This window comes from Uloborus diversus, chromosome 1 (assembly GCF_026930045.1).
Source record: "Uloborus diversus isolate 005 chromosome 1, Udiv.v.3.1, whole genome shotgun sequence".
NCBI classification, from domain to species: domain Eukaryota; kingdom Metazoa; phylum Arthropoda; class Arachnida; order Araneae; family Uloboridae; genus Uloborus; species Uloborus diversus.
In genome coordinates this window covers 86,595,395-86,739,573 of record NC_072731.1, presented here as the reverse complement: position 1 = coordinate 86,739,573, position 144,179 = coordinate 86,595,395, and the positions used below count along the sequence as shown (strand labels likewise).

Here is a 144,179-nt window from a genome sequence, read left to right as displayed (position 1 = left end):
TTACCCCCAAGCTTTTATAGACCTAAACAATGAAGGCATATTTTATATATTATATTTAAAAAAAACTTAAATACTCTCGCAAGCATTTCAAACAACAGATTCTGTTTTCAACAATCGCGTATGCGTGGAGAGACAGTAGAAAATTTCAAATCCCCTGAGAGTCAAACATATATGAATGACAAAATAAAATTTTGTAATTTTCTCCCATTACAGCATTTTTTTTTTTTTTTTTCAATTAAATTCACGAATGAACTGCCCGGTTTCAGATCAGGGCTCTTGCCTCGGGTAGTAAATTTAAACGTACACTGTTATAACCAGAGGTTCCAGACGAGTGAATATATTCCCCCTAAAGTGAAAGCACGGTGCCCAAGGGAGCAATACTAGCCAGGAAGTAGAGCAGGGGTGCGAAAACAGCAGACAATCGTAGACAGGGATGGCAAAACAGCAAGCAATTGCAAAATGACTTGCTGGCGCATGCGCTTCCGGCATACATTCACCATTCAACCACTTTAATATGGCGGACGAATGATAGGTTGTATCTATGAGTGGCTTCTATGTCTTTCACATTGAATGAAGTACACTATTGGATTAAATCTCAACTTTTCTAGGATAATTCTTTAAAATAACAAGTAAGTACAGCTTTTGATCACTTTGTAGCTTTTAGGGCTTTCAAACATAGTTAAAAGTACGTTTAATGCTTTTCAGTTACCGTTAGTCCGTTACGATACCGTAGTACCGTTAGTTGTTGATTTTCAGTTCACCGTTACTGTCGTGAAATTTCCATCATTCAAAACGCTACTAAATATATATATATATATATATATATCATTATTTTCTTGAGTACTCGATAAGCAACATTTAATCACCAAAATAATAACCGCAATAAGATTATCAATAATCAACAGTGAGAACCTAAATAAAAATGATTCTTGTGCTTCGTAGATTAATACACAACAGCGAGCGCAAAAAATAAAAAAGAAATCTCTCTCCGTCTAGCTTTTTCCTTTGCTTTTTCGTTCAAGTGTTTGAATCATTTCCTGTTAGCGGTTAATATTTCGATAGCGTTAGGAATTTCTTTAAATTTTTAAACTGTCGAAAAATTTCATGCGCATTTTATTTTATTGTTATTTTGATTGAAATTCTGAACGTTTGAGAAACGAATTTGTTTTTCCGTAACTTTAATATCCCAGAATATTTCTGGGCTCTTCATGTAAATAATTCACAAGTACCTCTACACTTTACTTTCGGTGCGGTTATTTCTCACAAATGATCATTACCTTAACTATGACTATTCAAATAATTACTCGTCTTGAACTTTAAATATATTTGTGACAACTCTTTGATACAAAATAAAGTCTGTAGATATTATTGTTTTATTCATTTTTAATATTACTTTGTAAAAAAAAACTCATCAGTACGCAGAATTTTTTCACAATTTTTTTTTACCGTTTCGAGAGTTATTATAATTATTTATTTAATTTATTTTTAAGAAAAGGATAAAAATTTCACAGATCCGCAATGTTTTTCATTTGCTTTTACCGACCCGTGGGTCAAAAGAGGTTGAGAAACACTGAGTTAGAGCACGATCAGATGAAGTAAAGCAATGAGCACTTCTTAACTATGTTGAAAACTCTAAAATATGATCAAATGCTGTAATTACAAGTTTTAATCATTTCCAGTACTGAATTCATGCAATACAGTTGTGTATTTTTTAAAAAATACACAACTGTATTCAAAAACGCACACAATACGGGGGAGGGGGGAGGAGGATCTACAGTACGGATGCCATTTCTCTCTCCGACGGTTCATTCTTTTCACCCCGGCTACCTATTTTTTAAAAGGTGCCTGTTTTTCACCCCAGTTAGAGGTGCAATTTCGGCTCCGTATCAGGTGCCGCTGGTGAACAAGCGTTTCATCCCTGAAAGGTGCCGAAGGCAACCTGTAGTTTTAACAGTGTAGCTTCAAAACGGAGATCCAAAAGGATACCATGACCTCCTTGACGAGACTAAAGAAGGCTTAAAATTGCGTTTTTAGGACTTTATTTTCGGAAAATTTTGCTGTTTGAACCACCAATCTTAAGGACCCAATTAAATCTCTGATTCACGCCTTCCACCTTAACTTAATCAAATATAGCTTGAAAATGTTGGCTTTAAAATCCAAAATGTGTTTTCAGAGGGTAGCCCTTCTTAATGTCATCAAAATTTGCTTAATGACATTTTTCATATTTCTTTTTCGAAATTTTGCGATGGAGGGCCCCGAAATCCATTCCCAAACATTACTACCAAAGATAGCCTCAATTAGCGTCTTTAGAGAGCCCCCTAATCCCACCCCCTCAGTTTGAAATTGGCTTCAGTTTCAAAAAACAGTTCGTGAAGGCACACTGAAGCCCCGCCCGCTCTTTGTCCCATCGTTATCAAACAATGCGTAAAATACGATTTTCTAAAAAACTCTGAACTGCCAGGCTTATGTAACTTTTACGGCGCTAGGGCATATGCCCATCAATCGTCGAAGTGAGATGGATAAAAGTCTATAGTTGTGTTTTTCAGATATTAATTTCGAAAAAGATCCGAAAGATTTGCCGAAGATTCCCAGTTTTGTTAACGTCACCAAAGATAGCAAAAATAGCGCTTTTAGAAATATCCACTTGGGAGCTTCAAAACCCTTCCTTCCCAAAAATACCCTAAAATAGATTTTAATTCCGAAAAATATTTTGGTTCAGAATATTTTCACGTTTTCCCTATCGTTTTCAAATATAGCCAAAAATGGGTTTTTGAAACAATAGTGCCGATAAATTACTGGAGGAAAGCCGCCAGATCCCCTGCCGTCGCCAAAGACAGCCTAAATTTGCGTTTTAAATCAATTTCGAAAATTTTCGATAGGAGATGATTGAATCTCCCTCTCTCTAGCAACGTCAACAAAGATAACCCAAAACTGCTTGTTTAAAACTTCAGTTTCAGAAAATTTTCGAGAAGAGTACCGATTTTTCCTAAGCTACGGTCACGAAAAATAGCTTCGAATTGATTTCAATTTTGAAAGAATTTTAGGAGAGAACTCCAACATTACTTTTCCCCTGAAGTCTCGAAAAAGTTCCTAAAATTGCGATATTTGACGTTAATTTCAAAAATTTCTCCATGCACCTTGAATATACCCGACTCTCTTGCAACCAAAGATTACTAAAACTATTTTTCGTACGCCAATTTCGATAATTTTCTGGGAGCAATCCCCCTTCCCTGATTCCCCCTCCTCCGTCCTTTCTCTGATGTAACCGAAGACAGACTATAAAATGCGTTTTTACAACTAGTAAATTTTGGTATCTATTACTTTCTTCAAAGATATAAATTGTACCTAAGGAGTTTCTTACTATAAAACTTTTCTTCCTTTTTATAAGTTCATCATTCTTGTCTTTTTTTTTTTTTTTTTTCCTTTTTTAAATTAGAACTTGGTATAGAAATTTGAAGAAATATTTATATGGACGTCAAAGATTAGTCAAAATATGCAAATTATTCTTGAGGGGTGGCACGTTAGATATTTGCACACGGGCGGCCGACACCCTAGGATCGGCCCTGCCCCTTGGTTCATTTTGGTGGTCAGTTGCTCAGCGGTAGCCTGTCTATCTGCCCGAACGCATCTCCGCAACCGTCGTTCGCATCTGTCATCTATGGCCCGTGGTGCACCACATTTCCCACGTCGCTGATTTTGGACAGTCCCATTTTGCCATGCACGGTACACTTTTACCACGGCGGCACGCGAACAGTTCACAAACTCATCCTGGTGCTCTTCGAACCACGCACGTACACTGGCAGCTGTATAGCACCTTGCATTGTCCTGCTGGAAGATGCCATCATCCTGAGGAAAAACAATGCGCATGAAGGGATGGACATGGTCCGCAAGGACAGATGCGTACTTGTATTGATCCATCATGCCTTCCACAATGATCAGTGAACCCAGAGAATGCCAGGAAAACATTCCCCAGACCATAATGCTCCCACCTCCAGCTTGGACCGTTCCGGCAATGGTTGGAGGGTGGTTCCTTTCAGAGGTTTCACGCCTTATACGCCAAGGTTGTTGGGGAATTTGTCTTCTGTTTTTACCTTAAGTTCATTGAACTAAATAAAAGGCCTACAGAACCCCAACATCAAAAAGCCGTGCAGTCTGCCAGTAAGAAATAAAACATACTCAAATAATTTAAATAAATAACATTTATCAAAAAATATCACAGTTTACAATATGAAACATGTTTTGTTAAATACCAAAAAAAATTTAGACTATAAACCCCCCAATTATCACAAAAATTTCATAGTTGAATCTTTAGACAAACAAACATTTTTGAAAAACTCGAAACATATTAAAGAAATTGTAAAATGTCACCTTCCTGCGCCAAATACGCATGTCTACTGCGCCGAAGAATTTTTGAACAAAGCATCAATAGCATGACAGTGTTGAGAGTTCAGCTAACAGTCCCATCATTCATCAGCCAATAGGCTCGTTTGGGTCGAGAAGAACTTCCCCCATACACAGGAACAACGACTTGAGCACACACCGGGATATGACCAGATACTTCGGGAGTTCTCGTCGGAATTACCAGGAAATTCAACCAGGAACGCCACACTGTTGTTCACCAATGATTTGCCCTGAAGGAAGTCCCATTCAATCGTAGAAGCACCGGTAGGTCGATCGAGGTACAGGCCAGGTGTAAGACTTAGGCCTAGTTGTTGTCAACTACATATTTCAATCAACTACTGCATACAACTTCAGCAATGGTGACACTTTAGACCACCAAATTGAGTAGTTTAAAACTTTTAAATAACATTAAACACTGAGTAAAACTTATTTGAAGCCCTGCTTGAATTCAAAAACATTACATCAACAGCGACTCAAGCACGCCGTAACTTCCATCAACGACAACCCAGCACGGTTGCCAAACCAGCAAAGACCAATCCCTGATTGGTCAACAAAAATGGCAAGATGCCAATATGGGGAGTAAATACTAGTAATCAAGCACTAAAAATATTTTGAACAACCTATTTATAAGTTTCATGACCGCGATACGTCATCCCATGACACACCCTACTTTGCATTGAAGATATACATCTCAACTATTCCTGATTGAGTGATTTAACAATCTTTCTATTCGTTCTTTCGGCTCAAAGTAGCCAAAAACATCTCAACCATCGGGTGTTATGTCGTAGGATGATTCAGACTTTGCACGATCATGCCCGAATCAATTTCAGTTATCCGCCGCTGGGACACGGGACGCGGAGTGACAAAACTTAACGGAGGTAAGTTTCAAAAATACACTTAAACATTTGTAATTAAATTTTAAAAGTACTCCAAGATATAGAATAAAGGCTTATAAGCCCAACAAACGTCCATCTGTCCGATGGAGCATAAAACGCGATTCATCTGAAAACGCTACCTGTCGCCACTCAGTGGACGTCCAGCTGCTGTATTAGCGTGCAAATTCTAGCCTTCGTCGTCGATGAACAGCAGTCAGCATAGGTGCACGAATCAGGCGTCTGCTTCGGAGGGCCAGAAGCAGCAATGTTCGCTGAATAGTAGTTTGGGTGACACTTTTGGTAGCCCCTTGGTTCATTTTGGTGGTCAGTTGCTCAACGGTAGCCCGTCTATCTGCTCGAATGCATCTCCGCAACCATCGTTCGCCTCTGTCATCTATGGTCCGTGGTGCACCACATTTGCCACGTCGCCGATTTTGAACAGTCCCATTTTGCCATGCATGGTACACTTTTACCACGGCGGCACGCAAACAGTTCACAAACTCAGCCGTTTCGGAAATGCTTCCTCCCTTAGCCCGAAAGTCAATGATCATGCCCTTTTGGACGTCCGATAAATCGCTTCGTTTCTGCATTACGCCAACGATTGAAATGTTTGGCTAAGCTCTCACACACCCTTTATATACGCTCAACAGCACTGTACTGCCACCTGCCTTCTGTGATTGGTTATTTAACTCTGACGTGGAAAGTACATGGTGATCACATTAATGTGACTGGACTGTGTAAATGCATCGAATTATTAAAAAATATCAAAACTTCCAGTAAAATGTAAAATTAGCAGAAGATCAAACATATCGAAAATATTTATTTTTCCCCACGTTTCGTCCATTTCCCTAATTTTTTATTTGCTTGATTTTCAGATAGTTTTTCACACTTTTAAGAAAATTGCGAAACCCATGTAGGGTTTTCTTCTTTTAATATATTTATTATACTGGGCAACACCTGGTAATATTTTTTTATAAATTATTGCTCTTTGTTAATATTTAATTATCACAACAAAATCTTTTTCCACTGTTACAAATGAATTCTCAAACGCAACAATGCATTTTCATCAGCAACAATAATTGCAGACAACATTACAGTCATATGCCCAAAATTGGGACAGTTTTGAACTTTAGCCTTTAGTAGCATATTAATCATGTGTTTTTCCATTTGAGCGAAGCATTCTATTTTTAGGGTGTGCCTTCGTATTTCACCTCTGGACAAGTATAGTTGTGTAGATATGTTCCTTTAAAAATAAAACAAAAAACTGTTCATTGTCCCAAGTTAGGGATCCCCTCCCTAACTCGGGACACTTAACGTTTTGATCTTTTTTTTATTATGATATATGAGCATTGGATAATAGTTTGGAACCACAACTATCATTTTAAATAAAGAAGTTTATTTTATAACTCAATAAAGCAAAAACTGTCATTAGATAGAAATAATACAGGGCGTGTTTCAGAACTCTTGGGCAAAACTTTAAGGGGTGATAGTACGTATCACACAGGACAAACAATATATTGGCAAAAACAAGGGTCCCAAACGTCTTCCGAAGGAGATAGGCGCCATTAAAGTTTAATGTCCAAAATTTCAAATGATCATAAAAAACGGAAAAATTGGTCGATTCGTTTGCGGTTTTCGCTAAAATTATTCTTTTTATCAGCATTTTCTTGGAAAATAAATTTTGAAGATGTAATTTAAAAAATGCTGATAGAGAGGGAACTTTAGACTTTGCTGTAAACGAACATCTATTTTTTAAGGCTATTTTTAAATCTCATTAGATTATATCTAATGTTTGGCCTGAAACTTAAATTTTCAGTTCAAAATCAGAATCATTGGTTTTATAACGCAACATAACATGAAGAGGAACTAGAAGTTGCAAAAGGTCCAGAAGAAGTCGACCCAGTAGCATCTACTTCTGCATTTTGAGAAATTTGTTGAAAAGTTTAGGAAATTTCGTTGTTGCAGAATGGAATATGAGCTCAGGTCCTTTGGACCTTCTTTCCGATATCCCCCCTTCAAAATCAGAAGCTGGATCCGCCCTTGACCGATAACAAAGAGGAGGCAAGCCATGGCCGGATTAAGCCAGCGCGGGGCCAGTAGCAAATGTTTCCAAGGGGCTCTCGTTTTGTATGATGATAAACAATCATGATGACAGGCGGTGCATTTATAATACCCACATACATACACAGGGGTGAACTGGCCAGGTCGGCTAGTCGGGGATTCCTGACTGGGCCAACCGCCGAGTGGGCCAGTTCAAACAAATTTTTTTATTGAGCTTATTACATTAAAATTCACAACTAACATTTTTAAAATGACAGTAAAAATTTTTTTTTAACCTTTAATTCGTTTACTCTATGTGCAGAAAGCGTTCGGAAACAGGTTTTTTTTCCCCACCATAAGCAGGGTCCACAGTAAATAGCCGAAATTCACATGTGCGAATGCTTTCCTCTCAAGTTTTAGAGCACTGTAGGCGGTTCCCACATTGAGGAAACGGGAGGGTGCCAGAGTAATTAGGATCCGACGCGGCCAGAAAAAGGGCCCGGGACGAAAAAAAAACCTTAAAAACTTCTATTTGTACGTATACTAACAAAAATTGAAAGGGCCTGCTCCATTAGACCGTGCAACAAATGCATGAGCCATGCTTTGGGGTGTTGATACATAAACAACAGCAGGGGCATGCATAGGAGGGGGACCGAGGGACACCTGTTGGCCGGGTTCCGTGTCTGAAGGAGGTCAGAGGTTATTTAAATGAAGGGTGAAATGTAGGAATGTAGGGGAAAACAAGATAGACAGAGGTCGGTAAAAGTCATTTGTGACGGGTCCCAAAACTTCAATGCACGCCCCTGTCATTCACTGGTTATAACAGATTCAACTAAATGCGGTCATTTGGCAAGATATTTCATTGGTCTGTTGTAAATTATCGGTATACGAGTATTTTCATCGCAGGATCGCTTACGGGAAAGCAAATCTGGACTACGATAAACTGAATCTGAAGCAGGACAAAATTTCGACTTCGAAAGGAGAGCTCCTGAACATAGGCGGATTTAGGAGTAAATTCCAGGGGGGAGGGGGGCAAGTGTTTTTTTTTCTTTTTGAGCAACATTAGCTGTAATCAGGACCAGATTTATACATAACAGGGTACGTACGGTATTTCAGATATGAGGTCCCTTTGTAGTCCTAAAGTCACCAACGATAGTCCTTTTAAGCGCCAGTGAGGACTTTTTTTTTCTATTTATTGCCAAAAATAGACATGAATGTTTGAAGAAAAACTAGTTCTATTTTGCAAAAACTGTTTTCAACAAAAATTTTCAAAAATATGCTTTACTACCGATTTTCAGGGAAACAGATAAAAAAATCATATTTATTTTTAAAAAATGCTTAACTGTTTTGATATTCTAGAGTAATAATAAATAGGGATCCTTTTGGTGACCAAACATGACAGATAATGATTTCGAACAAAAATGTAGATCCTATAAGCGAACAAACTTTGTTGTTCCCGATCGGGAACATTGGCTTGATCCAGTATACAAAACTGGGCAATTCAAGCCGCAGCGTAAGTTCTGTTACGCGATTAATGAAAGCCTCAGAATTGAAAACAATGTCTATTGATGCATTTAAATGCCGCGGGTGACATTTCAACCTTTCACTGTTCCCCTTTCCACCCCCTCCCCTCCCCTTTCGTCTCCAGTTTTAGGGTGGGAGTGATGTCAAAAAATCGCGTTGTACGTTGAAATGAAGATGTTTACAGCTCTTCTCTAGCACCCCGCTCAGGCTACAATCTGTTGGCACTAAGTTCCAATCTCTGGTCACACGAGACTTTCCAGAGGTTCGGCTACCAATCAATGATTTTACTTTTTGACCTACTTCCCCAGTAAAAGTCAGATAAAGAAGAAAAAAAAGCATAAAAGAAGGCTTAATGCATCTTTAAAATATTGCTAAAAAAAACAAAAAAAAAAAGAAATTAAAAAATAATAAAATACATTTTTAAAAATTAAAAATTGGAAAATAGGGTCTGTCGGTCTGTCTGCTCCCCCCCCCCTAATAACTTTTATGTAAATAGTCCGATTCAATCGATTTTTTTTTTTTTTTGTTCGAAAGATCTCGGCAAGGACTATATTACCATATTTCATTTTTTGATTTTAACAATTTTTCGTTCAATTTTCGACAGTTCAAATACAGTTAACATTAGTGCCAACAGGTAATTAAAGGCAAATATAAATCCCGAACTTGTATATAGAGGCGAATTTGCTGCAAACAAATTTTGTAGAAAAAGCTATTGAAGAAGATGTATAGAAAATATCTTTTTGATTTGAACAATTTTACGATTACTTTTGAACAGTTCAAATGCCCTGCCATTAGCATCTACAGAGAAACCAAAAGTCAATACAGATCCCGAACTAAAATGTGGATTTACTTCAAATGAATTTTGTTTGAATAGCTCCTGTTGACTAACTCCCGACCCCTACTCCTTGAATTTTAGACAGTCGACTCCGACTCCAACTCCTATACGCGAAAATTAGTCGGACACCGACTCCGTAGCTTTGGAAAAAATTAACATCATGTAATGTAATCGGTATCAAATTTTGAATGAATTTGTTTATAAATGTGTACTGATTTTTTTTCTTCTATTTTTATATATTTTGAAATATTTAATATTTGAAGTTGAAATATGACAAATAGTATCATGTATATCAAGCGTTTCTGCATAAATTAGAAACTGAAACCAGGGCCGTCGCCAAGTGCATTCGTTTGGGGGGGGGGGGTGTTGAAACTGATTTTGCCGACTGACTCCCGACATTTGCCGACAGATACATACGCACACAAGTAATATATATATATATATATATATATATATATATATATATATATATATATATATATATAGATAGGTAGATAGATAGATATAGATATATATATATAATATAAAATTGCCTTTGACTGGAATTTGTTACATATTGAAGTCTGGAACACGCATTGTAGACTAGCATTAGTAATGCTAAGGGGATGCATTAATTTCGATAAAAGTCAATATATACTGCTCTCCTTCGTAAATTTTCCGGAATTGGCATCCTAAAAAAGTGACTTTAGGCTTTGTTGTGTATATTTTAAGAAAGAAAGGGCGCAGGTTCCTTCCCATTACCTTTTTCGCTGAGGTCAATTTTGGACTTTATTATGGAAAGGATGGTTTTGGGTGCTTTTCTGTAAAGATTTCTTGAGACAAAGATTTATATTATCTTTGTTCACCCGAAGAAAAGGAATGGGGTGTTCGGGGGCCTTCCGCCGAAAGGTTTTCGGAACTAAAGTTTTAAAACCGCAGTTTTAGGCTATTTATTGGAGACTGTAGGTGAGAGGATAGGTACTGACAGATCATCAGTGGACAATGGCAGATTAGCTAGAAAAAAGGGAATGGCATAAACAAACATTCATGACCCTCGATTTTAAAAGACTTGATTGTTTAGGAAGTTTAGGAGGAATTATATTTACTTTTAGAGGAGACATAATTAGGAAATTCGAAAAAAAGGAAACATATTTTAACCATCCAAAATTTAAGTTTTACCCATAAGAATATTTCTACTTACAAAGAAAGTTTTCATACTACATGGTAAATTAATTATATTACATAAGCAAAGCATGTTTTTGTAAGAAAAAAATTGAATACCTTGTTTCTGATTGAATATTTCCATAGCGCACTAATAAGGTTAAAAGAATACAAATCAGGAGAAATGCATTGTATGCCGAGAAATAGAGTATATAATATGATACCATGATAATGAAAGGTTAGAAATAACGGAGTTCGGGAGGTTCTCCCCCTGAGAATTTAAAAAAATGTAATTCTGAAAATGAAATTTTAGACAACCTTTGACGATTTTAGGGTGAGAGCAGGCTCGGAAATTTTTTCGAAACCGAAGACTTAAGAATGCGATTTTAAGCTATCTTTGGATCCGTTAGGGGAAGGGATGGGGCCTAGGGGCGCTCCCTTTGAAATTTTGTGAAATTCAAGTTCCATAGGCAATCATAGACCATTATTAATCATATTAAGGAAAGAAGAGTTTAATGACATCTTTTTAGTGTTGGGGGAAACAGTGAGGTTAAAAGACACATCCCCGAAAATTTCTGAGACTGAAATTCGAAAAACGTATTTTTACACGATCTGTGATGATGTTCAGAGGCTGTCCCTCGAAAAACTTTAACATTTCTTTTCTGTCTCCGAAAATGGGGCTTTTATAAGTCCCTTGCTGATAAGAGGCCATATCTACCTAGTCGGAAACTAGGGGTCTGACCAGTGGGCCCAGCTCGAAATCAGACTAGTATAAATTTTATCAGTTTTATGGGAGGAAAGGGGCCCAGAAAGCAAACCAACAACCAACAAGGGACCCGCCTTGGGCCTTGGCTCTCGGTGGCCCTGCTTTCAAGCCTCCAATTTCGAACTATTCCCTCATCTTTCATCTCTACACATAACCTAAAACTTCGCTTTTGAAACTTCAAAATCAAAGATTTTCTTGAGACATCCGCCAAGACCTATATATTTTCTCAAACGTCATCAAAATTAGCCTCAAACGCGTTTTAGGATTTCAATTTTTAAAAAAAAATTTAGTTGGGGGTTTCCGAGCCACACGCTTTCCCAAACATCAAAGATACCCTGAAATTGCTCAAAATTTTGCCGAGATAAATTCTGAAACACCGCCTCTCACCTAATGTCTGCAAAAATTGTCTAAAATTGCGTTTTGAAAACTTCCAAATCCGAAAAATTTCTGGAAGAAACTCTTGACCCCCTAATATCAGCAAAAATAGTCCTAAAACTGATTTCAATTTTACAAATATTCCGAGAGGTACTCCAAATCCTCTTTCCGCATTACCAAATGTGGCCTAAAATTACGATTTTTACGTCAATTTCCCAAATAATCGCGTTCTGCTCCTTTTACAAGCCCCCTAGCATCTATGGCAGCAACTGAAAGTACTATTTTGACATTTAACGAGTGAGTATCAATTTAAAAGAACAGTATTGATGATTAAGAGCGTCAAAATGGTCTAACTCTGTCTGATGTCAGTACACAGTGAAATTCAAAGTCTTATTTATAAATAACTAAATAAAAAGAAAAACGAGAGCTATTTCAATTTTTAATGTTTAAAAATATTTTCTGAGCATGTTTAAGTGAATTATTAACATTATTGTAGGTGAAAACATTTCAGTATGTCTGTTTCCTAATTAAGCTTCAATCATATTACTCATGCATAGATTTTGCGGCTATTTATATCTTTTTAAAAATACCCAGATTCACAAATACGAGTGTATTGGAATTTTAAATTATTAATTAATAATTAAAAGCTACCAATTATTAGCATAATTCGTAATGAAGCCTTTTTAGAGATTTAATGAAAAATAATCCTCATATGAATAATAGCCCATGATCGAGTAACCCGCGTGTTTCAGCAATGAAACTCTCGCCATGATAATTTGATAATATATTTTGGTAATGTTTAACATGCAGGAAAAGGCTTTATCATATGACAAGGCTGAACTGGATTCGGTAACTTAACTGATTTACAGTCAGTTCAGGGGGATGAAGAAACGAGAAAGTGGTTAACTATGAACGCAATCTACTGGAATTTAGGGTTAATCCACTGGAGTTAGGGATAAAATTTCAACTATCAAAATATCACCAAACAGGCAATTGCTTCGTTGAAATGTAAAAGAAGAAAAGCAATTTTCACCCGTCATACCTTGACGGGCGACTTTCAAGTTAATGTGATAATCTCTTAAAGGTAAGAATCTGGGCCCCCTCCGAAACAGAATCTTTGCTACGCCACTGGGTTTGAGAAAGGGGGATCGAAATTTTCTCCCAGAAATTTTTCGAATTGTAGTTCTAAACATATAGTTTTAAACGTCAAACGATCATAAGTGATGTTAGAAAAATTGTGTATCAGCTGATTTCTCTCGAAAATGTTTGAAAATTGAGGTTTTAAAAATGCGGTGGTACGCCATCTTTGGTTAACGAGATTCAGAATCAGAGACTCTCTCCCGAACACTTTTTGAAATTGAATACCAAAAATCGAAGTTTCAGACGACGTATTTTGCAGTGATAGCTTAGATAATTTTTTACTCTTAAAAATCAGGAATCCTGAATGCCTGTATCCATCGATAACTTTTATTTAACTTTACTTTTTTACCGTTAGAGCGACTGGTATGGCTTTTCATTACTAAATTTTAAATATTTTTCTATATTTGAAACATAATTTTGGCGGTCTTTACTTTTCTCCTCTTTACTCTGATTTTCGAGATGATATCGTGGTTTATAAAAAAGTAGAAGTATAGATGTGAGGGTTGCCCCTCAGAAACTGTCTTGTTTACGTGAAATACACCGCCAGCTCAATCATTTCCAGCCGAGGACTGCAGTTTCGTGCTTATTAGCACTCATCAGCCCGGCATAGGAAAGTGACTGAGCTGGAGATGGAAAACCTCTTAAGGAAGCCAAGAGTGCGAAACAAACTGGTAGTATAGAATTAGCAGACCAGACGAGTGACCGAAGCAATGGTTCGGTTCAACTCGAAGATTGAACGCGAGGCAAGGTATATTCAGTAAATTACCGCCCATTAGCCAGGGCTAAAGCAGAAATACGTGAAATACACCGCCAGCTCACTTTCCTATGCCGGGCTGATGAGTGCTAATAAGCACGAAACTGCAGTCCTCGGCTGGAAATGACTGAGCTGGCGGTGTATTTCACGTATTTCTGCTTTAGCCCTGGCTAATGGGCGGTAATTTACTGAACTGTCTTGTTTGTTTATTTATCCACTTTTTTAAACTGAAGCTTGTCATGCGTTTCAATACCGCACTTACTACTTTTTTTTTTATTGGTTAAAAAAAGTGTTGGAAACGTATTTCAGCTGCCTTTAGTTTGGTAATTGTAATGATGTACATTTTTAAATGTTCCTAAATAATATTTCAAGATTGCATTTTCTTAAATTTTACAGTAAAAAAAAACATTCATTTGTTTTCTTTTTCTTTCTTTCTTTTATACTTTCAACACTGCGAATGTGTGACAGCGGCCAATAGACATCCATTTTTCCATCCCGGCCAGCATTCAATTCACAGCTTTTATTTTTCAATATTTTCATGAAAGATATGTAAAAAAGATAAGCTCAATATAAAACTTTGAAAAAATTACATTAAAATAATCATACCTCTTCTGCTGCATTTCAATAAGTTTTTTTCCCCTCAAACTAAGATCATATGCTTTCAGATTTTTCCTTCCTTGCCACAAGAAGAATTATTGCTCGTTCACTTGCAAAGTGAAATTCAAAATTTCAAGTAAACTTTTTTTGTGCAGTGCTAAATAAATAAAATAACTCTATGTAGGATAGTCATTCAAGTCGTCTGCTCTACTCCTTGATGCAGTCAGCATTGAAAATCAAACTCAATGCAACTTTTGTCATCAAGGCTCCACAGCGCCAATAACCATTTTCTCCTTTTGGCGCAAAGGTCACACAGCAGGGCTCCGGACAGACCGTTCAAAACTAATAGTCAGGGTGCCATTTCGAAAAGCTTGTTCCGAGGTATGAATAAAATGTTTTGACTGTTTTTGATAACTTATGTTATGTACATTTCAGATCCGATTGATGCCACTTTTCTAGAGTTGAGCATTTTGAGTAATTCAAGATGGCATCCAAGATGGCGCCCAAAACATTGAAAATTTTGTTATGAAGCAACATTAACTTTTAATATAGTTATACGGTCGAACCCGCTGTAGTGGACCGTCTGCGTACCCAGGGTTGTCCTAAAAAATGAATGTGACTGGGCGAATATTCGTCAACCCCCCCCCCCCCCCCCCGCCAAACACTTTTTTATAGAGTAAGTTGAACATTTAAAACCCCGAAAATCGCATTAACAAGCTGTTTAGGGCTTGTAATCGTGTGATAGAAAAGTACCGAAAGTTCCAACCTATTAAATGTTCATATTTTGGCTATTGGAAATTGTTAATTGACCCTCAAAACTAAAAAATTCACCATCGCCGAATTTTAAAACACCGTGGTTGATTTTTAATGAATTTTTAAAAATCTACGCGCAAAAGTGCGCTCTTCTGAAACGTCACGAGCCTACGTCACAGGGCGCGAATGGGCAGCCTTCCGCCGAAGATCCCTTGTTTTCGCTAGGGACATTTTGAGCGCGCTGATATTTTTATTTTTTAGAAATTCAATAATCCTTTTGAACACACTATGGAGGTCGGATTCGTTAAAGCACAATCTAAATAATCTTCCTCAAGTAATATCAATGATGATATTCGAATATTTACGAAAGGATGAGAGGTTTAATGTTCCAGAAACGCGAGGAGTTAAATGCGAGGAGATAAGCCTTTTACGTTTCGTCTTCGAAGTCGAATGCACGTTCTTCGGTTTCTCCCATGACATGGGAACCGGTTCGCTAGCGTTTCTCTCCTATCGGAAGAGCGCATGACGTCACTTCCTATGCCATTTGACGTCACAAGGGCTTGAACTTTAAAAATTAATTTAAAAAAAAAACTACTTATCGTATCGCAAAAATTTTTTCACCTATGGTGTTCATACATGTTACACTATCATATAAAAATAAAATTGAAAAATCGAAAACTACCCTATTGAACAAGTAATCTTAAATGTATGTTTATCTTACAAAAGCAAATCTAATGTTTGAGCATTTAAAAATTATTTTTGATAAAAAAAATAATGATAATAATATTTTAGAAACTAAATTATAATGCACCAAAAATTTAGTTTATGGCCTCTTCTCATATTTTAGTGCCCGGGGGCATCGCCCCGCTCGCCTATCTCTTCCAACGGTCGTGTGTGCACCCAGCAGTAAGTCCACTAAAACAGATGGTTTACTATAACCAAATCAGTATTTCCCTGCATAGTTTCCGACTGACTGCTGCCATCTTCAATATTGTAACGGATTCGGTGCGACTTCCACTTTCTTGAAATGAAGACACAATTCTTGATAAAAGCACAGGAAATTTATTTACACTATATACAGGAAAGATCGTCAACAACTGCTAAATTATTCATCAGCAATTAAGCAATTATCACACAACACCGTAAACTCAACGTTTACACACGTATTTACTTCCCAAATACGAAAACAACACAGCGAAACGCCTCGCAATAAACAGAGCAAAAATGCTCTCAGTTCGAAATCTCAATCGAAACTCACTCTTTATCCAGCGTAAAACCGTTTATATACACACCGAAAAGAGAGCACTCAAAGATTCCAGAAAATGCTACAACGTTCTACAACTACACTTTCATTGATAAAATCAGTGAATGAAATAAGAAAAAAAAAGAATAGGGGGTTGTATACTTTAGCCATATGTTAAGGGGTTGTATATTCATTACGGGAAACTATTTACAGGTTACGTTGCTACAATAATTACTATTTACAGAATTTGTAACATTGCCCCCTTCTCAAGGACTGCACGTCCCGGGCAGTACAATCCCCAGAAAGGGCGCAAACTTCTATCACAAGTTCACAAATACACACATTAAATAATAACCAATAATGCATAGGAAACACAATAATAACAAGAAATATTACTAAACATTAAAAGCAAAAAAAATTATCTACAACTTTTATGTTATCAACCATGGTTGTTTACGTAATACTCATGAACTATGGCCATAGTATGGGGCTAACCGATCATAATGTACAACCCTAGGTTTTGCATTAGGTGATTTTTGGATCCTCACTACGACATCATTCAGTCGGTTAAGGACTTTGTAGGGTCCATCCCAATGCGACTGCAATTTGGGTGAAAGACCTTTCTGTCGGATGGGATTCCATAACCAAACCTTGTCGCCTTCGTTGAATTCATGTCCAGTAGACCTTGTGTCGTATCGGGTCTTCATCTTCTCCGCCGCGATGTTGATTCGCTCTCGTGCGAAGTTATGAACGTCTTCCAACCGGGCCTGGAGATCCTGGATGTACTCCTCAGGCGATGCAGGCGCATCCGGAGGACGACCGAAGACGAGATCACAAGGTAGCCGAAGCTCTCGTCCGAAGAGCATCTGAGATGGGGCATATCCGGTAGTCTCGTGGATAGCACTGCGGTAGGCCAGCAGGAACAAAGGTAGCTTCTTGTCCCAATCCTGTTGATTCCTGGATACCATAAGCGAGAGATTATTTAGGATTGTGCGGTTAAATCTCTCCACCATGCCGTCCGATTGTGGGTGTAGTGGTGTTGTCCTAGTTTTCTCAATTCCGAAAATTTGACATAGGCCCTTAAACACAGCAGAGATTAAATTCCTCCCTTGATCGGAATGAATCTGCAAAGGCGTTCCATATCTCGAGATCCAATGTTGGACTAGAGTCTCTGCTACGGTGGTAGCTTCTTGATCTGGAATGGGATACGCTTCGGGCCATTTGGTGAAATAGTCGATGGAAACAAGAATGTATTTGTTCCCATCAGCAGTTCTTGGTAGAGGACCCAGGATGTCGATCCCAATTCGTTCGAAAGGAGCTCCAACGTTGTACAGATGTAGCTTTCCTCTGCTTCTTTTCTTCGGTCCTTTACGAGCAGCACAGGCGTCACAAGAATGGCACCACTTCTCCACGTCATCTTTCGCCTTGCTCCAGTGGCGGATCCACAGGGGGGGCGATTGGGGCGATCGTCCCCCCCCCCAACAGACTTCGTGTTTTTTTTTTTTACTATTAGGTTGCATACCAAAATAAATCGTTTTTGTTTGAACACTTTCTGAAGAATAATCTAATTTTTTTTCAAATTCAAAATTTATACATTAATTTTTTTTCATTTCAGCTCAAAATTTAAATGATAAATGTTAAAAATTGAAAGCGTATTTCCTTCTCAGCGTTTGTTTTATATCGTTCGAAGGTGTAATCATTCCTGCATATTTATAACTGGTGCCATACATACGTTTTATTTTTGCTCCAGGGGGGGGTATTACATATTCCCTTAATTTGCGGTTTTTTAGTTGATTGATATGAAAATACGGGCTTTTTTTCTCCTTTATCTATTTGATAAATTTAATTATTTTATATAAAAATGTGAGTTGATGAAGTCAGTAGCATTGCTACGGTGGCGCGGATGGGTTTGCCCCAGGTGGCACCCGAAATTGATCTTCAACTTTTTTTGAAAAATTTAAATGCTTCAATCCTAAAAAAAATTCCCCAACATTTCAATTTATATTAAAAATTATTTTGCAGGGCGGGGCTAAGCCGGGTGACACCCCCTAGAGTGTGACACTAAAATGAATATGAGAAATTTCGATGTTTCAATTCTGAATTTTATTTCCAACATGAAAAAAAAAATATTTTTTTTCTATCAAACATATTGGTCTCACTAGAAGGGCATTTGAGGCGGCTGGTACTCATATGGAGTGGGGCGGGGGGGGGGGCGGAGACACCCAAAACGCATGTAAGAGTTCCGGAAAAAATGTAAATACCAACAGAAATTCGCATATGTTTTATAATCTCTTAAATGCATTGGTATCAATACGAGGGAAACGTTTATTTCGGATGATATCCCTCGGGGGGGGGGGACACAATTTCGTTTTGTTTATGAATATTGTATGAACTTCGTTTCTTTCATAGAACATTGAATAAGGTTTTTTTTCGCCTTCGGTTGATGGGGAGGGGTGAGGGGTGATAGCCCAGATTACCACCCCGGTTGACATCCAAGTTTGCTACGCCACTGATTAAGTGTAATTTAACAATGCTGTAACGGAATATGGTTTTTTAACAGATCAATTTTTTTTTAATTGTTAAAAGATCTTTTCTGTCTCTTGTATTTCGCATTTCCTAGTAAAATCTTATTCAAACAAAAGTAAACTACACTTAAAACGTTTTATTTTGATCCTAAATTTATTTTAATACTGGTTAAATAGTGGAAAATTATGTTTTGTATAACGAAAATTAACCACTTTATTTGCTTCTGGTTCTATCATAAAAGCAATTTTTGTTACAAGATTTATTTCGATATCTTAAATCTTTATTTAAACTTTTGTTTCGCGTTTTTTACTGCCCCTATTTGTAGTTATAGTGAACTTTGGTAGTTGCTTGTTTTCATTTTTTCTGCAATCATTAGACATTATTTTTATTCAAAAATGTATTACCGAAGAGATTCATAGAAATGCCTCATAAATCCATGTCATATCGATCTCTGAAAATCCCACGTTACATTAGAATGGTATTTTTTTTTTCATTCCATAATAGGAAGAGAGAAAATATATAAAAAATGGCGATATAAGGGAATGTATTTCCTTTATTTGTAAGACTCAATTTAAAAGCTCATGAATGATCTTCGCAACGAAATAGCTTTTGTGCGTCCGATACTTTTGAGCGCATGTGAGAACGGATGGGATGGAATCATAGGCGGCTCGTGGGAGCAACTGCCCCTCCCTTTCAAAAACAAAGGGGCACTGCCCCTCCGTTTTTCTAACTTCAAAGTTATAGATCGACTGGAAAATGCTGGTGCTGATCGATTCACGTGTTTAAAGAAATAAGAATTGACTTAATAAGGGTACTTTAAATGTTTGTCACGTTTTTTGATGAAGATTAAGTTGGAGCTTTGAGTCGAAAGAAGGAAGTCTACTGTTGATATTTGTCTCGAGATTTCAGGTCGTGTCCCTAGGTTTTTTTTTTTTTTTTTTTTGAGACGATCATTTAACCAACAACAAAAATACCATAGCCCAATTTTATAAAATTTAAAATAAAATAATAAATAAATAAATAAGGGCGCTGCCCACATTCCCCCTCCCGTGACTTCTCTGACCCCTCCCCCCCCCCAAATTTTTTGTGGACCAATCGCCCATGGATAAAATCGCCCCCCCCCCCCAAAACAGGCCTCTGGATCCGCCACTGCCTTGCTCCAGAAGAAGCGCTCCCGAACTTTATTGAGGGTTTTCAACACACCAAAATGTCCTCCAGTCGCACTACTATGTATTTCTTTCAGAACATCTGAAATCCTTGATCGGGGAAGTAGTAACTGCCACCTAGACGTTTTGCCGTCATCAGATTCCCATTTTCGGTACAGTACGCCGTTCCGTAAATAGAGTGAATTCCATAAAGCCCAGTATCTTTTTGTTGCAGGACTAAAGATGGAAACGTCCTGCCAGCTAGGTCGCCGACTGTCACTCTCCATGAACTCCAAAATTGGTTTTATGTCGGGGTCTTCAAGTTGATCTTTTCGAACTTGGTTGTCACTCCATGGATCAGGTTCTGAAGATGTTGGAGTCACTGTCACCCAGTGGCGGATCCAGCCGATTGTTTTGGGAGGGGCCACCCGAAATTTTTGAACAAACTCCGAACTCCTCAGAAATTTTATTAAAATGAAGTTTTAAAAGCTCAATTTTCGGGGTATCGAGACATTAGGTGAGGGGGTGGATTTAGGAATCTCCCTCGAAAATGTTTCAAAATTTAAATTTCCGAGTAATTTTTGAAAATTAGAAAACTAAAACGTATTTTGTCTATTTTTGATGGTGTACGGAGAAAGGTATCAGGTTTCGGGCGCTGGCCAAAAATACTTTTTGAAAATAAAGCTTAGAAACCAAAATATTCTGTCATTATACATTTGAGAAGTTAGAAGAGGAGGGGTGATCTTCTCGAGCTTTTCAGTTGTCCAGCCTAAAAATGCACCTTTAGGTAATGTTTGCTTTTACATTAAAGGAAGTGTGAAGGTGCTTAGAATCCTTCCTTCCAGGAAATATTTTGCTTTTGAGGCTCTAAAAATTCGATTTTTAACTATATTTATACATATTTTACAAAGGGATGGAAGATTCGTGAGCTCCTCCAAAAACCTCCTTTTAAAGCTGTCATCACGATATAAACAAGGGAGGGAGGGGGTCCTATCAAAAATCGTTTGTAATTGAAGTTCCAAAAAATTTCATTTAAGTTGTTTTTAAGTAAGTTAAGTGATAAGGGCTGGATAAGCTAGTTTCCGTTGACATTTTTTCCAAATAAAAGACTTAAAATGCAATTTTTTGCTACATATCAAGGCATTTGTGGAAGAGCATGGGAAAGGGGGTTCTCCCCCTAGTTTCGAAATCAAAGCAATAAAAAGGAAAATTTAGGCTCTCTTTGGTCTTGTCAAAAATAGGTTTATTCTGAGAACAGCAGCATTTAGAGATCGTCCAAGTGTCTGTAGTTGGAATCAAGAAATGATGTAAAAGATGGAGAAAAATTTTGGAAATAAAAGTTTTGTTTTGAGGATAGGGACATAATTTATCTCCCAATTAAAGCCTATACTTCTTTTTCAGTAAAACACATGTGTTAAATTTTGTTATCTTCTCATAATATTTTTTCTTTTCTTTTTTCTTAAAGAAATTCCTACACAATCACAAGGCTTTGGGAGGGGCCATGGCCCCCATGGCCCCCCTCTAGATCCGCCCCTGCGTGTCACCTGATAGGCAGTAGGGCTAGTCGTTCCATACTGTTTCTCGATTCGGGAACAATAATTGCAGTTCTCAGGACAGGGTCTCCTTGATAAAGCGTCTGCATTACCGTGAGACAACCCTTTTCGGTGCTTGATCTCCATGTCATATTCCTAGAGCCGCTGTATCCACCTGGCTATCTGGCCTTCTGGATTCCTGAAGTTCAAAAGCCAAGTTAACGAGGCATGATCTGTCCGAAGCAGAAACTTTCGGCCGTAGAGGTAATGATGGAAGTGTTCTACAGCTCTCACTATGGCCAGTAACTCCTTTCTGGTGACGCAGTAATTTCGCTCCGACTTTGATAAACATTTGCTCCAGTAAGCGATGACATGTTCATTGCCGTCAATTTCTTGGGATAAAACAGCTCCGATGCCCTCGTGGCTCGCATCAGTGTCCAGGATGAAGGATTTTTCAGGCTGAGGATAGGCGAGGATAGGCGTTGATGTTAAAGCCTCCTTCAGTCGTAGAAATGCATCTTCGCATTCTTTGGACCATTCAAACTTTTGCTTGCTCTCCGTCAGCTTATGCAAAGGTCGTGCAATCTTGGAAAAACTCTTCACAAACTTCCTGTAGTACGTGCAGAGCCCCAGGAAACTTCGCAGCTGATGAATGTTTTCGGGACGACTCCAACTCTTGACCGCAGATACCTTCTCTGGATCGGTTTGTACACCCTCAGAAGAGATGATGTGACCAAGGTAGTTCACTTTCCGGCGGAACAAATTACATTTGGACGGGCTTAACTTCAGATTGGCTTCCTTAAGCTTTTGCAGCACCTTCCTAAGATTTGCCAGATGTTCTTCGAAGCTGCGTCCCACGATGATGATATCGTCTAAGTAGACCAGACAGGATTCGTAAGAAAGTCCTCTTAACACTGTCTCCATAAGACGCTCGAACGTAGCTGGTGCATTGCAGAGGCCGAAGGGCATCACTTTAAACTGCCATAAGCCTTGTCCAGTTGTAAACGCTGTCTTTTCTCGGTCCTCAGGGTGTATCTCAACCTGAAAGTAGCCGCTCTTCAAGTCCAGGGTCGAAAACCACTTGTGTCCGGAAAAAGTGTCCAAGGTGTCGTCTATCCGTGGAAGAGGGTAACTGTCTTTCTTGGTGATTTCATTCAGCCGTCGGTAATCGACACAAAATCTGGTGGAGCCATCTTTCTTTCGGACTAAGACGATGGGAGAAGCCCAAGGACTGGATGAAGGTTCGATGACATCATTCTCCTTCATCTCTTTCAGGAGGGTCTCAACTTCTTCCTTCTTGGCGAATGGTAGTCGTCTTGGATGCTGTTTAATAGGGGGGTGTTCTCCAGTGTAAATCCTATGCTGCGTTAAATTCGTCCGGCCCACATCCTCCGATGTAGATGAAAACAGATGCTTGAAGTCGTCCACCAATTGTTCTGCAGCAGTTCTTTGATCTTTCGATAATGGCGCACTCCCAATTAACTTCGATGTCAAGGACTCAGAAGACACAGTCTCGGGGGAATTGATTCTTCTAATGATGCAGTTTACTGGAGTACAAGTTGCCAACACTTCACCTTTTCGGATATTTCCTTGGCCTTTCACTCACGTTGGCGACTCTCACAGGAATTACATCCTTAGAAAGGTCCACAAGCGTAGATGCTACCAGCACTCCTTTTAGGCTATTGCTTAGGTTAGGGTATTCAGTGAGTCCAAATCGAAAACTATTGCTTTCTTCAAGGGAGCCAGGTATTAATGATTCTGACCTTGAGGGAATCGATAAATCTGTTTGGGCTATTATTTGATGAGCGGATTTTACATCACTTTCTGCAGGGAAAACGGCTATGTCTTCTCTCATCGAGTGCAGTTCATTAGTCTTGAAGTCGAGAGTGAAGTCATATTTCTTCAAAAAGTCCAGTCCGAGAATGAAGGGGTCCGTGATATTAGCGACGAATGCCGTATGATGGTAGGTGACATTCCCAAACACTATTTCCAGGTCCACTTTACCGTCAATCTCGATTTTGTCACCTGTCACAGTCTGGAGTCTTACGCGTGGCGACAAAGAGTTCTATAATAGGGTAGAGACTGAATCTGGCAACAGTTCCATGTTCCAGTAAGGGGAAAAATTAGAGTGGCAGAATACAAAACATTGTATTGAGTTCGAGTCGACTAAAAGATTTTTATTCTGCTTTTCGCCTTTGTTTATGTTTTTAAAATGGTGAAATCTTGTTCATTATGGTTGCACAAACAGAGCAACCGCACTCAATCAAAGTTTAAACATTTTTAGATGAGCAATTAAAAAAAAACTTTATTCATGCTTGTGTTAGTGTTTACAAAAATGAATAATTTTGCATTTGATAAAAATATGTTTCAAACTATTATCGAACTCTATGATAACAGATGGCTAGTGAAATATGTGGAATTAACTTTTTATTGGTGATGTGATTTAGTAAATCTGTCCGAAGTTTACTCAAAGGCAACACAGTATTCTTGTTGGATACTACATACAGAAGTAATAAATAGTGCAAATAAATTTGTTTCATGTTATTAAAATTAGAGGATCATCTTACTGACTGTTTGTTTTGTTAAAAATAAATGTGACATTGTAAATAAAAAAATGATGCGCAAAAGTTTTATTTATTTTTTTCTTATGAAGCAGAGTTGAGTGATTTAAATCAGTTGATTTAAAAAAAAAAATCATTGATTCGCAAAAATCATGATTTTTAAAGATAAAATTTTTAAAAGTTCAAAAGGCTGAGTTTGATGGACATGAAGTTCAGAGTATTTTTATTAGAAAAAACAATTAACAAACAAACATTAGTTATAAGTACTCTTACTAAAAGAAACAAAAAAAATCATATTGTTATTAAATAAATTTAATTGAAACCCAAGAAAATATTAAAAAAAATCATAGTAGCAATTAACATTAAAAAAGAAAGAATTCGCAAAATATTTTTTTTTAAAGACTTACAAATAGCATTATGCTGTAAAAGTTTCAGTTTCTTACTCAAATTTTAAGAGAGTGCTCAATTTAACATTAGTCGTAGCATGGAAAATGTCACAAATTTGGAAACATTTAATTTCCCCAGCTGTGTCTTTGTAAATAATTTTTTTTTGCTATGTATATGCATATTACTTTTGTATATCGTAATATGTAGCATTGTTTTTTCAGTTCAATGTAATTTTTAACGCCCCCCCTCCCCATACTTACGATGTTTGGGGAGAGGAGTTGAGCACCCCTCTTTCAGTTGAAATAAGAAGTCACAATTCTTCCGGTATATTACTATCACACAAATCTAAAAATATTGACGGGTGTCCTGTTATCTAGGAGAAACTTTTTTTTAACATGTATTTTTGAATTACCCTAGTTAAGCTATTTACTTATTCACTAAAAAATAATCATACAATCCTGCTCAACTTACAGTAAGTCAAAACAGTGAAAAAAATATGCATGCGTCTTATAAGATAAGAATTCTGAAAAACAGTCTTCTTTTCAGTCTTTGATGAGTTTTATTAAAATATTTAAAATACAAGAAGCATATGGTTTCCTTTTTTTCTTCGTGCATTTTATTTCAGGTGTTATTTTTCCAAAAAAAAAAAAAATAAGGAAAGTAATTCAATGTTTTGCGCTATTTTTATTCTCTCTCAGTTTATGTAATTCCATAATATTTCCTTTTTTTTTTCTTAGAAAAAAGGAAGGTGTTATTTATTTTGATTGTAAAAAAATTTCTGGGAAATACACCCATATGGATATGGGACTTTATATTGTAGCAAGATTTTATCAAGCTCTGATGTGTAATTATTTTTTACTGATTTCTGAATTACTCAAACTTAGATTTTATGAATTTTTAACAATATATAGGATAAGAATTATCTAATTTAACATCTAACTTGGGCATTTTAACTTGTTAATATCAAATACTATATTTAAATAAATTTTAAATTTCAAAAATTCTATTTAAATCAAAAAAATCCGATTTAAATAAAAACATCCGAGTCTTTATATATATATTTTTAAAAATCCTGATTTTTATCAACCCTGTTATGAAGTAAGATCCAACAATTTAAAGACTATTTTATAATCTGTTTAATAAAATATGTAGAGTTTTTTGTTGTTATTGAGCATTGATTAAAAAGTTCCCGATTTATCTGTTGAAAATCACTGTATTCTGTCAGTGCATTATGTTTTTATACATCATTCATTAAAACTTTTTATACAGTTTAACCTCAAATTATTTAACAAAAATTCCCAACAGATTCCATCGTTATTTCCGTTTGAAATTGCATTTGAGGAAAAATACCAGCAATTTGACGCAGTAAAAAACATTTATCGCCGCAGTACGTTTCATAACGAAACTACCGTTTTTGCCACTCTAATCTCTCTCAAACCGGTCTCCGTGCTTGGTCATGGCGGCCAATCGAAGCAGTATACGAGTCGTTCCTCTACCCTATTATAGAACTCTTTGCGTGGCGATGTCCACAGCAGTTTCAATCCAAATTCACGAGCCACATCTGTCCTAATGATTGTCACATTGGCTCCAGTGTCGACAATCAGTCTGCAGGGGTTCCCATTTACATGTGCATAAATGAAAAGTCCATCACTGCCACTACTAGAAGAGGAAATCTGCAGAGCTCTGGTGGTGGTGATTTCCTTCCCTCGCGTAGCTTGGCGAGCCGGACAACTCCTTCGCAGGTGTCCTTCACTACCGCATTTCCAGCACTTCTGCTCTTGTTTCTTTTGGGCTGTTATGCTGTTCAGATGTCTTGCCAAGTCACCGAGTTGTCTCTCAAGTTCAGCGAGATGGGACGACCTGGAATCAGACTCATCAGCTTCCAGAGTTCGGATGGGATGGCGACCCACACGGGTTGCTTGCTGGGCGGCCTCCAACTTCATCGCATACACAACAGCAGAACTCAGGTCTTTGACATCCGCCATCCGTAGAGCTTTCTGGATTTCCGGATCTCGAACCCCGTCGATGTAATAGTTGAGTGCCAGGTTGTCTCGAACATCCGCAGGACAGTCGCAAAAAGCAAGATGAGACAGTCTCTCGACGTCCGCCGCTAGCTCTTGCAGGGTTTCCCCGGTTTTCTGGAAACGGGACTTCAACTGGAGTCGGCTGAAATCTTTCTGGCACTTCTCACCGAAGCGAAGCTCCAACGCAGATGTGAGGGCGGCGAAATCCAGGCGCTGGCTGGCCGGAAGGGTCTGAAGAATGTCCGCTGCGTCACCTCTCAGGGATGCTGCAAGATGGCAGGCCTTGGTAGCAGAGTCCCATCCGTTCGCTTCCGCCACTATCATGAACTGAGTTTTGTAAACCTTCCACGAAGTTTTCCCATCAAATGTGGCAAGTTTAATGGACGGTCGAGCAACCGATGTGGGAGCGCCAAACTGTACAGAGCTGCTTTCCGCGGTCGCCAATCTCCTTTCCAGGTCTTTAAAGATGTCTTCTTTAAGTTGATGAAATTTTCTATCTTCTTCTTCCAGTTTATTTTCTACAGCATTGCATCGGCCTTCAACGGAACTTAATTTTTCTTCAAATTGCTCTTCGATTTTATTTTCCACTGCGATGAATCGGCCTTCAACTGCCTCAAACTTTCCTTCAATAGCATCAACTCGATGCTCTATCTCATTAAATTTATTTTCCATCAGTCTTTACCGAAGTAAGATTGTTTTTAATTTCCTCTTGGTTTGAAACTAGGTCATTTTTCAGCACCGTTAAATCACTTTTCAATTGGTTTTGATTAGCCGCCATATCATTTTTTAATTGTTCTTGAGTAGCTGTAAAACTTGCAGTCAAGTCACTTTTTAATTGTTCTTGATTAGCCGCCATATCACTCTTCACAGAGGTGATTGCGTCAAGAAGTTGTTTTAATTGTTCATCCATTGCGCGAGTAATCACCATAAAATAAAGTCCTAATTCAAAAAAAGTCTTTATGAAAAAATGTCCAAAGTCACACTTACTCCAAGAAAGTCCAGAAGAAGCCCCACGTTGGGCGCCAATTGTAACGGATTCGGTGCGACTTCCACTTTCTTGAAATGAAGACACAGTTCTTGATAAAAGCACAGGAAATGTATTTACACTATGTACAGGAAAGATCGTCAACAACTGCTAAATTATTCATCAGCAATTAAGCAATTATCACACAACACCGTAAACTCAATGTTTACACACGTATTTACTTCCCAAATACGAAAACAACACAGCGAAATGCCTCGCAATAAACAGAGCAAAAATGCTCTCAGTTCGAAATCTCAATCGAAACTCACTCTTTATCCAGCGTAAAACCGTTTATATACACACCGAAAAGAGAGCTCTCAAAGATTCCAGAAAATGCTACAACGTTCTACAACTACACTTTCATTGATAAATCAGTGAATGAAATAAGAAAAAAAAGAATAGGGGGTTGTATACTTTAGCCATATGTTAAGGGGTTGTATATTCATTACGGGAAACTATTTACAGGTTACGTTGCTACAATAATTACTATTTACAGAATTTGTAACAATATATTTGATAATTGTAACCTTATTCTCAATGGAAAATGTTTTGCGCTTTACAGAATTCAAAATTTATACATATATTGTCTGAAATCGATTCTAAGATAATGAGAAGAGAGTTACTGTAAAAACGGGGAAATTCATAGACTGTTCTACTTTCCGATTTTCAAGGGTTGATTTGAGGGAACAAAAGGGTTCTGACAAATTGCTTTTACACAAAGAAGAAAGTAACAGAAGAATCAGTCGTGATGTTGTAGATAAGGAGAAGTTAAGGAGAAAACTGGAATTGTGTATTCAGCCTTTAAATCCATAAGAGCATCCTCAAGGATTGGTAAACATTGTATCTGCAAAAATTATAGCATCTAAATCAGTTAATGTGGACAATGCTTATGAAATGGCTAAGATAGCAGTACATAATTTTCAAGAAAGTCTCCCAAGTGTATTTCATGTCAGTTAAAAAAGAAATTTGTTGTACGCATGGATGAGGATAAAGAGAGTAGCAAAATTTCAACCGCGTTACAGATGTACGCTTCTCTTTTTTATTCCAAAATTATTGCTCTCCAAGCAAACAGAGATATAAAAATGAAAGATGTCTTAAAATATGAATTTTCTTCTGTGCCTCCATCTATGTTTAAAGACGATGGAAACATGAGAGAGGTTGTTGGTATGTCTACTTTAATGAACATTATGAGTGTGTTGCAATCTAATAGAAGAAGTAAGCTACCGACACTAATAATCGTTGACGGTTGTGCATTGGCCTGTAGGAGGGTCTCTGTATGATTAACTGAAAAATTTCCTTGAAAAACTCACTGACATGTTGAAAGATGCTCATGTCCACCTGGTTTATGACAGATACTATGACTACAGTATCAAGAGTGCAACAAGAGCCAGTCGTGGGAAGAAAGTATCAAGGAAGTTTGTGCTAACTGAAACGATACCACTTCCCCCACAAAATATAACGCTGTCCAATTACGACTCCAAGCGCCACTTGATATACAGCTTTTATGTAACTTCATTTCTCCAAATGTTTGTAATTTGAGAAGTGTTTAGTTGTTACTGGACAAAATACTAAGCCATTTCAAGTACATAGGGCAACCTCAGTCAGAGAACTGATTTAAAAACAAAACACGAAGAAGCAGACAGTATAATGATCTAGCACAGCTAGTATCTGAAACCAAAATGAAAGAAAATTAAACTGTTCATGTTATATGTGACGACACTGATGTATTCGTGTTACTGTTATACTTCTACCATCGACTAGGTATGAAAAATGAAGTGTGTATGATATCGTTAAAACCAGGAAGGGCATCAGTAGACATCAAAGAAACAGTTTCAAAATACAAGGATATAATTTTAAGTTTACCGGCTGCTCATGCCCTGTCTGGCTGTGATTCTATTGCTCCACTCTATGAGATAGGAAAGAAAATAGTTCTGAAGTGTCTTCAGGCTGGTAAACAGTTAGGAAAATTGGGCCATAAAGAGAGTTGTATGACAGAGGTAATTAAAGAATGCACGGCATTGTTTGCTTTTGTTATGGTATTGAAGGTGCTACTGATATAACAGAAGTAGGAATTTCTCTTTGGGCAAAAAAAAAAATTGGTCAAGCACAGCTACGAGCTCCTTCAATTGCTTCATTACCACCCAATAGGGACTGCTTTGCCGAAAATGTAAAACGGGCTCACTTTCAAACTATTTTGTGGTTATCTGCAAACAGTCCATTATTTCTTCACCCAGATCCAACATCATTTGGTTGGCAAGAAGATGAAATCGACAAAGTTTTTCCCATTGCCATTCCACAAAATACTCCAATTCCTCCAGACTACATTATAACAATGACGAAGCATTCATGCCGATCTAAACATTCCTTCATAACTATGAGATGTAGCTGTAGGGTAAATAATATTTCATGTAGTATATAATGTGTCAATGCTTACATGAAGGGGAAAGGTGCTGCAATCCAAATACCAATATAGCTCGCATTGTAAATGAAAGTGACTCTGAAGAAGAATTTTAGCTTGATTTGTACTTTACAACTATGTAACCTTGAGCTCCAGGTAACAATATCATATATATCTTTTTTATATCAACTTCAGTACTATCCTTTAAACTGCAACTTTAGAAACTAATCCTTACTGTTAACATTTGAAACATAGTTTCTTGATTTCTTATTCAACGCATTACAATATGTTTTTGTCAACTTGACTCAATAAAGCTTTAAGTCAACACGCTTACATGCATTTTTCACGAAAAATGACGTTGTATTCTGAATCCTCGACCTAAAAAACATATAAAAAGATGTATCACATGATAAAATCGCTCCAAAACTAAATTTTCACCTTTTTGAGCGCCATTTTGGACGCTATCTTGAATTACTCAAATTGCTCAAATCTGACAGAGTGGCATCAACCGGATATAAAATCTACACAACATAAGCATTCAAAAACAGTGAAAAAATTTTATTCATACCTCAAAACAAGGTTACCCTATTTTTGAGCATTTGGCGCCCAGACTATAAAAACGCAAACAAGAACACAGTTGATCTAGGATTTCCTTAATTTTTCCTCGAGCTCCTAGTTCCCCCCCCCCCCCCCGAAAGGTCCGACATTTCTGTGTTTCTAGTGTCAAACGGGTCTTTCTTATGATCCCCCACACGACTACGCCGTCTCGGCGGCGACCTTTCTGAGTACTACAATTGACGGACAAATGTCCTGACACTTGTGTGGTCGACAAATTACCGCAGCTAGTAAAATACTATTTCGATTTTTACTCGTTATTCGTAGAAAAATTGGAAATAGTGCTCAATGTGCGTTCAGAAGTTTGTTTCAAAAACAAACACTTATGAGTACAAATGTGACTTTGTATTGCAATATTTTCACTATCTTTCTCTCTATTTTAATTTGCTTTAGTTTCGGCGTCCCATGTATTTTTTCCACTATGAAATGGTTTTTATTGATGATACAATTTCATAAATGTGTCGACGGCCAGAAGCTATTGTATTTTTAAACTAAGAATTTCCCTGGGTTTTTCAAGTAATGTTCTAAATAATTTTCTTTAAAAAAATGTTTGAAACGTCCATCTTGATTGCTCATAGTTTGGTAATCTTAATGTGCAATACAGTAGCTGAAACTGCAGACTGATCCTGTGGCCTCAGCAACATATTCTTATTCGGCAAAACTTGTATGATGATTCGGCAATTTTTGGGACATTATTGCTTTTTTTTTATTATTATTCCTGAATTTTCCTTCTCATGTGTGCATTGTCCCATATTTTATTCGGCAAATTGAGAACTTCTCTCAAATTGAGAATTTTCCAAAAATTTAAGCTAGGAGCGTCAATGGAACAGTGTTGGCAAAATCAAATTTTGTTCATATGAATGTCGGCAAATTGGAAATACGGTGCAATTAGCAGTTGGTGAGTTGATTATGTCTTTCAGAAGAACAGTCGTCAGTATGATCACAGGATGCACTAGACATGCCTATACAAACTAGACTAGTATATACATGTTTTTGATTTATCTTTCATTATTAAAAGACATTACTTTGCACTCAAATATTTTGAATCTAGAATCAATTGAAAAAGCAAAAATGCCGACTCTATAGATGAACTTTCTGAGGGGATCGATGCATTATTGTGTCGGCAAAACGAGCTGTCGCAAAGTAAGCAATCGGCATAGTGAGCAGATGAAAAAAATGTTCGTGTCTGCGATATGAATTCATCAGAATGAACATGAAGCGCAGTCAAACATGGTACATACCCGCACAAACTTCTTCATGTTTTCTTTCATCCCGTAAATGCTTATTATTAATTATAAATCTGTGTATATGTGTATTATACATATTTTTAAAAACCAAACACTTCGTGTCGTGAATGCTGAAACTAATGAGTCAAAAATGGTGAATTTGATGATTAGGCACTGGGCAGTGCCGTATTGACGCACTCGGTAAAAGAAGCGTCCTGAAGATGCACGCTCAAGGAAGGGAACAGTCGGCGAAAGAATGCTGAATGATCGTGTTTGCTGTACGTAGTGTGAGCAAAATGAAAATGAATGTAAATAAAGATCCTTTTCATTATTTTCATTTGCGCAAAGTACCCAAAAGGTTAGATTTTTGCAACTTTGAAATATGAAAATAACTTTAAAAAAAAATCAACCAATAAAAGCTTTAAAAATCCGAAACATTGAAAATGCCGACTTAAACTGATTTTGCCGACTGGATAAAATCTCTGGGAGGGTGAGACCCCCCCCCCCCCCTATGGCGACGGTCCTGACTGAAACTAAAGTAAGCGTTAAGCATAATCGATTAAAAGCCTTAGTGAACAAACTTAACGTAAACGCCAATGTTCCCAAACGGGAACATGCCCAAAATATTAGATATAATTTTTTCTTCGAAAATTTCTTCTTGCATTGTTTAAAGGGATGCCTAACAGTCCTACTTTTATTAAGCAATTCAATATTTTACACATGGAATATAGAGCGGCGTATAAAGGGTAAGTCAACAATTGAGGACTTTGAGGCAAGAACCAGTTTAGTCCAAGCTTTTCTTTTTAAAATTCATTTTTGCGTGTAGCCAGTGGCTCGGAGGAACAGGAGGGGACGACCCGCACTTTTTTATCATCAAGGATTGCCTGAACGTTTTTTAGATTTTAATTCGAAAAAAATTCTGGGAAGATCACCCGAGCATCATCAATGATAGATTAAAATGGTAATTTTTAGACTTCGGTTTTGAAAAATTTCCAGGGGAGATCCTGCAAACACGGCCCGGTCCTCCTTCTTATAACTTCAAAGAGGGCCGAATTTGTGTCATTAAGATTAAAATTTTGGATTTTTTTTCCAGGAAGAGAACCCAATTGCTTCACCCTTCTTACATCAGTAAAAATATGTAAAAATGAGTTTTTAAGACTCCAATTACGGAAGTAGAACGGAAAGTTCGGGGTAAACCTCTGAATTTTCCTTTGAAATCAACAAAGGAAGTCTAAAGTTGAGTTTTTTTCCGTTCCAAAGGGGAACCTCCGAACTCATTCTTTCCCCATTAAATCATTCAAAGATATCATGAAATGGTGTCGGAACTATAGCCTAAAATTGATTTTAGTTTCAAAAAAAAAAAAAAATTGCCCAGAGGAAACTAGTGTTTCCCCCAGACCAAAAAAGGGGCAGTGTGCTTTCAGATAAAAGGGTACTTTTTTAAAAGAAGTTTTGTGAAACACAAACGGTGCTTCTTTTACTTTTTGGTTTTCTAGGTACATACCAAGTTCAAGTGTTTTCGAAAGTAAGTATTTTTAAAATACTGAAAGGCTCTTTGATGTTTAGTTTTAAAGGTAATGCAAAAAACATTCAGGTACATTCTAATCATATTCTTGTGGATGACTTATTGAAAAGAGAGAGTAACGTTTCAAGGACAGGCTTATGTGAGATTTTTTCCCTATTTTACAAAAAATTCGCTTTTGTGCAGTTTTGTTTAAAATTTTAAGGAGCAAGAAGGGTTGATCAAGTTAAGAATCAAAGGCTAGCTTAAAAGCGAAAGGGCATGGCGCCCTCCTAAAAATCTTGGGGGAAACCCTCAGAAAACCTGTTTCCTTTCCTTTCAATGTTTTCAAACATTTTATGAGATTATGTTTTTAGAATTTCAATGTCGAAAAATTCCGAAGGAAAGTTGCCGGATTCCCTATTGTAACTAAATGTAGTTTGAAATCGGGTAAAGCATACTTCAGTTTTTAAATGCTTCCAAATGAGATCACTGAGCCTCCTCTTCTCTCAAATGTGACCAATAATAGTTTTACGTTTTTTAATAGTTCAAAGTCAAAACGTTTTCATAAAGAGCTTCCGATGCTTCCCTGTTCCATTAATTATACCAAGGATAATCTAAAATTGCATTTCTAAAACTTTCCATTTCGGAGAATTTCCGGGAAGAGCCCTGGACATTCTATTGTTTTCAAAGATAGACTAAAATAGGCTTCAATTTAGAAAAAAAAAGTTATAAAAAAGAAATCGTGGGAGAACGCTTCTTTTCCCTCTCCTCAACATTACCAAAAATTGCTGTTTTTCACATCAACTTTGAAAAAAAATTTCTGGGGAAATTTACTTGATTTCTCCCTTTCCTCGTGTTAGTATTATGTTGTCAGTATAGAAGCCTGAAGATATGCCTTTTCAGACTTACTACAACCATTAGTATCTTTCTTTGATGGTACATAAAAAAATGTGTCATTGATAGCTTTATTTTACATTTCACAATTTTCTTTTTTTAGAACTTTAAAACTTGATTTAGAAACTTAAAGGAAAATAGAAAGTAGAGGAAGTTTAATGTCTTTGCTGGTCTCAGAAGAATCGAATTCCGGTTCTGGTTAATTTAACTTTTTTAAATTACAGAGGTGGGCCAAAACCAACTGGCTGTTGCTGATTGGGCCAAAGTCAGCCAGTCAGCCCCTGTCCTTATCACTTGTAGCTCCATGGTTTTCTCTTTTCACAAGCAACTGATTCCACGCTCACAATTTTCCAACTGTTGTTCAATGCACGCTCCACACTTTTCGCCAGTTCGTGTCTGTAAGGTGATCCAGCCATGATGGAAGTCTTGGCAATCTTCCGGTCATGATTGTTCTTTTTATTTGCAATAGTGGGGATTGAAGAAATTTCATATGGACTAACGTGTTTGGATGTTGAAGTTCGACTACTTCTTAGTTGATTCAGGATGCTGAAATCTGGATGTTTACTTGCCAAAGTCGAAAGTTGATCCCTTTTGGGTGGAGAACCAGTTAAGTTGACAGAAGATGCTGCAAAAAGTGCTGAGATGCAAGTTTTATCAGCTCCTTGTTCTGCAGCAAAAAAATCACTATCTGAAAAAAATATGTTTGTCAAGAGGGTATAAACTAGTTGTTATTAAGCCATTAACAGCAATTTCTCCAGTTTTTCTTCTCCTACTTTCAAGTATGCTTTTTCAAAGAGCTCTATCATATCAGTAGGTGTGACAGGACATTTAGAGCGTCTTAACCATTTTCTTATTTCCTCACTGTAGTGAGCCTTCTATGGACCCATAAATATGATTATATTAAGAAAAACTTTCAAGTATCCAAAACAGGCTACCATTGGTGGTCTAAAAACGGGATAGCCCGTTTTTAGACCATGCAGTACTTTAAGTTTATGGTGTAATAAACCATTACTAAACAAGCAAATATTTCAAATTAAGTACACTGAAAGAAAGCCCATATAATCTACTTTGTTTTAAGATAAAAACCACTTACTTCACTGTACAAATTAGAAAGATATAAATTAACTTATACAAGCTTCGTAAAGTTTTGAGTTCTTTAAAAGCGAGTGTTTCTTATGAAACAGTTTTTGACAAAGCGCGTACTTTAGCTACCAAGGTCATTTGCTCACATGACACTTTTGCCTCTTCCTGTTGATTCATACCATTTTTGCGACTGCACACAACCTCCTTCTCTCATTTTCTGTGGCAAGCCCGTATTTAGACAACTTGCTCTACATATTTTATGGGACCTATTCTAGGCCTTATACATCAATTTAAGTAAAACTAGTAGAAAAATATTTTTTTAAGGACAAGTTTTACATCACAATTATGATTTTTATACAAAATTTTACTGTTTATTGCTCAAAAAAAAAAAAAAAAAAAAATATATTTACCACTTTATGAGCTGGAAAAAAAAGCTGTATAATATCTTGCTGTGACACTTGGCTGTAGTTTAAGCCAATTTTTTAAAATATAAGCCCATTATTTAATTCAAAATCTTAAGCGTAGCAAAATATTAACTTTGATTGAAAAGATTGAAAAGCGATAGATAAAAGCGATAGCAAGGTAAATTGGATAAAAATGAAACAACGTTTAAAAGCACAGAAAGGATAAAAAGTTTATAAAAACGCAGACATGTTTCGGAGGCAATAGCCTCCTTATTAAGTGCGAAATGTACAAATGGATGAATCAAGGTCAAGGGAAAGTTTAAGTTGCGTAACCGGAAAAACATTGACCAATCGGCTATCAGCGAGTAGAGAGGCAAAATATGACGTATTCTAACATGTAAGATTGGAGAAAATTGCGGAACAGCAAAAGATTATTTAAGTTTTTATGAATGTAAAAGGATTCCAGAAAATCTAATTCACCTATTGTTGTAGGTCTGCAAATGATCTTGGCTTCCGAAAAGAGAAGAAAATTTTTTATCCTTTCTGTGCTTTTAAACATTGTTTCATTTTTATCCAAAATATTAACTTGTCACAATTCGGAGGAAAATCATATTGCATTATTATTTTGAAAGAAAAATCAGTTTGAAAGTTTTCCATTATATGTTCATGTGTGTATTAGTAGCCATAAAAATCAACTTACCAAAATGTTTCCTCAATTAGATAAAAAAAAATTTAAAAACAGAGCTGTTTTTGCAAGCTCGTCAACACAGGAAAAATACTGAGACCCCTTTCCTTTAAGGAAGTATTTTTACAATTAGCAAGTCATTATTTTTTATTATTATTTTAAAAATACACGTATTTTGTGTACAGTTGTATTACTATGCATTATTCTTTAAACAATTTGGGGATCATTGCGAAGATGGGGCCCCAGGGTCTGGGCAGTAATCAGGTCCTAGCAGGAAAAATCACTTTATGGTCAAAATACATGTAGACACCTCTTTTAGAACTAAAGAACTTCAGAAGAGAAGATTTGTAATTTTTTTGAAATTATTGCTGTTGTTGCCCCAGGCCGATGATTGACTTTAGCAGTACACAAAGCTGTATTTAAAGTGCGAATCCTCAAAAGGTCAAATATTAATGTGCAAAATTGTTAAGTAAATCTGAAAAGAGTGTTAAGCAAGAAAGTAAGGTGGTTCTAGTTGAAACCTAATTGACGTAACTACATTCAAAAGGTGGTCAACTTTTTTGTCTCTGATGCCTAGATGAGTGAAAGGACACACATGTGGAGTGACGTAACTACATTCAAAAGGTGGTCAACTTTTTTGTCTCTGATGCCTAGATGAGTGAAAGGACACACATGTGGAGTAAGTTAAGACATTGACAGTTCTCAGTCTTCGTCAGTTTGAATGTACCGTCTCCAAAAGAAGCAAGATGCCCCCCCCCCCCCCCACGATGATAATGGTCAGCATGGTATTATCCCGCACACATTACGAGTCTGCTTTAATGAAAAAAAAATATTTTTAATTTTCCTTAACATTTATTTTTTCTGAGAAAATCTGAATCTAATAAAGAAAACAAGAGAGGAGAGAGAGAGATAGGAGTTTAAATGGTTAAAAGTACAGTAAAATAGTTTAATTTTTTTTCTCATAGCGCGGGGCTCCCGTAGCATTTGCTACTTCTGCTCTATGGCTAATCCGGCCCTGCGTAACTGTTCTGTTCCATATTTGATTGCACATTGCCTTATTTCTGGATATGGAATGGAAATTTTCCGCACTGGATATTATAAGTAAGGTAAAGGCATTGATAAAGAATCATAAGCATTATCTAGTGCTGCCATGATCACACTAATATGCACATGGTATTTTCAAACCTTTTTATATTCATAATGATTAGTTCAAAGTTTTTACATTCTTTAGTATACTATACATTTCACAAATAAAAAAACCTAATACTGATTTTAGTATTTTAATTCTAACTTTTTCGAGTGAAGGACACAGGTTCACCTCTTGTAGAGAAATATTTATATTGTTCATGTAGGGGTGCCCATTGCACTAAGAGTTATAGTGCACCCCCCCCCCCAGCTTTTCGAACGGCTCTACTTACCCCCCCCCCCCCCCGACATATGGGCGCCGATGTTACAAACATGTACATATGCAAATCTTGAGTTAGAGTTTGATGCTTATAAAAATGTATTTATCTATAGTGTGTATTTATTAATGCACATTAAAAAAGATTTAAATAGGCACACAATCAAGAAAATACAAAGAGAATACTTTTATTTGCTTATACACATATTATGTTTTACTTAAAACAATACCAAGTGTATTTTTAAAATACAAAATTTGTGAAGGATAAAACATAAATTGCACAATTTCAAATCACATAACATTTTTGTGGAACCCAATCTTATCTTATATAAGTGAAAGGTTGAATGCAATGTCAAACTCATAAAAAAAAATAACTTATATACAATGGAAATAAAGTTAAAGGTTTTACACATAAAATGAATTAAAAACTCGGACATAAAATTTTTAAATAAACATTTTAAAGCTAATAAAAGTGGAATGGAAATAGTAAGTTGCCTTGACACAGGTTAAGTTTAAGATGAATGCTGAAATGAAAATTGTATTTAGTACTCAATTCATATATACATATACTTTCCCAGATGAGTTCCCGCCAGCTAGAACAGGCCTATTAGGATGAAACACATTTACACTACATATGGAATTCAAGTTTTCATCAATGAACTTATGAGCATGATTTAAGTCATGATCAAAGACTTCTATTTTTCTTGGATAACCCATGCCTCCAATGACAAAATGTTCATCACTGTTAGGGAGCCAGGTAGCTCGAAACGGTGTTAACCACCTGCCAGTAAAGTTATTATGCCTAAAATTGAAAGAAATTTCATAACAAAAAGGTTTTATAATTCACATGAAACAAGTAAAAACAGACAGTTTAAACCACTTATCAAACACATCTTATTATTTGGTTTTAAATGAAAATTTATGCCAATAAGAGTTGAAAAGAATCTAGAATAGTAGTATTTCTTTTAATTCTATAGAAAACAGAACCTCTGTATGGCCAGAAAACTTAACTTATACACAATTACAGGGGATGGTCATAAATAACTTGGTGTCATCACTGGAACAAAATTTGCATGCAGTCTCAATGTTAAAAGAGATGAATTATTATGAAAAACTTTGACTCAATGAAATGCTAAAAAATGTGCTGTGTGCTCCCGTCTCCATTAAGATTATTTTATGACTGCTAAACCATGCAATTTAGTTCTTTTAAGCGATAAAGATTGCTTATTGTGTTCACCTGGCTTTGCTCAATGCCTGGCACTTATCTGTTGTTGTTGTTCTGTGGCAAGGACAAAATGAAAATATAAAAATAGTTACTATAAAACAAAAGACAAAATTTTTTTTTAAAAAGTCAGATTGAGTTGAAGGCTTGAAGTACAGCCCTGGTGACTACTACTTAAGCCTTGTCTGTATACAGCGTTTATTTTGTACAGTTCAGATCTATTTAGAAGAGCACTTATGATGGGCAGGTAATTGGAAACGTGCTAGGGGTCAAGTTGCTTCCCCGGGTAATGTAGGCACTCTTGGAAGATTCTAGATACATCGGGCATGATATTCATGCTCTTCAAGTGCCTCGTTCTAAGTTTGGTGATCATGGTAGTCCCCGTGGCAGAAAGCTGCCGACACGGCGACATTGTCGCAGAATGAGAGAGAGTTTATGCAGAAAGATTTTGCACTAAGGAGGGAAAATAAAGAATAGGGGAAAAAAAGGTCAGCAATAAAATCATTCTGCAGAACATTACCAATGGATAGCTGTTTCACGGTAAAAAATGTAACTGGACTATGAATTAAGGAAAATGGCTGATTTCCTTCGAAAAATAAAATAATTGCGACATTTTACAAAAAAAAAAAACTTTGGCGAGCGCCAAATCGAGCGATCATTGATGACTGTGGTAGTCTGCAACATCGGAGATCGGGAGGTATCGCAGGGATTAAAACCAGTTCTAACCAGAACTTCTCACCACGTGGAGCGATTTTAAAGCAACCCTGTATATTGATCAAAGAAGAATGGCTGGCAACGCACATGTTTGTGTTTGTTTGAAAGACTTGTGCCGACTTGCTTTTTTTTCACTTCTGTTGAAAAATTAATTTAAGCCCTTAAAAATTGCTTATTTGTGGTGTCGCAAGTTGCAGCAACAGAAAACAGATGGAATACTTGATAAATTGTGTTTTCTTTTGAGCTGACCAATCGTTATTCAGATAGGGGTGCTTACATGAATGAAAACCTTTCTCTCTTTGAAGAAGTTAGATTTTTTTCTAAATGCATATTCTAATAAAATTATTTTTTCTTCGTATGGAAAGGGAACTTTTGTTTGCTCTAGTACTTGTTTTAAATTCTTTTTTTTTTCACATGAGGGAGAGGGCAGGGGAGCCCACCTCGAGCGGGAGGGGGGAGGGCGGTCATGGCGCATACTCAGGACATTAAAATTTGTAAAGGGGGGAGTTGTTTTGAGAGGTATTTTTTCATTGGGAGGTTTCTGCGATATTGAAGGGGGTGCGACCTTGCCCTTAAGGGGGGGGGGGGGGCAATCCCTGGGTGGGATTTCTTTTTTGCTTTAGTTTTTTTAATAAAATCCTATTTTCTTCTGGGGGGGGTGGTTGAATTCCATTTTTTCTGACTAAAATGTGTTTTTTAATTAAATTTATTTTCCTTTTGGGGAGAGGGGGATAATTTGTTTATAATCTTGTGTATTGCATATATCAATTTTTGATGCGAGGGTGCCCTTTATTTATTTTTTTTCTCGAAATCACATGAGTGTTTTAGGTTTTTTTTTTCTTCAAACTGTGATCCATGTTTTAATTAAATTCATTTTCCTTTGGGGGGAGGGGGATACTTCGTTTTAGTTGTGTAAAATGCATATTTTAATACAGGTTTTTGTTTTTGTGGGAGGAGGAGGAGTGATCCTTTATTTTTTTCAAATCACATGCATGTTTTAGTTTTTTTTTTTTTTGGTGGGGGGGGGGGCACCGGATTGTAATTAATATTTTAATTAAAAATTATTTTTTCTTCGGATCTTATTTCTTTGAGTATTGAATAGATTTTGCATCTGTATTTTTCTGGTATTGAGAACTACAGATAAGTAAGTGCTTAGAGATTAAGACTGGAAACTCAAATATGAGAGTGGCATCTCTGTTTAAACAATCGCCCCAGCTATAACATAATAATTTACACTAGCATTACATAAATTAGCATAATAATTTACATTGCTTTTGGTTTGATTTGATTTTTTTCTCCACTTACCAATTGCTGTTACCATGATGTTAATATTTTTTACCATATAGATTTAGCTGAAGGTCACTTTTTTTCTCCTGAAAGAAGTGACCCCCCCCCCTTTTTTTTTCCAGAGCTGAAAATCAGTTGGAAGCCCTGATACTGAGCTTTAATGCTTTTCGTTTTTGTATAAATGAATTTACCTAAACAAGAAGTTGTGTGAAATTCGTTAAATAAATTTTCACTTTTGAAATGAACTGCACTTAAGTTTGTCCATTAGTTCATTTTTTACTTCACGGAGCATTCTTGCAGAAAGAAAAAAGGTCCAGAAAATTTGTCGCAGAAAGTAAAATAAAATTCTGCCACAGGGATGGTAGTTATGTCTCTGTTGTAGTTTAGTTCAGGTAAGAAGCATTTCGTCTTTGAGTAAGCACAAAATCTTATTTTAGTGACTGCATTTACATCAGACGTGTAGTGGATAAGGAAGTAGGATCAATAGTTCTAGCTTCCTTGGCATGAGAATGACGCTTATGTCAAATTGCTTTTTATCAGTTATACTTTGCGAGCATTTATATTATGCATAGCTGAATTCTTTATACAGAATGTTAAAAACTCATGAATTTGTTCACATTAGCCATTCTTCATAATAACTATGAGTAAGTAAAATTACAAAGGAAAAAAGGCATATTTTACATAATATTACTCTACAACTCACTTATAATGTCTATTTTTTCAAATTTGTTGTGCTTTTCTTTTTATGCTCATCATCACTTAAGGCTCTTAAAAGATTGCCAAAACAAACATTTAATTCAATTGAAACATACAATGAGGAACCTGCATGCATTTTTTTTTTTAAATGAAAATTTATGCCATTTTATAACGATAGACACCGATTTCAGTTCATTCGGACGGCTAGTTATTTTTTAATCAATTTTTAAAGTCTCCCGATTAGCCCAGCCCCCTTAGTTTCCCCATCTCCGCTGATGACGTCAAGATTCATTCCCGCTCCCCGCTCCTTCTGGCACTGGACGCATGTGCGTGCATAGAACAACGCTATCATTCTCAAGAAGGCTACACGCACAAACTGCCGAACTGCAAGTACTATATTTTACCTCATTGAAATATTCAGCATCGTACATAACAAGTTGAATATTGTTAGAGTACCAAGAGAGAAGAATAGTGCAATGCCATCAACACTATTAAAAAGAGAGAGAGAGAAAAAAAACTAAATTGTGTTATTCACTCTTCTGTTGCAAAAGTTACTTTACAGAAACTAACAGAATTGTACATTAATTATATAAAATTGTTTTACTTTTTACAAAAATATCCCTGATCACTTCTCCCCCCCCCCCTTTTTTATTCTTCGAATTGAAACGAGTTTATTTTCTTTGAGGATAGAATGTTATTTTTTATGTATTGATTTATTTCATTTTGCTCTGCTTCCACTATTGCATTCAAAACAATTATTGAAATCAAAAGTCTCGATTTGAATTTTGAGTAATTTTTAAGATTAAAAAAAAAGGAAGAGGCTTTTTGAATGATTTGCATCTTTAGTCTGCAAAATTCATGAATAAAAATAATAATGAATAAATAAAATACTTTACGAGCAAACAATAAAAATGAGGAAGAAACATATTGAAGAAATGATAAATTTTCAAAAATTTTAAATTTAAAATCACATTTCCTTTTTACTTCAAAACATATTGAAAAAAGCAGAAAATTCGAAAGGAGTTACAATAAAGATTAATATAGTTTTCATTTATTAATTTGTATTACTTTCCTCTGCTCTAACTTCTGCGTCCAAAACCCGGGTCGTACGAAGACGTAACGTTACCCTCCCCCACGCCCCCCCCCCATGCGACCAGAAAAATTAAACTGGTTCGTTGTAACTTCAACGCACAATAGACGAACGTCTTCGTAATTTAACTGTTAATGAATAAAAGTCTGAATAGGTAGTAATATCAAAAATGTAGCAAATGAAACTTTTATTTATATTTATTAAGTGTTAGCTTTTCAAAAACAATTTTTGAAAAAAGGAAAAGTGTTAAAAAACTAAATTATATTTATCTGTAAAATGTCACTATATCAAATAAAAAAGAAGCAATCAAAAATTAATTCAATACGAATTTAAATCAATCTGAAAACATGTATAAGCATTTAAAAGCACAAAAAAAAAATGGATATTAATTAACCTAACACATTACGTGTTATTTTTCAGATCAATAATACCAATCTGAACTGGCCAAAATAAAAAAAAATAAAAATAAAGAGAATGGGGTTGTTTCCGAAATTGATAAGAAATATTTTTTTCCAGAAAGAGCATGCTTAAAAACATAGGATTTGACCATTTTTTAAATAATTTGACAAAGTTTAATATTCTTAAAAATTATATTAATCGGTGCGCAGATTCAATTTCCTTTTTTTTACGCTTCTGCACATGACACCACAAGTGATGAAATACCATTCACTGATGCCATTACTGCAGAGCACAATATTTAATTCACTTCCGAATTATCATAACCTGGAAACGTGCTAGACAGCAAGCGTAAACATTCAGCGCGCCCAAGTTCATCACTTTTGATGTCATAAAGACCACGCCTTGTTTGAAAAATCAGACGTTTTGAAAAATTAATTAAAAATTTAACGTTTTGAAAATAAAAGTTTTTCCTGGTTCCGTGATATTTCTTTTTCGTTCTATAAACTTCAGTGATTAAAAGTAGTACTTTTGACTGATGGAAACAACCCCATTAGGAGAAAAAAGCGCGTAAATTTGACAAAGATAGAAAACAGTAAAGTTGATATCTGCTTAATGGTATAAAGTATTAAATTAAGAAGGTTTATTCCCCATATTCCATGCGGGGAGAGATATCTGCCTAGCTTGACACTTGCAACTTGTTTGATATCTTAATTTATTTTTTGAGTGTCATTATTTTTCATGGCTAAAATGGCAAGTAGTGTTTATTTGCTTTGCCTCATTAATGAACACAAATACTGTTTTATGAATGTCAGCATATTTTGAAAGCTGTGACAGTCACTCAGGCCTGATTAAGGCACCAGTTTACAAGGCCCTGGGCCTGGGGTCAATCTTCCTAAGGGACTTCGATTTTTTAAAAAACCTATGCACAGTCTTAAAAAATCATGTATTTTTGTGAAAATGGAAAAAAAAAATCATGAATCATGTTTTAAGTAAATGTTAAACATTATTTTGCTTTTTCTTAAAGTGATAGAATAGAGGGGGGGGGGCTTCCAAAGCATCTCAGGTAGCATCAACTCATCGGATGTTGCTCGGCCGATCATCGACTCCTCCTAAACTCATCTCGTAATGCACGCTGATATCGTTGTGATCAGAATCCGAGAACAGTTTTCGATGAGCTGTTTTTTATCGGAAAACTATATCCTTACGATCAAATTTCCCGATGAAAATTTGCCGAGCTGCCTTTTATCGGAAAAAGAGATCGTAACGATCAAATTTTCCGATGAAAATTTGCCGAGCTGCTTCTCATCGGAAACAGAGATCGTAATGATCAACTTTACCGATGAAAATTTGTCGAGCTACATTTCATCGGAAAAAGAGATTGTATTGATCAAATTTTCCGATGAAAATTTTCCGAGCGAAGTTTCATCGAAAAACGAAATCGTAACGATCAAATTTCCCGATGACAATTTGCTGAGCTACATTTCATTGGAAAAAGAGATCTTAACGATCAAATTTTCCGATGAAAATTTGCCGAGCCGCATTTCATCGGAAAAAGAGATCGTAACGATCAAATTTTCCTATGAAAATTTGCCGAGTTACATTTCATCTAAAAAAAAGTAGGTCGTTTAAATTTTCCGATAAAAATTTTCCCAATCTAAAATTTTAGGAAATCTCCCAACTGTTAAAATAGGATAAGTTTTATTATTCGAATATCCGACTATTGATCAAACGTAAGGCTAAACGGATCAACATTCAGGGTTGAGAATCGGAGGAAAAATGACAGAGACTTCGACTCCGAATCCGACTCCTGGATTTTGGAAGAATTTACTCCGATTTGCTGCAAAATCAATTCCACTTTAAATCTACGATTCCAACCCGATTACCTCACTGGAATTGCGAACAAAATGAGACCCCGACTCTTGAATGATTTCTCTCTATCTCCAAAACAATTCCACTCTGTTCAATTTGACTCCCAAAATTACCGACTCCGACTCGGTTTGCGGGCAAAATGATCGACTCCGACTCTTCACTAGCTGGAACCACAAGTATATTCACAGAATGAAATTCTCACTTTCCGTTCAGAAATCTGTCATGGCCTTGCCCCCCGAAGATGGCGCCACAAATGATTTTCCATTTAATACATTATTTTCCTACTTAGAAAGAGCATTACTTGTCTAGTGGTTAGCATATGAATCTTGTATTCCGGAGGTCTAGGGTTCGATTCCCGGCTATAGCGACTTATATTGAGCTCATGAATCACGTTCATCAAAAGTTGTTAAATTGGGAATTAAATAAACAAGTTATTAAAAAAACTAAAATATATTAAATAGTTGTCCCAAATGATGTCATCCGAAAATACCCCTCCCGAAAGTTTTCAAGATGGCGGAAGGGTCACGTGATCATCCAAGATGGCGGATCCCCCTTCCCACTGTTAATTTTTTTCCCTCCTGCTTGTCCCTATATCGCAGTTGTTACTGCTTCTCATCGTATTTTCATCCTAAATTCATCGCCTCGGAACAGCACTGCTCGTATATTGCTCCAAATCTCATCGTATTTTCATTCAAAATTCATCGCCTCGGAACAGCACACTGCTCCTATATTGCTCTAAATCTCATCCGTATAGAGAGTAAAATTCATCGTATTCCGATGATCAGATTCTACTATTGCCAATGAGACATATTGGAGCAATTTCCGATGAAAACTCATCGGAATCCGATCGGATTTCGATGTACGGCCGATGAGTTGATGCTACTCGGGATTGTAGGCCTTGGCCTCAATTTTAGTTAGTCAGGCCCTGCAGTCACTGGCACTGGTCTAGTTTGTAAAATTCTGAGTGATATCCATAAATATGGGAAAAATCTTTCATTTTTGTTTTCTTTATTAATTTTTAAATTTTACTTTAAAGTGATTTTATTTTGAATTAGTTAATGATGTACAGCTCAAAATGAATTTTTCAAAAGGGGGGGTTGTCTCAATAAACCGTACTCCCATGACATCGGTCAATAAATGCTCTGTATTTAATTTATTGTGTAAACAATATGAAGTAATTTACTTGTGAATAAAATATTGATGTTCAATTCAAAGTCAGTTTTCTTGTTGTTGGAATTTCGGTGGTTGAGGGTGGGTGATTCACAGCTAAGATATACACCTCTTCCTCTTCTGAAGATCAAAATAAGAGCACCTTTGTTTTCAATAAACAACGGCAAACCACGCTGCGCTCCTATCCCCTTCGTTTCGACTCCTTCGGAACCGGTTCTATTGTAACCCAGGGACTGAATCTTGACGTTGTGCATGCTCCTCCTCTTTTTGTGTCACGTGAGCTTCGTTCCGTTTTTAGCTAATTTTAAGCTGCAATTTTGAAGAATCCAAGTCAGTTTTTTAAAAACTGAGTTGATTTTTGGGAGTTTTAAGTGGAGGACTATTCAAATCAACCAACGTTCTGCGATTACCCGAACCATGCAGGTTCCTCATTGCCTCGATAGATGTAAGATGTATATTTTTCTTCCATAAACCAGAGAAAGCTCAGCTGATTAACAACATGGAATAATATGCCTTATTGATGCTCTAGAAGAGCCTATAACAGTGGGGTGGTCATTTTCATTCTGTAAAGCTGTTTTAGCAATATCTGAAGAACCCTTTCAAAGAGAGGTGATATGGGTTGACAGGTGGTGGTGCCTAAAGGAAAATATAGACCATTTTATCCCTAGTCAGAAATGTAGACTCTGCAAGTTTTTAAGTCATGATTTAATACATGTTTTAGTGGGTTTTAACAAGTTGTGCAGATCTCCTCCACTGAGATAACATTAAGCTTATTTAAAAACTTTTTACTTCTTGGATAAAAATATTATTTTTAAATAGCTACTCATTATAAAATAACTAGCTATTATTGCATTCTAAGACAAGCATTATCAATTTGGTACATTGAAGAACATTTTCCCATATAATCAATACTCTGCTTGAACAAGTAATATCATGTTGATACTCAAAGTATTTGTTTGAGCCAGTATGACAGTTTACTAATTGAACAAAAAATCCCAAAGATGAAAGAGATCAAATTAACCCTTATCGAATAAAGAAATAATCAGTTATACCTGCATGCAGTTTTGAGCTTGATATCTTTGGATATAATACTGCTATCAAGAATGCTAAAAAGAAATAAAACATTTTGAAATAAAAAATATAATAAATAAAATTTTTAAGATTAAAAGAGAGCACTTTAATGCCAAAATGTGTTTGCAATATGAAAAATTTCACATGAAAATATTTTTTTAACTCTAACAAGATGAAATGCAAGGTACAAAATTACAAATTTCATGTTCATAAAGATAACTAACCCTTGAAAAATACTTTAAAGGCAATAAGAGTTGATCTGAATCAATATACAGCCTAACCTTGAAACCTTAGACCAGTTCCCAATCCTTTTTATCTTTACCCTCTAAATGACAAGCTTAATCAGATGGCGGTGGAAGCAAGTTGAGTCCAATTCACCAACCACCCTACCCAATCGACCAACATCAAATATTCAATATCAAATACTCAAGTTATCGCAGGGTTTTGACTTTCAATGAAGTTCAAAGTCTTCTATTGCCATATTTGACAACAATGGTAGTGGTATCAGCTTACACGACTTGAGCCGATCAATAAGTTCAGGATAATCTGTGGCTTGAAATTGAATTGATGAAAGCTTGAAGAATCTAACATGACGTACTACTGGCAGCTCAATCAGACTTTCAGTATTCTCCTGTAGCCTCATTCTCGTATGTGCTGTGTGTAGTCCAATATCATCGCCACATCATATTCTTTGAATGACAAAAGAACGAGTTTCTATAAATGACGGGATCAAGGATTTTTTAAAATGTTATTTGGAAAATGTCTTGTTGTTTAAATGACCTTTAGTATATGCTTCGGACCGTCTTTCATGGTGTAATGCAACTTATTACCAAATCAAACAGGAGCTATAATTTTTTCAGTATCTGCATTATGCTTGTTGGACTAATTTGGGAAACAGGAAGTCCTAACACCCAGTTAGCACAGTTAAGCATTGGGAATAATTGGGAGGTCAGGGATTCTTAATAGCTAATTCTGGATCATTTGTTGAAATATTTCTGTGCTCGGGGTATGGAAATTTCAATGAAAAGGTGAAATTTCCTTCAACAGAAAAATCACACACAAATTGAGTATTTTTTAAAGGGGTGGGGGTGGGGGGAACTTGACTTGCTGTTACCGACACATGGTGAGTCTTGAGCCTTTTTAGCGTAATGGGATATGAGTAAAGCATTAAAATGGATGTTTAATGTTCTTTGAAAGCCAATGTCCTGCCACAACTCGAGCATTTGATAACACACTTAATCGGTAGAGAAATAAGCATAACTTGTGAGTCGACAGTAGTACGTCACATTAGATTTTTCAAGCTTCAATTAATCAATTTTCAAGTCACAGATTATCTTGAACTTATTGCTCGGCTCAGGTGCAAGTTGATAACTACTACTATTGTAGTCAATTATGGTAACAGAAGACATTGAACTTCATTGAAAGTCAAAGCTCTGCCATAACTTGAATGTACCACACTTAATCGGTAGATGTGAAAACTTGTGACAGAGGCTGTAAGCAACTATTGCGAGCATGAAAACCCAGAAGATTTTCATAGAAAATAACAATCAGATCAAGAATATTTGAATATTTGGTACGAAGTCATAATTTGAAGAACTTCAGCATAATGAATCACAACCAAATTGGTTGATTGATTGGGTAAAGTGGTGAGTTGTACTCGACTTGCTGCCATCGCCACCTGGTTTGGCCTGTCATTTAGGGGGTCAGGGGTGGTCCATTGCCCCTACCGTGGCTTTGAGAAATAAATGTATTTACATTTGGGTGGGCGGAATTTGGCTGTTTTCCATTGAAACTTCCATTGAATTTGCACCCTTTGACCCTCTCCCTAGGAAAAATTTGTAATGACGGTCCTGCAGATGGTGAGTCTTGAGTCATGTCAGAATAAGAGAAATATGTATATATTTTTTTTAAAAATGCATATTTAATGGTATATTTGTATAGATTTATGTCAGCTTAAGAATTTTTTAAATAACATAACTTTTGCTTTAAAAATGGTATTTTAAGGCTTTCTGTGAGAATTCAAATGATTGACAATGTGCCCCCAAGTTTTTTCTATACATTTCAGTAACTACAAAGTGTATTTTGTATGCTATTAGAAATGAAGTAAATTATTTTTTGAAATAAATATATGCTCTTAAAATTTGTCGATTTTTTCTATTTTTTCTCAACTGGAGGGCTTTTATATGATTTCAAAGTTATTTTATAATTATTTTTCCCGTTATCAGGATGCTAATGCGCAAGTTTTCCACGTTATTAGAAATTGATTAGAATAAAAAAGTGTTTTTCGACTTACCCTAATAAACATCCAAGTTTGTTGTTTATATTTAAGTCATTTTTCAGGACTGCAGCCTTTGTCTTTTTTCACTTTTATATTTTAAACTCTATTGAGCTGTTTAAATTTTTAAATGTTATTGTAATTTTTATGTTTGTAGTTTACAGTTGCAAGACAATTTCTTACACTACCCATACTACTTCATCTATTCTCATTTGATGCTGGAACAATATTTGCATTAAGCATTTTCTTATTTTTTTTTCTCTTCTTTGAGGAATCTTTTTCTCTTCCTAAGGTTGAATTTCTAGACATAGAGGTTTTACATAAATAGGTTAAGGATTAACATGAGAGAAAGAAAAATGAATGGAATGAGATGAAATGCTAATAAACATAAAAGATTTTGTTTTGCAATACACAGGTTTTAAAAAAGACTGTATTTGGAAAAAGTATTCTACGTAATCTTACAATTGTAGATATGTTGTTTTATATCAGCATTAGAACCTGAAACTGCTCCGAAATCCGAATTGAGTCCGAATTGACAATACTATGCAAGTTGAAGCAGGCAGGCAAGGCTCAAATTTTTTAATGAGCAGCACTAGGGTGGAAGTTTGACAAGACTCAGACAACATACAACACAGTAAATAGGGGTGCCCTCTTTAAAGGGGTCAAGGCGCAGACTGTGCCATTGAAATTTTTAGGGGAGGGTTTGCTTTGAGGGGTATTTTTCTCATTCGGGGGGGGCTACACGATATTGAGGGGGTGCACCCTTGTCCTTAGGGGGGCGCACTCCTTCAGTAAACTCCTGATTATCAGCAGAATAGTGTGGCATGGTAACCGCGGATAAGCAAAAACTTACCACGGATAATCCCAATAATAGGTAAAAAGAAAAAAGATACTAGTGCTGTGGCGTCACTACGGGGGAGGGGGGGGGGGTGCCACCTGTCTAGTAGGTGATACCTAAAGTGGAATTGCAAGTATTGGAAAAATATGAAGCTAAAATGCATTTTTAAGACTAAAAATTTAAAAATTTTACGGGAGGGGGGGAGGGGGTAAACCCCCGGACCCGCTTTTATTTCTTTTTTGCACATTAGCCCACGTAAAATTTGACACAAATAAAGTTGTTACTAAAAATTGCATGAAATTTACGTTTACATATTTTCATTATTTTTTTTCCTTTGCATCTGGGGTGACACCGCAAATTATCGCCCTAGGTTTCACCCATGCCAGGTATGCCATTGATTAGTGTATACAACAACTAAAAAGGATGAATAACACTCACACATACATTTAAATTATAGCAAAAAACGATAACATTGAACATAAAAAATATATGTAAAAGCTAAAGTTCATTACTGCAAGCAGTTTACATGCAAAGGCTAGCAAGTCAGGCTAACAGTTTAACTGACACTGACCCTATTTTAAACGAAAATTGGTAGTACTGCATTTCGGATTGACGTTAATTGTCGTCATTGACGAAAATTTGAAAGACCCATGGATAATTCGACTGCAGATAGTTAGGAGTTTACAGTAGTTGGAAGAAATTATGGCAATACTCATACAATATGCATCATCTTTAATACATTTAAAAAAAAATCAAAAATGTTTCTTTGTGCAGCTTCAAATAGATTGTAAAACCAAATACTCACTAAAATGATTTTTAATACAAGCATACATATATTTGATAACACAAAATCTTTTTAACACACTTGCATAGCACGATTTTCATTTAATGAGATGAAATCATTTTAAATACTTACGCAAGAGTATCATCAAATGAAGTGCTAAGTATATTTTTTCCTGTTACAGGAGAAAAAAAGGCTGAGTTTATTGACCGCTTATGTGGCTTATTAGTTGCTATAGGTAGCTTCTGCAATTTTCTCAGGTCCCATACACGAATCATGCTAGGAAGAGAAACATTTTCATTATTTTCAACAAATGCAATACACTAGACAAAATACTGAACAGCTGACTGTTAACAAATTTACTATGCTAGGATTGATCAGGGCTTCCAACAGATTTCTAGTCTGTACCTAGGGGAAAAAAAGACCTTAGTCTTAACTTTTCTAAGTTAAAAAAAATTAGGGATGCACTATTTAATCCAGGTAATCAAAAATTAGCTTCTTTACTGATTTTCTATAATCGGCTAATTTTAGCCAATTAATCAGCTGATTTTTTTTTCACTTAACCCTTTAACAGAGGAGGTGCAGTCTCACAGACCGCTCTAAAGTTCATCACACCACCTCTATTTCATTTTCAGTCCGATTGAATGGTTTTTCCCATTAGCTTTCTGTTTTGTGACCTTGAACACCCCCCTAGTTTATCAGTATCATTAGGCAAGTGCATCTGGTTTAAATTTCATTGCGTTCTTTAGAAGCGGTCTGTGAGATCGCAACTCCCCTTCAGTGTTACAATTTTCGGCAGTAGTCGACAATTAGGGTGGATAAAAAAAAAAACGAAATTTTGAATCTTAATTTCGAATACCCACCAAAAGCTGTGTATGTGTAAGAACAATACACACGTAAAATATTATTAAGTTTCTACAACTCCTTGAGGGTCCTACCAAGGCTCAAAAAAAGGTCGGAAAAAAAGTCGAGTTTCCAAACTTTTTATGAAAATAATAAGGTTCAAAATTTTTGTTCTAATACCATTAAAGTGTTTCCTTTTAACACTCTTTTCATGTATCTTCAAAATTATTTACATTCTTTGCAGTATTAGGTTTGCACATAAGTTGGTAAAATTTCGTGAAATTAACCAAAACTTGATTTTTTTCAAGGTATTTTGCACATTGCAATATTTTTCCTTTTGAAGTCCTTTTTTTTGCAGTGACTGTGCAGAATGCAGTTTTAAATGGAAATTAAATTATACTTGATTACATTAACAGCCCAGCACCTACGACAAGGAGCATAACTGCTTCAAACTGGGCAAGTGGTAACCCGAGTAGCATCAACTCATCGGCCGATCATCGGAGGTTCATCGAAATCCGATCAAACTTTGATCAGCCGATGATCGGATTCCGATGAGTTTTCATCGGAAATTGCTCCAATATGTCTCATCGGCAATAGTAGAATCCGATGAATTTTGCTCCCTATACTGATGAGATTTGGAGCAATATACGAGCAGTGCTGTTCCGAGGCGATGAATTTTGGATGAAAATACGATGAGATTTGGAGCAATATACGAGCAGTGCTGTTCCAAGGCGATGAATTTAGGATGAAAATACGATTAGAAGTGTTGTTGTTGCTTGTCCCACTTGGCAGACAGAAACATCATACCAAGTCCATGAAGCCGTGCAAACAAAGTCCCTCCAAAACAGCAGAAGGGTTGGAATACAGCAGATTCAGGTCACAGCCGATGTAAGAGAAAATATGGGCGGGAGCAGCCTGAGTCAAATTGCATTTTGGGCACAAGGGGAAAACCTTAATACCAGCCACATGTTGCTGTGCTAGAGTGTGTCCACTTCTCAGTCGGGCTAGGACGGTTTGTTGTTCTCTACTACTTGCCCGAAGTAAAGCAGCGCCAGGGCGGGATGCTTTGTACCATTCATAAATAGGGGGCTGTCTCCAAGAGGAACTGATGCTTTGCTTAACACGGGTTGCAATTTCTGAAAAAGAAAGGCATCCGTTATGGGGAGAGATCTCTGGGCTCCCCTGACGAGCCAGCCCATCAGCAATCTCATTTCCAAATACATCAACATGTGACGGTATCCATTGAAAAGTAATGGCGAGACGTTTACTCAAGTGTTTTAGATGTTGGATTATGTTCAGAGTCGTTTTGTCACCTTGTTTCCACCATTCAGACAGATGCTGAATAGAGCTTCGGCTATCACTCAAGATCCAAATATCAGTACTGACACTCTCTGTGACGCAATAATTCAGAGCCTCCTCAATAGTTAGAAGTTCGGCCCGGAAGACGGAGCAAAAATCGGGGTTTTTAATACAAATCTTAATGCTGTTTCCTTCTCTGATATAAACACCGCTACCGGAGATAGCGCCGTCACCCCTGCTACCGTCAGTATATATTTGCAATGCATCACATGGGATTTGGTGAATAACCTCCAAAGCAAGTTGTCTAAGATACTCGGGGTGTTGGGAGCTCTTGTTGGTGTACGAGCACAAGTGAGGTTTGAAGAAAACTCGTTCATGTAATGATGGGGCAGCATCCAGACCACAAGTCAGTGAAACATATTCAACTTCATTAAAAAGGAAACCCTCGCTTTCAGCAAAGCTAAGTGGACTCTGCCTCTTAAGGCATTGATTATTCGATGAGAAGTAGTAACAACTGCGATATAGGGACAAGCAGGAGGAAAAAAAATTAACAGTGGGAAGGGGGGTCCGCCATCTTGGATGATCACGTGACCCTTCCGCCATCTTGAAAACTTTCAGGAGGGGTATTTTCGAATGACGTCATTTGGGACAATTATTTAATATATTTTAATTTTTTTAAATAACTTGTTCATTTAATTTCTAATTTAACAACTTTTGATGAACGTGATTCATGAGTTCAATCTTAGTTGCTCTAGCCGGGAATCGAACCCTAGACCTCCGGAATACGAGATTCATATGCTAACCGCTAGACAAGTTATGCTCTCTCCAAGGAGGAAAATAATGTATTAAATGGAAAATCATTTGTGGTGCCATCTATGGTATCTGTCTCCAACCATTTCTTTTGTCATAGTTTTGTCCTTTTGGCTATCGAAAAATATACTTTTCTAACCCTTCTAGTTTTCCGGTTTTGAAGAGAAGCACATACTTCCTGTTGCTGTCTTTGAATTTTATTCCCATCAACAACTTTAAAGCAATCATTTTTTGACACAGTACCAAAATCCTGTAATATTGCCGAAGCAATTGCCAGCACATCTGTCAGAAATGCAGTACTAATCACATACTCTTGCCAAGAATTTTGAAGGCCAGACAAGTGGCTTCTGTTCATGAAGAAATAAGAGAATTCTATAATCCAAATATTAACTTTAATGCATCAAATTACTCTGATGTTATCAACCGACAAGAATGTGCAATAATTGCCACGCCCCACCCCCTATTTTATCTGTCATATCTAATGAAAGTCTTCAACAATTGATTGAAAACACCAACGTCGATTTTGCGTTCATTTAGTTCCCCTGTACAACTCAGGTGGTGGAATGCTGTGTTAATGGTGACAGAAGCTTCTTTGTTCATGAGTAGTCAATCGGCTTCATACGAGCAAAAACCAAATCTCGAAGTATCATGTCATCGTTTGAATTAAAAAAAGAGGTTTCATGAATGGATGTGATGAACTGACTATTTTCTGTGGCTTTAACTGATACGTTTCAAGCCCCTCATTTGTGAAACATTGATGCTTATATGTTAGAGCGACTGTGTGTGAGTAAATATACATTCTTTGTACACAATTCCCTTCTCTCTATGTTTTTTAGCTACTACAACTAAATCATTTTGATAATTTACTTCTAATGTAAAATACATTTATACTTAATACATGTCACTCACAGATGGAAAAGGTAGAATAAAGGGTGTCCCAAAATTAACGCAAGATTTGAATTAAATAGAAAATACAGTTTTTAATACTTTAATTGTAATTTCTTTATTGAATCGTGAAGTACATAGGATAGGGTTATTTATGAAATAAAACATTGGCAAATGGCCTCCACGGCTTTGCATACACATACACACTCTTTTATAAAAATTTTCCATTACCATTTTGCATAAATCTGGCTGAATTTCGTTGATGCAGCGTTGAATTTCTTCCTTTAATGCACAGGTGGTTTCAGACTTGTTGACATAGACAAGTGATTTTAAATAACCCCATTAAAAAAAAAATCTAATGGTGTTAAATCTCATGATCTAGGGGGCCAATTTTGATCACCAAAACGAGAGAGTACACGACCTGGAAATGTCTTATGAAGTAACTGAATTGTTTCTCGGGCTCTATGGCATGTGGGGCCGTCTTGTTGAAACCACATATTGGCCACATCAATATTATCCAATGCCGACAGAAGGAACTGTGTTACCATGTTGCGGTATAGAGCACCAGTAACAGTCACTGCTTGACCAGCCTCATTTTCAAAAAAGTATGGCCCAATGATGCCTCCAGCCCAAAATCCACACCAAACTGTGACACGTTGTGGATGCATTTGTTTTTCAATAATCACATGTGGGTTCTCCAAACCCCAAAATTGGCAATTTTGACGATTAACAAAACCATCAAGATGAAAATGTGCTTCATCGCTTAAGATAATTTTGCTCGAAAAATCAGCATCCATTTGATGATGTCCAATAACCCATTCAACAAACTCTCTTCGGTGTGCATGGTATTAGGTTTCAGTTGTTGGGTTAGTTGAATTTTGTAAGCATGGAGACACAGATCTTTAGTAAGTATACGCTGCATAGAGCTTTTTGAAATTTGCCGTTCTTGTCCACGACGCCGAATTGATTTTCCTCGATTGTAACTAACACTTTCACGCACAGCATCGATATTTACATTTGAATGGCTTGTTTTTGGACGACCAGTGCGTTTGACATCTCCAACTAATCCAGTCTCCTTGAATTTTCCAATTAATCTCTTCACCGTAGACGAAGTTCAAACACTATTCCGACCATATTTTGAATTAAAATTTCGAACTGCGGCTGCTAAACTTTCATTATTTTTGTAATACTGTTCAATAATAAAGACACGTTGTTCTATCGTATAACGCTCCATTTTTTTAAACCCTAACCTCTCAGCTATCAATTGTTATGCCAATACTATTTTGCACCAATGGCAACAAAATCAAATCCTGCATTAATTTTGCAGGCCTAGGAACAAAATAAGCACCCAAAAAAGTAGAGAAAAGATACTTAAAACCATAAAAAAGAGACTAAAAAGTAGACAAGCTCAGGCCTATTTTGCAGTAGCCCAGGGGCATGTGCCTTCTACTTTTTCGGGTAGAATAAATTTCACTAATCCATTTAATATTTTAACAGTATGAAAAAAAACCTTTATAACTATTGCATAAAATTCATACTATATTTGAAAAAAAAAAGTTTGCTCAACAATCATAGCAGAAGCACTGACTGTGTGTTATATGCCAAAGGAGTGATATTCGAATCAATACAAAAAAATACATTTTACTTTTATAACTAGTTTGCTTCAGTTTCAAGGCGCATTTTATTAATTTTATATTTCAATTTGTCCACCGGCGTTTCTCTGATAAGATCAGTAAGATGACAAGGTGAGTGTGTGCCTGTGTGATTAGCATTTATTTCAGGATGCAAATTTGAATTGAGGACTGCTATTTCAACTTTTAAGGAAAAAGGAAAGAAACATGGTACATAAACAGCAAAACTATAACATAATGGGTAAATGGTACCAATGTAATCTTAACTGCATTATGGGTTCAGAAACAAAAAGGAACACTTGCTGTTAAATTCAAGTTTTAACATTATTCTATACAATAAATGCTATAAATGTATAATTGCTGTAGCCTAGTTAAGGGGTCACAGTACTTTTCAAACATTTTTTTAAAATTTAAGTACATTTTATACTTTTTTGAAACTATAACATTAATACTCATTTCTTAATCAATAATTTATTTTCAAAATTTAAAAATATTGCCTATTTTTAAAAAAATTCCAAAAAAAAAAGAAAAAATTTTCAATTTTTTGAAATCCCTAAGGCTTTTTTTATTTTTGCACTAATTTAAAATATTTTTTTTTTGCTAAACGATCACTATAATCATCTCTAAAAATCTGTGCATTCATTTGCTTATGACTTTGTTAGAAAATTTTCTGTGATTAATTATGTAAAAAAGTTTTTTTTTTAATTGGTTTTTAAAGGTTTAACATGCTCTAAACATTTGAGTAATTTATAAAATGCTTATCCAATGCACAGTTTTGTCAAATATGTTATCCCAATTGCAAAAAGTATTACTTTAAAGCTGTATCTTTAATAGAAAAAAATCCTTAGGGATTCTAAGGACACGAAAACGCAAAAATACCATCATCAAGAAAAAGCAGTTTAAAGTTTTTCTTTTGCATAAGAACACATAGCAAGCACGGCCTAAAACCACTCACAACTTTTTAATATTTGAACTAAAGCGATGAAACTTTATCCCTGTGTTCAGAATAGTTTTTAGTTTTGAAATAAGCAATAAATTTTTTTTTGATTTTAACATCATTTTTGAGGTACTGTAACCCCTTAATTTTTTTCCAAATAACATGCCCAAGAGAATATATTCGGCTGAAACCCTGCCACATGAACTATAACTTATAAACACTCAATAAAAACCCATAGGTCCATTTATTAAGATTAACACTGGATAGCAGAATTAACATGAATTACAAAAAAATATATAACCCAATGACAACCTTAGAAATAAGAAACTTGAATCATGACAATTTGAATAAATTTGGGTTGTGCCCCCTCCCTCTCTCCCAAAAAATGCAAAATATACTGCATTGATAACATAGGGTCTGGTGGGGTAAAGTGGTCATAAAATTGTAGGTTTTCAATTTTGGTGGATAATAAATACAACAAATTATTTAAACACTTCAACTTTTTTTGTTGTTATTTTACATTGCATTATTAAAGAACACAGTACATTGAAGTTATTTTTATGGTTACAAGTATATGCACTAATATATGTGTGTATTCATGAGTATATATGTGTCGTGTAAACATGAGTAAACACGTTCATATAAGAGTAGATATATGTATACATCAGATACATGTATGCACGTGCCTACTCAAGTATATACCTGTATACAAGAGTATATAAACATGTATACATGATTACCTAAAGGAGTGTTGAGGTATCTACACGAGTATATATGTGTCATGTTTATATACGTATAACGTATACATTATATACACGTATAAACAAACGTCATATGCATGTATGCACTTGTATCTCGAGTATACACGTGCATACCTGAATATATACGTGTATAGTAGACGTATATACACATATATGTACAGGTATGCATGTGGGTACATACACAAGTGTACATAAATGTATATACGGGTATACACGAGTTAATTCGTGGATGCATCCAGTGCGTGTTTGTACGTATCTACTCAAGTATATACATGTATATATGGAAGCATGATTATATACGTATGTATACGTGTAAACACAATTATATACCTGAAAAGACGTATATACGTACATTTACAAGTATACACCAGTATATATATGTATACATCAGTATATACGCTTATATACATGTATGCCTACAGAGTGAATCCAAGCTCTGGAACAAAAATATAAGGGATGTGAGAGGGGAGGATAAAATGCAAAGAATAATTAGGAGCTTATGGTCGCTGATGCGCTACATGCACACAAAGCCAGAAACTGATAGATGCAAAACAGATCAAAAAATTTTTACACAAAGATGATTTTACTCAAAATTTTAGTTTTTAAGAAATATTTAGATCACTTGTTAAAAGTTACGGCCCGTAGTAGTTCTAATACACGCATCGCAACAAAGGCGCAGCGACGTATAAAAGTTTTTCAAAAGTCTCGTTATTAAAACAGAGAGGTCTTTGTGATTACGACGCCTGTATTACAGCTGCAGGCCGCAGATTTCTTCAATCGCTTTAAAACTTTCTTACGACCTAAAATGTTGTGTAGAATTGTCTTAGCATAACAAATTTGTTACCTGTTTTGAATCCATCCGTCTTTGGCTTTGCGTGCATGTAGTGCGTCAGCATTGTGTTTGTGACCATATGTTTCTTACACGCATCGCAACAAAGGCGCAGCGACGTATAAAAGTTTTTCAAAAGTCTCGTTATTAAAACAGAGAGGTCTTTGTGATTACGACGCCTGTATTACAGCTGCAGGCCGCAGATTTCTTCAATCGCTTTAAAACTTTCTTACGACCTAAAATGTTGTGTAGAATTGTCTTAGCATAACAAATTTGTTACCTGTATTGAATCCATCCGTCTTTGGCTTTGCGTGCATGTAGTGCGTCAGCATTGTGTTTGTGACCATATGTTTCTTATTATTCTTGCTTCTTATCCTCCCGTCTAACACCTTTTAAAATTTTCCCAAGAGTTTAAACTCACTCTGTATACTTGTATATCATATGCTTGTATGTAAGTGTCTACTCGAGTACGTACGTGTATATACGTATAAGTGTTTGTATACATACGAGTAAAAGCAAATATATACGTGTATAGTCAAATGTATATCTGCATAGATAAAAAATACCCATATCGCAGATACCCATATACGTATTTATTGATGCATTTATGTGAATACGTTTATGTATGTGCCTACACAAGTATGTGCGTATGCATATGTATATACTCGTATATTTAACCCTACTTACTGTAAAAACAATACATATTAAGTGAAATTAATATTTAATTTATATCTGCCTTATACTTAACTATTAAGTGACATTAGAAGAACAATATTCGTTAAGCCTAATATTATGACCACTTTACCCCATCTTACTGAAATTGTTCTAAAAAATTATCTAAAATATATTCAGCTAACTGCTAATGAGTAAGCGATCTTAAAACATGTAGGAAGCTTCCTGTGCCTCAATCTGTTCATAATCCTAACAAACAAAATTTCCCAAAAAAGTTAAAAGAGGTGTTTAGATTTTTAAAATTTTCATATTTACACAAAACTTTTTTTTTTTTTTACCAAATAAAATTTTGCCAATTTTGAAATTTCGTATTCAAAATGTAGTTTCTAACTCACCACACTTAAAATAAAATTTTCATATTCATTCGAACATTTATTTCCAAGCTATAGTCATTTATTTGACGTATGACCACTTTACCCCATTGACCACTTTCCCCCACCAGACCCTATAAAATTTAAATTTTACTTTAAATCTAGTATTTTTTAAAAAATGCTTCATTAATGGTTAAAAGACTGAAATTAAATTACTTAATGTATCAGAGATTAAAAGCAAACCATTATTTATTTTTTATTTTTGCTTTATCTTCTAAAGTTCTTAAATATTCTTTTTTTCTCCATTTGAAAAACAGCGATAATAAATATCATACAAATAACTTGTGTTTCAAAATACTATCTTAATTTAAAAACAAATAAAAATCAAATAACTCAGTCTTTCAAATCTAAAATACTGTGAGCATTAATAAGCAAAACAAGAAAAGTTATTAAAAATAATTCATTCTAAGTCAGGAATATAGTAACATAATTTCTACAGCGGTTTCGTACGATAAAACAGAGCCTGCGCTAAGCATTTGTCACCACCCCAAATGCTATAAAACCATAACAGCGAAAAAACTCCAATGAGGCAAAAATATTGGCTAACATAAAATTCTTAGAAATTTTCACAAAAAAAAAAAAAAAAAAAAAAAGATTTTTCCTCAATTCTAAAAACTATTATTAGAAATTATGTAATAAAAAATAAGAATAAATTAGGAACTCAATGTCTAATGCATTGTTATTAAGTGTTTATTAAACTTAAGTGTAAACTGCATAGTGAAAATAATAAGCACTTACAATGCATATTTTATAAATTTGTTCCAGTTTTTCTGATTGAAGTGAAAAAAAAACATAAAAATTTGCCTTTTAAAAATTTATTAAATTTAAGTCTTTTGCTATGAGTTTTGGGATAAGGCTAAAACTTTTAAAATTTGGCTAATTGTTGACTAGCAATTCCAGATCCGTAGCGCAGGTTTTGATAAAATGCTTCCAAAAAAAAAAAAAAAAAAAAAAATGATTTCTACACTCTGCAGGATGCAAACTCTAAAACAGCTAACAATTTTCTGCAAAGCATACAAAGTTGAAAGCTTTTCATTTATTTATATATGGATGCCTCAATTGCAAATCTATTAACTCCACTTTAAAAAAAAACCTCATTTCTGATTTAACAGTCTTTTATCAATGCTTGGTATGTGAATTTATATTAAATTTGGGTTCAGTATCTTTCTGTACATGTGATGGCAGAAAATGTAACACAAGGGCCTATTTACTCTTATGGATAACACCATCTTCTTCATAACTATTATCTACTTTTTGTTTTATGGAGTTAGTCAATTTAAGTGAAGCATCCAAATATCTCATTAGAAATTTTGAAATAACTATTAATTTTAATTTATTCTCTTTTTCCAAATGATGATCAAACAAAAGTGCTAATTTCATTCAAGTTCAGTCTGAAAAAAATATTTGTCAATATTTCATTAAGAATAAATTAAAATAAAAAGGTATTCTAAGCTAATATGATAAAAATACTTCCACATTTAAAACTAATTGAAATATTTGCAGGATAGAATAGGATTATAATTTCAATTTCGAGAAGAAAAAACATATTAAGCAAAGTTTTACTTAAGTTTGGAAACAAAACTGAAAAGTTCCTCAAAATATCTAACAAAAATAAAGAAATTACGCAAAAGGATTGAAATCTGAAATGCAGCAAGCAATTTTCTGTGAAACATGTTGCAATGTTTGCATACATCTTTTTATTACTTAATTCTTTTTAAATTAATTTCAAATAAAAAATCAAATGCTTATTTGTTTCAAATATGGTACTTTCCTCAAAGTAAGTTTATTGCAATGCAAAAGCCATTTCATACAAGAATGTGATAGTTTTTGAACTTATTAATTGTATTATTTTCGGATGCAACAGGATTGAAGTCTAAAATACAATAATCAGTTCTCTACAAAGCTCAAGTTAAATCAGGGTTAAGTTAAATCAGGGGTGCCCCCTCCCCCTTAGAAAAAGGGTACACCGCCCCTAAATTTTGCAAAGACTCCCACCCCCACAAAAAAAGCAAGAGCCCCCCACCTATAAATATGAAAAAAAAACCCTCTCAAAACAACCCTCCCTAAAAATTTCAATGGCGCAGTCTGTGCCATGACAACTCCGACCCCCCCCCCTAAGTCGGCACCCCAGGTTAAATAAATACCTTTGTGCATAGAAAATAAAATAAGAAATAACAACGTCATGTTGGAATATTATTATTATTTTATAATTTTCAGTTTTGTTTTTTCAATGCTTTTCAAAAAATGTTTTATTTAAACTTTAAACAAATTAAAAATCAAATGCTTATTTGTTTCTACCCTAAAACTAAGCTCATAAAAAAATAAAGTAATAAAAAATAAATAAAATTGAAATACATTATATTGCAATAAAAAAAAAAAAAAAAAAAGCTATCCTACACTGGCATATGATTACTCCAAAACTAAAAAATATTTGAAGGATGCAAAAAGAATGAAATCTTACATGGAAAATAAGTTTGCAAAAAGGAAAAAAATATAATAAAAAAAATTTAAAATATATTATTGCAGTACAAAAAGCTATCCTATACTTCCATATGAGAGCTTCGAAAGTAAAAAATAAATAAAATATTTGAAGGATACAAAAAGATTGAAATCTAATACACAGCGATCAATTTTCGGCGAAGCACGTGGCTCCGTGTTCGCAAACTTTTATTTTTCCATTACTTTATTTATTTTAAACAGCTTTTCAATAAATGTTCTATTTTAGCTCAAAACAAATTAAAAATTTAATGCTTACGCCTTTCCAATTCGATGTTTTCCTGAAATTAATTTCACAAAGAGAAAATAATTATAATAATCATAAAATAAATTATTTAAATAAAAAAGCTGTCCTACATTTGCATATAATAGCATCCAAACTGAAAAATAATTGAAATATTGGAAGGATGCAAAGAGATTGAAATCTCATACACAGCGACCAATTCTCCGCGAAGCACGTGGTTCCATGTTTGCATGTTTTTATTCTTCCGAAATTTAAGTTCACAAAAATAAAATTAATTATAACAAAAACAAAAGTTATCCTTCATTAGCATGTAATAGTTTCCAAACTGAAAAATAATTTAAATATTTGAAAGATGCAAAAAGATTGAAAGCTTATACACAGCAATCAACTTTCCGCGAAGCACGTGGCTCCATGATCGCATACTTTTATTCTTCCATTACTTTAATTTAATTTAAACAGCTTTTCAATAAATGTAAAATCAAATGCTTATGCCTTTAGGTGAAGCATGTAAAAATTTAATTTCCGTGAACAGTTTCGAAGATGAGGATGATGATATTGAACGTTGATGCTTTTTTTTTAATGATTTTTACTGACATTACTATCTTCTCTTTATATATTTTACATGCTTTTAAAAAAGATATTATATGTCAGTTTTTAAAGTTTAATTAGTACTAAATAAATGATGTTCTGCAATTTTTTTGAAAATTCATTATAAGGTCACTTTTTTTTCTCTTATGATATTCTCAGTCCAAAGCAAGAAATAACAAGATTACTTTCAGAAATGGAATAAAAGCTATTTGATTACTCAATAAATGGAATAAATCAACCATTTTGCAGTTAATATTTTAAAAATAATACCATAAAAAATTCTTTATTTTAGTAGCTTACTAGCTGCGCTGCTTGGCTTTGGTCGGTCTACCTTGAAAAAAACCATTTCGTCAAGTGGAGTATCTTTAATAACCAGGATTAAATGAGAGAAAAAAAAAGCAAAATTTTCTCGCCGAACAATGGCAGATACTAAAATACTTTTAAGAAATTAAAATAAAATGAGAAAGATGGATTTAAAAGGCATAACCATGGAAACACAAAATAAAATACGTTTAAGAATTGAAAATGAGAAAGATGGAAATAAACAATGGATTCAAAAAGCATTACTGTGGAAACGCAAAATAAAATGGTTAAAAACTTGAATAGAGAACAGATTTTTGAACATCATTTAATTCGTTTGTAACTTTTTTTCTCTAATGGAGAGTGTTAAACTTTCGACCTTAGGTCGAGTTAGATCTGGAGTAAAAAAAGCAGCTCTTTTCAATGCTGTCAAAAAGAAAACTGTAGGATAATTCCTGATTCCTTCACTTTTTATTGATGGATTTAATGAAAAAGTAGCGCCTAAATTTCAGCTGAGCCTAAAAAAATTCGAGCTAAAAACGTAAAAAAACTCCCGCCCCAAATAAGTTAGAGCATTGGAACAAATTGCGTAGAACACGGAAAATTCTTTTCTTTCCAACGATATATAATATTACTATTTGCGAGTAATTTTTCACCCCCATATTCAGGAATTTGTGAAAATTGGGCCTAAATTGGAAGGAAAAAAACTAATTATCAAATTGTTTTTGAACTGGTCTGCAAATCTTCTCAGGACTTAAAGGAACAAACTGTGAAAATTTCAGCAAAATCGGCCAGGTAGTTCTCGAGTTTTGCAAGTTCAAACACACAGTCGCTTTTTGGAGACTTCATTTTATACTATGTAGAGATTTTTTTTTGCTGCATATTACATAGAAATTTTAGCTTTTGATGTCAAAACAAGTGTTTGAAATTTTAAATTGGTTATTTTAAGGTATATATCGAAACAGTATTACTTTTAGAGCATACAGGTTTTTTTAGAACTGAAAGATCTTCATTTTTGCGGAGTTATAAGGAACAAAAAGGACTAAGTGGCCATCTTTGCTCCGCCATTTTGGATGGAAGTTCACATGGGATCTTAGGGGCAGAGCCTGATTACCGCAGGGGCATGCGAGGCACAGGCCCCTTCTCTTAGGTCTCAGGGGGTCCAAAATCCTCTGAATTTATCATGTTGATTAAAAATAAATAATGATTTCACTCAGAACCTAGAGTGCAATGATATCAATGATATTTTTGCAAATGCCAAGACAAGGAAAAACTCTCTTATTTGTTGATAAAATTCCCTTACAAATTTGATCTCTTTGCCAATCCCAAAAACCACTCTGAGTTTAGTCTGTATTTACTATTAAAAGTTATATCCTAGATAATTTTGATATTTATGGTTTACTGCAACGATCAAAGTTTAAACACATCTTATAATATAATTATCTTATACTACTCGTATACCTCTTCTACATTTTGAATGTATTATATACTATATTGTGATATGAGGTACCACAAAAATTTAGCATGGCACACTGGGCACAAAATGAATTTTATGCCCAGTGTCTTCAAAAATCTTAGTTGGGCCCTAGGAAGGGAGGCCTGAAATAGAAATGTGCCCCATGTCAAATATCAGAATGATTGGGCTCTGCTTAGGCAACTGCTTAGGATTTACTCTCAGGGCCGGATTTGTAAGTGTGGAGGCCCCGGGGCAACAAAGGAGTGGAGGCCCCTAATCAGGGTTCAAAAAGATCATCATATTTTCGAAAATATCCGATAATTTGATATATATATCTGAATATTTTGATATATATGTATATATCCGATATTTTTGATTTTTTTGACCCATGAAAGTTAGGATATTTTGTAAAAATTTACTGTGGGGGCCCCTTTGTTGCGGAGGCCCAGGGGCAGTAGTCCCACCTGCCCTCCCTTAAATCCGGCCCTGTTTACTCTAAATGCTATGAAGCACTAATTCTGAAAACATTTCTTAATTATAAATTTGTGGTCCTAAATTTATTGGGCTATACATATCATTATCATCAACCCTGCACATCTGTGTGTGCAAATTAAAAGTCTTAAATAACTAAGTGAATAGTTTCTAAGATTTATAAAAAGTTCAAGCAAAATAATAGGTTAACATCATATGAAAACTTTCGTGTTTGAACTATATTAGCAAATATACTACTTACGTAATAAGTACCTCCTTTCATAACATTTAACACAGAATAGCGCTAATTTTACCTTAACATTACATACAGATATCGTTATATACGATTAAGAAAATGCCCCATAAGAAAAGGAAGATGAGTTTGTGGCTAAAATTCTCATTTTAAAAAGATAGCTACAACAACAAGTACTTTGAAAATTTTCATTTGAAATTCAACTTAACCGATTAAAAAGACAAATCATAAAAAGAACTAATTTATACTTTTAAACAACACCTAATGATATATTACCAGCCACAATAGATAGAAACTCTCTAAGTTGAATCAAAGCACTATAATAAGGTTATTGACACCTTGAGAAGGTCAGTAGTTTGGTCAATGCCGACTTTTAACTTCAACCTATTGAAAATCTTAATTCTTTCCTTTTCTTTATCTTCAGTGCTGTGTTTTTAAAAGCTTTTATTTAACTTCTTGTCAAAGAAATTATTTTGCACCCTAAATAGTTCTACAGGGAACTAAAGGTTTTTCAGTAAGATTCTCAACCATGTTAACTTACTCTCAACAGAAGCATTTGAATTAGATTGAATGAAATTGACTTTATAATTACCAAAACTTTTTTTACTTTAGAAGAAAAGTTTTCAATAGAAGGTCTCTTGAGGGAAACAAAGCGTTATACAATATTTTCAGACTGAAAAAAAAAAAAAAAGACTTACCCTTTTGTATCAGAGGTAACAAAATAGCTTCTTTCTAAGGGATGAACACTAACAGTTTTAACTTTGTTGTCATGACATGAGTGACTTACGGCATGTTTACTGAAAGTAAAGATTCAAAAATGTTAAATTAGTACTAAATTTGGGAAGTTTCTCAGCTACTCCATATTTTTTTTGCATTGCAATGTGTATTTCTGTAAATAATAGAACTTGCGATCATGCCATGCTAACTTTTGCATTTTTAATAACTACGGTGGTATTATATCATCAGAATGGTCTAGAGAAGGGCTTTCCAAACTGTGGTCCACGGATCCCATGGGGGTCTGCCATAAACTTGAGGAGAAATAGTTAAGCGTATGTTAAACCATATTGAAATAGTGCTTTTGCACTTAAAACCCAGAATTTTCATCTTCAAAGCATGGAGTTGTCCTTTTGGCACTATTTCCTGATATCTTGAAATGTTATGCTGCAAGATCATAGGTAGGTGGTCAAACTATTTTCTGCTTTGACAAAATCATGCAGTCTATCGTCATGAGTATATTAATGTTTGGCAGACATAACTCCAGATTGTACAATGAAATCTACTTTCCAAATTACTTAGAACCCTTTTTACATCGTTTGGAAAACAAAAAATCACCATACGTGAGTTGCTTGTAGGAAAAGCCATGTGTGTCCCTTCGTTTCCCACAACACACTTGTACCAAGATTTTCAGCCTATGCAGTCACCAAAACTAAATATGGAAGCTGTCTAGAATTTGAAGCTGACATTCAACTCCAGGTATCAAAATTTAAACCAAATATATTAAAATTGTGCCAGATAAAACAACCTCCTTGTCACTGATGCCATTGATTAAAAGCTTAATTTTGAATGAGTTTTGTTACCAATTGATTTCTATTTGATCAATGTGTTTTTTGAACTCCAGAATTTGTAAATAAAGCTGCATTGTAATAAAGCTGCATGGTACGGTGGAGGACTATTATTGATAGCCATTGGCTTCTAATAGTAGAGACGAAACCCCAGTGTATAGTTTTAGGTCTTAGTTCCAAGAAATCTGTGATCATTTTTCGCATACGGTGCATTTAGCCCTATGTATTCCTGAATGCTAGCTTTTTTGGAACTGGACATCCTCGCTCTTTAGTTTTTAGTTAAAATTTTGGTTCTGTTGACCTTAGGATGAAGGTTCCACTGCTGAGGAGTTCTGGTTTCATCAACTTAGTCGTCTTATTAGTATTAGTATTCTTATTTGTTTAATTTTGTAAATCCCTTATGTGTTTATTGTTTGCACTTTGTAATATATACTAGAAAGAGACATCACCAGACCTAGATAAAATTTAAACTGTCTGTGACCTCAAATGAGTGCTTGAAATTTTCTGCCGAAAAACCTGGTACTTCCTTTTCGCGACCAACAGAAAAAGTTTAACGTTGAAAGTGGGTAGAGTACTACTATGCAAGTAGAATTGATTTTTTCAACTACATTTACTCCTTTTACAATATTATTAATTGTGGTACCTCAAAATTCAAGATCAATATTTGTTGCTCATCAAAAAAAAAGTAATGCTACAGAAATCATTTAAAAATAATCAGAACTTTCTGCAATTTTTGGAAACTTTCTGCAAACGGCGTTTGCTTGTTCGACTATATTATCTTGGTCTGGACATCATAATGAAAGACCAAAAACATCAACATAAAATTTTAAGTATAGTTTTTAATGAAATACATTCAACACTTAGTTCAAAACTGCATATAGATTAGAATTTATGCAAATAAACTTAACAATGAGTTCAACTCACCGACTTGATCTTGTATCCACAATTGAAACTTTTCCATTTTGTTGAGAAACAATAAAAACTGGTGCAGACAAAAAGTCAAAGTAAGTCAAAGATGTTTCATTAACGTGTACCTAAAAGTGTGCATTTAAAGCTAATTAATACTTATTATTGTACTGTATACTGTATTATTGAAATTTCAAAAACAAAAAACAGAAAATAATCATTAAACAGACCTAAAATGAAAATAATACAAAGAAAGTAACAGCTGTGCTTGATTTTTTTTTTTTTTTTTTTGGTGCCAATTTCAAGAAAAATAATGAAAAAAAATCCATCACGTCACATTTTCTTGAAAACAATCAAATGTGGATTTATATATATATATATATAGATATAGATATAGATAGATATATATATATAGTGATCAAAATTGATGTAAAATATTCTACATTTAAACAGCGCAATGTTGCAGCTAAAGTAGTTAAATGTATTGAAAATATAGTAAAGTATATGGTTTCACATACACGGGTAGCACAGAAATAAGTGTATGTAACAACAAAGATAAACAACAATAACAACAACAATAAACTTGGAACATTAAAAAATAAACTAAGAACATTAAAAATAATGAAATCATGGGCAAGGCCGTATCCAGAAATTTTTTTCGGGAGGGGCCCGGATTAGCACATTGCCCTAACACACACACACACATATAGTATATATAGACACAACAAACGCATAAAAATGTTAACATAGAAGACTTTTTGTCTCGATTTTTAATGATTCCATTGTTTGGATGTTGTTATTTTAATTTCTTATTATTTTTCTTATTCACTTTGTAGTGGTAAGAATAACAGGAGAGTGTCCCTTTAAGTCGGATGTAGAACATCCATAATTTCAGGAGGTCCGGGGGCGGGGGTTTCCCCCCGAGAAATTTTCGAAAAAAAAATCTGTATTTTGAGGCCTTATATTAGGTAATTGAGACCACAAAAATATGAAAAAAAATAGGCAAACAAAGTCTTTTAAAAGTTATACATTCTTTTGCAAATCAAGATCAAACAAAATAAAAATTGCTTGCTCGACAAATCATGGAACTTAATGGACAGAGAGGAAAAACGAGAGAGGAGAAAAGAGAAGCACTTCGTCGTCTGCTCATATCGACTTTTAGTGAAGTTTGTTTTTGATCACTCCCCCTACCCCCATTTTTTTTTCCATTAAATGCCCTACAGTATGAAAATTGTACAAAACAGTTTAAAAGAAATGGTGTAGACATTCAGAAAATAAGAACGGAAGAGTAATATTCTGGCCATTTGGACAATTCATACTTGATTTTCTTGATAAGATACAAAATGGAAGAACTTTTCAAGGAATTTCAAAAACTTTAATAATTTTCAAAGACTCTTGAACAGGTGAAATTATTTGAAGCTCTTTATTCACACTTTTCAAAAGTTGATTGCACAGTCTTACAAAATGATTATAACTTTGTAAGACACACCTGTTTTAAGTTAAAAATAAATGCAATGAAATATTTCTTGAAACAAACTTTTTTTTTTTCAATCACAAGTAGTGCAGAAAATGAAAGAGAGTAGAGTACTTAGGTGTTTTTTTTTTTTTTTCTCATACTAAAGGTACAGTGAAACCTGTGTAAGTTGACCGCTTGCGGTGCAGTACTTTGGTGGTCAACTTAGACAGGTGGTCAACTTATAGAGGGTACAGGGTAGTACTGAAAACTTTTTTTTTGTCATTTCTTGCCCCATGCATTCATTTTTTAACTAATTGGAATGTTTTAAACTCACTTTCATTGTTTAACATTACTTCAAAACAATAAGAAAAAATGTTATTTAAATATTTTTAGAGATTATTTACCAGAATGACGTGTAAGGTATCATACAAATTTAAAATTTCTGTAAAGCGATCAAAAAAAAAATTGTCTCATTGCTTATGAAAAACTACTTACTTGAAATTAACAATTCCTAAAAATTCATAACAAGTTAAAAGTGACTCAAATTCTTCATTTGATTTTTTCTTGTACATTTGTAACCATGGTAATCTACTTATCAACAAAATAACTCCTTATTCAAGTTAGGCGCATTACTTAAGATTAGCCCAATGTTTTTCGATGGAAACATAAATATTCATAGGTTTTTTCTTAAATGTCTATTTGCTTATTTGACGCATAACTGAATAAACTTTTAGTACAATCTAATGCTTTTGCCAAGTGGTCAACTTACAAAGGGTTTTTTACAATACTCCAAACCAAAGCTGGTGTATATTAGTGGTCAAGATAGACAGGTGGTCAATATAGAGAGGTGGTCAAGTTACAGAGGTTTTCCTCCATTATGTAGGATAGGACTAATTCATCCGTTCCTGACAAAAGTGGTCAACTTAGACAGGTGGTCAACTTACAAAGGTGGTCAACTTTAAAGGTTTTACTGTATTAATAGTATGCAGTAGAAGTAAGAAAAAAAAACAAGCAATAACAAAAGAACTTCCATGATACTGAATTCGGCATTAAATAAATGTAAGACAAGAAACATATCAGTCACAAAAATGATCTTGAAAATTATGCTACAAAAACGCGAAAATCGTGATTTTTGCATTTTTTACTCAGGATGTATAAAGGAGCTGAATTTGGCACATCTTGGTAACAAGATACTCTCCTAATCGGAAACTAGGGGCCCAGCCTTTGGGGAGTCCCCGGCTCGAAACCATTGCAGTGTAAGTTTTATAAGAGTTTTAGGGGGAGGAGGGCAGGGTCGTGCACAGAGGGGAGAAGGAACACCTGTTGGCCCGGGCCCAAGCTTAAATAGGGCCCAATATTTTTAAACCTAGGGTTGAAAATATGGGTAAACAATATGGAGGGCCCCCTCCCCCCCCCCAAAAAAAAAGACTTTGGTAGACTTGAAAAGTCTACCAAACTGAAAAATCTACCAAACTGACAAAGGGCATGCTTTAACCCTATACTGCCCTGAATTGAATTGGGAAAGAGAGCAGGAAGTCCTAATTAAAGGTCTAAATTTGAAGTATGTCTTGCAGCTAATGAGAACTAGAACTGCTTTTTCTGTATTTCTGCAAAATATTATAAATTTTGAACAGTAGCAAAATTAAGAATAAAAAAAAACTTTGTTATTTTCCTTTTCTGACATTAGGAATTAAAAAAAAAACCTTCTGTTTTACGGTACAAAACATTTCGAGTTTCGGGGGGGCCCGGGCCCGTCAGGCCCCCCCTCTGGATACGGCCCTGATCATGGGTATTAATCTGCAAAAGAAGAATTTACGAAGAGCTGGAGCAGCTGGCATATTAAATATTCTGCAAGGTTTCTGTGCGGGTCAGTATCATACATGCAGCAAAATTGCAAACATTTCTACGTTAAACAAGTCTTACAAGAACTTAACTCGTCTCTTTATTACGAAAAATCGAATCTTTCTACAGATGTGATCATTAAACAGTTTATTGCATACAATAAACTTTGCAAGTCGAATTTTTCATACAGTTTTACCATTTCAAATTGTCAAACCCTGCCTTTCATATTTATGACGCCCAATTGCAAACATTTCTACGTTAAACAAGTCTTACAAGAACTTAACTCGTCTCTTTATTACGAAAAATCGAACCTTTCTACAGATGTGATCATTAAACAGTTTATTGCAAACAATAAACTTTGCAAGTCAAATTTTTCATACAGTTTTACCATTTCAAATTGTCAAACCCTGCCTTTCATATTTATGACGCCCAAATTCCACAAATCACCAGTTAAATTTCGTTTCATTTGTTCTACTACAAGAAGTTTTGGCAAAAATATCAACATCAAATTACAATTTATTTTGAAAAAAATCTATGAGTTTCTGAAAGTTAAATTTATGAATACAAGTTATTTCTGGTGCATTGGCAACAGTTTCGAAATCATTAAAAATCTACAACGCACACCTAAATCAATTTACACATTTGACTTTGAGAATCTATTCCGCAACATTTCCATCGAAGATTTATATACAACTTTGTTGAAACTATTTGACGTTTTTTGCATCGGTGATGAATTGGGCTTCGGCAGGAATTTTTTCAATAGTCTTTGTCATTTCTGTTTCTTTAACAATTTTGTGACTTTCAACAACTTTACTTTTAAACAAATACATGGAATAGGCATGGGCACTAACTATTCTAGCACTGCTGCTAATTTGTATCTTTTTTTCTATGAATTTAAATACACAGTACATTATAACAAAAAACATGATATTTTTAGGTATATAGACGACATCTTTATCTTCAACAAAAGTATGGAAGATATTTTCACTTTAATCTATCCACAAAATCTACAACTCAATAAAGCCAATGATAACTTTCTGTCTGCTGATTTTCTGGACATTTCTTTCAGATTGTTGATTCTAACCTTATTACAGATATTTATGATAAAAAAGATAACTTCAATTTTATACAAAAAGTATGCCACATTGGCACAGCAATTTACATAAAAAGGTCTTCATTAATATCATAATTGGACAGCTCAGCAGATTTTTTAAAATTTGTAGTAACAATTCTCAATTTAATAAACAAATCTTCACATTTGCTGCAAATCTCTATTATTACAATTTTTATCCTGCCAATTTTATTATCTTAATTTGTTCAAGAAATCTTTTCTTTAACATGGACAGATTTAGTTTCCACCCAAACAACTGCGATTTGGCAACAGTGTTACTGGGTAACTTTGATGATAAAGAGCGCTGAAATCCTTTCGAAAGGAAGATGCTTTTTGGATGCCCTGCCGCAGCGACCTGTTCGATTGGCGAGGCATTGGATCTTTAGTCTCTGGCAAATGGATACCTAGACATAGACATTGTTGTCGACGAAACGTTCGAAATCATGTGGTATGTAATTTTTCTTTTTTATTTTGCAGGTCAGAGCTGGGGGGTTGGTAATACATGACAGCATATTACTAATAGGCCTTACGCATATTATTTATACGTTTAAAACTCGTAGCATTTTATCCAAACAATAAGCATATACAACGATTTATAATTTTTCTGCTTACTGTATTAAGCCTAATACGTAGCTACACATATAAGTTCGTTAACTCAAATACACATACTTTTTGCTGCATGTATGATACTGACCCGCACAGAAACCTTGCAGAATATTTAATATGCCAGCTGCTCCAGCTCTTCGTAAACGTAGCAGCAGATTAATACCCATGATTTCATTATTTTTAATGTTCTTAGTTTATTTTTTAATGTTCCAAGTTTATTGTTGTTGTTGTTATTGTTGTTTATCTTCGTTGTTACATACACTTATTTCTGTGCTATCCGTGTATGTGAAACCATATACTTTACTATATATATATATATATATATATATATATATATATATTAGCTTTTTACAGTGGTGCAACCTGAAACCTACAGATCACCTGTCTGTGACACTTCTCCCATGTTGTCTCTCCCTTCCTGCAGCAATCTAATGATAGTATCAAAAAAATCCTTATATTAGTTCACACACCTCCCAAGAGAGAAAAATATAGATGTCTTCATGAGGGACTTTTAACCAAAGATCATAAGACAAGCGCCAAGAATGCAATTCAGAACAATTTACTTGAGTCAAAAAAAAAAAAATGTATTGTTACTGGCTCTGCATATAAAATTGAGTTTAATGAATTAGTTTGCCAAGGCAGCAGAAGATACCACTTGTTTGAAATACTTGTAAAAGAAGCTTCCAGGTTTATCAGAATCCAAGTTGAAAGAAGGATTTTTGTTGGTTCATATATCTACAAGCTTGAGGAGGATAAATAATTTGAATCTAGTATGACAGCAAAAGAAAAAGAAGCTTAGGTTGCTTTCAAAGATGTCAGAGTATGTACAAGGATCGATTGTACGGTATTTTTTGTTTTTCTGAACCAGGGGTGGTGCATGCAATCTGGTAGCAGGGATTTTCATCCACTTAAATCAATAAACAAATTGCTGCTGAAAAATAAATGGGAATAACCAAGGGCCAGTTATTTTCCACATATTTAAACAGAAAAAACCCCACTCTTATTAGGTAATGCATGCAAAATGATTCAAGATAATTCTTTTCGAAGTGCGCTTTTAACAAAAATAGAAATGAATGGTACGAAAAATTCTGAAGTGATGGGCAAAAATGGAGGTCATTTTCAAAACCAGCAGCCCAAGTAACATAAAAATCAGCGAAAATCATTTTTGTATTTTGCAAAACCCTTAATTTCCCAGGACTGCTATTACTTCATATTACCAGAAAAATAGTCTGCATGAAAATAAATACTTCAAAAATAGTTAATTGACATGTAATGAGCAAGTAATAAAATGGAGTTAAAATTTCTATAGCAAAATGTATATTGAAGAATCTAATTCAACCTAGTTTAAACAATGATTAAAAAAACTAGAACTAATATTACATAATGAAAATTAAATATATATTCATGCTTGAATCTGAACCTGTGACAGGAAACTTTAGATTATGTGGAACCAACAAAATGAAATATAACACGTTGGCCAACATTTGGAAATTTCCTGTCTGAAGCACTAAGGCAGCATGTCCATAATACGTTTCATCAGGCTTTTTTTTTTCTTAACAAATTGTAAAGATAAATTATATTGATACCTTTGGTTTTTTAAGGCGATAAGGGGGTTTCAATTTTTTTTTATAGTAATTTTCAATGAATTTCTTTGAAGTTTTCAGCATAGTTATATAATGCAAAAACCAACTCAAATATAAAATTTCACTGAAATGTTTTAAAATTTATTTTTTTTTAAATTTAAATTTTGATTTTTTAACGCTTTTTTTGTATTACTCCTAGGGTATAAAATTTCATCAAAATCATAAAATACTAGCTAAATATGATACGTAAAACAGCCAAGAATAGGTGTTTGAAGTACTTTTTCCAAATTTTGTAATAAAGATAAATGGAAAAAAGCTAAAAAGTAGATGTTTTCGGTAAAATATCCATATTTCAATAAAATATAGCAAATACAGTTGGCTCTCTGTTTAACAACGCTCTATTTAATGACTTTCCCTATTTAACGATGGCTTTTTACGGTCCCAGATGGTGCACTACAGTGTTAAAAAGCATTCTATTTAAGGACACTTTCTACTTAAGGACGATTTTTGTGGTCCCTTGAAAGTCGTTAAACAGAGAGCCAACTTTATATTCCACGAAACTAACCAAACATAAAAATCTTTCTCAACAAAATGTTAACAAACCTCTTAATTACTTTGCATAACATTTTTAACAAATTTAAATAATAACTCATTACATTGGACTTTTGAGAAAACCAACATTTTCTGTTTTTACGGTTGCAAATTTCATTATTGAATACAATTTAATTTTTAATACAAATTCACCACAAATAAGGCCTTATGATTCATTTGAAATGGTATTAATATTAAAAAGTAAAACATTATATGCATTTTTTGTACATGCATTTTATGTGCATTTTTTAGTAAAAAAAGGGGCGTAGCTGCAGGGCCGTCTGAAGAGCAGATGGCGCACGGAGCGAAAGTTTCCTGACGCCCCCCCTCCCCTTATACACACAGAAAAATCAAGTTAGTTATAACATCAAATCATAATTGATACTTATTTTTTTTACATACTAATGAACAGAACAATCAAAGTTAGTTATAACATCAAATCATAATCGATACTTATTTTTTTTACATACTAATGAACAGAACAATCAAAGGGCTATGCATAGTACAAATTAAAACAAAAGCTATGAATCTGTTTCGAATATTTGTAAAACATTAATGCCCCAAAAACTTTTCGAAAAAAGGGAAATGTTGAAAATCCAATTATTTATCTAGTAAAATGTTATCCCAATAGATAAAAAACAAACAATCAAAACTGAGTTGGTTATTCATATTGTTCTAACTAAGAACACGAACAGGGATAGAAGTGACATTTGCCAACAAAAATATAGGAAAATATAGGAATTTTCTGAAAAAAATATAGGAATTGGATAGAAAATATAGGAATTTTCTGAAATAAATATAGGAATTCGATGGAAAATATAGGAATTTTTTGCAAACAATATAGAAATTTTTCGAAATAATATAGGAACATTTTGAAAATAAAAAAAGAGAACATACAGGAATTTTTATAACAAGGCAGGCCAGTAGGACATTTTTTTTTCAAAATGCAATACAGTCGAACCTGTCTATCTCTAATTTTACGGCACATAAGAAAAATTCGAGATATGGAGGCTTCGAGATACAGAAGTTTTGAAAAAAGTTCTAAAAATAAGTAATTGGAGCAATGACTCGAAAGTAAAACTTTGGGAGCAATTTTACTAATCAACAATGTCCCCTTCCTCTCAGTTTCAGAATGGATTTAATTGCTGGAAAACTTGCTTTTTGTACATAAAGTTTTAATTCTGGAGGATTATGTGACTGCTAATATTAAGAAAAGTGCTTTCTGTCTCCAAATTCCAGTCAATAAAGATTGTTGTGGATGGAATTCAAGAAAGACACTTAAGTCGAAATTCGAGTTATGCAGGTTTTCAGAAAATTGCATTCAAGACAAACATGGGGGGAAACATTGAATTAATACTTTATGTGCAGGGAAAATGAAAAACTTCGACACAGAGAGGTTTTCGAAATAGGCAGGTTCGAGATAAACAGGTTCGACTGCACTACTATTTGATTAAAAACATGTAATAACACTACCTGACAGAAGTGCAATACATACGCATAAATAAGTCTAAAAATACAATTCTGCTTTGTTCTCAGAATTTTAAGCACTTAAGCATCTTGTCTGATTCCATCCCGTGAATGACCAAATATGGCGACTATGTTTCACACGTAGCTGCTGGTCCGGTAGCTTTCCGGTTGGAAAAAAAATGATAGCTCCAGATTTACCCTATTAGTATGTTGTTTGTATATTTATTTTGTGAATGAGCTGCTTTTGAATGTGGAATTTTGTGAATGGGGCCGCTTTTACGATGCGTAAATGTGTGAAGGGGCCGCAAAGCGGACCCAATTTGTGTCTGGAACGACCCCAAAGTGTGCATGCCTTTCCGACTTCCTCAATTCTTTTAAAATCGAGAACAGCTTTGCGTATTCTTTTTTGAAAACTTGGCTGTGCGGCCTCTTCGGAGGCATTATTATTAAAATGAACGTTTAGTTGATACGCGAACTGCAGCACCTACATTCCACACAATTAAAACCAAAACAATCGAAGTTGAGATGAGCTATCCCGCAAGTAGCAATAATTGCAACCGTAGCCAAACGCAAAGTTCCGAAAAAAGAAAAAAATCGTGCGTGTGGAGACCTGAAACGGTAAGTGGCCGGAGAGCCCTTCCTAGAATGACATCATCAAAACCTACACTGCCCATGCGCCCATCATGATCGCCCAAGTTCATCGACGCCGAGTTCGAAAATGAAGTTTTGAGGACTTGCGCAGGAGCTTCATGAGCTCATTATTGAGCTGCAGAGACGAGCTAAAGTCAAACACTGCTCCACTCAGGAAGAAACACGGTACAGGGCACTCAACACATTTTAGCTTTAGAAAAGGAAGGAGACCATTTTCAATTAAAAAGAGGACTAAAGAGGACCAATTAGGATTAAAAAGATGACCTTTGGAGGACCATTCATTTAATTTCAAGGAAGCACCAAAAGGCAAATTAGCTGCCTGCTGCTAAATCCATGAAGATAATTTGTTAATTAACCATAATACTGAGATTTTTAATGATACAATTTCTTTATCTTCTGCACAACTGTTCTTTTTATCCATTGAATAATAATATTATTTACACAAACATTTGGATGGGAGGGGGGGGGGGGGTTGCTGGTAGTCCTACAGATGGATAGATGAAGCTGTGCTTCATCTTTCCTTAGTTTAAAATTATTTTTGTGTTTTTCTGTCTTGTAATGCTTCTTAATAGCATTATACCCTTCACAACCGATATGAATCTATCACACACCAAACAGATCTACTGTATTCAAAGTTTTCCTAAAAATGTCTGAAATGCTCAATCACAAAGGGAAGCAGATCACATGAGGCTTAGTTTTGCAATTTTCATATTCAAAGTATATTTTCAAGAATCATAAAGCTTACATTAAAAAATTACTCCATGATTGCAGGGCCATGAGTGCTTTGAACTTTTATGGGGGGGGGGGAACAAATCCCCCCTTAGCAGGCATCATGCCGCCTGCCTTGTCTAGTGGTCAGAGACGTTTGACTGTGACAGGAAGGTCCGGGTTCGAATCCCGGCTCGGGCATGGACGTACTTTCTTTTGTCCTTTCTTAGTGTGAATCTAATGTTATGCTGTGAATAATTGCCTACCCTATAAACTGGTCCTTATGACATGTGTGTACTGTGGAAGTCGGACTTCACACCAAATGACAGTGCGGTTGGAAAAATGAAGCAGCGCACCCCAAATTGCCAGCCTAGCTGGCACATGAGAACAACAGCAGGCATCATGACAATGAAATGATGTACACAAATTCAACTTGATGTAATTACATACTTCAACTTTGTTTCATATACAAATGCTACTTTAAAATACTATGTACTCAATTATTTAAATTTAATATCCCCCCCCCCAAACAAAAAAACAGTAATAAACGAAAATAAGCGAAGAATAATCAAAATTAAGTTTGAAAAACTAAATAAACTCGAATTAAACACAAAAATTATTAATTTTTTAGTTATTTAAATAAAAATTAAAACGTATCATGTCAAAATAACTTCTAATTGTCATAAATATAAAAATATTTATAAGATGCAAAACTATTGAAAGCTCACAGAAGCATATTTTCACGAACCAAGTTCAATGTTGGCATGTTTCCCATAAAACATTTATTTTCTACTAAATTAAACATAAAACATGCTAATCTAAGCTGGCATATGGGAAAATAACATTCGATTGGGAAAAATATTTCAACATTTACATGATTCAAAAAGATTGAAATTTCAAACACAAAAAGCAATTTTCCGCGAAGTCCGAGTAAGTTCAATGTTAGCGTGGCTTCCAAAATAATTCCTTCGTTAATTTTTGAAATTAAATGAAAAATAAGCTAATCTAAAGTAGCATATGTCAAAATAACTTCCAATTGTGGAACACATCAAAATATTTATAAGATGCAAAAGGATTGAAATTTCAAACGCGAGATGCAATTTTCCGTGAAGTCCGAATAAGCTCAATGTTGTCATGGTTTCCAAATTTTTTCCTTCTTTAATTACCAAAATTAAACGAAAAATAAACTAAACTAAGGTAGCATATGTTAAAATAACTTCCAATTGTGGAACACATCAAAATATTTACAAGATGCAAAAGGATTGAAATTTCAAACACGAGAAGCATTTTTCCGCGAAATCCGAGTAAGTTCAATGTTGCCATGGTTTCAAAAATAATTTCTTCATTAATTATTGAAATTAAACGAAAAATAAGCTAAGCTAAGGTCATGTCAAAATCACTTTGGATTGTAAAAAGCATCAAAATATTAACAAGATGCAAAAGGATTGAAATTTCAAACGCAAGAAGCAATTTTCTGCGAAGTCCGAATAAGCTCAATGTTACCATGGTTTCCGAAGTAATTCCTTCGTCAATTATTGAAATTAAACGAAAAATTCGCTAAACTAACGTAGCATATGTCAAAATAATTTCCAATTGTGAAACACATCAAAATATTTACAAGATGCAAAAGGATTGAAATTTCAAACGCGAGAAGCATTTTTCCGCGAAATCCGAGTAAGTTCAATGTTGCCATGGGTTAAAAATATTTCCTTCGTTAATTATTGAAATTAAATGAAAAATAAGCTAATCTATAGCAGCATATGTCAAAATAACTTCCAATTGTCAAAAACATCAAAATATTTACAAGATGCAAAAGTATTGAAATTTCAAACGCGAGATGCAATTTCCCGCGAAGTCCGAATAAGCTCAATGTTGTCATGTTTTCCAAATTTTTTCCTTCGTTAATTACTAAAATTAAAAGAAAAATACGCTAAACTAACGTAGCATATGTCAAAATACTTCCAATTGTCAAATACATCAAAATGTTTACAAGATGCAAAAGGATTGAAATTTCAAACGCGAGAAGCAATTTTCCGCGAAGTCCGAATAAGCTCAATGTTACCGTGGTTTCTAAAATAATTCCTTCGTTAATTATTGAAATTAAACGAAAAATACGCTAAACTAACGTAGTATATGTCAAAATAACTTCCAATTGTGAAACACATTAAAATAATTACAAGATGCAAAAGGATTGAAATTTCAAACGCGAGAAGCATTTTTCCGCGAAATCCGAGTAAGTACAATGTTGCCATGGCTTCCAAAATAATTCCTCCGTTAATTATTGAAATTAAATGAAAAATAAGCTAATCTATATCAGCATATGTCAAAATAACTTCCAATTGTCAAAAACATCAAAATGTTCACAAGATGCAAAAGGATTGAAATTTCAAACGCGAGATGCAATTTTCCGCGAAGTACAAATAAGTTCAATGTTGTCATGGTTTCCAAATTTTTCCCTTCTTTAATTACCAAAATTAAACGAAAAATAAACTAAACTAAGGTAGCATATGTTAAAATAACTTCCAATTGTGGAACACATCAAAATATTTACAAGATGCAAAAGGATTGAAATTTCAAACGCGAGAAGCATTTTTCCGCGAAATCCGAGTAAGTTCAATGTTGCCATAGTTTCCAAAATAATTCCTTCGTTAATTATTGAAATTAAACGAAAAATAAGCTAAGCTAAGGTCATGCAAAATCACTTTGGATTGTACAAACATCAAAATATTAACAAGATGCAAAGGGATTGAAACCTTAAACACGAAAACAATTTTTCGCGATAAATGAAACCGAGTATATATATGTTCAGAAAATTGCACTATTGAAACACAATCCAATGATTTTTGAAAGAATTCAAGCAATAAAGAAACTTTTCATACGTTTTCAAGCACTAGAAAAAAAAAAAAAAGACCTTTTTTTTTTTCAATAACCTTTCAAGGTTTTTTTAATGGGCGTACGAACTTGGTTTAACACGCGCTGCGGCGGCGTGTTTGGGTGTACAGTAACTTTTAACGAAATGAAAAAATTAAAATGTGATATTTAAGTAAAAACTATGTAAAAGCGGACTAATCAGACTGAAATGTTAAAAAGCGGACTTTACCATAAAAAACGAACTTTGGCGGGAAAAGCGGACCATTTGGGAGCCCTGCTTAGATAAAATGGCGTCTGCGCGTCGCTCGCGGAAATGCAGTAGCAAAAAGTCGGGGGAAAAGTAAAAAAAAAAAAAAAAAGGAAGCGGAAACTGAAAATATAGGAAAATATAGGAATTATAGGAAAATAGGAACCTTTTTCAGAAATATAGGAAAATATAGGAATATAGGAACGCTGCGATGCCTGCACGAATAAATAATTTGCTGATTATAAATAGAAAATGTATTTATCGAAGTAAATTACCTCAAAATTGAATTTCGATCTAGATTCATCCAATGATTCTTTTCAAGAGTTTTTTAGTATTACTTGTACCAACTTAATACCAGCTTTCATATATATTATAAACAAGGCTGTTATTCTTTTGCATGAAATACTTGTAAGTTTTAGGAAGAAGCACACAAATGCTCAACAACATCGAAAATCGCTCAGAATGGCGTTTTTGGAGCTCTAATTTCGAAAAATCACTGGCCCTAATATTACAAAACATGGTCTTACAAATTAAATTTTAAAACTTGAGTTTGAGAAAATATTCGTGCAGGAGTCCCAATGCCGCCTTTCTTTAATATCACAAGCAATGGATTTTTTAAACGACACTTACAAAAAACTTAAGTGGAATTGCTCCTGAATGCAAAACATGGCTTAAAGTTTTTAAACCATAATTTTAAACAATTTTCCTGGGAAATGCTCCAGATTCTAACGTCCATAAATATTCATAGTTTGTCTAAAGTTGCGTTTTTGAAACTTCAATTTTGAACACTTGCAGGGGGAGAAGGAATTGATTTCAATCTATTTAAAAAATAATTGATCGGAAAGATTCTCTGAACCCTTACCGTAATGTCAATAAACATGGCCTATAATCGCGTTTTTAAAACTAACTGCTCAAAATTTTGACCGAACAACTTTTGACCTTTTTTTCCTATCCAACCAAAAAAAAATTTTTTTTTTTTGCTTTTTTTTTCGTTTTTTGAATGTGTTCTTTTAAAAAAATTTTATATTTACGTCATTGCACGCAAGAGCAGAATTCAAGCAAATTTGGTGAGAACTAGCCAAGAGAGATGTACTTTTGATTGATTCTAAACAGTTATATTCCCAGAAATTGTATCTGCTTCTATGATAGAAAGGAAACGGATGGTTTGGAGACTTAGAGAGAGAGGAATAATTTCGTGTCCTAGGAAAAAATAGAGAATCATTGCAATGAATCCCTATTTTGTGTGTCTATGACTGTATCTATGATACACGAAATGAGGGGACAGCGCAAGGCACCCCTAATTTTATACAATCGGGGCATTTTATACAATGAGGGGTGCCGCAAAGCGCCCCTTGGAAAAATGTCGTTTTCGTGTGAAAGTCGTCATGTTCCGTAAAAACGAGGGGCGCCGCAAGGTGCCCCTTCATTTCGTGGTGCCCAGGGCGATTGCCCCCCCCCCCTCCCTCCCTCGGCATGGTCCTGCGTGGCTGCCACAAAAAGTGTCATAACTTCACCATCCACTGATTAACTTTTTTTTTTAAACAGTTCAGCTAAAGGTCTAGTTTTTAGAAATATAATAAATGAAAAACTGTTTGTTTGACCAATTTTTACTCATCTGAAAGACCCCTATCACCTTAATGTGATTTTTACGACTCAAAAAATATAGCATGAGTTAAAATAGTTATCAGTTAAACCAGGGGTTATCAAACTGGGTGCTCCACCATCTTGTGGTGCCATAGGCAGAGATGAAGGGTTCCGTGAAGTGTCCACAGTATCAATATATATTTATGGCTGGATCATGACTTCGTGGTCATCAGAAACATTAACTGATAATAAAGTGTTATCAAAAAGCAGTTTCTAATTACCAAGCAAGAAAAACAAACAGAAACCAGGTAACAGAAGTTATTACAGAAAAGTAAAGTCAAAACTTTCTGACCTTATTTTACAGTAAGTTTTCTTTATACATGGACCACTATAGGTATACTAGTTTGAAAAAAAAAAGTTATTTATTGTTCCTGTAGAATAATTTATGTTCCTAACAGGGTTAAACCGTCTTTCTTTGCCAAAACTGCTGAAAAACAAAATTAAAACTTAAAATTTTCACTTAATTTTTTTCTTAATTTTTATCTGGGGATTAAGCAAAAGCTGGAGCCAATTTAATCATAAATAAGCGATCCACTAGCTTATGAAACTCAGGGTGGTTTTATTTGGTGCACTTACCTTATATAATGGAGATAGAGTTAGGTGCAGTGAAAAAGTTCTAACTCTTCAAAGGGTGCAGCGAGTCGAAAAAGTTTGAAAACCCTGAGTTAACCATTACATAATACAGTGAATACTGTAGGATGTTAAATATTTTAAAGGACATTTTTGAAAATATACAAATAAAAACCCCATCTCTGGTTATACTTAAATATTTACAAATTCAAGCTTTTTTTGACATCAGCAGCTACATAAATTAAACTGTAGAATAATAAGGAACAAGGTGTGCACATAGTTATGGGTTTTATCCTGAGACTAAAGAAGTACTGATGCCTTTTAAAGAATATTGCAAGCAATAAATGTCAATTTTTATTACTGGATATAACTTATTCAGTAAATATGCAGTTCCCCAGAACAACTGACATTGCATATTTACTGAATTTATTTAAGGAAAAAGAAAACATACATATAACAACATATGAGGCAGTGAGAAGCAAGGGATGTAAGTGGACATTTTCAAGTTTTTAGTAAAACGCATATAAAGATAACTTCTTAGGTAGACTCTCATTAATTTTTTTTTCTAAATCATGCTATACAGCAGCACCTACCAGGGCGACTAGTACTATCTCTTGCCCCAAGACAGAAGAGACGTTCTCCTACTATTTGTACTGGTTATCTCCAAATTTTTAATTTTGCCACTTACATCTTTTTGCTTCTCACTGCCTCATATGTATATGTGCACTTAAGTGTTTGAGTATTTACATAAATTTTAAGTGGAAGCAGAATCTCAACAAAAGCTACCTCTTCAAACATTTCTTTCTCCATGTCACCACAACGCAAAGTACAATCATAACTGGAGCTTATCAATTTGCTTGCATCAAATGGATTAAATTTTACATTAGTTATACCTTCAGAATGAGTATGACATAAGAAAGGTTCAGAGTCTGCCAACTGTAAAAAAAAAGAAAAGGAAAATAAATCAAGGGTTAAAGGTTTAAAACTATCTTCCACTAACATTCCAACTTTCACGGTTCATACTCTATTCGGGTGAAAAAATTCCAAGACTTTCTCATGACTTCATAAAAAATTTCATGACCTTGTTACATGAAGAGAATACAGTCAAGTCCTGACTTACGCGAGGGATGCGTTCCAAGACTCCTCGCGTAAGTCGAAATTTCGCTTCCATTTTCATAGTCTTCTTTGCTTAAACTCTGCAAGCTTCAATATTGAAACTAAGCATAAGCGGATTTAGGACTGAGTTTCTGGGGGGGCAGGTTTTTTTTTTTTTTTTTTTTTTGGAGCAACATTTTTAATTGCCCTCCCCCCCTTCCCATGTTTTTGTCTGTTTTCTGTGACGCGTAAGGCCATTCTTTACTTTTTTATGTGTCGTTTTCATTACTGTGTGTAATCATGCTGTCCTTTTTAAATTTACCTTAAAAGAGAGGGGGTTGGTAATAAGAGAGTAATGCAGTGCTCCCTTTTAAGTGGGATATAGAATATCTCCATTTTTAGGGGGCCCGGGGGTTACTCCCCCGGAGGAAATTATCTAAAATGGATATAAAATTCTGCATTTTGAATTCTTATAAGGGTTATTTGGAAATAATAGGCAAATAATTTTTTTTTTTAAGTTTTACGCTTTAAAAGTGCTTTGTGATGCAAGTTAATACTTTAAAGGAAATGGTGCAGATTTAGAGAATAGGTATCAAGAGAGTAACATACTACCCATTCAAACAATTCTTAATTTATACACTTGATAAGAAATAAAATTGAAGCACACTTTGCTTAGGAGTTTCAAAGATTTGTCTAATTATTTTCAAGGTTTGGTTGGTTAGATTGGGTTTTTGGTTCAAGAGCCCTTGTAGGCTATACTGCGCCAATCTTTTCAGGGATTTTAGAACCTATCAATAATTTGCACTTTCCAGCCTCTGAAATTGAGTAGTAGATTATACACTTGTACAGTATTGCTCAAACTTTGTAAGAAACGGCTATTTTAAGTTTAAAAGAAAAAATAAAGTTTAATTTCCTATTCAAAAAAGAAAAAATCATGATTTTTTTTTGTTATAAGATTTTGGAAGATAAGTTGTTACTATACAAACTCCTCCCAAAACTGGGGAGCATTGTCCCCTTTGCCCCCCCCCCTATAAATCCACCCATGCTCTTCTGAACTATTCAAAAACGAAAAAATAATGATTTTTTTTTTAATTTTTGGAAAATGTGTTGTTACTACATAAAGTCCTCCCAAAACTGGGGGGGGGCATTGCCCCCCTCTGACCCCCCGTAAATCCGCCCATGAAACTAAGTTCTGAATTTTTACGAGTATCTTTTCGTTTTGACTTTTAATTGTACGTATGGACGATTCACTCACACCCATTGCATTGCTACCATCAACGTTTTGTAGTTGTTAAGCATATATAACTCTTAAACTATTTTTTTTTTCAGAAACTTTCTAGTCCCCCCCCCCCTCCCATTTTCACAAACATTTGATGAAACAGCGCACTAAGGTGCCATTATATTTCATCAACTTTAATGTTTAGAATGAAAAATAAAATAAATAAATGAAAGATGCAGAGTGGTTATTTGATACACTAACAACGTGTAGATTAATTTGATGTGAGAACTTTTGCCGTCAGTGATGCTAAAGAGATAAAATAACATTCACGAAATCAATATTTAGTTGTCAATTATGAAATCGATACTTCCTTCCAAAAAAATTCCTGTTGTGGACGAGGAACTCACGTCAGCTCGAAAATTCGCTACTCGGGGAAAAAGTTGTGTAATAGCCATTCACGTAAGTTGAATCTCGTTGTAGCAGGAGTCGACTGTATTTTATTAAAATTTCTTATAACTTATACATTTGTTTCAAGTTATAGAATTATACACCACTAAAAAGTCCATTTCACTAACTATGGCTATTATTCATTGTTAAAGTTTTTTAACTATAGAAGCAACTTTTCAATGAATAAATCAATGCATATTAGCACTTACTACATTCCAGAAGCCCATGGACCCCATACTTGCTCCCTGCACAGACAATTACATTCTGGGGATGAGGATGAATGTCCATGGAAGAAATCCGAGCAGGAACTACTTTTGCAATGTTATCTTCACTCAACTTTAAATCCTTAAACAAAGCTCTAAAAAAAAGGCAGTCAAATGAATAAAAGTATGATTATTTGAAGACTTTTTTGAAGCTAATTTAATGCTTTTTATGGGGGTACCCACAAATAAATTATGAGTAAGTAGTGTAGTGCCTGGGACGTTAAAAACTTTAAGACATCGGATTTCTCAGGGGGGAAGATGAAATTAAATGAATTTTACGGGAATGTGTTACAAATAATATAAATAATAATCTCTACCCATTTAAAAGTTGTTCATTTGATTTTATAACAGAAAAAAATGATTTGCAGTAGCTTTATATACTATAACACATATTATGCTACAGAATTTTTTTTTTTAATAATAAAAGACAAATCTATTACAAAAATAAGTAAATTTTTGATGTACAAATAAGAAAATAAAATAATTTACAAAATATTTATTTATTTAAATAGTTTACATAAAAGAATCAAATATTATTTTATATTACTATAACATACAAGTAAATTATAAGTAATTACCTATAAAAAATAAGCAGATAATGAATATTTAAAGAAAAAAATTGTTTTCAAATATTTGTTCATTTAAATATTTTCAAACATCAAATATCGTATTCTATTTTATCGATTTGAATCATCGGCGCAGTATTTAAAACAGCTGTTGTCATTGCACTGTAGGCATGCTATACCACAGTATAATCCATAGCAGTGTAAATTGTGTTATAATCACTACGAGCTGTATTAATAAATGGTAAAAAAAATAATTGCCCGACGTATGAAAATCACACGCATTAGTTAATAAATACATAAATCCATTCCATCCTGGAAATTCATGATTGTTTTGGAGTTTCAAATATGTCAAAGACTATTCAATTGTCTATTTTTAGTAAATGTCTTAATGATCGGTTTGACATCAGATAACTTGATTATTATGTTCGCAAAATCTGCACCTGCAGAAGCTGAACATATTTGAAGAGGTATATGAACTTTTTTAGCAAATTCAGATTCAGATGGAAGTCTTTAAACATATGATAGGTTGTCAAGGCTCATCACTTGGAGTAAATGTTTTAATAATTCCCATTTAATGGAACGCTCCTTTACCATCTATAGTGCTAATATTGAAATCAGTATTATCATGTACAAATTGAAAAAAGTTCCTGGTTTTATTACTGTTGGACTTACAAAACTTGTTAAAGCTTCATACAATGTAGCCTCCTCATATGAAGTGCAAAAGCGTAAGGAGTTACATATATTTATAATTTTTTTTGTAGCTAAATTTCTGTGAAACATCACATCCATAGCAGACGAAATGTTGGGAAGATGTTTGTCTTTATCTATTTAAGTAAAATTTAACGTATAACTAAAAAAATGATTTCATACGAAAGATTATGCTCTCTTATTCATTTCTTAATATTTTTTGTTTAAACAATGAAAAAGTTAATTGTACAATTTTATATTGGTAGAAGTTGCAATTTAGAGTGGAAAAAATAAAATCCCGTATGTTATATATAAATTCATTCACCCCGGGAGAGATCCAAGGTCGAAACCCTTGGGCACTGCACTAAAAATCCTAAGTTTTTTTTTATGCATGTATAACAACTTAGAAATTTTAACCAACCTTGAAGTTATACAGAAACTGTCCAGTCTTTAACTAATTGATCTCTGTTTTATTGAACAAAAACAGGCATAATAAGTGACAGAAAACTTTCTAAATAATTCGCTTTTATAAATTTGTATAAAAATTAGTTTTCAACTTTTGTAATCAGTTTTGTTGAAAATCATCAGTAGACTACATGCAAAAAAAAAACACCGAAAGTCCGGTTATGCCATCAGAGACTGCAGTTTTTTCCCTGTTAAGAACTGATCCTTCTGAATAGACAATAACCAAGCTGGAGGCATCTGCCTCCAACCTGATCTCTTCCAAACTGATGAATAGATAACAAGACAAAACTGCAGTCTCTGGATGGCATAACACGGCTGTTGGCGTACTGCAATGTAGTTCGGCCTTAGCCCTAGCTTAAGGGTGGTAATTTACTACATTAAAGTCGGTAGAAACCTGGCAATATCTAGAAGTCATTTGCTTGATTTGTTAAGTGTGTGGTGTTTTTAATGGATGGAAATGGGGTAGTCAGAATTATTATTAACATAGCAAATGTACAATGCTGGTCTAAAGTGAGGGCTCTACAGATTTTTTTTTTTTTTTTGATTTTAATAGATCTGGGCCTGCAGACATTGTGTTTATAAGACATGGGATAGAATATTGCTTTCTCGTTGAGAGTAATGTCAATTCATCAGGCTTATCAGACAAATGTCTTCACCTGAAAAGATTGTAAATTTACAATAATTTCTTTAAAGAATGCTGTAAAAGTTGCTGTTGAACTGTAGAACTAGTTTCTGCAATGCTTACAAAATCATACAAGGTGAGAAAATGATATTTTTTCTTTTCCAGTAAGTTTGAATATTAACAGGCACTTGTTTCATTTTAAATTTTCGGAAAGAATTAACTGGAACAGACCCCGAAGTGGTTTTTTAGGGGGGGGAGGAAATAAGTAATCAAAAACTGAAAAAGTAGGAAAAAATTACTTAAAAAAGTAGGAAAAAATAGGAAGAGATGGAACTACACACACGTCAAGAGGAAACAAATTTAGAGTAAATTTTATTTCTAATGTAAAATAAACTAACAGTATTTTTGATTTAAAACTGTCTCAAAAACAAACTAACAGTACTTTTGAAGTATTAAAGGGATTTAATGAAAAGCCGAGTCACAAAACATAACGAAAGAAACAAGCTGACAATCATTAGTATGAAAAAATAAACTGGTTTTAAACAAAGATATATGAAAATAAAATCCAAACAAAGAAATACTTTCAACAATACAGTAATAAAATTTTTAAGTGTGAAAGAATAAAATGCAATATAGCAATATATAATGTAGTATAAAAAAAACTATGATTCAAAAAGCAAAGCAAATATTAAATTAGTTTCAATTAAAAATAATCAGCAGCTGGCATGCATTCTTGCATAAAGAGGGGCAATGTTTGATTTCGAAGAAAAAGGAAAAAGACTGAAATTGCAGAACTAAAATAAATTTGTTCTTAAATATGGGAGATAAAATTTATAATAAAATAATTAAACTAAATAAATAACAAAAATAAATAAACTATAGGTTTTGAATTATGTTGTGTACTTTTAGCATTCAACATAAATTTTTGTTTCAGGCACGTCATTTATGGGGGGTCAGTGAGGTCAATTTCTCCCCTCACTGGCTTTGGGCAAACTAATGCTTAACTATACAAGTTTGTGTGGTTTTTGTTGTTTTCAGATAAAATTTGCGTTCAGTATACATCCTTTGCTAGCCACAACTAGGGGAAAATCAGAAAGACAAAACAGTTTTAATTTGAATCAAGCAATAAAAACGAATATTGTTTTATTGAGTTTTTTAACTCTTTTATACTACTTAATTTTTACTTTATACATGTTGTTGTCATTTTTACTCATTCCATAATACAAAGTTTTCGACTGCTTTTTTACAATTGTTTTATTGGTTTGATGATTTTTTTAACCTCTTTCCTTGTTCCAAAATTTGTCACTGAAAAAACAAAAGGAAAAATACATGCATGGCAAACATAACATTTTTTTTCAAGTCAAAGATCAGTTACTAATGTTTCTCTGTGCATAACAGAGAAGACATGTGAATTCATTCGATCCTCATCATAAGACAAAAATATTCATTCGTAAATTGCTCACGAAATTGAGAGTGAGGGGGGAGCACCTGGTATCTAATGCCAGCATATATCTCTTCCACCCCCCCCCCCCTTTGATCAGGCACCCTGAGTACAATAACTTACAGTAGATATGCCGCATCTGTATAATTGCCGCACCCCCGAAAAGAGTAAGAGTCTGTCAAAAAAAATTTTATATGTTTCGAAATGCTGCATTGCCATAAATGTAGCACATAAAAATTATGAGCAACTCCTCGATATGATGATATATCAGTAGAAAATACTCATTAAAAAGAAAAAAAATAGAGTACATATTTGCTGTGGCTCTGCCCCCCAACTTTTTAAAAATGTAAAGAAATAAAAACGGAATCTCGCATTTAAATTGATTTCCGGTTTTTATCCAAAAAATCGGGAATGCTTTGCCCACCTAGGTTTTGCCTTTTTTTGCAAATACACTCTTTGCACGGAAATAAAATAAAATTTTATAAATTTTATAAACATGTTTACGATTTTAGAATGAATAATAATCGTATTTATGTAGTTTGTTTCCGCGATTAATTTTGAAGTGATCCGTTTTTTGCGAATTTCTGTTATCTGTGCCTTTTATTTGGTACTAACATCAATAAAATATGCACAGTGCACAGGTTTTTCATTTTTTGCTTCCTTACGTTCCTTTTAAGGTTTTTCATTGCCTTTCTGTTTAAACAGAGCTCAATTTCACTTGTAATCAACTATACAAAAAATTGTCAATAGGATATTCGGCTTTTCCAGCACTTTTTGGACAGTCGGGGCCGTTTATTTTAATTAAAGCTTCTAATTGAGGGGTAAATAATATACAATTGCATCAGAATGGGCCAGTATCTGTTTCTTTATTGTTTCGTTAAAACTGTAGGACTGAAGTCAGGGTGATAAATAGAAAAGTCGATATAAACGCTGCAACAGCAAAAAAGTCACGAATATTTAACTTTTAAACATGCAGGCACTGCAGTGCTCCTTCCAGAAATTACTGTAGCCAGTGAATTAAAAACTTAGGATTCGCTTGCTTCTTTTGCTTTTTAAAATTGAAACATGCAGAGAATTATCGGTGCGGCATCGTAAAAATAAGAAAAAATGCACAACTAGAAGTGCTTTACTAAAGAAAGAAAAAGTAGGGAAAAAAAGGAAAAAGTAGGAAAATACGGAGAGAGCTCTAAAAAGTAGGGAAAAGTAGAGAAAATTAAGAACTTCTTTGGAGTTTGCTGGAATTTCGAAGAGCAAGGCTTGTATTAGTGGCTTCTAGTGTATTTATAGACAAAGGTTGGTTTAGAAACATGATCTCTTCCCTTTTCAAAGTAATGACAATATGTACATTGTACATGCAAACCACATGACTAATATTTAATCATGGAATTTTATATCGTTTAATTTGAAAAATCATAAAATAACTACATGAAGCAAATTACTTGGTATATTGAATAGATTTGACATCCTCCATGGAACCCCAATAGATGTGACTTGACGTTATTTGAAAAATCTTCAAATGTGTCTTTTAAGGCTTCATTGAAAGATAACTGAGGTGGGAATGCTGAAAGAGGAAATTAAGACATGTACATACAGTCAACAGTTATTAAAACAGAAAATAGCCAAGAAGTAACAAAAACTAAAGCTGAGTAATGTTATAACCGGGGGGAGGGGAGGGGGGGGATTAAATCTCAAGCACATAAAAGTATGAACAAAAGAGTTTATATAGATATTTAACAAAAACTAGAGAGCTGAATCAGTTTATGATTTTTTTTTACTTTTTTATATTACACCTAGACAGTAAACTCTTCATTTTTTTTAGAGTAATAATAGAGTTCATACTCAGCTTTGAAAATTAAAAGTAAGGAGTTGTTTAAGGAGTTTTGCAGGAGTTCACTTTTTTTTTAAGGACTAGTTTCTTGTTTAAAGATGCATTTTTTAAAACATATTTCAGAAAAAAATATGTACAACTCTAATAATAGTTATTTTTGCTTCCGCACAATAAATTGAATGCACAAACATATTAAATTTACAGTAAAATATGCATTTACTGCTTCTTAGACTTCAGCCGTCTCGGAATCAAATTCAAATACTGGGGGGGGGGGGGGGGTAACCCATTAAAATATGTTCTATTTTGAAAATGAATAAAAAAATTAGTGATATTGATTGAAAATAAGCATTTTCTCAAAAACAAAAACACGTACGTACTAACAATTTGCAAACCAAAAAAAAAAAAGACTTTAAAAAATAAAATAATTGCTAAAATAAGAACTATAATAAGCCGACTGAAAGCAGTCGAGGCCAAAATAACTTCCAACTTTCAAAACAATTAAAATATTTACAAGATACAAAAGGAGAAACTTCAAACACAACAAACAACTTTTGGCAAAGTTTGTGTTCAGGGCCAGATTTGGAAGTGTGGAGGCCCCTAATCAGGATTCCAAAAAATCATCATATTTTCGAAAATATCCAATACACTGATATATATCCGAATATTTCGATATATATGTATATATCCGATATTTTTGACCTGTGGAAGTTAGGATATTTTAGTATAGAAACATAAGGAACTGTGAAAAAAAGTTCCTGACTTTTTCCCTGATTAAGTTCACCAAATTTCCCTGATTTATGTTACTAATGATAATGGTTTCCTTTCTTTGCTCTACTTGAAATCTATTGTACGTTTGTATAAAATGTAGTATTTTAAATGTTTTAAGTTGTGTAAAGTTGTTGAACTAAACATATATTTTTTAAAAAATGCTACTTTTTTAACAAAATGGTTAAACAAAAAAAAGCATATCAAGTCAATTTAAAAAAAAAAAAAAAAATACAAAACAGTACATTACATTTTTCTACATGGAAAATTTTTAAAAAATTAAAAAAAAAAATTAAAAAAAAAAACTATTTCAGAAACCACTTAGCATAAGAATTTTAAGAAAAATTTTATTAAAATCACTCTTAAAAACATATACGTATCTATGGTAGAGCTAAAAAGTAATTGAAATTATTTTGAACTAAATTTTCAAACAGTATAATAATTGTTGCAAGAATAACAAGTAATAGTGAAAGAAAAGAAGCAATGTAGTTATTCTTAAATAACTAAATGACATATTTATGCAAAACACATGACACCTTTTGACATCCATGCATAGGTAGCTTTTCTCTAATCAAGAACATCAGTTTTAATGAATGAATAAGCATTTTAACAATAAAAAAATAAAGATATTTACTTAAGTACACAAGTTAACTCTATTTTAAATGATTTTAGTATGTAACGAAAAAAATCTTTGATTGCTTTTGTAACAAACAACTTTGAAATGCAAGAAAAAAAAACAGGGAAAAAAACAGCAATTTAGTTAATTTCAAAATACATAAATAAGAATACAACTTGGTTATAAAATAAAAGAATCACTTAAGTCTGAAGAAATGAAAACCTTTATAATCTGCAGTGACAGCAAAAAAACAAAATTTTTTTGATTGAAAGTTCAATTTTAGCAAATTAAATTAAAAACATGAAAGAAGTAATAACTTTTAAGCTTTTATCAGTATTAATTCAAAAACCAAAGATTTCTTCTTGAAATTGTGATTAAAGTACGCAAATCACTTTGAGACAATGGAATAAAGGCAAAGGAGCTAATGAAGGCTTCCTCTTTGCTTGTATGGTCTGTTTATTTTACGTCGCATTGAATGCATGAAAGGAAAGTTTCAAGCAAGGTAAAATAAACAGCCTAACAGAAACAATCTCAGGAAGTTCATCCTGTGGTTAATAATTAAGATTCAATACTTTGACGTTGAGGAAAAAAGATGCACAAATATGCGGCAGTGTATAATCGCACCTCATTAATTTTACTTTTTTTTTTTGGATCAGATAATTGGCGGAAAATGCGTAGGGAATTAGGATACTTAATTTCGTAAAGCAAAAAAAATTTCCTTATAAAATCAATTTTCCCTGATTTTTTGTTATTTTTTTGAAATTCCCAGATATTTCCCTGATTTTTCCCCGATTAATAAAGTTCCCTGACTTTTCCCTGATCTCCCTGATTTCTCTGATCTGTCGCCAGCCTGTTTCAAAAAATTGTACACATTTTTTTTTAATCTTCAAAATTGATCAAAATTTTATAGACCATTTCAAAACTTTTGTGTTGCTGATAAACATAGAAAATTGACTGATTTTAAGAATTTTTCTTCTAAAAAAAATGAAATTTATAATCGAAAATATGATTGAAAGACCAACAGTGTAGGTAAGTTTACACTGTTGGCCTTTCAATCATATTTTCGATTTTTTCTTCTGCCGAGGTTATTCATGGGTGTTCCCGATTTATGATTTAGATTTTTGGGAATCCTATTACATTTGGAAAAAATTCTGCTTCAACAGTTAATGATTTGTCGAGTACTCCCCCTCTCCCCAGTGTTTAGAAATCTTATCTTTAAAAAAAAATTCTGTTTGTGACGTTTTTCCGCACTATAGGTGTCGTTGCTGTACTCAGGGGCGTAGCTAGGGGGGGGACAACCCCCCCCCCCCCCGAAACGTTAGTCTCAAAAAAAAAGAGAGAGAAAAAGCAGAAGAGCAGAGAAAGAAAAAAAAAGAAGAAAAAGAAAAAAATCAAAAACGATTTTTTTTCTGAGTAACAAAGGTCAAAAATTCACTTTGCTACCCCCCCCCCCCCCCCAAATGCCATTGAAAATCTGCTCCATGTGTGACCCTCTAGCATAAAGACGCCTCCCTCTGCTGCGACAATTTTTTTATAATTGAGTGAAATTTGACACTTTGCTTTAGAAATGAGATTGATTTGTTAAATCCACGTATATGCAGCCTTTCTTTGTTATAGATTTTGCAAATTGTTAAATATGTTTCATTTCATGAGCCGCGCAAGTGGGAATATTGCATACAGTCGAATCTGTATATTTCGAATTTCACATTAAAGAAAAAATTGAGATAAAGAAGTTTTGAGATAGGGGGCTTTAAGAAACTTTTTACAGAAATTTGAAAATATGATGGTGAAAAATTTGAAATCAATACTAAAGACAATATGGGGCTTTTAATTAAAATTCCTCTTTATTAGTTTTGTTAGGTATTTATTTTATTATCACATTATTAAGTGCTTTATTTCAAGTTTAAGGAATCATTTTGACAGTAAAAGTAACTTTAAGCATATCTTTTTCAAGAAAACGTCTTTTATTGCTTTTTGGTCCCTGATTTTTTTTTTTTTTTACTCATTATTTATCCTCTTGAGGTAGGTTAGCAATTGCTGCAAATCTAACTTGGCCAGTATTCTACAGTTTTCCCTTTTTTCATCACTTGAAAAAAACATACTTTCTTTTCACTCCTAATCATTTCGGTTTTCTAAGGAATCACAATTTTAAGAAAGAGAGCAACCAAAGAACAGGGACTAATCCAGATAACAGAGCGAAATGGCTTTTAACTTGAATGACCTTTAACCATGAACTTGAAATGTTCATCTTACATGTCAAACCTATATATATCACCCATTTACCTCTTCTTCCAAGAAAGTGGGCGAAATGACTATCCTTTGGTTAATCTTCCTGGAAAGCTTATTCGTGGAACGCATTTCTCCCTTTTTCCCACTGCCTTCTCAGCTCTTGAAGACAATTCCTCTGTTTCTGAGTTGAAGAAAATATTTTTGTTTGCTTCTTTAAAGATCATTGAGCTTCGAAATCGAAAGTGATAGCATAACCGGAATTCGAGACAATAGAGATTTTTTAATGGTCTTGTCTCGTGTGTGTCATAGATCATAGTCAAAACGACCTTTGCTAACCAGAGTATCCATTGCAATCACATTGATTTTTCAGCCAGTATTTACTACGCATTCCTTTGGAAACGTACAGTCTGTTTAAAATAGTGCATTCTAAGTGAAAGTTGTTGCATAACGAAGCGAGCAAAACCGATAACAAGCTTTTTTAAACCCAAACAAAAAAATTAAAATGACAGAAAGGATTACTCTAAAAAGAAAGTTAACGTCGTCTGAAGAAAACGAAGTACAGTCTGCAAAGCAGCATTAGACCCATCGGACCCTTCTGAAGGTAATTTTATTTTAATTCAAAAGGAAAACTGCGTAGCATTACATGAATAAAATGTTTAAAAACGAAATGAATCTAGATTATTTCTGTTGAAGTATGAAGTGAAAAGGGGGGCGCTTGAAACCAGCGCAAGCACCCAGACCACAGGTCTATTGTACTATATCCGCTTAGGCTACTAAAGGAGCCCAGTAACAGAAATAATAGAGATTATTTATAAGTATACAGAGATTATTTCTGTTAGCTTGGTTCGCATTAAAAAGTAGAAAGACAAAAAAGACTTCTGTTTATAATACCTCGAAAATAGCTGTTGCTCTCTCAAATAGATATTTATGTAAATTCCTTAAGCAGCTAATAAAATTAAAAATAAAGACTTGAATGGAGAAACAGATGGTATGCATTTGAGCGAATAACTTTCTACCGCCTATATTTCTTCCCTAACTATTTTTATTCAAATTTTATTAACTGCTTTAGTATTAGCATAAATGTAAATACATAAAAAGTAACATATAAATATAACAATATGAAAAGCAATTTCATTTTTTGCTGCTTATAATTCAAGAAGTCTTTATTTTATTTCATACTTTTAGTGCAAACCAAGTTGGGTAAAAATAGTCTTTATAGTCTAACCACCAATGAGATTGAAAGTCAAACATCCAGTTTACAGGCGGAAATGGAAGTATCTATTAGCTTTCAGGGATGCCAGCTTTTGTAGATGTGTGTTAGCCTCTAACTTAAGCAGTCATACTGAAATGAACGGCACGCGCTCATCAGATATGTGATTTAACCTTGATTTGGATAGACTGGTTTTGACAAGACGTTGCTAAAAAATTTCAATTTAAATTAAATGGAGGAAAAAGAAAAAAAGTTGAATTTTCCAGAACATTAAAAAAAAAAAAAAAAGAAATCTTTGCTTTTGTTTTGTTTGACACAAGTATCGATATTGGGGCACCCCATTCCAAAATATGTAAGATTCACCTCCCTCTTATTTTTTTAAATACTAATATATATATTATATATATATATATATATATATATATATATATATATATATATATATATAAAGAAGTAACCCCTCCCCCCCCCCCTGAAAGTCGGATCTTGCTATGCCTCTGGCTGTACTCTGACACATGTGTTTCCGGTTTCCAAGTCTACTTACTTTGCTTCCTTCCATTTTTTTGTTCATTTATCGTTTGGTCTACATTGTGCGGACTTTTCGTTCTTTTTTGCACTGAAGAAGGGTCTTGCATTTGACAGCCCCAAAACAGCTTTTTTGCTGAGTTTTTAACTCTATTTTACTACCTTATTTGTACTTGATACACGTTGTTGTCATTTTTACTCATTCCATTGTACAAAGTTTTTTGACTGCTAGTTTACAAAGGGGGAAGGGTTTAAAAATGTTGAAAACAAGTGACATCATTTATGGACAACCCTTTATCAAGGAATCGGTCGAGGATTTGCAGAATTACGTATATGCAGTATGAATTAGCTCCATACCCATGGCATAATTTAAATGAAAGAATACTGAAGAAGTGCAGAAAGTAAGCACTTCCTCAGTATGAAATTCGTTTGTAGAAATTAATAAGTAAAATGATTGGAAAAAACCATGTTCGACATATGACACTGAGAGAGACTTCCCTTTATTACAGATCAAGGGATAAACAAGAATGTGGTAGGTCCTGGAAATGGTGGGGCGACCAATAAGCCGGAACAGGCTTTATTCCTAATCCTTGACGATGATAACATTCTGAAAGCCCCCGACCCTGATAGGAAAGAGAGTTAAAGGTGGGAAGGGAGGGGCCAATTTTTGTGGTTTTCGATTATATCTCTGAAACACGGCAGAAAAAATGTGTTTCGAATAAAAGTGAAAGTTAACTAAATTTATAGTAAAATTGTTTTCATACATGTGTCACGCTTCCAATGGTTTTTTAGGTATATGTTCTTGAAAACCAATAATATAGGAGATTAAAAAAAATCCCTTGTTCTTTTTGTCTTAGAGTGTCTGTCCCAAACAGGCACTCAATCAATGCTGCAATCATGTGACACAGCTCTCCCTGTTTTCGGTTTTCTGTGTCTCAAAAATCAACCAGCTGAACGCTTGAACTACGGATTCAAACCTGATACTAAAGAAATATGAAGCCAATGACAGTGGGAAAGTTGTTCTAAAAAATTGGTTATGTATTGATGTCAGCATCGTCCCCTTCGTCCTGGGCAAATATTTTGATTCCGTTGTTGCAACTACCCTTGCAATGCAAGCATGCGACAGAGTAGTTTAACGATGATTTTTCTACAAAAGACCTTCCAGTGTCACATCTTTTCGTGCATTGGTCAAAATCATCAAGATTCCGTCAGGAGCAACATATACAATTCCAAGAGTTTCGGCACGAATTGGTCACTCCTTGTTTCCCAAACCCCTATCTGATACTTTATTATTAAGTTCCTAGCTACAGTTGTACCTGGTGGTACAGGTGAGTTAGAGGTCAGTTTTTATATTTGCAGCCACTTTGATAAATAATTTGTGGCAGAATTCGCTGAGGGACTTTTCTGTGGCTGGAGCACAGTATCATGGGAGATAAACAAGACCCCAGCAGCCTCAATGGATTCAGGGGAATAGAAACTGTTGTTATATACCTTAGATACATGTTGTATGATTTTAGATTTCTGGCACGTTTTTGACAAACCCTTTTCTCCTGAGATACCCTGCGAACGTCAGCATCACCTAAAGCTCGGAGCGTATTTGTCTCGTGTTTCTATAGCTTCATCATTAGCAGATTTGTCTGCTTATAATTGAAAGTTGGACAGAAACCTTCTTGTTTGACCGTTGTTTCAATTTTTTAACTGACATTGATGTCCACATGGTCAATTTATACAGTTGTCTCTTTTTTCCAAACAGTTTTATAGATTAAGTAGCCTCAGCAACAACAAATTCAAATTTCATTAAATCAATGTCATTTTCAATGTCCTTAAATACCATACATGGTGCTGATTTTCTGCACTCATAATCCACTAATTCATACTGCATATACGGAATTCTGGAAATCTTAGTCCAATTCCTTGGTTAAGGGCTGTCTATAAATGATGTCACACTCTTTTTCAACATTTTTACCCCCCTTCCCTCTTTTGTCACAAAGTATGTTATAGAAGCTACTTTTCACCAACATATCCATATTAAAAATACTTGATGTCACACTTCTTTCCTTCTGCCTTGTCACATCATCACAATTGTACGAACGGACCTCCCCCTGGAAGCGTGACATCATTTGTGTCTTAGTAATCTCCACATATACTTCATTATAATTCAGGAATGTTGAAATCATTGAGGAAAGAGGAAGTGCGCAATCCTTTCGAGGTCAGTTTGAAATTTGTGAACTGCAAGAGTTCCATTTTTTGCCATGAAGGTGCACGTTTGAAATCCAATAACTTTTGATTGGTTGAATAAAATGTGACAAAGTTACATATCAAATTGAAGGAAAGTTAAAGCTCTACAACTCCGTCATTGACAATTTTTATAAATACTAATCCTGGGAGGCATTAGGAGACTTAACAAAAAGAGAGACTTTTTCTGAAAATCATTGACTTTTCATAACATATACCCTGAAAAATATTGAAAATTTGAAAAATATGTGTAGAAACAGTTCTATAGGAACTTTATTTAGCTTGAATTTTTATTTTAAACGCATTTTTCCACCTTTTTCAGCATGTTTTTAAAAACCCCCAAAATTTGCTTCCCCCCCTCCGTCCCACCTTTAGCTCACCCTCCCAGGGGCGGGAACTTTTAGTATGATATGTTTACTAACTAACTACCTGTAACAATATTCTGAAATCAGATATTATAACCCGTTCCATGCACGCTGCAATGTGCTCACTGACTGGACTATATGAATAAAATAATTTCTAAGTTTTATTTCAATTTGATCTACTTGCACCCATGACACTACTAATATGAATCAATTCTACTTTTATATGCAGCACCTCCTATACATTTCAGTTCTATATTCCAATAGCAAACATATTTAAATAATCAATACTTACTTTCTTTTCATCTTCCTCTGCTTTTGCCCTTGTTGACAGCGTTATAATAAAGTGCATCTTCTGATAAATCAACATCCAACTTAGCAAGGCGTCGACTTTTACGTATAGGAGTAAAGGTAGGCTTGAATCTAAAATTGAGAATATGTGAGCATAAATTTATATAGTTTAAAAATACATGAAACATTTTATATGTTACAGGATACTGACCATGACCAAATTTATTGTCCCAAAATACCAGTAGAAACCTTATAACAGGAATTAGTAAATGGAGGGAGGAAGTCCTATCATTGGGCTTAGCAAAAGCTGAGGCAAAGATGCCAAGTCATGTGATTCAACAGCGACGAATGGTTGACATGTTTTGCGTGAAACTGGCGAAAGAAACCCGATTTCTCCCTATGCTCTGCTTTAAAATCTATCACGTGACTTGGAATCTTCGCTTCACGAATGAAAGTCTTCACTCCCTCCATTTTATATCTTCTCAATGCAAGACAGCCCATATGGGGCGGGGGGCAAGGGGGGCCCAAGCCCCCCCCCCGCCCCTATTTGAAATTAGAACCTTCTTGCTGTTAGTAGTTTTTTTTTTTTTTTTTTTTTCAAAAATCTTTTCCAGCAATTAATGAATAAGATATTAAAAATGTCAAATTTTAATAACTCTAATCTGTACTGAAATCAGTTTCTAAGGTGAAAATATCCTGCTAAACCAAGGGAAAAATATCCGAGCCCCCCCCCCCCCCCTAAAAATTTTGCATATGGGCGCCCTTGTCTCAATGGTATAAACACATGAAAAAATACTGGAATTCCAGTGTTTCAGCGGAATACAATCACCCCAGAATCGCCCTAAATATATTATAGTGAAAAGATAACAGAAAAATTCAATTCTTTTTCAGTGATTTCATTAAGTTTCACAAATTAGGTTTTTCTGAAAATAAATGAAATCCGTTAAAATACTAAAACTCAATCATTCCTGAATGTGGCTGAAAGAAATACAGATAAACTCAATGCAGGAGTAATAATTATGGGTTTTATGTATTTTGAAGGCATTTTAAAATAAGCCTATTTTAAGGACCCCTCAATTTTTTCAAAATAGATATGGTCCTGTTAAGAAATGTAGGAACCTTGAAACATGCTTTGGATTAGCTTATTCCTCCATATAAGCATTAAATTTACAATTTGTAGCAGCTCAGAATTTATGATTTTAATTTAAATAACTTCAATAATTTTCCATTAAAATACCGAAAAAATGATATTTCAACTACCTAAACTATACAATAACAATAATCTTAAAACAGATGATATGGCCATTATGCTAAACCTTAAACAATTCAGTAAAATTTTGTACCTACTTTTTGTTCACTCTTTTGACAGGTTTTCTGACAGGCTTAATTTTCCGAACAGAACTAGTAAAGTCTTCTTTTGCCTGAAATGTTTTTCAGAATATAGCAAAGCAGGAATGTAATCGAAGAAAACTCAATTTCGATGATGTCAACCAAAATTTGATCCTTGTAAGTAAGGCATTAGTGTATTGTAATATAAGTGACGCTATCAATAAAGTATGCAATATAAGTAGTATAATATCAGCCATATCATTAAATGAAAAAATGTATTTAAAAGGGTCATTTTTTAAGTAAGAACCATTTTGTAATGGAGTAAGAGAAACTTGATTTATGAATGTAAATTGTATCACAACACAAAATATGAACAGTTTTTTCTTTTTTCAACATAGTCACCATTAACATTTAAACATTTGACAGATCATAGCACCAGCTTTTGGAGCTCATCTAAGAACTCTGCCGTCTGACAGTTAAACCAATTAATAAATTTCTTTCAACATCTCATTAATCAAGCACTTTCCACTGAGAAATTACTTTAATTTCGGAAAAATGTGTAAGTCTAATGGTGCTGAATCAGGGCTGTATGGTGGATGATCCAGAAATTAACAGTGAAAGTTCTCCAGATGAGCGTTTGTTCTTGCCGCAATGTGAGACTGTAGGTGAAGCAGAACAATGCCGTTAGAGGGCAGACGCTGCCAACAGTTTTGAATAGCAAGCTGAAGCTTTAACAGTATTTCATAGTACCTCTTAGCATTTATTGCCATTCCTCTCGGCAAAAAGTCTCCCAGAAAAATGCCATTTTTGTCATAAAAAAAAATTGTGGCCATGATTTTCAGTGTTGAAGGTTGTTGTTTGAATTTTGGTGGTTTTGTCCGGCAGTTTGATGCCATTTACTGGATTGGTGTTAAGTCTTTGGAGTGTAGATCCCAATCCAGGTTCCATAGTCAGTCACAATGTGCTTTAAGAACTCATCACCATCCTTGTAACAGCGCTCCAAAAAGGACAAAAAATGTGCCTAACGCTTTGCTTTGTGTTCTTCTGTCAACTTTTTTGGTCTCATCTCGAACATTTTTTTTTTGTAGATGTTTGTCACTAACAATGCAATTAACTACTGATCTTGAAACTTGTAGAAATTTCTGATAAAGCTTGTCAATGATGAAGCACCTGTTTTGGCGAATCTCCTCATCAACTTTTTGTGTCAAATCTTCATTCATGACACAAGGCTGCCAGGTTGATCTTCATCATGAACATTTGTCCTTCCTTCATTATTTATTAAAAAACCTACCCCATTTATGCAAATTTCCATCATTCATAACACATTCACCATAAACAAGCTACCAATGGATTTCAGCAGGAATACTGAATAACTTTTGAATTTAACTAAAATTTATTTATAATCATTTGAATTCCATTGAACTAGACTAATTAATATAGTCTTTATAGTTATTTTAACAACTACCAAATTTTTATTCTTGTTTCATGGAATTTGATTTAAAACAGTAGTAATTGCATTAAGACTACAAACATTATTTTCATTTTGATTAAATTACAATAAAAATACCCCAAAAAATTATTTTTCTAAAAAAGTTGGCTTTTTCTATAAAAGCCAACTTTTTTTAAGCAGTTAAAACCAAAAAAAAAAAAAAAAATCGGCCAGCCTTTTTTGGCCTGGCTAAAATTGAACAACCCCCGACAACAAGCATTATATTTATCTGTCCTTAGTAGTTATCGCTTGCAGGAGCATCACAAGAGTGCAGTTTCTTTTTCTTTCGCAAAATTAACAGATTTTGTATAAGTTGATTCCTCTAACTTAACTTCAAAAAAGGTTCCAAACATTATCGTTTTTATACACGAAAATATGCTGCGTTGTTTTGATTTGAAATTTGCTCTTTCAATAAAAAATTTCTGAACGATCCGTTTTTGTTTATCAGAATTTTGTGATGGGTACGTTAACAGACCCAAATTTCCTCTGGCCAGACACCTGCATTAATAACTATACTGTTATTTGTTGTTGCCATAAACAATAAAAAATTAAAAGCAATTATAAATTAAAATGATGGATGGATTGATTTTTTAAAACATTTACTAAAAAGATAGCATAAAAAGTGAAAGCATAAACAAAAAATTATGAAATTTAATTAATATTTATACATATTTATACAAATTTAAGCTTAAAATAAGAATTGATTCATCCCTTTTTCTGTTTAACATTTATAATGTTATTATCATCTGAAATTGTTATTTAATAGTAAAAGTCATTTGATAGTAAATTTTATTGTTTACATCTCAAATCTTGAGCAGATTTAAGTCAATTGTGGATTTCAGGCCTGCAAAGTTGAGCAGTTAAATTAATAAGAAATTGATCCTCATTTGATGACTTTCACAGAAATTATTTATTGAATTAAATTTAAACAAAGATTGATAATTATTCAGAGTGAAATTCAAGCTCATATTTTTACTGCTGTCAGTACACTTTAGTTACACATGAATTAAATAGCAACTTCTTTCATGTTTGAAAATGTCAGCAGTACATTTAGTTTTGCTTTAATGATTTCTCAAGGCCAAGTGTCAACCTTTTGTTTTGTTTATCAAATAGTCTATTGCCAAAGCAAACTAGTTGGGTCATAAAATACATAGTTTTTACAACATTCCGAATAGTTAAAAGCAATAGACGAGAAAGACTTTTTAAATTCTACTGTGCATATTAAACTTTGCAGATCTAATAATTAGTTAAATACCTCATCAATCTTGAGACTTTGCAAAAATTTCATTTTTTCTTGCTTGTTTTTCAATATCATTTTCTCATAAGGACTGAGATGAGATGACTAAGGGGAAAAGTAAATTTTAACAAACATGTAAAAATGAAAATCAAACTGATATTATAAAACACATTTGTAAAAACCATTTTGATTTCATAGCATCACAAGATTTCAATAACTTAGCATACATATTATATTACAATGTGGGCTGAGAAATTTTAACAACTTTAAATCAGCATTTAAGAGTACAGGTTCATCATTTAGGGGGGGGGGGTCATTAGAGAGATCAAATAATGAGGTCTTTTTTGGATTTCAAATGATTTTAAACAACTTTTTGATAAAAAAAAGTTTTTTAGACTAGGATTTGCTATCATTTTTTATACCTTTTTTAAATATTTTATTTGGTGTTTTTTAACCATGCTTCAGCTTTGTGATATTTTTCTCTTCTCAATGGCAATAGGCGATAGCTTTTGGTCATCTACTGTTCATGACATTTTGGTTATCTATTGTTCCAGATGGCTGATAGCTGTTCTCTATAGCAGAATGCTGATCTTTGATTTCAATATGCAGACACCTGTTTCAATATGCAGACAGGATTGCCCATCCCCCAAAAGTGGTGCCGCACTTTCCAAATGAATTATTTTTAAATGTGTTGCTAAAATGCATTTCTAATGTATATATGTAATTAACACTAGAATTACAGGAGGGGGTCATTTTGACTTCAATCAAACTTTTTTTGCTAGCTACTCCTCTGTATTTTCATAAAAAGCTTAATCCTTCCTTGACTTTTCCTAAATAATCGTGCTGTAGAACAATAAAAAGTTTTCAAGAAAATTGTAATTCTTTTAAACCCAAACTAAAGGGTTACAACTAAAATTGCAGGTAGGTGTCATTTTGACCCTTTTGAGAAAAAAAGAACTGCAAATACATTTACTGATGTTGAAACAGAGCAGAAACTCAAAAATGTCTCTTAGAACATATCATTTTAAGAACATGAAGCATTTATACTGTTTTTGTACATACAAGGAACCATAAGCCGCTAGCTTCTGAAATGCAACTGAAACAGTGCTGGTTTTTTGAAGAGCATTTTAAACTTTTTTTAAATATTTTATTATGTACCCTGAAAATCTCTGTATTCTTTAAATAAACTGCATTTATTATGAATATGTTTATTTTAAACTAATTTTTAAAAATATTTAACATTACGTGGGAAACTAAGCAGATTTCTTCTCTGGAGTCAAAATGACCCCCATCGTATTTCTAGGTATAAAAAGATTGCCGTAATTCTAGTGTTAATCATTATCTGTTACAATTGATTTTGCTGCATAAAAAATGTTCTATTCAACATGAGTTACTAGAATTAACACACTTGCGCTTGTTAAGTTGAATTATAAGATTTTTTTAAAAATTAAGCTCAGTTAAAAAAAATCTTATTCAAATTTCAACAGAAGATAAGATTTTTTCCCTCACATTTTTTTCCTCTCATCGGAACCCTAGCCCTACCCTATAACAAAACAATAACTAAAGTGAATTTAAAAATGTTTCGGGTCCCAGTCCCTTTAAATACGGTATTTATCTCTGATTAAAAAACACTCAACATCAGAGAAAATGAACAAGAAATAGTGAATTTAACTGGAAAAACCAAATTTCGAAATGGAAGGTTGAGAAGCAAGATTGCATTTTAAAATTTTGGCTGAAATTTCTTCTTTCTTCTCAGAGCAAAATCTGTCTATCAGCTCAGCACATACAGCTCATGACAAGCTTACAGAAAACTTGAAATGCAAACAGTGATTGTATTTTATATTGTATTGCTTAGTAAGTTACATGACATCAAACCAATTCAAGAAATGATTCTAGATACATAAATGGCTACTTCTCTATGTATGTGGGGGGGGGGGGGGGGTAAGCTTCGAAACTACTGGACCATTTTTAAAAAAATTTTCACGATAGATAGCTACATTATCAGGAAGGAACATGGCTATAAATGATATATGTCTAAAAAACTTAGTTTAAAAAATCTATTATGGGGAAAAAAAGTGTATTAAGGAGGCTTCGGGTTTCCCTAAATGTTTCAAATTAACGCTAAAAAAATTCAATGGTTTCACTAAATGCTTCAACTCAACACTAAAAAAATTCAATCCTAAAATAAATTATTTTGGTTAGGATGGAAAACAGCAAATTTCATGTGATTTCTATGCAATAAAATAGTAATCATAATGAAAATTTTGAATCAAGGTTTCTCTGGAGCAAGCATGACATTTATTTACTATCATTGCTTTCTTAGGAATTTTAGCATCATCTATGATAATTATCAATAAAGGGGTGGTTAAGTAATTGTTTAATTCTTTTTTGGCTTTAGTTAAAGCCTTGTTTATGCTTATTATTTCATGTGCGTGCTTTTATTTCTTTCATAGAAAGGGAATGGCGTAAAAAGACAAACCAGAGAGCCCTTCCTAGAATGACATCGTCAAAACCTACACAGCCCATGCGCCCATCATGATCGCCCAAGTTCATCGACGCCTAGTTCGAAAGTGAAGTTTTGAGGACTTGCGCAGGATCTTCATGGGCGCAGAATTGAGCTGCATAGACGAGCTAAAGTCGAACGCTGCTCCGCTCAGGAAGAAACACGGTACAGGGCTCCCAACACATTTTAGCTTTAGAAAAGGGTAAAAGAGGACCATTTTCAATTAAAAAGAGGACTAAAGAGGACCAGTTAGGATTAAAAAGATGACCTAGATGAAGTTGTGCTTCATCTTTCCTTAGTTTAAAATTATTTTTGTATTTTTCTGTCTTGTAATGCTTCTTAATAGCATTATATCCCTTCACAACCGATATGAATCTATTACACACCAAACAGATCTACTGTATTTAAAGTTTTCCTAAAAATGTCTGAAATGCTCAATTACAAAGGGAAGCAGATCACATGAGGCTTAGTTTTGTAATTTTCATATTCAAAGTATATTTTCAAGAATCATAAAGCTTACATTAAAAAAATTACTCCATGATTGCAAATGACATGATTCAAAAAGATTGAAATTTCAAACACAAAAAGCAATTTTCCACGAAGTCCGAGTAAGCTCAATGTTACCATGGTTTCCAAAAGAATTCCTTCGTTAATTATTGAAATTAAACGAAAAATACGCTAAACTAACGTAGCATATGTCAAAATAACTTCCAATTGTGGAACACATCAAAATATTTACAAGATGCAAAAGGATTGAAATTTTAAACGCGAGAAGCATTTTTCCGCGAAATCCGAGTAAGTTCAATGTTGCCATGTGTTCCAAAATAATTCCTTCGTTAATTATTGAAATTAAATGAAAAATAAGCTACTGTATAGCAGCATATGTCAAAATAACTTAAAATTGTCAAATACATCAAAATGTTTACAAGATGCAAAAGGATTGAAATTTCAAACGCGAGAAGCAATTTTCCGCGAAGTCCGAATAAGCTCAATGTTACTATGGTTTCCAAAGTAATTCCTTCGTTAATTATTGAAATTAAACGAAAAATATGCTAAACTAACGTAGCATATGTCAAAATAACTTCCAATTGTGGAACACATCAAAATATTTACAAGATGCAAAAGGATTAAAATTTCAAACGCGAGATGCAATTTTCCGCGAAGTCCGAATAAGCTCAATTTTGTCATGGTTTCCAAATTTTTTCCTTCGTTAATTACTAAAATTAAACGAAAAATAAACTAAACTAAGGTAGCATATGTTAAAATAACTTCCAATTGTGGAACACATCAAAGTATTTACAAGATGCAAAAGGATTGAAATTTCAAACGCGAGAAGCATTTTTCTGCGAAATCCGAGTAAGTTCAATGTTGCCATGGGTTCCAAAATAATTCCTTCGTTAATTATTGAAATTAAACGAAAAATAAGCTAAGCTAAGGTCATGTCAAAATCACTTTGGATTGTAAAAAGCATCAAAATATTAACAAGATGCAAAGGGATTGAAACCTTAAACACGAAAGCAATTTTTCGCGATAAATCAAACCAAATATATATATAAGCAGAAAATTGCACTATTGAAACAGAATCCAATGATTTTTGAAAGAATTCAAGCAATAAAGAAACTTTGTATACATTTTCAAGGTTTTCAAGCACTTGAAAAAACAAAAGACCTTTTTTTTCCAAGAACGTTTCAAGGTTTTTTTATGGGCGTACGAACTTGGTTTAACAAGCGCTGCGGCCGCGTGTTTGGGTGTACAGTTACTTTTAACGAAATGAAAAACTTTTAAAATCTGATATTTAAGTAAAAACTATATAAATGGTTAGTGGTTTGGTTTTAGAGGCTTCAGAATCAAAAAATTAAGTTGGAATGGGGGGCATGGTTTTAGGAGCAGAATTCGAAAGGGTATTAACTATTTGGATTTTAGTAGAAACGGAAATAGGGTGGCTAATAAAAGAAAAGATTTTAACAGTTGGGATTCATATAATCGTGCACCATTACATAAAAGTAAGATGGGCTTACTTAAGGTTTTTTATACAAATGCTCGTAGTATTAGGAACAAGATGGAAGAATTGAAAAGCATAATTATAGATGAGAGGTTGGATATTATTGGAGTTACTGAGACATGGGCTACCAAAAGTGATGACGATTTATTATCTATTGCTGGGTATAATTTGTTTAGACAAGATAGAGTAGGTAGAAGAGGTGGTGGGGTTTTATTTTATGTCAGAGACACTTTAACTTGCAATGAATTGGTAATTAATGACAAACCTAATGAGATTGATATTATTTGGCTGGAGTTGATGAGCAATAAGGGAAATAAACTACGTTTAGGGAACATTAATAGGCCACCCAACTTAAGCCAGGGTCAAGATGAACAGATGTTTAGTATTATTAGTGACATTTCAAGCAAGGGGTCAGTCATTATAATGGGAGATTTTAATTTTCCAGGAATTGATTGGAATAATTTTTACCATAGTAATAGCAGAGAAGAGGAATTTTTGAAAGTAATTGGTGACTGTTTTTTAGATCAAATGGTAACTCAGGGTACTCGACTGGACGTGATTTTGGATCTAGTTTTCTGTGATATGGAAGGTTCTGTTCAGGGGTTATGTGTAGGGGAACACATTGGAGACAGTGACCACAACAGTATTAGGTTTGGGATTAAATTTGATACGCACAAAGTAGAGAATTTTAGGTTTGTGCCCAATTTCAGAAATACTGATTTTGTGGCACTTAGGCAGAGTTTGAAAGCAGTTTTTTCTTCTAGATTGGACAATAGCGATGTGAATCTTCAGTGGGCAGAGTTTAAGGAAAAGCTAGCGAAAACGGTTGGGGATCATGTTCCTTTTAGGAGAAAGGGTGTCAACACTAAAATTTGGCCAATGTGGTTCTCCAGGGAAACTAAAGACGCTCTAAATTACAAGCAAGCTGCTTTTCATAGGTTTAGAGAAACTGGTCACAGCGCAGATAGGCTCCAATATTGTAAGGCAAGGCGTAAATTTAAGTATTTGGTACGAATTCAGAAAAGAGAGTTGGAGCAAAGACTGGCAGATAACATAAACAGGAATCCCAAGAGGTTTTTTGCATACACTAATTCGGGGAAAGTTCGAAATAGTCATATTGGGCCACTGGTTCATGAGCACGGAATTTTAATTCAGGACGATAGTGATATTGCTAATGCTCTTAATAACTTTTTTTTGAGTGTTTTTAACGATAACTGTATCTCAACAGTTGACACCAACAAGACACAAGCTATAATACAGCTTGAGGACTTTGTATTTTCCAGGGATGACGTTTTACTTCATTTGAAAAAAATGAAAGAGACTAAGGCTCCGGGACCTGATAATATTTATCCAAAAATTTTAGTTGAATGTGCGGAGGAATTAGCAGATGTAATCGTAAATATTTTCAATGCGTCTTATAACTCGGGGACAGTGCCAGAGGACTGGAAGCTGGCTAACATTACACCGCTCTTCAAGAAAGGGTCTAAAGGGAGTGTGGGAAATTATAGACCAGTGAGTCTAACTTCGGTGGTTTGCAAAATTTTTGAAACATTGATAAAAAATAAGATAGTAAATTTTTTAGAGATTAATAATCTATTGACTAGTTTTCAGAACGGTTTCAGGAAAGGTAAATCTTGTGCAACTAATTTATTACATTTCTATGACAAAGTTACCATGGCTTTGGACAATAAGAAGCCTGTAGATGTTGTTTACATTGATTTTCAAAAAGCTTTCGATAAGGTACCGCATGTTGCTCTACTTAGCAAATTAGCTGATATAGGAATAGGAGGGAAAACTTTCATTTGGGTAAAAAACTGGCTGACCGGAAGGAAACAAAGGGTAGTTGTAAGGGGAAATTACTCTAATTGGAGTGAGGTTTTAAGCGGGGTTCCTCAAGGATCAGTGTTAGGGCCTGTTTTGTTCATTGTTTTTATGAACGATATTCACAAAAATATTTCTGGGAACATGAATTGTTTTGCTGATGATGTCAAAGTTATGGGGACTGTAGATAATGAAGAACAAGCAAAACAGCTGCAAGAGGATCTAGATCATATTACGGAGTGGGCTGATAATTGGGGTATGGCTGTTAATGTTGGGAAATGTCAAGTGCTACATTTAGGGCATGGAAATAAGTGTACAAGTTATTATTTGCAAGGTTCAGTCATTAGTCAGGCAGACAAAGTTACTGATCTGGTGGTCTTAATAAGTCAGGATTTAAAGTTTAGCCAACAGTGCAGCAATGCTAGTAACAAGGCCAATAAGATGCTTGGGTTTATCAATAGATCTATTTCAAACAAATCTAAAGAAGTTCTTCTGCCCTTATATAGAAGTTTGGTAAGACCTCATTTGGAGTATGCTGTTCAGTTTTGGTCTCCTTATCTTAAGAAAGACATTAATGTATTGGAAAGGGTTCAAAGGTGAGCTTCAAGGCTAATAAATGGACTTAGACTATGATTCCAGGCTTAGAAGGTTAAAAATGTACAGTCTTGAGCAAAGAAGAGATCGAGGGGACATGATTTAGTTGTTTAAATTTATTAAAATGAAAGATGTTACGGGACTGAAGTTTAGCACTGAAAACAGGACAAGGGGTCATTGTTTTAAGCTATTTAAATCTCAGGCTAACATGGATATTAGGAAAAATTATTATTATAGCAGGGTAGTGGAACCTTGGAACAGTTTACCGGAAGAGGTGGTAATGAGTAAGGGAGTAGATAGTTTTAAGAGGGCCATTGATCTTCACTGGGGATTGTAAATTGACTAGGACCAGTCTAGCTGGGCCCAGAGCCTGTTGCTGGTCGTCGCTTTTGTATTTGTATTTGTATAATCAGACCAAAATGTTAAAAAGCGGTCTAAAGCGGACTTTACCATAAAAAACGAACTTTGGCGGGAAAAGTGGACCATTTGGGAGCCCTGCTAAGATAAAATGGCGTCTGGGCGTGGCTCGGGGAAAGGCAGTAGCAAAAAGTCGGGAGAAAAGTTAAAAAAAAAAAGAAAGGAAGCGGAAACTGAAAATATAGGAATTATAGGAAAATAGGAACTTTTTCAGAAATATAGGAATATAGGAACGCTGTGATGCCTGTACTTCCTTATTTATCCAGATATTCGAGATGAAATTTGTGGACCTGTTAAAAAATCTTACCTACAAATAAATAATAACATTAAATTATAATAGGAAAAACATAGCTATAAGTAAGCTATCTGCATTATTTTGTGCAATATACAGCTCCTATATGGATTGCACAATAAACTAATGTAATGTAAATCTAACAATCATGGTGTACTTGAAGCATTGACTCAACACTATTCCCACTAAACTATCAATCTTTATGTCCATATTTCATTCAAACAACACAGCTGCTTAAAACAGAACTCGAGTAATTATTTACTAAAAAGGTTGCGAAAATCAAACTATATATTTTCCAATATCTTGTAGGCAATTTTAGCTAATTTTGTTACAAACATATTACCCTAATTTTCGATTCTCTAGATTGTCTTTGGTTCTAGTTAGTAGAGATTGAGATAATCAAGATTGTATGGTATAACTTTTTGTACAATGGTGTTGTTTCCTTCAGTCAAAAGTACTACTTTTAGTCACTGAAATTGATCGAATTGAAAAAAAAAAAAAACATGGAGCGAAAAAACTAATTTTCTCAACACTTAGTTTTTAATTAATTTTTTAAAATGTCCAATTTTGAAAATAAGGCGTGGTCTTCATGAAGTCACAAATGATGTACTTTGGCACATCTGTCAACCACGTTTTCACGTTATGAAAATCAAAAAGCGAATTAAACACTGCACTTGATGCTTGCTATCAACCATATTGTTCCCAACACATGTGAATAAAGATCTGAACTAAATATTCAGCTCTGTGAATGGCAAAAGTGAATAGCATTTCATCATTTGTGATGTTATCGACATAAGCGTAAACATTAAAAGTGCACAAATTAAAATATTTTTTTGAAACATTAAATTTAGTCAAATTATTTAAAAAATGGTCAGATCCTATGTTTTTAAGCATGATCTTTCAGAATTTTTTTTAACTTCTTAAATTTTTTTTTAAATTATTTAATTTTGGAAATGACCTCATTGTTAAACTAATCTTTTATCTATATGCAGTACATTGAAAACGTACCCTCAAAGAAATTGAAATTCTGTCTGTTGCAGGCCTGCGTCACAAACACCCCATAGCATCTATAGCCTTGAAATTCGGTACAAAATTACTTTGAGCTCCGGGGGTTTGCACTTAACAGTGCTTTTTTCAAATTTAGATTTATTTTTTTAAACTAATTTTCCAAGCTTAAATTGTCAAATGAAAGGATGAAAAATTTCTTACAACTCTTAGCACTCTATGTCATTCCAAAGAGCTTTTTTTTTCTGCATCATATTAAGCTTGTTCCATTTTTTCCCCAACTAGTTAAAACAGCAGATGTAAGGGTTTCTATTTTAGTTAAAGTCCTACGGATAAACTTAATTCAAGCCTAGAGCTAAAGAGCAAGATGTTACAAGAGAACGAATTAGGATTATGAAATAAAGAAAAACAAGCAAATAAAAATAAGTACTTATATCCCTTTTCCTCGATATCTCTATACATATTAAAGAAAATAACATCAAAGAAATTGAGAAAGGACTTCTGCAGGGTTACTATTTCGTCCAATTTTTTGTAAAAAGTACGGGGCGGCAGAAGGAATTGGACAAAATGGGGGGAAAAGTAGACGAAATAAAAATCAACTATGTTTGATACATAAATTTACGACTTATAATAAAATAAAATTAGTATCTTAATTATAATACATTATCTATAGTCAGTTAATCATTTAATTGAAATAGAATGATTGTACACTTCAATAATTACGCAATAGTGCAACTAATTTTAGATTATATTTTACTTAAAGTAATAGAATGTATGAATACATAACTTTGTGTAATATATTTACATATATTTTCAAAGTGGCTACCTTTAGCCTTAATATACAGCTTTAAATGTGTCACAAAATTTCAGCTATGGTCCACAACTCACTTTCAGGTATTTTATCCCATTTCTTGCATAAGGATTTCTTTAGGGATGCCAAAATTTCATGAGGTTTAACACACACCCTTCCCTTACGAAAAGGGTTGATAGAGCTTAATAGAATTCTATTAAACTATAATAAAAGTCTATAAGAAAGTTCTTATAGAAATTATTTCTATATAATTCTATAGATATCCATATAGAGAACTTGAGAATGGTTTCTATAGAGAATTTATTCTATAAAGTTCTATAGAAACTGCTATAGAATTTGATCATAAGGTTTCTGTAGATGATAAATTCTATAGAATTTGATCAAAATACTTCCCTTACTGTAGAATTTTGTAAAAAGTTGAGAATTCGTTCATTTTGTTTTTACAATTATAGTTTTCATTAGTGTTCATACAATACTCCTAGTTTGGAAAGGCTAAAAAGCTCTAATTAATTAGGAAGTTTAATCCCTAAAATGAAATAGTTTAATTCCTAATTAATCTATTTAATTTTAAGAATAAATAATTTTAACAACTAATTATTTGTTAAAGTCATATTTTTTATTACAATGGCAGATTTAGTATGGTCTTTAATAATAATACTGTTGCATTTTGTAATAGTTCGAAGAAAAAAAATCAAACTTAATTAAATTTTTAAAAAAATCATAAAAGATAAAAATTATTTATTATTTACAATGTTTAAGTTATTTTATAGTAATAATAAAACTTCTAAACATTGAAATTAATTCTAAGTGCGTGAGAAATCGTATAACTTCTTGTCACTGTTTAGTAAATAAAATAATCAAAATTCCAAGATGCAATCTCCATATTTTGTTGCGAGAGCTTCCAGCAATATTTCTCTCAATCTCTTTGCGTATGCGCCAGTCTGTTTTCCCCTTTCTGCCCCGAACGGCAAATCGTCCATTTTGCATTGCACGTGCGATCCAACAACATAGCACTGAAAATGGCCGAAACTTGCGGAATTCGTTAGAAAGTATGTATTATTTTTGTGTTGTTTCGTTATATTTATATTTTTATTGTTATTTTAAGCCAATTAGGAATGAATAAATTTATGAATAGTAGTTATAAAACAAAACTTGAATTTTAAATCCAGAATGAATTTCATTATACATCAGAAATAACATTTGGTTTTACTACGTAAATAGAGCTCATAACTGAGTAATGACATATACTAGTGATTTTTCAGGGTTCATACTCTATTTGGATGAAAAAATTCCATGACTTTTCCAAGACTTTTTCATGACTTCATAAAAATTTTCATGACCGTGTTACATGAAGAGAATAGTACTATTTAATACGAAACTTGTCATTTTTTGAAAATGAGCATTAGTAAAACTTCCACGTTAATGCCACTATCTCATCCAAGCATTTAATAAATGAAAAACAATCAATGTACACCTAAAAAACTAAACTTCGTATATGTCTTCTTCATATAAATTTAAGTAAAGTAAAAATACAGTGAATCAAATATAATGAAGCTTAAATGTGTAGTTTTTTAATGTGCATTTTTTTTTTATAAACAGGCAGAATGATAATGAATGGGACAAAGGTTGAATGAGTTATTAACTAAATTTCAATAAATTTGCTTTAAAAGGCTTTAGTGTCAACAGTGCATTTAATCATCCAAATAACTTGACAGTACTTTGGATCTTCAAAGTCATGAAACATTCTTCGCTAAATTCTTGTTTCTAAACCAAATCTTAATTTAAAAAACACATTCAGTAGTGAATATATCTTCTGATTCAAATCTACTTGTTTACTTATTTGCACATTTTCAAATGCATAAAAATTAATAGGTTCAGAAATTCTGGAACATAGTGTTTAGTTCTTGACATTGAACATAGCAGTGGGTCGCATGGATCAGTTTTGCGAGCCATATGTTGGCCACTACTGTTTTAGGGTATAAGAATTCCCCTATTTATGTATTCTATCACCTGACTCGTGTCTTTATTTTTTAAACCTTCAACAAATTAAGATAAATTTAAAAATAAATGTTATACAAGTTATGGAAACGAACTCGGATGCAATTAAATTGCGTTTTTTGAGTGCGTGTGGCAAAAATCAAGAACGTGCAAGTTCGCTACTACAGAATATAAAATATAAAAAATGTTGAAAATAATGTAACTTCTAAATGAGTGATGTTCAAGCAGTAAAATCGCATTGCAAAAAAAAAAAAAGTGTGGCTGCTACAGAAGTGGATGCAAAGGGATTTCAAAATTCAGATTTATTTTTGGGATTGTTCAATTTTCCAGTTTTAATAGCTTTTATGTGCAATACTGTTAAATCACTCAAAATGTCTAATGCTCTTTAAGCAACTGCTGACTTATTTTGCCCAGGACATTTTTTCATGACTCTAAATAAATTTCCATGACTTTGAATGAAAATTTCAATTTTCCATGACTTTTCCAGGTCTGAAATTTGCTAAATTTTTTTCCATGACTTTCCAGGATTTCCATGACCCGTACGAACCCTGTTTTTGCATTATTAATTTATATGTAAGTAACAATAACTGAAAGTTTAGACGTGTTAACAGTGTTTTTTATACTGATAGGGGTTTTAATATTTAATCAGCACTCCCAAATGGTACCACTGGCCAGTTTTATGAAGTGTCTTTATCTAACAATAATGTGTAATCGTTGTAATAAATTGCTGTACCTAATATTTTTAGGCATAATTTGGTTTTGTCAAACGTATATTAATTATGTAAAGCATTGTCATTGTGTTTTATGAAGCTCTTAATAGGATCTAGAGGCTGTATAGGAAGATCTGTAGAGGCTCTATAAAAAGATCTATAGAAGTTCTATAAGAAGATTTTAGAGGCCTATAAGAAATACCTGTATAGAGTTTTATAGAATTATGGCCCAATTTTCTATAGGGCATTTCTATAGGATTCTATAAAAAGTAACTCTATAGAATTATATAAGAAGTATATAGAATTCTATAGAACTAATTTTATAGAAACCTATAGAATTTTTCACTATAGAATTCTATAGAAAACAACCTATAGAAAATTGGGCCATAATTCTATAAGATTCTATATAGGTATTTCTAAAGATTTTTTTAATAGAATTCTATAGACCATTTTCATAAGGGTTGTCTCCAAGATGAATCAAACAGAAGAATCCATTGCGTTTAAATCTGGGGAATACGGTGGCCATTCTTGAGCTCCAATGAAGTCCGGAAAATGTGTCTTGCACCCGTCTTGAGTGCCTTTAGTGTCTGTGTGCAGGTGCGGAATCCTGTTGGAAGGTCCAGCTTTTGTTTTCAAAGAATTTTTGCAACCAAGGTAAGACAACATCCTTCAAAATTAGTTTGATATGTTTCTTTACTTATCTTTATCCATTGATCAACAAAAAAAAAATGATTTTTTGCATTAGCACATATCACACCCCAAACCTTTACAAATTGGGGTCGATGATGCCGTTCAACAATGCAAGGAGGTCTCAGGGACGAGGGTGTGTGCTAAACTTCTTATAACTTTAGCATCCCTAAAGAAATCCTCATCCAAAGAATGGGATATAGTATCGGTAACGACTGATGCCGCTCATAGCTGATAATTTTGTGACAAGTTTAGAGCTCTGTATTAAGGCTTTATGTTAGGGTGTCCCGAAAAAATTTTTTTCTGTTTTTCTTAATGCAAGACCTCTCAAAATTTGCGAAATCGATCGTAAATTACAAAAATAATTTAAAAAATAGAATAAAACTATATCTTCAGGGCTCTACCGATCGTCAAAGTTTTGAAAAATTGTCATTTTTATGGCAACTGAAAAAGAAGTACTGTGAATAAAGTTATAAATTTACTGTGAAATAAAAGCTCGACAGCTGAAATAAAAAGATTGTGATTCGTAATATCAACACGAACAGAAAAAAAAAAACATATGGTGATTACTACTGTAAATGCCTATATGGGAATAACCCCCATTTCCGCAGTAGAATCGTCCACGAAGCTTGGCGCCACGTCTCGATTTACATGCAACAATATGTTAGTGACGACTTCGACTTTGTTTGGTTTCAACTTGCTAATTCCTTTTACTTGTTTCGAGGGCTTTCTTGGCTTGACTCACGGGTGTTTTCTTCGTAGCCAAAGTAATTTTAATGCTATAAAAGTACAGTTGCAATTGTTAGTGTTATATGCCGATTCTGTTAGTTTTAAGTAATGAGTTCGAGACGTAGTGAGACTACTTGTGCTATACTGGGACCCTACAAGGAATTTGATGATCGGAAGCTACCTACTGTAAAAGACGTCATAAAATTTATTTTATTTGTCAGGAGCGAACAGAAATGTATGCATAATGGAAAGGATCCTTCCAGTTCAGATATATATATACAATTGTTTCTGAAAAAATCAACAGTATTTGGACAAAAGCTTCAATTCCAATCGTAACTAAGGAACGAGTAATTCAATTATTAAAATTCTATTTCGAAAAGTACGTCAATTTGAAATGATATCCCAGAAACAAACGAAGTGATAGTTTTGAAAATAAACTGAAGTGCTTTTTAGAGTCATCTGAGAAGCTCTTCGACGTTGCGGCTTGTAAGTGCCCTGTATTTGAGTCTTGTTCGTGTTTAAAACCTAAAAAAGTTCCCATCAATGAGAGAAATTTCTTGTTGGATCAAAGAAATGACAGGAAAATGGTGATAAGAGGTGTCGATAAGAAAGAAACAGCTAGATTAATGAAACAACAGCAGAGAAAACTTGAAAGGGCAGCAAAAAAGTCTTCTACTGAAAATAACGATTCTGTCTCAGCAAATTTTGATGACGATTCAATGTGTGAATTTTCTCCAGAAACGTATCCCATAACAGAGACGAATACGGCCTCTACAGGGACACCATCAACTTCAACGACAAATAGGAATACACTGATCTTGCCAACAGTTGCTAAGGTCTGTGACAGATACGGTTTGTCGACGCGATCTGCTGCTGCTGTTGCTTCTGCAGTTTTAGCTGATGTCGGCTTGGTTTCAAAAGAAGATTTAACTCTAGTTGTTGATGAAAACAAAATCCACAGAGCTGTAGCTAAAGCTCGGAAAGAAGCTTCCAAAGATATTGGAAGTATTGTTATAAAAAGCATTTACTTTTATGGACGTAAAGACAAGACTCTGATAAATGAGAAAATAGGAGCTCGTTACCATCGCAAAGAAATTTTAGAAGAGCACATCTCAATTTTAGCAGAACCCGGATCAATTTATTTGGGACACGCACTGCTTCTAATGCAATTCTAACTTCGATTACAGCTCTATTAGAAGGTCAATGCTTGAATTTAGAAGACGTGATTTGCGTTGGATGAGACGGAACTGCAATAAACACCGGTTGGAAGGGTGGCGTGATTCAATATTTAGAGGAGACCATTGCAATGGTGTGTGTGTATGCTTCATGCCAACAAATTACTCCTTCGTCATTTATTCTTGACCTTAGATGGTTGCACTTTGAGTCCTAAAGAATATTCCGGACCTATTGGAAAACAGTTAGCTGGTTGTGAAAATAAAATGACATTGTCTTTTTGCCCGGTGGATGGTAATTTGCCTAATTTGCTGAAAAATGTGGTTGATGAACTAAGCACGGATCAAAAATATCTTTATGAGATTTGTCAAGCTGTATCAACTGGTTTCTGTAGTCCTGAGCTGGCAAATCGTCAACCTGGAAAAATGGCGCACTCGAGATGGCTTACTTCTGCTAATTGTATACTCAGACTTTATGTAAGTACTCTTAATTCAACAGAAAATTTGCGATTACTTGTTAACTATGTGGTTAAAGTCCAGTTTGGTTCTTAATCAAGCAAAAGTCATCTTTTAAGGAAGCAGCCAAACATCTTTTTCAAATGATTGTGTACTCTCGATTTTTACCCGAAAACTTGAAATCTGTTGTGTATTCTGTTTTCGAAAGAAATGCTTTTTTTGCGCACCTAGAAAACCTGCTGGTCAGTATGTTGTTTGATGATAGGGAGCACATTCGGGAGTTAGCATTACGAAGAATAAAAAAAGCTAGAGAGGCTGAAAGTAGCACTAAACGCAGAATATTTAAAACACCAAAAATTAACTTCTCTGCTAAAGATTATACGGAAATAATTGTCTGGCAAGAGTGTCAGGTTACAGCACCACCGGTTCTTCGACATATTTCTAACGAGAACTTTCAAATTATGGCAAAAGATAATAGCTTGGAAATCGTTGACTTTCCTTGCCACTCACAATCTGTGGAAAGATGTGTTAAACTAATAACACAGGCTTCACAAAGTGTTACTAACGCTACTTCTAGAGATGGCTTCGTTAGAACCAGGTTGCAATCTCGCGCAGAAATGCCAAATTTTGGACACAAAAATAAGTTTAAATTCTAAACTTTTGTCATTATTTATAAACTGTAGTTTGTTTATTTTGTTTTCTTGTGCTTTGTTTCATTAGTTTCTTAAATAAAATGCTTTCTAAACTTTATTTTTGTATTTTTTAAATCATATCGTTTAGGTCTGTCAAAAATGTAAAATATGCAAAACTTCAAAGAGCGGTAGAGCCCTCAAGATGACACGCAATTCCATTTTTTTTACCTTTTCCGTGATCTGTGAAAAATTTCGCAAATTTTGACACCTCTTGTGATAGTGTAGTTTAAATTCTAAACTCATTATTTATAAAAATTTTTTTTTTTGCTCAGTTTCTTATATGCTTTCTAAACTTTATTTTTGATCGGGTAAAATATGCACCCTACTGCAATTCCAAGGTAGCAAATTTTGAACCTCTTGTGATAGTTTCAAAAATAATTTGTAAACTTTAAAAATAAATTATTGAAAAAAAATATGATGTATTCATATTTATTTTGAAGTTTGGTTGTAATATTTTCATTAGCATTAAAATTGTTATGTGTATGGTTATCTAGTTATTTCTTGTCACCCTGTGCATTTATTATAGACAATGTAACTCCCATACCACAGATGAACATTTTAAACTTCACTGTTGATGTGATTGTTTTTATAAATTCTATTACATGCATTATACCTTATTAATACTCATTTGTTTACACACACACACTTACTTCCAATAATCTTATTTTTTTTCATTTTCACTTTAAAATGTTTCACAATCTACTGTTTATATACATACTAGCAGTACCCACATGGCCATACCCGTGCCCTCCTGTTTTTATGCCAAGTTCGCCTGTTTAAAAAAATTTGGCAGCGGTATTAATTAATCTATATCTATCTTTTTTGTATTTTCTACACCTATTTCCAGTTGTGTTTTGTGTCATTCACTTTTTTACACCAAAATTGCAAACAAAGATCATACAAAAAAACTGCTTTATTCGTTTAATTAAGTAGCGCAAAAAAAAAGCTCTCTTCTTGCTCCCCGTAGTTTGTACCTCGCTACAGTAACTAACCCAATTAGTGGGCAAAACGAACTCTGGCCTAGAAGCAATTGCGATTTAAAAGTATGGAAAAAAAACTCCAGAATACCAATTCCTCCCCCCCCCCCCCCTCCAATGTCAAATAACCAGTAATCATACTTTTTAACTAAAATGCATGAAAACCCTTTAAAAACCTAAATGCAATCCTTTGCAATCTAAAATATTTTGCGAAAAACAAATAATAATTCTACAACTTCATTGTTAATCGTCAAATAAGCAAATGCAAAAAAAAAAGAAAAAACGACACAGCGAAACGTTCAATCCAGGCATGACGTCACAGAATGAAGAAACATTTTTCCCCTTACTCAGAATGGACGTAGAAGATAAAATGTGTCATTTTGAATTTTAAAAAATTGTAACAAAAAAAGCTATTGCATATTTTTGAAAAATTGTTTTTTCTGAAGGTGAAATTTCTTGTCTACTGCATACTAAATTTTTGAAAAGAAATCTCTAATACATTTTGTAGGATGGGTTTAGAGAGAATTAAACCTAGGAAAAAGGGAAAAAGAAAGGGTTTTTTTTCAAAATTTTATAAAATTTTTTCTAAAAAAAATTATTGCGTATTTTTGAAAACTTTTTTTTTCTGAAGACGGAGACATGTTTTGACAACTACATACTAAATTTTCAGAAAGAAATATCTAATACTTTTGGGAGATGGGTTGAGAAAAAGTTAAACCAGGGGAAAAACACAAAATAAAGGTTTTTCTAAAAATTCATAAAAAATTCAAAGATTGGTCAATTTTCAAAATATTTTTAGTTGTTGTATTTGAAATGAAATTCCCTACACTATGGTACAAAAAATATTTTCCTGACACGATTGGTTGGGGGGTCTGTGACGAATTAAACACAAAAAAGGGCTAAAAATCACATAAAACATTTCATTAAGAAAAAACTAATTAGAAAATTAAGAATTTGGGCTTCAAGGTGCTGACCCCCGAGGTACGTTCGATTTTTGTGCCAAGTTTCAGAGCTGTAGATGCTATGGGGACTTCTGGCCATCGGGTACAAATAAAAAAAAGAAACAAACACTGTCACCTTTATATATATATAGATTTATATATGCCATTTGGATATTAAAATATTCCTTGAATGGAAAGAATTTATATAATTTTTATTTATTATTCTTAAACTTAAATAAAAGTTTAAATTTTTAACTAAAAACTTTCAATTTACTGAGGAAGTGGACAAAATGATATTTTGTCCGGGGCAGTTTTTTTCCAGGGTGGATAAAATAGAACAACCCCGGACCTCTGTGGCGGGCCTGCATCCAGGAGACCCCATAGCCTATATCTACCTTTAGCCCCAATCTATATCTATCTTTTTCGTATTTTCTACACCTATTTCTAGTTGCGTTTTGTGTCATTCACTTTTTTACGCCAAAATTGCAAACAAAGATCATACAAAAAAACTGTGCTTTATTCGATCTCAAAACAAGGAATAAAATTACTTTGAGTTTTTTTTTTACATTTGGGGGATAGTTTTTTTTTGTAATAATTTTTTTACGCTAAAATATTAATAATAGCATTCTTTATTTTTTTACATTTGGGGGATTAGTTTTTCTTGTAATAATTTTTTCACGCTAAAATTTCATACGAGTTGCCTTTTAAAGAGATGAAAGATTTCCCACACCGCTTAGCAATCTATGTCACTCGAAAGAGTTTTCTTTTTATGTCTCAGATTAAGCTTGCGATAATTTTCTCATTAATTAAAACAGCAGATATAAGGGTTCCTATTTTAGTAAAAGACATGGACTAAACTCAATTCAAGCATGGAACTAAAGTATAACATTTAGCTAGAGACCACAAATTTGAAAATAACTTTTCAAACATACAAAACTGCTGCTTTGCAATGTTCAGGAGCCCGTTAACAATTACAGCTGTGCAAGTTAGCACAAATTAGTTTAGAAATCGGAAAAGGGGTGGCACACTTTAAAAATTCATAGGAAAGCAATAAATTGTCGAATAATATAAAGTCTGCGCCTAATACTTCATAGGTTTAAGAATTGTTTATGACATCAATAAAAAAAGAAAAAGTTTAATTATAAGTAACCGCTGCATTATAAAACCCACGTCTTAAGAGGTGTTTAATCATTTTATTAAACAGAAAGCAATATCTTTCATTACCAGAGTTCAATGCAGGGCCGGATTTAGAAGTGTGGAGGCCACGGGGCAATGAAGGAGTGGAGGCCCCTAATCAGGGTTCGAAAAGATCATCATATTTTCGAAAATATCCGATACTTTGATATATATCTGAATATTTTGATATATATGTATATATCCGATATTTTCAACTCGTGAAAGTTAGGAAATTTTGTAAAACTTTTATTTTGTGGGGGCCCCTTTGTTGTGAAGGCCCTGGAGCAGTAGCCGCGCCTGCCCTCCCCTAAATCCGGCCCTGGTTCAATGTGTACATACCGTACATTGTTCGAACCACACCTAAATGGCACTCACGCTCTTTCCATGTCCATCAATGGTACACATAATGAAATCTGATAATGAAAGGTATTGCTTTTGGTTTAAAATGATTAAACACCTCACATGACATTTATTTTTTTCTTAATGTGAGGATCAAGTAATTACTTATAATTACTTTTTTCATTTTTAATTCTTTTACAATGTCATGTTTTCTATGACATTTAAAATGTATAAAGGACTTTTGGCAACCCCAGTAGAAAGAAATTTTTAGCAATGGGTCTTGCTAGAGTCAGCCAAAATCAAGGAATTATTTAAGACAGTAAGTATTCTTATAAAACTAAAGAAATATCTTACCTCATTTTCTATATCACTCTCCATCTAGGGACAGTAAAATAAAAGTAAGATTAATACTCTATAAAATAAATATAATAGATAGTGAAAACTTGAGCAGCTGACTGATTTCTCATACCTCAAGTTTATACTCTTCCTTTTCCTCTAGTTTTATTTTCTGGAAAGAGAAAATTAAAATAATTATACAGCACTTGTTGTTTTGTAATAAAATTAACACAAAAAAATCATGAGTAAATATCACTAAAGCTTAAAATTATACATTAAGAATGGACTAATGCAAAAAAATTATACTACTGATAGTGTATATATACGCACTGCGGGTAGCAGGTATGTAGATCCGGGCCTGGTAATTTTATTGTCAATGTTAAAGTTTTAGACAAATTGTAGACAGAAATTTGGTTTTTGACATTTATAACCATGTCAAAAAAAAGGGTTTCTACATGGCGATAAATACTGTGGTTAAAATCACTAACTGTCAAAAACTTGTCAAACATGGTTGCATTGATTGATTATTATTACAGTCTCTTATTTAAGAGCAGGAATCTGAGAAACTTGTCACGCCTAGCATTACGAGGTGATTCATGCCATTTAAGATTTCTTCCAAAAAATTAGCAATTATTACTTGTCTTGTCAAAAGCCCAAATCCAGAATTTTTCGTTCTGAAGTTGAGTTGTTCAGTTTTTACGGGCTCAATACAAGTCCACGAGCGACTGCAAAAAATGAGCCGATTTTTAAGACATGGAAATTGCTATCAGCCACAGTTGTTGCCGAGAACAATTTGCCTCCAAATTCTTTTTAATGTATGAAGAGTAGAAGGTTCAAACTTTACAAAATGAATGCTAAATTGGTGGCAAGTTGTTGCCACAAGGTCAATGAAGGTCACAAAAAAGTGGCATTTGACGTTTTTAAACATTTTTGAGGTTCAAAAACAGATTCAGGGGTCTGGCCAGAGGATATTTGGGTCCGTTAACGGACCCTTCACGAAAATCCGATCAAGCAAAACGGACCGTTCACAAAATCCCAATCAAACAAAATGGACCTTTTACAAAATCCCGATCAAACAAGTTCAAACAAAACGGACCCTTCACAAAATTCTGATAAACAAGATCGGATCTTTCACAAATTGTTTATTGAAAGAGCAAATCTGAAAGCACAATAACACATATTTCTGTGTATAAACCGATAATTTTTGGAACCTTTTTTGAAGTCAAATTAGAGGGATCAGCTTATACAAAATCGGCTAATTTTGAAAGAAAAAAAAATCGCACTTTTGCATTGCTCCTGCAAGCCATAAATAATTGCTACTGCCAAATAAATAATGGTTGTTTGTTTTATCACAGCTAATTAGCAGCGGTGTTGTTGTAAACTTTTCTGAAAAGGCTATTGGTAAGTACTCCCCCCCCCCCCCGCTCATGATTTAATAAAAAATAATAACATATCTGTGAAATGAACTTAGAACAGCAAAAGGATAGTAAGAGTGGGGAAAAAATATGATCGCTTCAGCTAGATAGGGTTACCAACTTCAAAATTATCACCACTTAGCGTCTGGCGCTGAACCTTTATAATGCCTTGATTAGAAAATCTTCTCATAATTTTACTAGCTTGTCAATATTTGTGTTTTTACGGTGCGGTGCGATGTTTAATTGTTATTTTGGGAGAAAATTATATGGGTTTTGATTTTTCGATGCTAACAAGGATGATTAACTTTAAATAAACTCTTTTAATTACCGTTTTTTTCTTTAGATGTCTACATTTTGAAAAATGCAATCTTTTAACATCCGATATGAGAATCATATTTTGTTCTTTTTTCGATCTAACTTCGCTTTATTAGGATGCAAATAAATGAAAAGTCTCTTTATTTCTGTTAGAACTCTCATTTCAAGTTCTTAAAGCAAAATTCCATTTTCTGTTATGAGTCAAAAATTAAAATGCTGAATAGATGGTTTATTTTATTTTATTTATTTTTTTTTTTTTTTTTGCTTCAACTGTGTCCACAGATGTTAATGAAATGTTTATCATAGGACACTCTAAAATGCAATTTTAAAATAATTTTATCAAAAATATTTCTTTTGCAAGTCGTTTTTATATTTTTGATGCCTTCACTTTGAGAATTGCGATCTCTTTGCATCCGCTATCAGAATCCGATTTTTCAAATTTTTGATGTTTATTACACTTTGTTAAGAGGTAAACAATTAAAATAACTTTTTACTTTTGTTAAAATCACGGAATTTATAAGTTTTAAATGAAATTCTGTGCTTTTTAAGTGTCTTGGGTCACAAAGTTAAATGCTGAACCCTATTCTGAATTTTATTTATTTTTTTATTACAATTATTTTAAATACTGGACAGAAATATTTGTAGTATAATTTAACATAATGTAGAATGTGAATGTGTGTGTAAATATTGATACTTGAGAGAGTGATGCCCCCCCCCCCCCCGCCAAATATTAGAAAAACACTCCAGAATGATATTCTCGACATAGAAGAGGAAAACACTCAACTTTCAGTTTAATTGATGCAGTTTGTGCCATTTCTAAATTATAAAATTTCGTTTTAACAAAAAAAAAATTTTTTTTTTTTTGCAAAAATTATTTGATTTTTTACAAAAGTTTTTCATTTTTCACAAAATTATTTAATTTTTCACAAAAAAACGGACCCTGTGAAAAATCCTGGACAGACCCCTGAGATTGCACCTTTCAGTTGCCACGGCAAAAGTACTGTCACTTGAAAGGTAAGTATATGCACTTTAAAAAATGCATAATTAACTGAGGTAAGTTTAATGTGCTTCTAGAGTTACATTAGTTCGAAATCGGGAAAATGTCACATTTTACTGATATTCAAAGTGTTGTAACGCCTTGCGCGAAAAACATATTTAAATAATATTTTGCCCTTGTTATGACCTATTATTGGCCTTACAAAAACAGTAAATTGTATTGAGGCAAAATGCTTTAATTTTTTTTTTAAATTATAACTTTGCCTATTTTTGTCGTCATGGCTTTTTGTTTCTTCATACTATTTGCCTGAACAACTGCTATTTTAATGATATACAGTATACCCCCGATTATCCGTGTGCGGATTATCCGGTTTGCGGATTATCCGTGCATCATTTCGGAATCACACTTTTCTAAACTTCGATGATGTTATCGATAATATCGATAACATTAATAATTTAAGGTGTTGTTATCGATAATATTGATAACAACACCTTAAATTAATCTGTAGTTCGATAATATCGATAACATCATTGAGGAAGTTAAAGAAATCGAAGGTTTCGAATCAGTTGACGCTGAAAATGTCAAAGAGTGGTTTAAAAGCGACGAATGTGAATCAGGATTTCAATGTCTAACTGATGAAAATATCATTGTCTAGTTACTGAATCAAACGCAAGTGATGATACCGAAAACGAAGATGAAGAACATGAAGATTAAACAATTTCACATTCTACTGCTCTAAAATCTGTGGAACATTTATTGTATTACATTAATGAAAGAAGTTACGATTACGAAGAAATAATTGCCGTAAGAAAAATTCGTACGGACATACGCAACAATTTAAACAAACAAAGAGAGCAAAAATGTATCACTGACTTTTTTTAAGAAATAAATTTCAAAGAAAAGTTCCTGCTTGTGTGAATATTTAGTTTTTTCTAATTTCCCCTTAAATAGTTACCCTGCATATTCCTTAAATGATTTTTCGGATTATCCGTGCTACCCCGCCCGGTGATTAGCACGGATAATCGGGAGTAGACTGTAGTTTGCAATATAAATTGATATTTTATTGTTCTGTAACACATTTATGATATTTTTGACATTCATTTAATTTAACATAAAACATTAATATTATTTAAATTTTGTATATTTAAGTGCAAAGTGATTTAGTCAACATTTTCAATGTTGTTATATTGAAGGTTATGATGTTCCATCAGCAAAACATATCACCAAACATGGTTAGAATTTGAGGTGTGTACTTCCTTGCAAATGCATAGAAGTTTTGGCAAGTTTCTGTTTTTTCAACGTTATAAATAAATTAGGTTAAAATCAGTTTTCTCCTTTCTTTATCTGAAATAATTTTGTTTGTCATGTATGATGACTTTGTGTTATAAATTGGTTACAAATTTGAAATATGCCATAAGAAATTTTTGTGTAGCTCTCTATTTGCTTTGTGTTCAAAACCAAAGGAAAAATCCCAAAACTTATCTTAATCACCTTAAATTAATCTTTTTAAGAACAAAGTTCTTAAGTTAATAAGAACAATTCTTTGTTAATAACATTCACAAGAAATGGCACTCAGGGAAAAAGGCTTGAGATGCTGTAAAATGGTGTGAATCGAAACAGTGGGGTGAATAGTTTATGTAGTTGGTAGCATTGAGAGTCAAATTTATTGCAAGAATAACATGTTTTGTTTTTAACAGATATTTCGTCATCTTCTAAACTTTACATGTAAGTATTATATCCTATCATGTTATGTTCTAGATTTGTACTATTTCTTTAATGTTATATACCTATAAAAAGGATAATGCCAGATTCCCAATTATCGAAATATCCCCAAAATAAGCATTGGAACTCAAAATATCAAATAATAATGAAAGAGTAAATATTATAAATTCAAAAGTTCTTAATAAGAAACAATAAAATAAAAAAACAATAGTAATGAGATATCAGCTTTCATTAGGCCAGAAATCTCTCATCAGTTCGCAAATCACATTAGCGCAAAATAATGTTAAAAAAAAACGCGTTGTTTCAGCAACTTTTTTTTTTTTAATCTGCTACTAAAACAAATCATAAAAGAAATTCGAAACAAACCTTGATTCGTTGAGGCATATTCGTTTAAGCTGCAGATTTAACACCTAAAAATTAAATTGTTTATAAAATATTTTATTTTGAATCATCGTATCATTCCATAAAACATTTTTAATACAAAAATTTGAAAAACGTGCATGAAAATAAAACTTAGTTGAACGTGAAAACATAGACAAACGCAAACATTTAAAGTCCTTACCACAGTTGTCAAGCCTTTCACCACAAAACTAAAATTTGTTGCATAACAGGTTCAAAACTGTAATTATACCTATGTTATGTAAACAGATATTCCCGCGCATTAACAAACTTTTTGCGCCAAAATCTTTTTCAATCAAAGTCAAAGTCACAACCGATTAAACTCGAATGTGAAAAAAAAAGAAAGGAAAAGAAATCGGCTTTACCACAATTTTGTCTTTTGAGCAGGTCTTCAAATGTAGCTGAGACCGTGACTGAAAGAAAACTCTAGTGGCTATTAGTGGCGCATAAATCCACATCCTAGAGCTTTCGCGAACTGCTTTTCCCTGATTGGCTATCTGCTGGTGAAGTCATTCAGTGACGTTTAACATATAACCGAAAATGTCACTTCCGGGCTGCGGACATTCTGTTTTAAATGTTATCTCTACGAAGAAGAGGAAAGTGAGGTCTATATGTGTGGAATTTGAAAAGGTTTAATCCATTTATGCGGTTTAAAAAGCACTTATTTCAATACCAGGTTAGTTGAAGTATCAAATGCATTCAGTGTTATGTTCATTTTAGGTACAGATTTTATTGGAGAATTAGATAAAGTTTTGTTTACGTTCGCGTAGTGTATCATTGAGCCACATTGCATGTGTTGTTACTGTTATTCACTATTTGAATTAATGAAACTATTTCGATATTAGATGAGTAAAAGTCACCAAAAAATCCGTATTTCACGAAATTAATGGGGTTTTTTTTCGGTTTTCCAGAACAATACAAATGCTTGTTTACATTCGTTAAGGTGTAAGTGTTGGTGTTAATTCTGCCTCTTTTTTTACAAAAAATTCTGCATATTTCAACTTAGTTATGAAGCTTTTCATGACATTTCATAGTATTTTAAAGCATCATATGCAATGCGTATATTATAAAATTTTGTTTATAATCACTGATTGAACCACCCTGTTCCACGTTGTGTTGTTACTATTTCTCTCGTGAAACAAATTCATTACACATTTTTCACTTAAAAAAACTATTCACTTTGAGATTAAGTATACCTTTTTCCCTAATTTTAATGTTTTTTATTTTTTAAACGAGATAATGTTTGTTTATGTTTGTAGTACAGATAACATCCTTCTACGTTATAACGTTTGCTGGTACCGTTTATTCTACTGGTATTAAATTCTTTCTGGAATTTATTCGTCTTTAATTTTATTCTTATATTTCAAAGTAAGTTTAAATAACAAATGCAAGCTATTGTCTATGTTCACTGAAATACCATATTCGGTGTTGTGACGCATCAATTTTCACTAAGCACAGCAGGTTTACCTTACATTAAAATCCATTTGCATTGGTAATCAGTCAGTCAGAGTCAACAAAGTGAACTGCATTTCATTCATTTTATGTACTTCTTTTGTTTTTGAGAGTAAGACAAGTGTTTGGATCTGTTGAACCGATATCTGCCTGTCCTGTGTTATTTCATTTATCACCTTATTTTCTGCTGTGATTTTATAGTATTTTTTAGACATTAATTCCACTACCTCTTGAACAAAGTTAAAGCCTGGGCTTAAAAATCATATGTGTGACTTGTTCATGCTCATAGCATGTAAAATTTTAAATTGAGACGTTTAATAAATATCAATAAAGGAAAAGTTGTTGTTGGAGCTACCCATAGTTAATGATACGCAAGAGCAGTACATGGATTCAGAAAGGTTAAAAACCTCAGTTCTAGATTACCTCCTCTTAATTTAATTTAAGAAAACTTTTAATTAGATGGAAGATGTTCACATAAAAGTTTTACTGATACCCGTTTCCAAAAGTTGGCACATATGCTAATAATATTTTCCCCCATGAGCAGCATTAGAAATCACTGGTTGTCCGCTGGTCCAACGCCAGTGAAAACTGTGTCGAACCTAAGCCCTAATTACCGAAGTGGCAAACTAGGCCTAGGACACCCAAAAGCCCTTAACTATTTTGGCTAATTGTTAAAATTGTAAGGATTGACTCCAGAGGAGCCCTGACGACCTAGGACCCCCCTATGTCTTAATTACGGGTCTTGGTCCCTGGTCCGACCACCATGGAATAGAGTTGAAGTCCGTGAGACTAAAGTCGGAGCAAACCTATCCTGGCAGCATTGTGAAGCCTACCTAATCATAGCATTGGGATGCTGTCGGGTTAGGCTTGCTTTAACAATAGTATTTGATGATCATCCGTAATTCAGAAATTTCATATTATTTACAGCTTTAATGTTTTATTTTTAAATTTGCAATAATTTCATTTGATTAAATTTAGGTAAATTTTTCTCAGATGAATTTTTAATTAAGCCAATCATAACTACATTTTGAAGATTTTACGAAAAATCAAAATTTAAGTAAAATGGTTGCAGTTAGGGATGCAACGGATACCCAATAGCTATCCGGCTCATTTTTCTACTCTCCGATATCCAATCCGGCCGATCCTCTCGGGATAGGATATCCGGCAGATTTTTGCAGGATAACCAGCTGGTCATACGGTACTGTTGGGGTGGTTATCCGGTGTTGATGTGGGGGTTATCTGGTTTATATAAGTGGGGTTTAATCATAAATTTTCAATTTTTGTTAAACCTTTTGGATTATGTAATAACTTTCCATTTTTTCCTCCATTAATTTCTGCTAAAGCAAAGTTAGCATATCCATCAATCCTGAGAATTCCAGCAAACTAGTAGTAAACAGTTTTTTGGCCCTCTCAGAGATGACATATGTCTCCAGCTTGGATATTCACTATTCCAGACTGATGAGTTAATAACAAGGACAAAACTGCACTCGATGTGCGTAATAACTAGTTTGTCAGTGTATTGCATGTATTTCTGACTTTGAGGTGATAACTTACTGTTTAACATTACCAATGTTTGTTTTTCACAGAAAAACTATCTTTGTACCAAACGCCACTTCTTTGAGGGTCATGGATCTGGACAAATTCTGGATTCTAGGGAATTCGCCTTAGTTATGAGCCCAGATAGAGTGATTTGTTTGCATAGGCCCAAGTTCAGATGCAATGGGGGTCCAAAGTTGCTAATTTGGTTCCAGAAACTCAATGGTATTTTCTTTGGAATCATTTGTTTTTTAAAACCACTAGTAAACATTAAATTCAGTACACTCAAACATGTTTTTGTGTAGTGAATATTGATTGCATGAAAACAATTCTAATAAAATAATTGTCTGCAACTTCATGAGTAGCTGTAAAAAGTTTTTGCAACAAAAACTACTGCTAAATTATACAAAAAAGACCGCACAAAAACAAGTTTAAGTGTAAAGTTCTGTTTTGTTTTGTAATTTTTTGCTTCAAAATATTAAAAATGAATTTTTGAATTCCTGGAATGTATTAAATGTGTTTTTCGTGAGCCCTTTTTAAGTTCACCCTTTAAATTTGTTAGCTACAATCTGATGTAGGAACACATTTCAAGTTTAACTACATTTGGTGTTTAGTCGACCAGTCATTTTGTTTACGGACTGGTTACTTTTTCTAAGGATTTCTAAACATTGCTATTAGCATTCATTGAATAATTTTGGATTTTTGTTTTATATCTGATTATATGTAAATATTTATGATTTTCTATTCTATATTCAACATTTAACAACATAACTGTCAAAAATTAATTACAGTTATTAAAACTTAAAACATTGTGTGCAATTGGTTTTTGTGAGTGGTGTCACTAGCCAGACATTTAAAAATGTACCTCATTTTCATACTGTTTACAAGTTTTTAATACGTCACAAAATATCACAGTGCAGATTTACAAATTGTTATTCAGTGTTTTGTGTACAAATTTTCTGAAGTTGAATTCATGGAAAAGTTCTGAATTTTTTTCCAACTTTAGAAAAGCTTTCGTTACAATAATTTTACAATTAGTTCTCTGTTGCAGCATTCTTAATTTATTTTCAATTATTTATAGCTCATAACGATCATTTAATTTTACTTCTGTCATTTTCTGCAGTATTTTTAAAGAAAACAAATTAGCCTAGGTCAAAAGAAATTAAACCTATAACGTTATGTGTATGTATTTTTTATTATTCAGTGTTCTAGAACTTGTACTTATTTTATTTCCTCACATATTGATTTTACCCCCCTTTTTCAATCAAAAATACTTAACTGAAAGTAACTGCTTTATTTATGAAATGAAATTGTAAGAGAATGTCTTACATTTTAAAAACCACCAGAAAGAAAGCTTTGTAGTGAAATCTGTCAGACAATCAGTATAAATTCTAGCATGAAATAATTATGATAGACTTATTAAAACAGTGTTTGGATTTAACTTCAATACACAAATTTATTCCATTTTTTAAACATTTAACTTTTTTATCATTAATTTTAAATATTGGCTATATTTCAAATTCCAACCCTATGTTTTAGTGTAAATTTCATTGTTTTGATCTGAAATATTGTGCAAATTTTAGACTGTTGAAACTGAAAAGCAAAGGGATGTAAATGGACATTTTCAAGTTTTCAGTAAAAAATGTTTGAAGTTGCCGTCATAGGTAGGCTTTCATTAACCTTTTACAAGCCCCCTCCAAATTGTTTACACCTACGGCTCTACACATATTTTCCCCCCTCATTTTGAAAAAAATCTGGGGCCCCCCCTTCAGGCTCGAGCCAACAGGTGTCCTTTCTCCACCCCCCTGCTACTATCTTTTGCCCCAAAACAGAGGAGAGGTTCACCTACATTTTGTCCCAGTTATCTCTAATTTAATTTTGGCACCTGCATCCCTTTGCTTCTCACTGCCTCAATTGCAAATTTCAGGTCAGTGGGTTTGAGAATAGACTGTGTACTTTACAAGACATATGTTTTATTTATATTTTTAAAATGCACTGTATGATATAATTATTATTATTATTTTTTTTTTCAGATTTTCTTGAATGAAAATAGTGAAATAGTTTAAATATCCCTACTGTTACCTTTTTTTGGAAGATTGGCAAAACTTTTCAGATAAAAATTTTAGGTACAGATTACAAATTCTCAAAATATCTTTGGAATCAGTAGCATTCATTATTTGTTACATTTAAAAAACAGCTGATTTTTATCTGTATCATTCACAACAACTGCATCACCATGGTTTTAAATTTCTAAAATCTTAGTTCCATACTATGATTTTTTTCTTTTGTTATGTATGTAGTTAGATTTATTAACAGAAAATAAACCTTGTCTTTTTTGTTTACCATATTTCTACAATTCTTATCATCATAATGTCTTATGTATAAATTTCTGGTACTTCCTATAAATGTGAATATATTCGTTCCTTTTACAGATGGCATTGTTAAATGGTTTGATTTGTCACACCTGAGTTCAGAATAATACGCAGCTACATTCGATGTATTGCAGTTTCATTGTTATGAGGAGCCCTTTTCTTCAATGCAAAAGAAGTGAGCTTATCGATGACATCTGGCAGAACACAGAATGTTGACACACAAAAAAAAAAAAGCAATAAATGCAGCGGCTTACCGCAATGCAAATTTATAAGTCTTTGTCATCTTTTAAGGGATTCCAGAAAATCATTGGCACCTGGTGCACTACAAAGGTCAAAAGAAGTGAGGAGGCTTCAGTGCCTCCAAAGCTGAATTTGTATTTTTAAATTTGGCTTACATTATTAGTTTTTAACATTACTGGTTAAAAGGCCTCTATATATATGGAACACAGCATGAAAAATTACATTGGATAACCATTGTAAACTGCCCATTTCCAATTAAAAGTTCTATTCTTATGAAATATGAGAAAAGTATATTTGTAAATTTTGTTTTCATGAAATAAATTAATCCACCCTGTAAAAATCACTTTTCAATCTATCATTAATATTTATCTTTTGAAGTAAGGGAGCAGTTTTCCCTCCTGCACGAGAAGCCTATGCTGAAAACTTAACTATATTGGAAGCTGGTAAACTATTCGGGGAAATATTCCCTTTATTCTTCCTACATTAACAATGTGTCTCCATCTGCTGCATTGCATTAAATTACCCAAATTGTGTAAACATTCATGATAATAAAAAAATATTAAATCAACACATTTAAAAATTAATTCAACAGTACTGAAGAAATTTTTTTTTAAAGTCCATTCCATTTAGTTTTGTTTTTTAAAAGTTTCTGCCGAAAAAACTTATGCTTAAATAATCCACTTTGAGAATAACTACATTTCCAGGAAATGAATATTTGTTATTTCTCTGACATTTCTTGAATTAAATACCCATTAAAAAGAAAAGCATAAAAAGTAAGACAAATATATACTTTTAAAAAGATTTATTCTTTTGAATGTTAGATTTTTTTTTTACATAAAAACTTTTAATTTTTTTTACATACATTCATAATATGTACCAATCCAACAATCAATACAAACATCTTAAGCTGTAAGCAAATATCAGTTCATATGAAAAACGTATTGCTAGGCTAATGACTCCAGACACTCCAGTTTTGATGACCATAGTTCGGGTCTTGGAAACCCTGGAAATTCACTGAAAAAAAAATGAACGAATTTTTTTCAGACCTGGAAAAGTCATGGAAAAATGTCGTAGACAAAGAGAAAGTAATATTAACTAAAACAGCATTAGAAATCTTAAGTGATTTAACAGAATAGCACACAAAAGCTATTAAAAGTGGAAAATTCAATGATCCCTAAATCAAATCTGAACTTTGAAATCTCATTGCATTCACTTATGTCGCAGCCGCTTGCCTTTTTTTTTGCGATGTGATTTTACTGCTTTGGCATCACTTATTTTGAATTCACTGTCATTTTCAACACCTCTTATGATTCATATTCCGTAGTAGCGAAATTTCTCGTTCTTAGTTTTGCCAAGCCCACTCAAAAAAAGTGATTTAATTACATCCGAGTTCGATTCCATCACTCGTAAGAACTTTATTATTAAATTTATCAGAATATATCTTAATTTGTTGAAGGTTTTAGAAAATAAAGATCTTTAGTCAGGCAATAGAATACAGAAAAAGAGGAATTCTTATACTCTAAAACAGTAGTGCCCAACATATGGCCCTCAAAATTAATCCATGCTACCCACTGCTACGTTCAATGTCAGGAATCAAACATGTTTTGAAATTTCTGAACTTATTAATCAATATGCATTTGAAAATGTTCAAATAAGTAAACAAAACAAGTATACTTTTGAATCAGAAGATTGATTCATTACTGAATTTTTTTTCAAAAAAAGATTTGGTTTAGAAACATAAAAAAATAAACTTTGTGGCTTTACTTTAAAGAACCAAAATACTATCAAGTTATGTGGATGATTAAATGCACTGTTGATACTAAGGCAACTTTATTGAAACTTAGTGATGACTCATTCAATCTTTGTCTCATTCATTATCATTTTGCCAGTTTATAAAAAAACATCCGACATTTAAGCATCATACTCGTTTCACTGCATTTGTACTTCACTTAAATTTATATGATGAAGACAAATAAGAATAGTCTGGTTTTTTAAGTGTACAATTATAATTTTTCCATTATGAGTAAGTGCTTCTATGAGGCTGTGGCATTCATGTAGACGTTTTGCTAATGCTCATTTCCAAAAATTAACAAATTTGAGATTAAATAGTGCTATTCTCTTCATATAACAAGGTCATGAAAATTTTCATTGAAGTCATGTAACTTTTTCATCTAAATAGAGTATGAACACTGGATGACCATTAAAAAAATGCTGCACACAAATTCTTTTTGAGTATGAAAGGTTTAAAACAGAGGTTTGCCACTCCATTCTGTGAGAAAAACTGTTTTCTCCACTGCATTAAACAATATGTAGGCAGATTGTAGTATAGAACATTAATAATCCCATCACAGAAAAATAAATAAAAAAAGGTGAAGTAAAAAAGAAATAATTAAAGCTGAAGTAATAATGTGGTGACAGAACATTTATATTTAAATTTTTAAAAAAAATATCTTTAACATAAAATATGCAAAAGTTTAGCAGAACAATAATTATGACTAATCTGATGTTTTCTAAATAAAATTTACATAAAATATGAATGACAGTTTACCATGAAATAATTTGTGTCTTTATGATAGATATTCGTTAAGTCATTTAAATTAATTCTTTCATTCAAAAAAGAATGAAGCTGTGGCATGGCAAGCATACCTAGGACAGGGTGTAATTTTTAAAGAACAAATGTAGCTCTGTAATCATTAGGACAAAATTTAATGTGTAAATAGTCTGCATTCCATTTAATACATGAAACTTTCCTAACATCTTTTCTTCTCTCCTCGTCTGCCATGTTTTACATTTGATATTCATCACTTTTTACTTTCGTCTGAAATGTGTATATTTCTTAGTATTATTTAATTTAATTACTGAATGCGTTATTTATTGTGTGGTCAACAAAAGAAATTAGATAGAACAGAGAATGTTTTTGGATGGAGAAAAAAGTTTTTTCTCACCCGTTGATGGCGAAATATATATATATAATTTTTTTTTGTATCAACAATTCTTACTTTTTCATTTCTAATTTATTCAAAAATTTTCTCAGCAAGAATTTTTGCGAAAACCGATGAATATTATTTGATTGTCCCGGGAAATTATTTGATTAAGTGGGGATGGTTAACATTGTGTTAATGGGGAAATATTTTTGTTCTGGGAGGTTTTTATTTGTTATCCCATTAAACGTGGCTGACAGTATTTCAATTTTTTGAATGAAGTTATTTTTTCGGTTTCCTCACGTGATAGTTCTCGTGCAGGATACATATTTATGATTACTTAGTAGTAATGTATGTAAAAGGTAATAAATATGTCAGGTTCTTGAATGATCCAACAGACTAACTAAATACATTTTTAATTCTTACTGTCTAAAATTATTTAAATGATTATGCATAGATATTAACATAACAAAACTGAATTATACCTTATATTTCTGGTCCAATTTTCTCCTGCTTCCATCTCTTTAGAATGTGAGCCATCACACCCACTGAAGTGATTGCAAACGTAAACAAAAAAATTCAGGGTTCTAAAAGAAAAAAGGAATATATCAAAAGATGTACATAAACACAACTAAGCAGATAAAGTGTTCTCATCAAAATATTCAAAAATCATCAGATTTATAAGTAAATAACACATTTCAATTAAGCAATTTTCAGCATATATTCTTAGAAATCATGTTTGAATGATATTGAAAAATGAGTGTCGGCTAAAAGCAAGCACTGAAGGTATTACACACCTAAACAAAATACTTGGAATTTTGATAGTAAAAGTCACAGTGTAGAACAGCTTAAAGACCAAAACTTTTCCTAGACTACCCCGGAATTCCATTGTTTTCTGATGCAAGATGCAGATTTGCCCTTTCTCTTACCTTGCCTCCTTTGGGTATTGTCACGATCATGTAACTTTCTTGAAGAAAAATATTTTTTACAAAAATTTGTTGCTTTTGACAACAGTTTTAAAGTTTAAACTATGTCTAGAAAATCTTTGCATCACAGCTCAAAATGTACTGTTTGAAATGCTTTAGACATTTAGACAAATTTTTTTTAAATGTAAAGCTATGAATAAAATTTTAAGAAAAAATTAATAAAAGCAGAAAATAACACCAACACTACATAGCAAATGACATTATAGGTGGATATAGGTTCAACAAATGTGGACAAACGTCTAAATCTAAAGAACAAAAAACGGTACATGAAATGTATGAAATACATATATGTATGTTGTAACTTTAGTTTAAATCTTTTACCTATGCAAATGGTTTGTAATCCAAGAAAAACCTGCAGTGATTAGTGAACAGTGAAAATCACAACATGGAACATGGGTGGTTAACTGAACCTAGACTATACTTCATAATTATTGCATTCCTCGCTCTAACTTACTTTGAACCAAAATAATAAAACTTAAGGCTAATCTAGGATAAATTAATATCTGCAGAATAAACAGAATCGTCAGACGATATAACGTATGCTATCGGTACGACGAATTGTAAACAAGCATTCATTTTATTTTTAAAAAAAGGAAAAAAACACATAAAATTAAAGAAATGCCACTTATTTGGTGACTTTAACTCATTTAATCTCAATGTAACTTGTTTTTAATGAGAGAAAAATGTGTAACGCATTTGTTTAGAGTTTAAAATAGTAGCAACACAACGTAGAAAAGGGTGGTTCATTCAGTGATTATAAACAAAATTTTATGATATACGCCTTGCATATAATGCTTTAACAGACTATAAAATGTCATAAAAAGCTTCCTAACTGAGTTGAAATAAGCAGAATTTTTTTAACAAGAGGCAAAATTAACAACAACACTTCACCTCAACGAATGTAAACAAACATTTATGTTATTCTGAAAAATCGAAGAAAAAACCAATAAATTTCATGAAATACGGATTTTTTGGTGACTTTTACTCATCTAATATGAAAATAGTTTCATCAATTCAAGTAGTTTTCGATGGAAGGAAAATGTACGACTATATAATAACACCACTTGCAGAATGGTGGCTCAATGGTTCACTACGCGAACGTAAACAAAACTTTATCTATCTCTCAAATAAAATCTGTATTTAAAATGAACATAAGACTGATTGCATTTGATGCTTCGACTTACCTGGTATTGAAATAAGTGCTTTTGAAACCGAAGAAATAGATAAAACCTTTCCTAATTTCCCAAATATTATACCTCACTCAGCATCCTCGTAGGATTAACATGGTAAAGTAGAGCTGGCATGTAAGGGAGTGACGTGACGTCACACGCATACACTTCATTTCCGGTTAAACGGTAGACGTCACGCCAGCATGGTAGCCAATCAGGGAAAAGCCCTTCGCGAAAGCTCTAGGATGTGGATTTATGCATTAGTGGCTATGAGAGAAATGTCCTACGGTGGTATTGCTAGTATAAAAGTGGCAACGGTGGCAACGTTTGTTCACTTTTTCCAGAGGACGCTGTATGTGCACCGCTCCCAACAATCGCAGCAGATCAATGTTAATGATGCTAAGTTTCTCATTTTTTTTAGAGACAGCTATTAAAGCAAGAAAAGAAAAATACTACTGGGAATTGGTTGTAATAAGGGGCCAATATAGTGGACGATGTACGGCTTTCGTCCACAGGAAGTTAGCGCAGTTTTTTGATGGAAAATTTTATTTTATTTTTCATCACCAACTTGCGGAATTCGTCTGCTATTAATATTGCGCTGTGCGATGTTTTATTTTTTACGAGTTGGAATGTTTCTATTCCTGTAAATAATTGACGAAATGAGAATGTAGTAGAATTAATTACGGAAATACTTTTTTTAATTAGTTGTAAATTTCGTGACATGTTTCGAGAAAAACGAAATAATTTTTTGCTTTCACGATCTTTAACAGATAAAAATAAATGTTAATGTTCTATTCACTTAACTTCAAGCTGATATTGAGTATAATCATTTTATTCATGTACCTGCTTAGAAAAATTGTTATCATTATTTTTTTATTATTATTGCATTTTTTTCTACAACTAAATCGAAAAAAAAATCGGGAAACCTTTTTCATTTAAAAAATACATATGATTAATTTCAACAGAAATCCCCACAAACTATCTCAAAAAAGCGTTCCAAGGTATAATTTTTTGAATGAATGAGGTTTCTCGATTTTTTTTCCATTTGGTTGTCGAAAAAAATGCAATAATAAAAAAATAATGATAACAATTCTCTTTAAAGCAGTGAGTAAACACGTGAATAAAATGATTATAATCAATATCAGCTTGAAGTTGAGTAAATAGAATATTAACATTTATTTTTATCTGTTAAAGGTCATGAAAGCAAAAAATTATTTCGCTTTAATTAGTTCTCGAAGCATGTCACGAAAGTTACAACTAATTAAAAAAAGTATTTACGTAATTAATTCTATTACATTCTCATTTCGTCAATTATTTACAGGAATAGAAACATTCCAACTCGTAAAAAATAAAACATCGCACAGCGCAATATTCATAGCAGACGAATTCGGCAACTTGGTGATAAAAAATAAAATAAATTTTTCCATCAAAATACTGCGCCAACTTCCTGTGGACGAAAGCTGTACATCGTCCACTATATTGGCCCCTTATTACAACCAATTTCCAGCAGTATTTTTCTTTTTTTTGCTTTAATAGCTGCCTCTAAAAAAATGAGATTAGTATCATTTACATTGATCTGCTGCGATTGTCGGGAGCGGTGCACATACAGCGCCCTCTGGAAAAAGTGAACAAACGTTGCCACTTCTACATAGTAAAGATTTATCTCCTTCCCTTTAACCTCCCTGGTGGCAATAAGTAAAAAGTAGGAATAACAAAGCAGACGAATTTTAGCGGCACTTCTTGGAATCATATAGATGACATGTAAACATGGAAAGGGTCTGACTCTTCATCAAAGGATGGCTGTGGATGGAACTTGTGGATGTATCGTTATTTCATTTCAAGATGAACCATTTGGATAGTTTGTTTTATTAGAAGCAGTGCTTATCAGTGCAACATTTTTGCTTTTTTGTTCCTTTTATGTAGTTGATATTGCTACCGAATCGAATTAGCCATTTTTCCTTCAAGGTCATTCATAGGTCAAGATGGCGACGTTTCGGTCTCCTGGTGAATTGTTTTCTTTTCTCTTATCGAACATAGCGTGTCAATGTTCCTCGTCGTTGAGCGTTTAGTTTTTCACATGCTGGTCTCCCACTTTCGACAGAGGTTTCCCGAGTCGTTCGGTGTTTGCTTCCTCTTGGCTCCTAGGTAAGGAGTTCTCCTTTTGTTTCTTTCTCTTTTTTATTTTTGCTGTGCATGAACCAGGTCTCCATGGAGGCACACAGCCACACACAAAATTTCTCAATCACAGACCTCATCTCCGAGGCAAATGACAAAGGGGTCACCTCCTTTCCCATTTTTGTAACTGGGATCGGCACGGATAAACTCCCTCGGAACAAACCTAAGGATATTAAGGCGGAAATTATTTCCAAGGTCAGCCATGCAAAAGATATATCTAGCATAACTTTCACTCGAGGAAACAGTATTCTAATAATTTCTGAAAGTATAGAATGTGCGAAAGAAATTGCTAAACTAACTACCCTTCTCAATGTTAAAATACAGGTTCACGTCATAAATGAAAACTACACGTCTCGCTTTTTAATTAAAGACATCGATACTGAAGTTTGCATGTCGGATTTGATAGCAGAAATTGAACTCGAAAATAAAATGAAGGTTCTAGAAGCCAGGCGTTTTATAAAAAATACCCCCCAGGGCAAAAACCCTACTGAAGTTGTATTAATTACAATTATTGGATTCCAGCTGCCTGAACATGTTAAATTGTTCCTAATGAAAAAAAAAATTACCCTATTCATCGATAAACCACGGCAATGCGGGAACTGTCATGCCTATAATCATGCCACAAGCAAATGCTCTGAAGCGGGCTCATGTATCAATTGCGCTGAGAGACACAGCGAGGAAATCTGTGCACATCCCCCTAAATGCGCGAATTGTGGGGAAGGACACCCGGCAAATTTCAACTCCTGCCCAAAACGAATTAGTGAAGCAAAAATCTTAGAATTTAAATGTACACAACATCTCAGTATCACTGAAGCCCGAAGGAGATGCCAAAAGGCAAAAAATACATACGCTTCTGTTACAGTTAAAGAAACTAATGGGAACTTTGTCACAAGGGATGAATTGAATAATACTCTCAAGGAAAAGATGTTAGAATTTGAAAAAAAAATGAAGGAAGAAATTCATAGTCAGATCAGTCAACTTCAAAGCTCTATCGAGGAAGTTATGAAAAGCTGTCTTTCGCAAATTAATTACAACGTCACAAGACTAATGCAAGGGTTTCTCAGCAACACAGGGAGTAAAACCAAGTTACCTCCCTACAAATTTGATTCGGACTTTGAAATTAATTTCAGCAAGCGAAAAAAAAATGCTCCTCCCGTCGATATGATTGGGAACGGGAACCAAATGGAAATTGAGGCCAGTGGGCCGTCGCCTGGGGTGATTTAATGGCCCTTTCGGGCTTTTGTCTGGTGCGTTCGTATCTTTCCTTTTCTCCGTTTTTTTTTTTTTTGGTTCCCCATGGCAAGTAGCTATTTAGTACATTGGAATGCTCGTAGCATATCTAACAAACGCACCTGGCTCAATTCTTCCTTTTTTCATAAAGCCGACATCATTGCCGTCCAGGAGACTTTTTTGAACAATAACACTACCTTCCATCTGAAGGATAAAATCATTTTTCGCAAAGATAGAGAAAACCGACCGGGAGGCGGACTTTTGACCGCCATTAATAACAAAATTTCTGCTAAAACCATCAACATGCATCTCCCTCCATCTCAAACTGAAATCCTTGGGATTGAATGCCTGCTAAACGGCACCACTTTAAAAATTTTCAATGTTTATTCCCCATCAGGAAACTGGAGCAACTCCTGGCTAAACGCTTTTAAAAATTTTCTCACTCCCCCCTTTTTGATCGTTGGCGATTTTAATATTCACCATAGTGCCCTTGGCAGCACTAATAACTCCCGAGATGCGGAGGTGCTCCTTGACTGGATTACTGAGAATAATATGGCCCTTTTAAACAGCTCTACCCCTACGTATTTTTCAATCAACAATAAACCAGCTCTTTTGGACCTCAGTATCATGTCTCTAGACCTATTCAACATCATTTCTTACGAAGTATATCCAGACCCTTTCGACA

General features: G+C 33.8%; 1 protein-coding gene and 2 long non-coding RNA genes across 3 annotated transcripts; all 3 read right to left on the bottom strand.

Moving 5' to 3' along the window:
* Positions 1–38,025: 38,025 nt before the first annotated feature.
* On the bottom strand, positions 38,026–113,231 carry LOC129229359 (WD repeat-containing protein 76-like). The gene is given in 12 exon segments (XM_054863688.1): positions 38,026–38,655; positions 47,353–47,406; positions 51,401–51,544; positions 66,870–66,968; positions 68,658–68,767; positions 84,773–84,922; positions 86,957–86,980; positions 86,982–87,092; positions 100,867–100,984; positions 102,200–102,273; positions 104,926–105,012; positions 113,211–113,231. Coding segments are annotated over 12 exon segments (1,245 nt in total). The 3' UTR covers positions 38,026–38,402.
* An 11,351-nt stretch (positions 113,232–124,582) lies between these two features.
* Positions 124,583–129,714, bottom strand: LOC129217969 (uncharacterized). The gene is made up of 4 exons (XR_008580310.1): positions 129,577–129,714; positions 129,381–129,424; positions 124,699–124,737; positions 124,583–124,607 (listed from the first exon to the last, which is right to left on the bottom strand). It is a non-coding gene; the product is annotated as an uncharacterized LOC129217969 (long non-coding RNA).
* A 6,185-nt stretch (positions 129,715–135,899) lies between these two features.
* Positions 135,900–140,214, bottom strand: LOC129217267 (uncharacterized). Its single transcript, XR_008580229.1, has 3 exons — positions 140,105–140,214; positions 138,420–138,521; positions 135,900–136,027 (listed from the first exon to the last, which is right to left on the bottom strand). It is a non-coding gene; the product is annotated as an uncharacterized LOC129217267 (long non-coding RNA).
* Positions 140,215–144,179: the final 3,965 nt, after the last annotated feature.